Source organism: Cydia pomonella, chromosome 9, assembly GCF_033807575.1.
Source record: "Cydia pomonella isolate Wapato2018A chromosome 9, ilCydPomo1, whole genome shotgun sequence".
Taxonomy (NCBI): Eukaryota; Metazoa; Arthropoda; class Insecta; order Lepidoptera; family Tortricidae; genus Cydia; species Cydia pomonella.
This window is the reverse complement of record NC_084711.1, coordinates 13,225,434-13,369,612: the sequence shown is the minus strand read 5'-3', so window position 1 is coordinate 13,369,612 and position 144,179 is coordinate 13,225,434. Positions and strand designations below refer to the sequence as shown.

Here is a 144,179-nt window from a genome sequence, read left to right as displayed (position 1 = left end):
CAGGTTAATCATCCCATCGCCCACAACACATTTGAAACCATATCCCACAGTCGACTGCTACGACACCCACGGGAGCAAAGGGATTAGTGGAATTCTTAACCTGACATCACACGGGTCACATTTCACTCGGTATAAAATTTAATACTGACCAATTAATAATATATTTCGAGTGAAAGTTATTGAACTATAGAGAGGAACCACCTACACACTAATGCGTCGTGTAAACACATGAAAAGGTTAGCGCCCTTTTTAATTTAGAATTCTTAAGTACCTACCTGAATATTATTTTACTAACTAATAACATTTATTTACAATAACAATATACATAATGGATATATACAGAGGATTACTATAACTAGCTTAAATCTAAAATAGGCCCTTGAGTAATTGTACCAAGGATGATGGCGGCATTTCCTCGTTGTATCGCAATACTGATACTTTGTGCGAGAAAGCCGCCAGCTCTTCGGTCACCAGTTACATCAACCAGACGCTTCGCGATTTTTGCATTTTATTTTATTTATGTGTGTTGTGTGTTTCAACTCTTTTTAAATTGACAAAACATGAGACAGAATATGCTTCCCAGCGGCGCCACATTCAATGCCTATCATTTCGTTCCCTAGTACAGGTACAGCCATAGACATTATAGGTACATGATGTACGTCTCAGGTACATCATTTCACCATATAATTTATTGATATTTACTATGTTGGCGCCGCTGCAGAGTAGCACACACATAATTTGCGATTCCTATAATACAAGTAAATGTAAAAAAAATATGACACATATTTTTATACCTGACTGTACTTCTCATATGCATGTCTATCAAGTACTTGTCGAGACCTTTCTAATGATTTTAAACTCCATGTGTTTGTGTTCTTTCATCGAGGAATTCCTTTGCCTAGTTTAAGTATAGGTTCTACATCAAGTTTAGTATCATTTTTAACTTTCAAATCAAAGATGTAGACGTAGATTTCATACTAAAATTTACATCTAAAGTTATGGTGACTCCTCTTCTTAAATACATCCCTGGGTCCTGCCAAAGGAAATATTTTATTCATGCAACGCCGTATTTCACGAGCTGCACATTCAACTATCCAACTCGGTTAAATCCACTCTACCCTCTTAGGAATATTTCTACCCTAGTACCTCTTCTTAAATACCAAAATCGCAAAAGATTTAAAGTCATGGTGACTCCACTTCTTAAATACATCCCTGGGTCCTGCCAAAGGAAATATTTTATTCATGCAACGCCGTATTTCACGAGCTGCACATTCAACTATCCAACTCGGTTAAATCCACTCTACCCTCTTAGGAATATTTCTACCCTAGTACCTCTTCTTAAATACCAAAATCGCAAAAGATTTAAAGTCATGGTGACTCCACTTCTTAAATACATCCCTGGGTCCTGCCAAAGGAAATATTTTATTCATGCAACGCCGTATTTCACGAGCTGCACATTCAACTATCAAACTCGGTTAAATCCACTCTACCCGCTTAGGAATATTTCTACCCTAGTACCTTTTCTTAAATACCAAAATCGCGAAATTTGACAGATTTATCCGACCGACTTATATACAAATAAAGAAACAAATATATGTAGTGAAGCTAATTAAAAGTGTGTAATAAAAGACTGGTTTCATAAAGTTATTTTTGATTCGTGACTTTTTTCTAGTGTGTGACTTACATAACCTAACTTCGGACTATTTATTTCCTTGTCAGGAATATGTTTTTTTTAATGACGGATTTTACACTGACCGATTTTTTTTTTAAAGATGGTTGGATGGTATTGTTATTATTTCTTAAAGAGTTACGGTAAGGGTATGGGATATACTTCTAAGTATCCGTAGTTCCATAGCCTTACTGAGAAATCTAGCTTAAGGTGCCGCAGCTTCAGAGAGCGTGGTTTTTGATAAATCGTACCGCTTTTTTAGATCACAATAAAAATATAATTAAAAAAAAACATTAATTTTAGACCTTGGTCCATACAGTGTTAGTTTAACTTACTCTAAAAATAATATTATATTATTATTGAAATAAATCTAACTTAAAATATTTTAGGGTTTAAACTGAAGCCAATACGGTTGAGACATATAGACGGTTGAGAGGTAGAAATATTCCTAAACAATACGATTGTCAAAAATTTAATTAGCAATCTTGAGGATTTTCTCTAGTGACTTCTTCGATTTTGACATTCGCTCGATACAAAATTCACGAACATATCTCTAAAACAAACTAGAAAAATTAGTTTTTCAAATGCGCAATTTTATTTTTAAGGGAACTCATCGATTTCTTTTTAGGGTTCCATACCCAAAGGGTAAAACGGGACACTATTACTAAGACTCCGCTGTCCGTCCGTCCGTCCGTCTGTCACCAGGCTGTATCTCATGAACCGTGATAGCTAGACAGTTGAAAGTTTCACAGACGATGTATTTCTGTTGCCGCTATAACAACAAATACTAAAAAGTACTTGACCGTTTTTTTTTTCAAACCTACAACAAATAAAAATTCAAAAGCTAGTTAAAGTAATCTGTATATATCTATTTGTTATTGTTATTGTAAATAAAATTCAAAACCATGATATCCGCAGCACGCACATCCATCTCGCTATCGCTCATTATAGGTACTTACGCTTAGTGATAGTAAGAACCGACGCGGCCTTAACTATAGAAGGCTTGATGGAGAGAGAGAGGTAATACTTTGGAATTATTGATTATGCCATAGATTGTCTGTGGATTATGCCTTTAAGTTTGGACGAAGTAATCCCGAAGCAAAACTTATTTACAATGTTTACAGCGACTTGTAATTGGAATATTATGATAATCGAAGTATTATGGTATTAGCGGCGCGTCGCCTTCGAACTCGTACCTATCTTCTTTATTAATATTATTTACCGCCGTCAGAACAACGGTTCCCCGGTGGCTACGGCATTATTATAAACTCTTAATTAAACCAGGCCTTATAAGTAGTAACAACAAACTGCAGAAGATAAGCTTATTAATCCCGAGGTCTACATATAAAGAGGAATTTTGTAGCTCAGGTCAGGTGTTCTGAATAATTTAATTAAATTGAATATTATTCATTTTTACGAGTATGTATTTGTTTGTTAACAGATATCAAGTCCAAAGTACCTGAGAGACCGAGATTTGCTCGGAAAACATATCAAACTCAGTAATGGGGACCATAATATTAATGTTTAATCTAGTTTATTTTGATGGTTTAATAAAAAAATCATGTTATTTTAATTGTTGAAAAAAAGCGGCCAAGTGCGAGTCGGATTCGCTCATGAATGATTCCGTACCATTTATGACGTATTAAAAAAAAACTACTTACTAGATCTCGTTCAAACCAATTTTCAGTGGAAGTTTGTACGGTAATGTACATCATCATTTTTTTTAGTTTTATCATTCTGTTATTTTAGAAGTTACAGGGGGGGGGGGGGAGGGGGACACATTTTACCACTTTGGAAGTGTCTCTCGCGCAAACTATTCAGTTTAGAAAGAAATGATATTAGAAACCTCAATATTATTTTTGAAAACCTATCCATAGATACCCCACGCGTATGGGTTTGATGAAAAAAAAAAATTTGAGTTTCAGTTCTAAGTATGGGAAACCCCCAAAATGTATTGATTTGTTTTTTCTATTTTTGTGTCAAAATCTTAATGCGGTTCACAGAATACCAAGCCAACAACCAACAACCAACCAAGTACTTACCAAGTTTCAACAGTATAGTTCTTATAGTTTCGGAAAAAAGTGTCTGTGACATACTGACGGACAGACAGACATGACGAATCCATAAGGGTTCCGTTTTTTGTCATTTGACTACGGAACCCTAAAAATAAACTTCTAACCAACGTTGTCATAATCATGTTGTCCTCTCCTACTTACAGCACTTCTGCATGCATGGGCTTGAAGCAAAATTGTCACTAAGAGTCGTGTTGCTTTTCTTGGTACGAGTAATAGCTCTTGCTACATGTATTATATTCCTTTTCATCACACTTGCTCGAAAAAAATCTTATTTAATGCAGGTGTACTGAAGGAAAGATGTATATTGTTCCCACGGGAGATATGGATTGAAAAAACAAGAGCTATTTATTATGCCACTTATTCATACAAACCAAGTGGCAAATTCATATTTTTGTTTAAGTTTACAGAATCAGAATCAGAATCAGAAATATTTATTGTGTAAACTGTGTAGGTACAAGACTATTAGGTACATTTTTTGATGAGTATCAACAGTTTTACCCTTCTCGTACAGTTCAGTTCAGTTTTACATAATTTTCAATCGTGGCTGAATGCTGGTATGCTTCGATGTCTAACCTGTCAAGAAATTACAAAATGGCGGACGAATGTTTGATATGTCACCGTATTCAAGAATTATTTCTCTTAAAATTTAGCTGTTTGAGCATCGTAGTTTAGGACGGGGAGGATACACATGTCAACGAGTTTTTGCTTCAGTGCCAATGAAAATGCTACCCTTCATCAGCACTTTCATGGACCAATAGCTCTTCCAGGCGTTTTCGATACGGCGCTCTTTGTCTTGCCTGTTGCTGAATGAAACTAACTGGCCCAAGTATATATACTCGTCAACAATGTGTATAGTTTGCCCGTCTACCGCAACCGTATTACGTTTCTTGCTGTCATCACTTGTATTCCTACCCGAAAAATGGATTTAGTTATTGTAGAATATTTCGGTATAAAATTTAACTACATTAGTATTTAACATTAAACAAGTTACAAGTGATTTATTGACTAAAGCATGACTAAAGCTTTATTTTTGTACAAACATCAAAAAATGGTCTGACTAGACGAGAACATGTGGGGAACATATCGTATACCTATATGTTACCATAAATCGGACACAATTATAACAATTTAGTGGGTGAGAAATTCGCTTCACTTTCATCACTCTATCCATGTATCTACATATGTGTGTGTCTGTCAGACAGACAGACTGTGCATTCGTATATTGAGAAAGGATGGATTGCATTAAGTTATTCCTTTGAGCTGCACGGTATGTGAATCTACACGTTTGAATAGTAAAAGCTATCGGAATTCTGTCGGAGTCGGAAATTTTAATTTTGTTTAATCATCATCATCAAGCTTGGTTCTCCATACGTTTGTAGTTACGCTCTTATTTTAAAACGACTAGCTTGATTGAAATCTGAAACTTTGTACTTTTCCATCAACTTACAATAGGATAAGCATAGATATTGCTTGTAATTAGTCTATGTAGCTTCAGATACCATAGTAAAAAAAAAAACTTAATTTCATTTCTTTAAAAAAAAAGCCTTAAATAGCCATCCCACTGAAAAGCACAAAATAATTGTTATATTAGTACCGCATCGCTATCTTTGTCCAGTCCTTATCCCGTCGTAAAGTATATTTCTGCTAAAAAGTATGTAACATGACAATGAATGCTTTAATGTTAACAAGTTTTGAAATTATTACCTAACTAGTTTTACATATAGGTACGCCGTGAATGGAAAACAAATTAAAATAGAGTCTGGCTAGCCAAATATTGTTGACAGATTTTTCCTTGTTGTATCACCAATTGTCTATGATTTAAAAAAACCTAAAGGCTGTTGTCAATTTATGTCATTCATTCTACGGAAGGTGGAGATAAGAAACGAAATCTCCATGTACCAAAAAGTGTCATCAAAAAACTTTAAATAGGTGGCGCTTCAATACCTAGAGTACTTGAACAAAAAAATCAAATCATAGACACCGCAATTCACTCCGTCTAGGTTCTTAGCTACTCTAGCGCTACTCTGGAGAGATTTGGAACTATTATTTTTAACAGCTGAACACTTTTGCAACAGTTCTACCATAAGAGATGCCACTCCTCTTAATTCCACACTCTATAATTCATTCAAATTGTTCGCGGTTTATAAGGGGTTTATTTTAAATAACGCGTAAACATAGCGTTGTTTAACGAAAAACTGCTATGTTTACAAGTCGTAAACAATTTAGTAGGTTGGTGCTCCATTACTATTTTGATACTTTAAGTACTAGTTCAAACATTTGTCTATAACTTTAATTAAGTACGTTATTTTATTAATACCCGAATCTCATGAACAGGACACAAGTGTGTAAAGAAACGGATAAACTAGAAGTTCTGGAAAATATCAATAACATCCAAACATTGGAACGTAACGAGTTATTGAAAACCAATATTTAGAAGAAAGCTGTGGAGTGAAGTGACTGGTCAGTAGTAATTTGATTTTACAATATAAAATATATAAAAATATCTTGGCGAAACATGTCTATATATGTGTTTGTATTTTACATAGTGGTAGAAATTATGTGAGGGTCCGCCACATTGTAGTTTTTGGACAGGTTAGGTTAGCATCGAAGGCACGGATCCATTCGGCATTCAGCCATGATTGAGAATTGTGCAAAATATTTTAAACGGCTTTTAAATTAATCAAACTAAATATTAATAAAAAAACAGCCTATATACGTCCCACTGCTGAGCACAGCTTGGGCTATAGTCCCCACGCTAGCCCAATACGGATTGGGGACTTCACATACACCATTGAATTTCTTCGCAGATGTATGCAGGTTCCCTCACGATGTTTTCCTTTACCGAAAAGCTAGTGGTAGCCTCCAGTCGCCCACTGCCGAGCATAGCTTTTTTCACAATCCATAACTTCCGCTTGAACAATATAGGTATTTTCCTTCAGATAACTTGTATGAAATAAGATCTTTTTTCGACTCGTCGACTGTAATGGTTGAATTAAGATTTCGTATACCAAACTATAATTGCGTGCTTTTCATATATGGGTTCCCAACTCAACTATACAATTTCTTTCGATACGCTGTAGTCAACTATAAAAAAAAAATAACCAATCACAAACGGTGGCTCGCACGGTTATGTCTTTTTGCCTACTTAGATACTTACGAATTTTCATTACTTATTTAGGTTTTATAGTAAAAAAAATATTTTATTAATCAAGCTTTTCAATCTCGTAAATCACTTAGGCAACTCAGCAAGCTTCGTTGCCTAACCACAGCACTCGACTGAAAAGCTGTATATTATATCACGATTGTATAATAGTAGTTTATGTGACTGCTACATAATAAAAGGCATTAAAATACTCGAGTGTGGGTTTAAGAAAGGAAAGATGTGTTTCTTAATAGGATCACACGAGTGTTTTAATGCCTAATTATGTACAGTTACATATACTATTTTATCTACACACATATTATACATTTTCTATGATATATTCACTAACCCAAATTACAGGGCATCGTTGCTCTCTTGGCGGAACTCGCGGATATGTGGTGGCGTCACCGAAATATTTTTATTGCTCATTTTACACGAAAATTTTGCTATTATAGTTACTTATTTTATACTTAAAACTAATTAAAAGATAAACTGTACGTCAAATGGCGACAAATGAAAAAAAAATTCACGCATACGCATTCGTTGTTTTTTATTTTAATTCAGAGACAAACTAGAGGTGGGGGCCTATTTCCGTATCATTCGATAGAAACTAACATGCGAGATATGTCAAAATTGTATGCAATTGACATTTCATTTCGAACAAAAAGGCATCTCAACTGATATTAGAATAGAGGTCAAATGGAATTGCTTTTTTTTCATAGATGTTCCAAATTTGAAGTCATAACCAAATCGATTTTGATGTAGTTATGAAGCAATTACAACATCATCACAGATAAGAAATTTTTTGTAACCAAACAATTTATCTCGTATTTACGGATTTTGAAGGCATCATAGAGGGTTTATGATATGTGTGTAGATAAAATAACATTTTGAGCAAGTGTGATAAGAAAAGGATAGGTAAGTATTTGGTAATATACAAGGGATCGGCCGAGGCTGTAGTAGTAATGAAAACATTCGATGGTCTGTTTCGGAAGCGGGGAAGGACGGCTCACTATTCGATTCATTTATTTTCTTGTCAAGCCACATCACACACACGGCTACACTTCGTAATAGCTGCCCTTTACTGAACTACGCGCTGGAACCCATTTTTAAGGTTTCTATTCAACTGGGAACCCAATTCTGTTTGACTATCCGTCCGTTCACGGTTTATCTCAGTGACTAAGCTATAATTTGACATAATAAATAAAATAAAGTAATCATTATATGACTATTTTACACAAATCGACCTAGTTTAATGATATCAATTAATTAATAAAAAATTTATTACACAATATATGACAAAAAAAGAGTACAAATGGCGGACTTAACGCCTTAAGGCATTGTATGCCAGTCAACCATAGGGCTAAATAGAAACAGTTAGTTTGGTGGTGGTGGTGTTAGTACTTACAAAAAAAATATTTTATGTATAACTTTTAGATTTAGGTTTTAAGTTATATAGCTCAGTTTAGTTACTTATGTTATATGATAACTATTTTTGTAATTACCTGAATAATAAAATAATTATAACTACATATTATACACCGTGTTTTTTCTTTAAACTCCGTTAATTTCAAGGGTGTAATTCGGAGCTTAAATTAAGTTATTTGGCAAAGACACCGTTGTTACTATGTCAGACTATCGATGTTTGAAATGATGTTGAAATGTCATAGTTTCTAATTGTATGCTTGAGTTTAATAGAATGCCCATGTTACAACAACGCTAGAGAAGTTCGTCAAAGGACAAGAACAATCGAAAGCTCTAATCAAAGGGTTCAACACTGCTAAGGAGCTTTTAGGGCTCAAAAGACACAAAACCTGCGCGGTGACTAGAATATTGACTGGACACTGTAAGTTGAACAAACACATGTTTGAAACTGGAAAGAAACAAGACGCGACATGCAGGTTCTGCCAAGAGTCCGAGGAGACTGCAATGCACATTCTCTGTTCCTATGGACCACTAATGTCAAAAAGAAGTACCTACTTAGGGCGGCACGTATTGCCGACGGTTGCTACATAGGGTTGCCCTATGAGGTACAGAACATTGCGGCCCAAAGAATCTGGAACTTCCTGGATTTCACGGGCATTAGTAATGAACTTTAAAGGGCTGTCACAATAGATCACTGCTTGGTCGACGTGGCACTCAAAGGCCCGCAACATCCCAATAATAATAATACAACAACGCTATATGCAGCATTGACAATACAATACAAATACAAATACTCTTTACAGAAGTGCGACACAGCTCAATATAGATACAATACAAATAATAAAACATATTAGGAAGAGGTAAATAACAGGCGGTCTTATCGCTAAAAATCGATCTCTTCCAGACAGCCTTTAGGTAGCGGAATTAAATAAATTTATGTCATGTCAGTAGGTGTTCCAGATGCAATAAAACAAGTCTAGCACAGAATAAACAAAACAAAACAATATATCATATACATATATAAATAAAAAGATATATAAATACATATACATACATATATTCAAATACATAATTCCATACTTATAGCTGGCATTTACTTTGGGAAAAGGAAGTAGATAAAAGTATTCGGAGCAGATAAAAAGTGAAGTTTAATGAGTCTCTTGAAAGAATTAGGATATTAAGCGCGTATATTAAGCTTAAGTCTATAGGCAGAGAATTCCATAGTCGGACAGCTTGAAACGTGACAGAATTATTATAAAATGTAGTTGAGGATGATGGTACAGAAAGAAAAGAGAGACCTAAGCCCTCCTACGTGTACACGTTCAACGCAGCTGGCCAACTTTATTGTCACGCGTGCAATAGAGTATTTAAGAGCAAGTTCGGCCTGGCCAGCCACATTAGGGCTCACGCTAGACAACGTCCATAATGTGTTTATTTGGGGTCGCCGTCATCGAAAACGATGAGGACTATACAGAAAGAAGCAAGTTCTGGGAGCACCTAGCAAAACGGAGGACCTAGGAGTTGCGGGGTTAAAAAGAATGGAATACAGAAGGGACAAAACGTGAGAGTTACGATGTAAGCGAATAGGGAGCCACTTGAGCTGCGAACGGAAGTGAGAGATATAGTCATATTTGCGTAACCCAAATATAAACCGCATGCAAACATTTTGGATACGCTCAAGCTTATTAAGTTGCTCCTCAGTGCGATCGAGATAAGCAACGTCAGCGTAATCCAGAATAGGGAGGACAAGAGTTTGTGCGAGAGCAATTTTGGTAGGAATGGGAAGGAAGTTCCGTAATCTCCTGAGTGAGCTAACTGCCACGAACATCTTCCTGCTGACTTCGGCCACCTGAGGTCCCCACGATAAGGTACTGTCCATAATGATGCCAAGGTTTTTTACTTACTGCGAGTAGGGAATCAAAACACCATTAAAGTAAATAGTTGAGAGTTTTGTCGATTCTGGGAAGCAGTTTTGGGCTACCTATTATAATAGTCTGTGTCTTTGACGGATTAACTTTTAGGCCAATACTGCGACTCCATTTCAAGATTTCCTCTAAGTCGCTATTCACCAGTGACGCCCTGCGAGTAAATCTGAAGATCATCGGCATAATGTGAAGTAAGGTTAGAAGTAATTGAATTAATGAATATGGAGAACAACAAAGGAGAAAGGGAATCATCCACCTTTATGCGTTGCCAACGACCAATCAAGTAGCTACGAAACCATTCGACTACCGCAGGAGATATATTGAGAGAGCGTAGTGTTCCAAAGAGAATATCAAAATCAACGGTATTAAATGCATTACTAAACTCTAGCAGCGTTAATACCGTCAATTTTTGATCATTCATCCCCGCCCGGATGTCGTTAGTGATCTTCACGAGTGCAGTAGCCGTACTATGCCCAGGACGGAAGACAGACTGGAAGGGATTTAAAATATTATTTGTGTTAAGGATAATTTAGTGGAAAATTTATGTGTATTTGGGGTAATGTAAGCTGTTGATGAACGAGACGCTCAAGAACTTTGGACAGGAAAGGGAGAATTGAGATGGGATAATAATCTGAAAATGAAGAAGGTTTAGATGTTTTAGGGATCGGAAAGATGCAGGCGTCCTTCCAAACTGAAGGAATGGAGCTAGTTGAAATTGAATTATTAAGAATGACGGAAATGACGGGGGTGAGTAGGTCAAGGAGAGGAAGGATCATTTTACGGCTAATACAATCGACCCCAACGGCATTAGACGCTATGGACAGTACGCTCTTCTTAATATCACTGTTGGTAAAAGGAACAAGACAAAAGGGAGACGAGTCAGGAGTTGGAAGAGAAGAGAGGTAGTCAAGAGTCTTAACTTTATTAGGGCCACTAAATTCAGCAGAAGTAGAGAAATGCTTGTTAAGCTGACTGAAGTTTTAAGTTTGTCTTTAGGACAGTTTTGTTGAGACTTTCCAACTCCTAGTGACTTAAGAAATTTCCATACTTTCGCCGGGTCACCATTTTCAACAAACTGGTGAATATGGCGTCGCTGAGCATCGCGACAGATGGTGCTACAGCGGTTACGTAGGGCGAGGTAGCGAGCTTTGTTAGCATCAGACGTTGTCGGTTCTGTACCTAGATTTGGCAGAGTTCTTTTTCTCCAATAGCGCCCGGATTTCCTCAGTAAGTGAAGGAGCAGGAAGATGCTTCACCTTAATCGAGCGGACTGGGGCGTGCTCGTCATTGACTTACATTTAATGAAAAATAGAATAAAAATAATAATATATATATATATTAAATCCTATGCCATTTGTTTCTCGCCGGCGCATATTTGTCTTAGAAGCGGATAAAGTAGTTGTTTAACCGCGCGTGCCATTTGGCTAACATTGAATATTGATACCTACCCGAATAAGAAAGAAAGAAGCCAAAATTGAATTGATTCGAAAAGTGGAATCTTGAGCGTTGCGAGGGTTAAACAAATTTTGCCACTGACTGAAATAAAAAAAAATTCACCACACCAAGCGAGGAAAAATACTAAGTACAAATCCAGTTGAACGTTTTTAAATATTTATCATTTAAAAGTTATGCATCATAAGTAAGCAAGTCATTGCATCGAATTACTTTGCCATTTTTGTGGATAAAATGCAACTTTCTCATCAGATTTTGAAAGATCAAGAGAGTCTTTACAAGTTGGTGTGGTGAAAAAAAAACTGTATCATAAAACCTTAGTATTTATGTATTTTTTTGTGTATAGTTCATATATACGTACTTATATCTTAAGTACTTTTTTAATGTCTTTTGTTTGTGGATTATTATGCCGTTGTTTTCCTACATAAAGCAATGCCAATCCCGCGATTTCACAGTACGTGCCTGTGCAATGAGAACATTGCGATTAGGGACGTTCAAGTTTGTTTAAAGATTAAAATTGTTAAAGCCTGTTGTGGATTTGTGATTGTTATGTGAAGCCTGTGGCTGACCTGTATCTGAGTCTATAAGACGATGCATTTCAATTTTGGAACTATTATTCATTTAAATATTTAGTTTGTTATAAGTTAAACAATAAGTAATAAAATAAACATTTATGTTTTCGTTTGTTGCTCATCGTTACTTCGTTTCATCTCGTCCTCAAAGTTTACCTGGAAGATATACTTTATGAGGAGAAGTGCACATTTATTGTATTTGATTAAGTCTAAGTATGTTTCTCGTGTTTAATTTTTAAGTACAATAAAGCATATTCATACATGGCAATCCTCGAATGTGCATTTGTAGGATCATGTATCAAAACAATATCTGATATTTTAACTAAGAAAATCAAAGTTCGCAAATGGCGGGCATCTTTCTCTGTCCTTCATTGGAGTAAAAGAGAAAGATGCCCGAATCTAAACAAGTGGAATGATTGGGCGTTTAGGCTCCGTAGCTCGTAGGTTAGCGTTCTTTTCTCACTCCCACTGAGCGCAAGCGCGTGCATGAGCAAGATGGATGTGCGTGCTTGGGACCGCGGTTATCATAGTTTAGAATTAAGTTTAAAAAGAGAAAATAGTAATCGCCGAGCTCCCTCACAAATAAATTTTGCGTATTTTTAGAAGCAATTGTTATATTTTTTGTATTTGCTATGGTCGTGATTTTTTTATATCGAGTAAAAGGCAACAAATCAGAATACAAATCCCTGAAGAACCCATAGAAAATCCTCAAAATTGCTGATTATTTTTTTCAAAATTCACTCTCTGAACCTACGTCACCTTAATTTTTTGACGAATCAGTTTTTTTGAAATTTTGTCTGCGGAGCCGCTAGTATTTCATGTTGTATATTGTAATAATATCTGGAAAAATTCTTGGTAATACCTAACATATAGCCTATCGAACAACAATGTTTATACCTTATTCAGCGCTTTATCGCGTAACACCTATATTTGTAAAGTTTGTAAATGAGAGTTTAGTTCCACAACACATAAGGTCTAAATAATTAAATCCCTTTACGCAATATAAATGAAAAGGCAGCGTAAGCAAAAGATGATACTCTTAGTACACTGTTACGCAAATGAGGAAATTTTATAAATTATGTTTACCGCAGGGTGCAATTTCTTTGGATTAGGCGAATACGTAAGTTCATAATCTTTTAAGGAATAATACTGAGACCATAGGATTCCTGCAAATCTGTCAGTTTACACGTACTTACACTGCTTACTTACGTACTTAGACTATACACGTACTTAGAAAGAAAGTCAGAAAGAATTACGTTAGTAATTATATCATTTCTTCGGTCAGTTCTAATTTTCATATTCCAATGAATACTTTATCAATATTAATTAATTGAATTAAAAGGAATATTCTACTGATTGTGTCTGGTCCGCAATAAAATGATTATCATTAGCAAAAAGTGATATTCGTCGTAATGCCCATAACCATGCCATCACACGTATTCGCATAACGTTTACGATTATTTAAATTCAGATTCAAGTGGGTGCGTGGGTTCAGATTGTGGCTGCGATGCTAACCCATTTCAGGATAAGGGACATAAGGGTGCATGAAGCGCCCTGTGGATTTAGTCAGCCACAACACTGCCTAATTTATGAGTTTTCTTATTGTACATATTTTAATTAAACTCCGAGCAAGTTTCTAATGCGAGCATGTATATGGAATAGCAGGCTTGGCTATGAAGACCTTCATTTCATACAGTCATTTACGTTGTGTACGGAGGTATTTTATGAAGCTTGTAGTTAGGTATTTGTCTTAGCCGACGGTTAATAATAAATAATGTTAACAGCCACTGCCCATGGGTAGAAAGCAGCTTATAGTTGTTAGATTTGTAGCTGGCCCCGAGCGGCTATTCCTTTGACTATTGTTAAGTAAAACCGCACGTGCATAAAAAATGGTCCGGTCAGTTTAACCGGTTATTGAATTATTATACACACCTTATATTATCCACCTCTACACCCCTTTCGCTCACACCAGTGTTGCCCTTGAGCCATCCTAGATGTCGCTTTTTGTGGGTGGCTTTCTTGTGGGGGCCAGGCACTGTCTGCCTGCCGGATATAAAGTTTTTTATTCCATACCCTAGTATTTAGTCCATCGCTTTTACCCAATAGCACAATTAATTTTAGATTACATCAACTCTCAATAGTACTTACACCCTGGCGGGCGCTGCCTCTGCGTGCGTCCCATGACACGAGCAAGGGCAACATCCGCTCGATGTACCCCTTACATTTCATTAAAGTGTCAAAAGGGGCTCCACATGTTGGTTTCGGCTCCGCGCACGCGTCTCACAGGTCCGGAACACCGTTTCGTGAAGGGAAAGACTTACAAAATATGCAAACTATTAAATAGTACAGTTTTGAGATGGGTTTGAATAAACATTAAGTAAAATGTATTTTGGAATCTCAGTTGTTTGACCCTTAAGGGACCAACCTAATTAGTAGAGATCAGCCTAAACAAGCAGTAACTGCAGTTTGCTGTCAAAACACCGCAGCAGCAGTCAAGTTACTATAGCCGACTCGGAAATTAACCGCCAAGATTTATTTGCTCGTACTTCCTGTGGAGCCTTCTTGATGTCGGTTGAAAATCTTATACACACGTATGAGCGGAATAGTGGACAATTAAAAAACTTATATTTAATACAAGCTACGCCATAAGCAGTAATAGGTTTCAGCGAATCTTAATCTGTTTCGAACGAATCTTTGGTCCTTAGGCCTAAGAGTACGAGTAACCGAGACATCTTTACAGTGTACGGGTATGTTAGGCCTTATGGGGGTCAAAAACGTCCGGTATAACTGATTTCTTTCTTGTGGACGATACGAAAGTTAATGTTAATGGATCGTACACCACCGGGAACATCCAAACATTCCGAAATATGTTTTTCCGACTTTCATAATTTCGATTTTCATAATCCCGATTTTTTATATGTTCGAAATATTGAAATTACGACTTTGAAAACCACGAAAGAAGAAAATTACGACTGTGCTATTTCCGAACACTTAGAATCCGATTGTCATATGAACGAAAACCTAAAGTTCCGATTTAAATAAAATCCGAAAAATCATTGAAACTCTAGGTCCATGGGGTCCCAGCGCGCACAAGTTTTTTGGAGAAACCGCGAAACGTCTGGTTGACGTAACTGGTGACCGAAGAGCTGGCGGCTTCCTCGCACAACGTATCAGTATTGCGATACAACGAGGAAATGCCGCCAGCATCCTTGGTACAATGCCTTAAGGGCCTATTTTAGATATAAGCTAGTTATAGTAATCATCTGTATATATCCATTATGTATATTGTTATTGTCAGTAAATTAAATTAATATTTAGAATCCGAAAATATATTTTCGGTATTTGTCTATTCCGAAAAATCACTACCGGATCGGAAATAAAGTAATTCGGTATTCAGAAACTAGATCTTTTATAAACTCGGAATAATTAAATTCGTGATTTTCAAAATAAGACTTAACGTCTAACTAACCAAAATCCTAATCGGAGGACCCTACTATCCACGTGGTCTTGTCTGTCCTACCCCTAGAGTGTATGTAAAAAGCCGAAGGCAGCCCTCGCCCGCCGTAGCAAAGCGGAGAGCATTTGTGCTTGCGGAGCAGATGCGGAGCACGATTCGATACAAAAATGGGGATATTTAAAATAGGAATCACATGAAATCGGAACTCAAAATTTCGGAATAATGGCAATTTGGAATTCGTGATTACAAAAATCGTAAATGTTAAATTCGGTGTTTGTCACTATCGGAATTATGAGTTCGGAATTTAAAAAAATCGTCTTTTTTGCTATTCGGAAATATTTTATTTCGTGATTATCATCGTTCGTAATTATGACAGTCGGAATTTTGATGGGTATATTCTAAAATTCGGCATAAAATATTTCGGAATTATGTAGTGTACCCGAAACCACCATACCTTATTTCTTATTTTTAACTTTTTGTTAATTAAAGATTTCATACTCTACAATTATGGTCACACAGTGCCGGATTAAGATGTTTTGATGCCCCAAGCATTTCTAGATCATGGTGCCCCCTCTCCCTAGGGTCATCAAGATTATTTTGAATTTTCTTGGTAAATAGAGTGACGTTCATGGCCGCATTACTGCTGATAATAGTATTTTCAATCCGTCACACCATTTTAACACGGAAATTGACAGTGCTGCAGCAGTCACGTTGGAACATTACAGTAATGCTGCTGAAGTCGCCATCCGAATGTTACCTTTATCATTTGGCCTAAACGAAATGACCGAAATTACTTATATGTCATTGTGTGCTTGCTTTTACTGGCTGTTTTGGTTCCTAATCCCCAAATAATTCCTATTGTAGGTAACATTATGACTTATACACCGACCGTATGGCCATAAAAATATATAAAGCCGAAGCTCGGAGGCCCAAAACTTTCGACTGTGGCGGGAATCCGTGCGAGGCCCAAGGCCGAGCCAACCAATGCCCAAGTGTAAGCGAAGACGTTGGCCGTGCTCCGCACAGGATTTTTTGCTTTTTAATCTTTTCTTTTGTTTGTTTTCGGTTTTTTTTTTACAAGTTTATTCATGTGAGGGCAAAGGCCGAGCTTCAGTAAGTAAGGGCTAAGCTCTGATAAGAAACAATGGCCAAGTGTCTTAAAAACTAAATTATTTATTACGGAAACGGGACTTAATAGCGTATAATTAAAAGTTTTAAAATCACCTCCGAAGTTTCAAGGACGGCATTATCCCTATGGTCTCGGAGAGGACTGACTAAAGTCGACATCATTATTTGACGTTGCAGGTAACTTTAGAACTTTATTGAACGCAAATACGTGCCGTTTTCGAAAACAATGTGTAAAGGCAAAATTTAAGGCTGTGAGCTTATCATAAGGCTGAAGGCGCGGAGTATCCGATTGGCGCTTACGAATGAGGTCAAAGGTCGAGCTGCATGAAAGCAGAGCTTGAAATTGACCAATGGCGAAGTGTGGACGAGGCCGAGGGCCAAGCTCTGTATAAGGCTGGACGTCCGGAGCGTCCGATCGCGACGTGTTATATCTTACAACCGATGGCAAAGTGTGAGCAAGGCAGAAGGCGCATCTGCGAAAGAGGAAAGCTTGGATTTGGATGGAAGTAGTAGAAACTCTAGAAAAACATCCTGATAAAATAAAGAGTACACTTAAGAAAGCACTGATTAAAATGAGTTAATTTTGTTACAACTAGTATTAAAATAAAATGTAAGCACTAACAGCCAACAAAACTAATTATATAGTTAAGGCTAAACTTAGTTAAGATAATCTCCAAAGATAGAGATTGTAACTGAGTTCGGACTGTATCTCAACAACAACACTGAAATAAACAGATTGAATTTTAATTATTATTTTTTTAGCTATGGCAGATAGCAAGAGCATCACATTAGACCCCTAATTTCATAAAACTTTAGGTAAGGTAAGGTACGCTGGGATAAGATGGAATGGATTTTTGATGAGCAGTATTGTATTGGAACCACCGACCGTGTATGACAACATACAAAGGTTTGGGTTAAATAAAAAAAAAGTACATTAGAGGGATAAGAGAAAATATTATTTTATAGACCTTCTCAAAATATAAAAAAAACAGTCTTGGGGAAGTTGGAATGATTCGTAGTAACATCGATACTGCACGTTATTGATGATCAACAATAGATATTTTAGAAAGATAAAACTTAAACATTGGCTCTCGTATAAAGCTTTCATAGTATGTAAGATTATGGAGAAAAAACGATTTATCTAAATATCTGTGGGTACGGTAGTGCCCCCGCCAAGTCAAGCAAAAAAGCGGCACGACCGTACCATCCTTTTCTCGAAGCAGTTCAGGCCATTTTCGACCCCCTATAACTTCATTGTGGATAAAACTAGAAGCCTGAATGTTCAGTAACCAAGCAGGCATTGTATAAACACAGTATATTTCAAATTTAATTCCATTAGTACCAGTAGTTTAAGAATTATAAATAAATAACAAATTTAATAATTTTGTCACTCACTGACTGACCGATCATCAAAACTCTAAGGCATTTCTAGCAGACATAGAAGCTTCAAATTTAGAATACAATTAGTGTTCAGTGAAAAACTCAAATATTTTGCAATTTCGGTCCGGTTTTCTCGATACACCCACTGCATAAATAACCTTATAATCCCATATAAATGTATAGGATTACAAAGTTACATTTGCAGTGAATGAATCAGTGTACCTGTATATATTGTATAATATAATGGAATTCTAGAAGTAGAAGGTTCCGGAAAAGAAAAAAAGTAGTTATCTACAAAAATTTATGAGATGCCATCAAAAACATAAAAAAACAAGTCTACCGAAAAAGTAGTGGAACCATGTAATACCAAGTCGGTTAATTTATTCAGTCCCTACTTAAGGGACCTTCTGTCTTAAGTTATTACGTAATTAGCTAACGTAACAACATCCTGTAGTGACCATATCAATATAAAAAAATCTTTTATGTTTTAAAAATTTATTTACCGGCTAAATTAACCGACTTGGTATAACATGGATCTCACTACTTTTTACGGTAGAAGAACTGAGTTGCGAGTACAAGTTATGTTTTTGATGGCATGTATTTTAATCGTACCCTACCGGATTACCCGCATGCAGTGTACTTTTCTATATAAAAAAAAAACACATATTACCCCGTGAATTTTTTCTAGGTAAACAAGGAAAGATATTGTATGTAAACCCTAAGGTGCGAAAATAGCATTGTTTAGATTTAATAAATCAAATATATTACAAATAATAATATTAATGCTCGGTTATAACACTTTTTTCTAATAGAAATTACAAATTGTAAATCTTGGAGTAAATGACGGTAATATCACCAACACAGAATAAGTAAGAGTATTACTGTATATACCACCAGTGACAAATTTGCTCATAGCTCACAATTTCACACGTCATGTGGAGATTGACTACTGAGCGACGGGGCACAACAAAATGGCAGTTGGTACAAAGTTCCTAGCAATCAAAATACGTATAAGTATTATTTTTATTTTTTTTAAATTTATTTAGAACACAAACAGTCACATATACAAATGGATTCGAAGTACAATGTAGAGTACTTAACATACTTAAGAATCATAGACCTGGAGGTTCATTATTAAGTACATAATGTTAACATACATACTAACAGCATAAAGAAAATGAAATCATAAGCCATACTTAAATTCTATTTACTAGTCTTCAGAGGAGAAAAAAAAAATACAATAAGTAGTAATACAGTAAGCAGGTTTGACATTACTGTCTGTTTCATTAATTATCGGATATGTTGTATTTTTATTTTTTTTATTTTTTTTACTAATATCTGGTAGGTATTAGGACAACCGGAAAGTTACATTTATACATTGTGTACATTGTATTATATTTAATTATATGAAATAGGTACTTGAACTAAAACAATTTACGTTTAAGTATCATTTTGAGACTAGACAATGAAGTGTGAAAAGGATCAATATCAAGTAGGTACTTATTATAATAACTAGGGACTCGTCTGAAAAAAGTGTGCCGAGTGTAATTCTTGCGGGCAAAGCTGATATAAAATAGAGATCTAGGACGTAGGGGGTGGGTGGGGGGTGGTGCGGACAACTGAAAGTGACTAATTCTAAAAGTATTTATACGCTTTTCGGAATAGTGAAGGACTTTTTGGTTTAATTCTGTTTTTTCAGAAATAAAATAGGAACGTCAGGGACATAAAATGTTTGATTATATGTCTATTCGCGATTGAACATATTATCTTTAAGTTTGAGTTCATAATGTAAAGTCTCATAATATAATACGGATCATGTATGCAATGTATGTTACAAACATGCTCTTTCTTTAGTCTTGAGCTCCACTCCATCAGAGTAAGCTCTCAAGGCCGGCTTTACCGGGAGTTAAAGGATTGCATTTCGGAATGAGATTTTTCAAGGCATGCTTTTAAATAGATTGTCTTACTGTAAACCTAGAGGGTACGTCACCTACTTGACCTACTATATGAGACGGTCAACAGTTTTCTCATGTGATTCTGCTGCTTCTTAAAATTCTTAATACGAGTACATATATGTAAATTAGCATACTTACTATGTGTAACTAATTATTTATTTATTTTATTAATTACCTACTATAAACGTCTAAACGCAATAGGAAAAGACTCATGTTGCTCCGCACCGCACTCATAAAAAGCTAGAACAGTTATAATGTTGTTAATTACTTTCGTTTGCAAGGTAACATTAAATAAAGACCTTTTTTCGTGGGGAAACTTCCCTGGGGGAGTGTAGGAAATTCCTTCTGATACAAGTTTTATTTACACATCATGAGGCTTGACGTAAAGGAAACGATGAAAAAGTACAAACTTCACAGCGGCCGTATAACTCTTAATTGTAGGCTTTAGACATGTGAAGTATGGAAGTAAAACTAACTTTGTGAAAGAAGAACGAAACGTAAAAGTTACAAACTTATAATTAAGCTGCGTAACGTCACGATACCGGAAAATTATTTGTGACGTTTGTGACGTATTCCGCTAACTATGCGCATATATTGATACCACGCCACTATAGGCGGGTGGGTGGATGGAACCAAAATTCAAATGGATTACTCGTATATCTGAACAGTAATAGCATTGTCACGAAATTTGCGCGCCGTCGAGCACGTTGACAGGAGTATCGATAGCACTACATTTATACAGGTAAATACTGAAACTTGTATTTATAAAGGTAAATACTTAATACAAAATACCGTACCTGTGATCCTTAAGGTGACGTTCTGATTCAGACTGCACCAGCATTACCGCTAAAGTAAAGCAGCGTGACTTTACTGAGGACTGACTGCATTACTGCTGCAATACGGCAAAAATCCGGTCAGCGGCACTGATTACTACAGACTGCATTACTGCAGGAATTGTCAAATTCAATATCAATTTCATGACAATATGACCTTGTTGATATTTCCTGTAGAAACGCAGTCGACTGGAACAGTATTGCAGCGCAATAATACTGCTGACTAATCAGTCGGCAATATTGGCAGGAATAATCACTGCCGCGAATTTCAAAATTGGGTTGCCCGTCGGATTTTCGAAATTTGCGGCAGTAATGTCGCACTGCAATACTGCAGTAGTATTTGCTGGTGCAGTCTGAATCCGAACGTCACCTTAACTATCATCAGGTACAGTACTTTGGAAATTTGTCTTGTATATCTAAAACTGCTTCTCTCTTATATGAGGACAAGGTACTTATTTGTTCCAAGAAGGTTGAGTAAAATTAATAGCTGGCTGTAATCAAGAATACTGATGTACAGTAGAATCCGTTTATTGTGACTCCGCCTATATTGACCAACCGGTTATTATGACGTAATTACACCACGAAGTTTGGTTTTCATATAAAATTCTTTATAAAAAAGTCTGATATAATGACTTCCCTTACAGTGACATGTCGCTTATTATGACCCATTTTTAATAAATTATGTCCGGTTATAATGACAATAGTATTAGAGACTGTTTTTACAATAAAATGTAAAAACAAAAGCAGTCAAAAATTACAGATTTCTTACAGTAAAAAATACACTTGTATGTGTTATAATGTTATGATTATGTACAATTTTGATTTTGATTTAATATGTATGTAGACATATGTATTTACTATGTTTCTGTATTAAAATACTTAAGTACATACATATTTACATAAAAAAGGTTTTTCATTTCACAAAACGTTTTGTATGACGTCCGCTTATTATGACGTGTTTGTCAATTCCTTTCGATGTCATAATAAACGGATTCTACTGTATTATGTATGTACATTCGTGTACGGAAATGTTTGAGCAACTCATTATATTTGCGGGATCAAGATCGAATGTTCGTTAAACAACAGGTATTGTGTTCTGGCTGTATATCATTTTCTTAATAATTCATGTTCGTATATGTCCCAACTTAATTGAAATAATCTCTGAGGTTCACATATAGGTATAAATATAAATACGCTACCGGAATTCAAGTAGGAAATGTTATTATTTGTTTTATTCAAACCGTTTCTGCCCGTGTTCTAATTAGCACACTCCAAGCACAATAGCTGGGGACCTGAAGAAGATCGAAGGACCAGCGGAAAGCGCAGTCCGAGAAGAATAAAGGGACTATGTCTATGACAAACTAAAATCAGAATAACCAAAAAAGTACCTGGGCGACCGAGCTTTGCTCGGTTATAACTATTTATTGTAATATGGTGGTGTATAGGTGATAATCTTAACTAATTTTTTTTACTAAAACAAGAAAATTAAAATATTATATATAAGCTTGAACATATAAAAAAAAAGAACAAAAGTTAGTTCACCGGGCGAGATTCGAACCCGTAACACTCGTTTAGCAGTCCGCGTCTTAACCCGCTGGACCAAATGGACAGTAGCCGGCAATACGAAATTAGCGACCATATTCTGCGTCGAAATAAAAACGCATGAAAACTCGAAAACACGCGTTTTCCCAAACATAAGACTAATCTTGATAGATTGTATACCCCCAAAAACCCCCATAAACCAAATTTCAGCGAAATCGTTAGAGCCGTTTCCGAGATCACAGAAATATATATATATATATATATATATATATATATATATATATATATACAAGAATTGCTCGTTTAAAGGTATAAGATAAGATATGTATATTATGACGCAGACCGTACCTGGATGTAAATTCCGGTTTGTTTGTGGCGGCCGCCGTATTTAATTTTTGTTCGCTTTCTTCTCGTACTTTCCTCTTTCTCCTTCACATTCACTGTTTGTTACTCTTATTATGATAAAAAAATAATTAATTTTCACAAGGAAAAGGGTATGTTCTCTTGATTGACATTGCCAAAAGAATGACATATATTAAAATTCTGCTCTTCCTTATTTGCGTTTAAGTAGGTCGGCAAAAGGTGGGTGATATGAAAATAAAAATGAGGTTGAATAGAGAGTAGAGTATAAAAGAAGAGCGAGCGAGATGGATGAATATGAATGAAAAGGGGCGCGAACCATAGCGCGAGCAATAGTTCTGAACTGAAAATATTGCCAAGATACGTGTCAAAGCTACTAAACCCAAGGAGGCTGCCACGAATTTTGAATTTCGAAGTTATTCTATCCACCTCCCGGTCACACGAAAATTGCACAAGCGATAAAGACGGATATAAACTGACTTCGTTTCACACATTTTTAATGCCTTCGCGAGTTCGCGCCTTGTTTCCTGTTTTACCCGCGAAAGTCCCCATATTAGGTAAAGCAGTAAAACTGTACATTAAAATTTAATTAATGAAATAAAATTGGTTGGTTATTCGGACTCCTTGTGTAGGTATGTTGTGCAAGCAAAAAAAAGTTGTGCTCCCTAGTTTGTAAACATATGCAAAAGTTTTCGAACTTCGAAAAACCTATGAGTTATTTGACATTAGTTACTATGTATCTAACTTTCAAAGAATTTAGGTAGGTACATAAAATTTGGAACTATGTGAACCTACTCCCAGAGACGTATCTCAAATAGTTCTTGAGGTATGAGATATGAGGCTTCAACCAATGTGTTTTTTTTTTCTTAATTAAGTTTTGAGTTATGCTTTATACTATTTTCAGGTAAATAACGGCACAACCGCTCATACTATGAAATAAATTGTAATTAAGCAAGTTAAGTATAGCAAATTAAATCATATTTAAATGATTTTAAATAGGGTCAGTAAATACCTACTAACTGTTTGCATATCAAGAATCGCTATAACGGGGAAAGTCTGATGAATTTTTTATGGCATTGTCGAAATCCCTACGAAAAGAGTACCATCGTTAAGAGTCCTTATTCCTACAGACGAGCTTATTTTGTAAAATGCTTCCTTTTTCATTCAAGATTACGACGTAACTATTAGTATTTATTCAAAAACTGATAACGTACTTAAATAATCGTTTCCTAAACTAGGGGCTCCAACAGTTCAAATTTTCATTTTCTCTTTTAAACCTCTTTTTTAATGAGGTTTTTTGGGAGTCTTTTCCAAATTTTGCAGTGAGATGTGGCGTTTCGGTTCTCAATTTTGCTATAACCAAGAATCATTTGGTACATGAATGACTACAATTTGATTCAACATATCTCGTACGAGGGGCTGGAATGATTAACAATCGAAAATTCATTTGAAAAAACTGATAAAATACCTTCCGAGTTTTCTTCATTTTTTTGGCGAAAACAGGGTTTTATTATATTTTATTTCCGCAAATTGTACGCATATTTTGCTTTAAAAATAATATTGTAGCAAACTGTAACTTTATGTTAACCTATAAAAAAAAAATCGTAACTATGGGACCTACATTGCCGTAAATTTATATTTTTTTAAAACACGTATAAATCACGCAGCAGCGACGCCCCGCTCTCAGTCCGCGCGGAGCGCGCTTAGAGGACGGACCTGTGCTCGATTGTCAGGCATTCGTTGCGATCGTAATCAGCTACGGAGTTCCGAGAAGTGCTATATACTGCGATTAGAAAATCTTAATAAAAGTTCATTTTTTACAGTATGCCAAACAGACTCGCTTATTGATGGATTTTCAGTGTTACTTTTTTTTAATACTAAGTCGGTGGCAAACAAGCATACGGCCCGCATATGTACGCCTGCAACTCCAGAGGAGTTACATGCGCGTTGCCGACCCTAACCCCCTCCCGCCCCTCGTTGAGCTCTGGCAACCTTACTCACCGGCAGGAACACAACACTATGAGTAAGGTCTAGTGTTATTTGGCTGCGATTTTCTGAAAAACGCATTTTCACTTGAAATTACGTTAGGGTTTGCATTATTATTTTTGACCCGGATGAAGTCCAAGTTCTCATGATGGAGTCAGGAGTTGGTCACCAGAACTCCTAATCTACTAATTATAATCCCATCGTGTTTGGGCTCAAAAGATTTGCCCTGACGAACACCATCGATCTAGATGAGGTCCAGGGTCTCATGATGGAGTCAGGAGTTGGTCACTAGAACTCCTAATCTACTCATTATAATTCCATCGTGTTTGGGCTCAACAGAGTTGCCCTGACGAGCACCTTCAATCTAGATGAGGTCCAGGGTCTCATGATGGAGTCAGGAGCTGGTCACCAGAACTCCTAATCTACTCATCATAACTCCATCGTGTTTGGGTTCAATAGAGTTGCCCTGACGAGCACCATCAATCTAGATGAGGTCCAGGGTCTCATGATGGAGTCAGGAGCTGGTCACCAGAACTCCTAATCTACTCATCATAACTCCATCGTGTTTGGGCTCAATAGATTTGCCCTGATGAACACCATCGATCTAGATGAGGCCCAGGGTCTCATGATGGAGTCAGGAGTTGGTCACCAGAACTCCTAAACTACTCATCATAACCTCATCGTGTTCGGGCTCAATAGATTTGCCCTGACGAGCATCATCAATCTAGATAAAGTCCAGGGTCTCATGATGGAGTCAGGAGTTGGTCACTAGAACTCCTAATCTACTCATTATAATTCCATCGTGTTTGGGCTCAACAGAGTTGCCCTGACGAGCACCTTCAATCTAGATGAGGTCCAGGGTCTCATGATGGAGTCAGGAGCTGGTCACCAGAACTCCTAATCTACTCATCATAACTCCATCGTGTTTGGGTTCAATAGAGTTGCCCTGACGAGCACCATCAATCTAGATGAGGTCCAGGGTCTCATGATGGAGTCAGGAGCTGGTCACCAGAACTCCTAATCTACTCATCATAACTCCATCGTGTTTGGGCTCAATAGATTTGCCCTGATGAACACCATCGATCTAGATGAGGCCCAGGGTCTCATGATGGAGTCAGGAGTTGGTCACCAGAACTCCTAAACTACTCATCATAACCTCATCGTGTTCGGGCTCAATAGATTTGCCCTGACGAGCATCATCAATCTAGATAAAGTCCAGGGTCTCATGATGGAGTCAGGAGTTGGTCACTAGAACTCCTAATCTACTCATTATAATTCCAACGTGTTTGGGCTCAAAAGATTTGCCCTGATGAGCACCATCTATCTAGATGAGGTCCAGGATCTCATGATGGAGTCAGGAGTAGGTCACCAGAACTCCTACTCTACTCATCATAACTCCATCGTGTTTGGGCTCAATAGAGTTGCCCTGACGAGCACCTTCAATCTAGATGAGGTCCAGGGTCTCATGATGGAGTCAGGAGCTGGTCACCAGAACTCCTAATCTACTCATCATAACTCCATCGTGTTTGGGTTCAATAGAGTTGCCCTGACGAGCACCATCAATCTAGATGAGGTCCAGGGTCTCATGATGGAGTCAGGAGCTGGTCACCAGAACTCCTAATCTACTCATCATAACTCCATCGTGTTTGGGCTCAATAGATTTGCCCTGATGAACACCATCGATCTAGATGAGGCCCAGGGTCTCATGATGGAGTCAGGAGTTGGTCACCAGAACTCCTAATCTACTCATCATAACCTCATCGTGTTTGGGCTCAATAGATTTGCCCTGACGAGCATCATCAATCTAGATAAAGTCCAGGGTCTCATGATGGAGTCAAGAGTTGGTCACTAGAACTCCTAATCTACTCATTATAATTACAACGTGTTTGGGCTCAAAAGATTTGCCCTGACGAGCACCATCGATCTAGATGAGGTCCAGGGTCTCATGATGGAGTCAGGAGTTGGTCACCAGAACTCCTAATCTACTCATCATAACTCCATCGTGGTTGGGCTCAATAGAGTTGCCCTGACGAGCATCATCAATCTAGATCAGGTCCAGGGTCTCATGATGGACTCAGGAGTTGATCACCAGAACTCCTAGTCTATTCATCATAACTCCATCGTTTTTGGGCTCAAAAGATTTGCCCTGACGAGTACCATCGATCTAGATTAAGTCGAGGGTCTCATGATGTACTCAGTAGTTGGTCACCAGAACTCCTAATCTATTCATCATAATGGTAATTTGACGGTGCTTGTCGGAGTAAATCTATTGAGCACAAACACGATGGAGTTATGATAAATAGATTACGAGTTCTGGTGACAAACTCCTGACTCCATCATGAGACCCTGGACTTCATCTAGATCGATGGTACTCGTCAGGGCAAATCTTTTGAGCCCAAACACGATGGAATTATAATGAGTAGATTAGGAGTTCTAGTGACCAACTCCTGACTCCATCATGAGACCCTGGACTTCATTTAGATCGATGGTACTCGTCAGGGCAAATCTATTGAGCCCAAACACGATGGAGTTATGATGAGTAGATTAGGAATTATGGTGACCAACTCCTGACTCCATCATGAGACCCTGGACTTCATCTAGATCGATGGTACTCGTCAGGGCAAATCTTTTGAGCCCAAACACGATGGAATTATAATGAGTAGATTAGGAGTTCTAGTGACCAACTCCTGACTCCATCATGAGACCCTGAACATCATCTAGATTGATGGTGCTCGTGAGGGCAAATCTATTGAGCCCAAACACGATGGAGTTATGATGAGTAGATTAGGAATTATGGTGACCAACTCCTGACTCCATCATGAGACCCTGGACTTCATCTAGATCGATGATACTCGTCAGGGCAAATCTTTTGAGCCCAAACACGATGGAATTATAATGAGTAGATTAGGAGTTCTAGTGACCTACTCCTGACTCCATCATGAGACCTTGGCTAGTCACTATCATGGGTGCGTAGCCAACATGCCAATCGTTTACGATACGACAACGAAACACTACTCTCTCTCTATCGCACTAATATACGCAAACGATTGGTATTTTGGCTAGGCACTAAGCAAGTGTGTGGCCAACATGCCAATCGTTTACGATACGACAACGAAACACTATCTGTCTCTCTATCGCACTAATATACTTTATTTATACCTGCAGTCATTTACTAACTTCTTCATTTTCCATTGGTGTGAAAGAGACAGAATAAAGAGCAAGGGTTATAGTACACTCTGTAGTCTGTACACTTAGTAGTAGTGTACATAAAAAAAAACTACTGTGCTTAAACAATAAAATAAAGAGTGCCCATATGATATCATATGACACTAAAATTAATGTTGCTTGAAATTATATTGAAACTATCAAGATTATTCTAGTCTGCATTGAAACGCGCGTCGCGTTGCCGGCGCTCGCGTACCGAGCGCCAACGCCATCTATCGAGCGTTATTTCGTGAAATCGGAGAACGCTCCAAGGATTAAGGGCTCTTAAGAGCGCAATCTACGATTAGCTTTTACCGGCTTTCCCCGATAGCAGCGGAGCGTTAGAAAACAACCACTTTTTAAATGCGCGCCCCTTTTAAGGAGGTCATTAAACTTGTAAAAAGATTGAAATAAAATCGTCTTTCGGTCACGGTACTGGCGATTTTACAGCAGAAGTGTTGTTATGAGGAACATAATAAGTAGGTATAGACTTTTCTTCAGGCCTATTGTGTATGGCTCAGCTACCTCGCATCGCACAGCTTTGATCGAAACGCAGCCTCAGAATGACGGCCGTTCGTTAAACACAGTTTTCCTAATATTTTTGATTATGGCGGTAACCACCCTAAACTAATTTGACTTAAACGAGTAACTGGGAACATATGAATAGTCACAACTTTTGCATTCGGGCCTTTGATGTCGTGGGACGTGATAGAACAAATTACCAACTATAACCGAGGTGTGCCCGCGGGTTCGCCTCAACAATTAACCTTCCCATTGTACGAGCCACGCAATTATTAGGGTTCCCTATTTTCAACACGTCATTTCATAATGTTTTCAGAGAGGATTGGCCGCTGCTCAAATGTTTGGGCAGTAACGAGTAGTACAGATACCTACTTTTAATTTAAAATGACTATTTAATTGAAAAGCGTTTTAACTTTAATTCCAGCATTTAAGGTTAAATTAATTAGGATTCGGGAAATTGTTTATCTCAGTTTTTTTGTTTTGTGTGTCCGTATGGTGTGTAACATGATGAAATTAATTGTTTCGTATTATCCGGGCTGACCAAGGGCCGGCTTAAAAATACCTACACGTAATTAACTACTCATAAGTTTGTAAAGGTCCTAAAGAAGTAAAGGTTCTTAAATTCTAAAAATCAACACTAACAGTTTAGATTTACCTTTTTTCTCAGAAGCCGTGGATAGCTGGAAGGCTGCCTGCCCCAACAAGGACCTGCCCGAGATGCGCCATTCGCCACATCAATGGGACGAGCCGCTCTGTGTGATGGTACGTGATAATCTTTATGAAATGGCCACCAGCCCTGCAGAGTGAGCTCGTCTTCTTGCTGGAACGAAATGGGAATCCGGCGCATGGCTACAGTTACTAGCAGTAGTTTTAGGTTCGCGGTATCGTTGCGCTTGGGGGTGGCATGCGTGGCCCCACACCGTTGCCACTGACGTGTCGAAGTTTGGCACCCACGGCCTCTCTTGCACCAAGAGCGCCGGCCGCCAGGCACGCCACGCCACGGCCAATCTTAATGACATACTGCTCCGGGCCCACTTCACCGCCGGAGCGCCATCGGTTCTAAACCGACAGATCTAAGCTAGCGCGTGATGATGGGAGGTTAGGACGACCCCGAGGATGGGACGGCGCGAGGGTATCGCCCCATCCCATTTTCCAGGGACCTCTGCTTAGGCTGGCGCTAATATGCAGCCATTGACACTTGCTGCATTTATAAAGGGGCGCTAATAGACGCAACGGGTGACCGGAAGGCTGGAGCAGATCTCGCCCAACGCGTTGGCGTTGCCGTTCAGCGCGGCAACGCCGCCAGCCTTCTAGACACCCTACCAAATGGCACAGACCTGGGGCCAATTTTCTATTTGTAGGCTTTTATTTTTAGGTAGTTTTAGTTTAATTTGTTTAGTTCTTAGTTAAATTTATTTTAATCTGTTATTCCTGCTATTAAATGTATTTATTATAAATCAAATATAAATAGTAAGACCTAAGAAAGTGAAAATATTAATGTAGGTAGGTGCCTACATTTTATAGATACGAATTTATGACTATAAGTTTTTAGCCGTAAAATCTGAATGATATGTGATAGTGTACGGTTATCTTTAGAGGCATTTATGCGGCTATGTTGTATGGAGCGTAACTAATCTTAGGATTAGTTAGACTTAGGACGTAATATCAGTCTGATTCTAAATGTCCTCTCAATTTATGTAGATCTGTTAGAGGTTTACACTATGTTAGGTACTATTAGATATGATATGTACCTCGTACACCAGCGCAGACCTATTCAACCCCTAGTACCCCAATATTTTTTTTAAATTAAGAAAGTGGCTACTCTTTTTACGACATTAAAGATTTTTAAATAGATTAGAAAATAAATAATAAATAAAATAAATACATTTGAACGTTATATTTCAAAAAAAATTATGCCTAATTTAATAATGGTAGAGAATGCCTCATGGCATTAAGTCCGTCTTTTGTACTATAAAGTTTTCTTTTGTGCAATAAAGATTAAATAAATAAATAATTGACTTTGCACCTTGCCAAATATTTTAATTTATTTAATAACTTGTCAGGTAATATTTCTACTATGACTATGTAATAACCATATTTTTAAAATATTTTGTCAGTCGTTGACTTTGCTCGCCTGGCATATATGACAAGCAACAAGCATATCTATACGTATATCCTTAGCGAATTTCTGGTTCTGTATTAAGTCGGTCATACTGCTCCCGACTTAGTTTTGGATTGTACCAGTCAATTTGTTTTACCAACGTCTTTACGCTTCCGAAATAGGAAACGTAAAGACGTTAATACGTGGGTACTGGGGTGGCCCAATAATACGTTGATAATCAATTTTTAGAAATATTTTCCGTACTTACAAGCGTTTTGCACAATGTAATTAAAATGTTTGATGTAATGATAATATTTTAAACATTCATCGTCATTTAAATTGATTTATTAGCGTTTATTTGTTGATTTCATATTAAATACAAGTACATGGTATAATTATTTAATAATGCAATGCAATTGACATTTAATTTCGATAATACTTGGTCTGAAAATGCGGAAGCTAATATGAGAGCTTTTAACTGAATAATATAGCATATATGGCTGTTAGCCGTTGCTCGAAGTATAATGCAATTTTCCACCCGGCTATCCGCTTATGAAAGGTGAACTTTCCGAATAGGAGAGATGAAAAACACATTTTCATCACACTTGCTCGAAAAAGATCTTATTTCAAGCAGGTGTACTGAAGGACAAAGGCCTATATTGTTCCCGCGGGAGTTATGGATTGTGAAAAAAAAGCTATAACTCACTAGGGAGTTATAACTTTTTTTTAAATGATATTACGAATTCATAGAAACCACGTAGTGTAAATGATATTTACTTTAAAAATACTGCCGTTAATAATTAAATATATTTGTTTATGTTTAAAAATATTTAATTTGATTAATTTAATAGCACTTTAAAATATTTTTACATATTTTTCAATTATTAATATTAATTTATCATTATTTTCATTGCATAAAATATCTATTTCTCGTTTTTAGCTACTCAAAAGCTACTCAGAAGTAATCGCCATTTAGCGATAAAACCGATTGTTGTTTATCTCTACTTTAATATAATGTGTTCTTTGCTCATTTTGTTCCGATATACGATATACGTATATCAAAAGTCGATAAATAAGGCGTCAGTGACAATCTAAAAGTGACACGATAATTTCGGTCTTTGTTACGAGGTCCTTAAGAGCAATTCCTAGCTGAGCAACTTTGCAAATCTCGAATTTTTGAAGCTGTTTCTGTCGCGCTGCGCTGCGGTGGGCCGGAGTGCATTAGTGCGATAAGGACAACTGCAGCACGGACTAAAATTCCCACGCAAAATACTCAAAAATCCAGTTTTCGCTCTCAAATGTTTTCTCCTCCAAAACGCAACCAACGATTATTAAATTTTGGAAACTGCAAGAGGAAGAAATAATCTGTGCCGCTATGTTTTGATTTTTTGGATATTTGTTGTCATATTTGTATACTGGGCCTTTTTTGCAGCCAATTCAATTGACCATTTTTTTGCGATTTTCGAGGCGCTGTAAGTTTCTTCAAAATAAAATAATCCAAAAAAGTAAAAAATAGCGGCACAGATATTGATCATATTGATCTTATTTGAAATAAAACCGGCCAAGAGCATGTCGGGCCATGCTCAGAGTAGGGTTCCGTAGTTACTCTTCCGTCACAATAAGCTAAACTGGAGCTTAAAGTATGGTAGATTGTTAACCAAGGGATGAACTGTGGGTGTACGTCTTTTTACTATGAAGGGGAAACTTTTTGCGATAACTCAAAAACAGCTAAACTGATAATATCCGCTATAGTTTTCATTTAATGTCTTTCTTAAGCTCTACTTCCACGATTTTTTCCATATTTATTGGACCTATGGTTCAAAAGTTAGAGGGGGGGACCCATTATTTTTTTCTTTCGGAGCGTTTATCTCCGAAAATATTCACTTTATTAAAAAAATGTTTGTTGAAGACCCCTATTAGTTTTGAAAACCTTTCCAACGATACCCCACACTGTAGGGTTGATGCAAAAAAAAAGTTGACCCCCACTTTACGTGGTGGGGAGGTACCATAAAAAAAATTAAATTTTGAGATTTTATTGTACGACTTTGTCGGCTTTATTTATTTATTATATCCATGCCAAATTTCAGCTTCCTAGCACTAACGACCACGGAGCAAAGCCTCGGACAGACAGACAGATAGACGGACATGGCGAAACTATAAGGGTTCCTAGTTGACTACGGAACCCTAAAAATCATCGCTCTAGGTTAATAATCCAGGGTGGAAACAGCCGAGCGCGTTTGTATGAAAAAATCGCAATTAGGAATTCCTCTTAACCACTTTCCGAGTTGTCACTCGGGAAGAACTTCCTGATAAAATCTGTTGCTGGCTTGTTTATGGCAGTCCATGCGGAATTGATTGAGGATCGAAAACTTTGTTCATACAGAATAACTAACCATCTGAGCACTTCTTGTTAATTATTTAATGGTTCGTTCGAGATCTCTTGATGAACAATTAATTCAGTTGATTGAATTTCTGATTAATTTGTATTACGCACTTAGGAGGTTTAGAAATAGTCTGCTTGTCTTTTACTCTTTAATATTAAATCTATAATTTAAATTGTCTTTTTTCTTGTCTTTGTTTTTGTTAGTTTTGTAGGATTTTAACCTTTTGAACGCTTTTTCATTAACAAAAATGTCACTGACACACGTCTCGGGCAAAAGCGAGCTCATGTAAACTTTACTTGAAAGTGTGAAGGTTACTACAGCGTCCGCCATAAGATCTATAATTAATTTTTGACAAGCAGAAACGTCTGCGAACGATGCTATTAAGTTTAGAATAAATTTTAAAAGTGGAAAAATTACTGAACCAAAATCCAGAGGCCGTGAGTTCAAGTCCAACCCAAGGCAGTAATTTTTCAACTTTAAAAATTTAGATCTATAATTGTCCCTGGCGCTATGGGAACGACGTAGTGAAGACGACATGCGGTGTTCTTGGCGTTCAAAAGGTTAATAGTTGAGATTTAAATGGTTCAATATAAGTCACGATACCCATTGCTGCTACTAAAAATAGGTTAAAATATAATTTTACGAAATTTTCAATATACGAAAATATGCATTAAAGTACGTGCCTATAATTATGTTAATGAAATACAATATTAAAAAATATTTGCTTTTCACATATATTCGTTTTTATTGCCAATAAGACCTTTAGGGTCACTGAATTGATCGGTTTAACAATAGGAATATGTAAGTGGATTTATGGAAAACCCGGCCAAGTGCGTGTCGGACCACGCATAAGGATGGAGAGTTCCGTACCTACCTTTACACAATCCAAGAGGCGATACATTCAAAAGAGCGTATCATCCCGGCACTTACATCGTTTTAATAAAAAACAGCTTTTTTAAGTCTTTAATTACTTATCAGGTCATATTCAAAATAATTTTAGTGCAAACTATTTATTAAGATTTTATCTGTTGTTTTTTTTAATACCTTGCGCGCCCGATTCAAAAGCTAGAGGTAAACCCTTTCAATTAATTCCAATATTTTTGACTTTCGGAGCGATTATTTTCAAAAGTATTCACTAAAAAACATTCTTAGTAACCTTAATGTTATTTTTGAAGACCTTTCGATTGGTGTACCACATGTAAATTTTACATTTATCCCTCCTCCACCTCTAAAAATAGGTTTCCGAGGGAAATGGTTGTGACACATGGACAGACGGACGGACGTTATTACGTCTTCACATATACGCCAATCAAATTAGATTTTTTGAAGAATTAATTTCCAGCAAGCTCAAAATCGTCTTGATACCTTTATTTGGTTCTAAATGCGTGTACCTAATCCGAATTTGCTCATCCCAGGAGGTGTACAAAAAAATTTGCTCTTTTCAATTTTTTGCTTGTAGCTTGAAACGTCCGACGGAAAATTTGCACTAATCATGACGAAAGTTGATATCTGAGGGTCCGAATTTAAATTCGTAGTCAAAGGTTATAACGTACTTTTGAATACCTATAGGCCGAGCTTTTTTTATAACTTTTGATAGACACATGGTTTCCTATTCTGTACAATATCAGCGCAACTTCACCGTATGCTCTAAAATCTTCTTATTAACGGAATATTACACACTTTTTTTCGGGACAAGTTGTAATTTTGGTATTTTTTCAACCCAGAATGAGGAGTTATTCAAACCAAACAAATGTAATTCCGAAAAAATCGACAACGGAATAAATATTGGCCCATTATCTATAGAACTGTAAGTAGATTAGAGTTTTTCGCAGGCGGTCTTAGGCAGTCTGGATAGTTTTAAGTAGTCCAATTGGTGGCCCTGGCCTTTTACTTAACGTATCTCAAATGAAGTGAAAGCGAATATAAAGTAAGCACGTGACATATTTCTAGTCACGTGGATGTTAAGCAGTAAATGAGCGGATTTAATACAGATAAACTTCATAAAGCCGGGACGATATGGATGCCTCGCTGCTTCTCGGAGATATGCAGATGTTTCCTCGCTTCATCCTTACATATTGTGCATACTTAGGTACCTACACAAGATTCCGTACATGTGATGTACCAAAATTGCACGTAGAACGCAATATTCGTACTATGATGCTTAAATGTAATTGTTTGAGATACCAGTATCTAATGTTAGGTACGCGTATACTCAGGTATTCTGTAAATTTACGTAACTATAAAAATGACAATTACTTCATACTTTATCTAGAGATTTTGTATAAAACCGGGTGTGGCGAGAGTATTTATAATTAGTCAATAATATTTGCAGAAGGGAGATTTCCCAGGCTGATAAAAAATAAAACAACAAATTCAGCCGTTCACGCAATACGAAAAGAAGTTTTATATATATATTGACAATTGAATAATTATTATGCACACATTTGTCATTCCTGCAAATAAGACGTGGCTATCCAAATCAGTCCATCTTCTTATATGAGTACGATTTTTATAAGTATAAAAAGATATCCGATATGTACATACCTACTTAGGTACATACCATTATCGAAAAACGCTATTATATTAATTATTAGTACCACGAGTTTGTCACTGACATATTCGCTAGCGACTGCGTAAATTAACTCACAATGCGTCTATCTCGCACTGCCATTGGTGCAAGCGAAATGCAGTGTGTTTGAGTTGACGTAGTCGCTAGCGTTTAAGGCCGCGTAAAACTCATGGTATAGTTACCTACACGTTTGTCACTCCTGTCAACCATACCATATAAGTGTAGATATTTAAAATGAGCCACCCAATAATATGATTATGGTAGTGTAGACTTTGATGCTACCTATTATGATGATAAGGTAGTATTTAACGTAATTAGAGAAACCATCAATTAATTACAAACTAAAGGCAATTAAATCGATGTTTATCGAGTGATGCCTTAAAGTAGCATCTGGGTTAATCAATAATTACATAACCAATGAGCACGTGACACTCCTGAATAGTGATTCGTAACACGTTAATAGCTAACTAGCGACCCGCCCCGGCTTCGTGCGGATTACACAAACAAATTATACACATAAACCTTTTTCAAGAATCACTCTATTGATTGGTGAAAACCGCATGAAAATCTGTTCAGTAGTTTTTGAGTTTATGGCGATCATACATACACATAGAATGTATGATCGCGCGGGTACTTTGTTTTAAAAGGTGTAGTGATAGCGGAAACTCAGAAACACTGCCTAATTTTTTTTCTCATTTTAAATAAGACCAACTTAGCCATTGTGTAATATCGCATTATGTCGAGTAAGAAAGAAATTGCCTGTAGGTTTTTAATAGTTTAGGTAAAAAATACTTACGTAAGCAAGATCTATTTACTGTTTCTAAATTTAGAATCTACGACAGGTTTTTGGACCTAATATAAATCCAAACAAGTAGATACAGTGAACACGTATATTTGGTAGAGTTTATTTGGTGTCGATAGAACATTAGGTACAACAGACGAATAACATAAATATTTCTATCATACAAAACAATATTACATACAAGGTAGGTAAAAAAATTACAAAAATATTTCAAATCGTACAGTCACACTGTAATGCTTAAACTGTCAAACAGAAATAGTATTTCGCTTATATACTATAAGTATAGGTAAATATTACAAAAGTACTCGTAGGATAAAATAAGAGTTTTTTAGGGCCTCCGCTAGCTGACGCGGATTATCCGGAACGGACGCCCCGTCTAATATGAAATTGTATGAACAGCGCTAACTGGCGCGGGCGCGTGCGACGGATTTTGCCTGGGAGCAGAGGGGCTACCGCGAAGCACGTTCGACGTGTTGCTTACACTTACTTCGTACGTACGAGTGCGACAGAGAGGCAACACGTCGAACGTGGTTCGCGGTAGGCCCTCAGGACCCACGAGCGTGCGCACGCGGCGGCGGGCGTCAGCTAGCGGAGGCCCTTAATGAATCTGTGAACGTGAATTCGGTATTACTTGCAAACATTGACTTTTATCGTACGTTATCAAAATTGAATTCAAGGTGAAAGTGGAGGATCCGCGCGAAATCGGCTTTTCATACAAACGTAGTCCTCATTTTATATAATAAAATATCCAGAGAGGAAATGGGGACTACGTATCGAGAAACGGCCGTCCCCTTTCCTCTTAAGTCCACCTACTCATAGGTATACATAATAGTGCTGTGTACATTAACAATCATCTAAAGACGGTAATCAGTAAATGCATTTAATAATGGCATAATTACTTACTTTTCATACTACATTCGTAATAAGAATTTTCTTTGGACCCTAGTAGTAACACAATCTTACTTCAAATGTTGCCTATATAAAATTAAGAGTTAATTTAATTAACCCACAATATTTTACTAACAATACCACTAGAACATATTTTAATATTTACTAAATTATTATATTTAACACTAAACAATTCGATAAAAAACTCACGTATGCAGATACTCTTATAGTTTTCGCGTCATGGCTCAAAAGACGCGAAGACTATTGTCAGATCTACAATTTACCTACTATGTACAACTTTACAAACATTTCTAGAACTCTTATACTAAATATATTCCTATTGTTAGTTATCCAGTATTAATTAATTATCTACATTTGATACACAGTAGTCCTTACTCGAATATCGATGTTTCTATTTAGAGAGAGCTCATTTATCTGAAACAAAAGATAAGACTAATTAGTGATTAAGCAATAATACTCGTTCCCTAACTATCTTCGATGAGTCCGAAATATACTACTAATATTTATAAATAGCATTTAGAAATTCCTTTTAAGCAAGTATTTTTAAGTTAATTTTATTTAGGTACTCAGTAGTTATATTTTTAGTATTACATTTAATCTAGGTTTTATCATCTTTTAGTTTTTATTTTGTTAATCGTAATTTATTTGTGTACATAAATATATTCTTATTAATAGCAAAATAAGAAGATGAAATGTATAAATATAAATTGCCTACATGTATTTTTCGGCAATTCCACGGAATAATAGCAATTCGTATTTCTAATAAGCTCTACTCACGTCCTCATGTACCTAATTATAAACAATTTTGTAAATTTTATGACTGCTATTTTAAAGTTATTTAGCCAAAATGGCAAAAACCCTAATATTTCGTTATATCCGTGACTCCGTTTATTACCATTATGGCATATAATAGATCACTGTTTTTTTTTCATAAAATATATTTACCTATTATTTATGTTAGTTGACATTTGGACAAAGTGATACGAAGTATAATTATCTGTACGTTAATGATTCGTAGAATCCAATAATCTCTGTACGCCAGACGATATTACCGACTACCGGCAACTAACTAATAACTACACAATAGGGGTTAAAACGAAATCTCAAGTAGCTCTCGAGTAAGGCAAAATTAGGCATACTCGTTGAAATGCGCTACAACTAATTTATCGATTGTTATCTAAATTAATAATTTGACTTAGATTTTGAAGTACTTAGTCAGGTCATAAGTTACCTATGTCACAGTAAATGTTTTGACTGATAGAATGTAATACAAAGTTTACGTTTTTATACAGGCCAAAACGTAATATAATACGTGCCTTTTTATTATTTGTTTACTTTATTGTCGTTAGACGTGAGCACGCGGCTGGTTTGTGAAAAATTACTTCACAAAAGGGAGTAAAAATCAGTATCACTTTAATAAATACAATTGTGTATTTATATGAACCTACTTTATTAGAGCATACTTTCGAAACCTGCATTTAGTTATCCGACAATTCGGTACTTCCTACCCTACCATCCTACTTCAGCTAATACCCTTCAAATTTAGGGTACTTTTCAGTAACACCCTTATATTTGACTACCATACAACAAGAGTAGATGTGGTAAAACACGTACAATAGCAACCTTGTCAGTCCAATTCACACGAAATATATATTCAAATTAAGTTAGTCGTAATGACCCAGCTTTGATGAAAAGAGAAATAAATAGGGATCAATATAACCTGAACAGGGAGCGTATTTTATTGGACGTGTTTTTTTATATAACTTTTTTCGAGTATTATATAGAATTATGCAAAACTGAGACAGAAAATTACGTTAAAATATATTGTAAGTAAGTACTTATAATTCAGCATTAAATAAGCTTTCAAACTATTTATATGAATAGTAAGGAATCTTTTTATCTGTAAATACCTGTGTGACAGAACTTATAGCCTGACTAAGTATAAGATGAATTTAATTGTATTGTGTAATTGTAGGATTCTTTGGGTGAAAGAATCCTTTGGAGCTGCGCGCGCTGCTATGAAAACAGGTGCATTTAAATTCTGAACGAAATATTATCCTCATCGAGCAAACAATACTCATTCTCCCGACTGAGTAACACATAAAAGGATGTAAACAATCGATATCTGTGCTATAATAGCGTATTTTAAAGCGTATTGTAGCCATTTCCAGTAGTAGAACATTAATGGCACGCTATTGTGCGAGGAATTTTCCCAAAACGGTAATTAAACTGGAAACTGTGGCTATAGTTTTGCATTAGCCACAACTTACCTACTTTCCTACCATTGGTTTGAGATTGAATTTTGAATGTTAATTCTAATAGGTAGGTAGGCATTAATTACACAGTTTAAGTACATGAATTGGTAACTGATAATCCGTATTTTTTGTTTGAAAACTACCCTAATTGAACTAAAAGCGAGTGGTACAATGACCGTCTTGAAAATCGGCTTTAAACTCATACAACTTTCATCCATAATGAAAACTGTTATTTGGATCGTCGTGACTAATCTATCATAATTTTAGCTTACTTATCAGACTTAGTATGATAACACCAGACAATGTCTTATTCAATACATACCTGAGTATAAATTTAGCATTACAATTCGAAAACATTCGAGTTGACGGTCAGTTTGCTGAGTGTATGTATAAGTAACTTTATATATAAGTACGTTATGTTATGTATAAGTACAATATCCAAGTTGCATTTCTAAATAGTCTTTCATTTTGGATATCCCATAAGCTTTCATAGCGCAATATGCTATAACAAAAAAAAAATTGAAGCTTCACCGAATTCCATGCCATTTAAAGTTGGCTCTCTTTACAATAACAATAATATTAATTTGCACGCAGTTCATTTAAACTTAAGTTGTTTGACGTTTGATAAATCCCTAAAGTTTAGTTGGAATTGGTTACGCATTCCACCACTTTGTCCTCGGAAGGGCTGAAGTTTCCAAATTCAAATAAAACGCACTCCTTTAAACTTTTGTATATTTATATTAATAAATATTGCCTCTTATTTTTTTTTTCTTGAATCTTTACTAAAAGCATTCTCAGTTAATACGCCTTAATAACATTAAAAAAACTTAACAAATGGGTTGTCATTTGGGTTACATATTTGATTCTGAAATACATTTGGTAGCTAATAATATTATAGTTTTTTTTTAAATACCAGGTTTGTGGCAAGTCACCGTAGCTTATGGATAGCGGATGCCTGCAACATCAGTGATAATACATGCGCGTTGCCGAACTTTTAAAAACCTGTACACTCCTTTTTTGAATTTATTTTAACTTATGAAAATGTTCAGAAAAAATTAAAAGCAAATAATTGAGGTTATTATAAGTTTACCGTTTATGTAAGGGACAAGAAGTTATTATGGTCAGTTACGGTTGCGTCGGGCGAGAAATTGAGAATACGTTTGTGCCACACCCGACCACTTACATTGGCTTGCAGGAGAGCGAAAAGAAACAAAAAAAAATATTTTTTGAAAAGTTTTAGATTTAGGAAATATTTAACTTATCATTTAGGCACATATGTTTACTATTTGTAGTAGTATGCAAATATTTTGAATATAATGGTAATTATGAAATAAAAGCATTTTTATTATTGCTATACTTATGTTTTTGACGAGTAAATGTTAAACGTACAATGTATGACATGACACAAAGTTTTGGATGTGTCACAACTTTTGTGATACTCGTAATTTTCTGTTAACAGAGTGTAAATTATCCTAGTAAAATGCGGATATGGCACAACATTTTTGAAAATCATTTTTTTAACCGATTAGTGTCAACAAAGAGAATTTGAATTCAAATTCTCTGTGGTGTCAATTAAAGCATATTTTTGTTATTTTAGGAAACATTAAAAAACGATTTGGCTAAAAATGGATATGGCACACACGTACCTATTCTCAGCCGACAGCTGAAACTTTTTAACAGTGCAAGCCATATCGCCTCGTCTTGGCAACATTTTACATGGAAATGTTTCTGGTGGGATATCCCATTTTTTACTTTGTTCACTTTTCTTTTTTTGGGACTATATCAATTTTAGAACTTCTAGCATCAAAATTTGGGGAAGTTTCAGACAAACTTCCATCCCCTAGTCTAAAGGGTTGGGAGGAGGGGATGGGACAAAAGTTCCAAGCTTATAATTTTTTTGTTTGTGTACTAATTAATACGTATACTAGCTTACAAACCAAATTTTAGCTTTCTAGGACTTCAGGAAGTAGCCTAAGAATTTTGATGATTATCAATGAGTGAGTCAGTGACGAAATCGGGGTTTCTTAGATATCATAAAATACCTTGAATATCATATATTAGATATCATAAAGACCGCATATTACCTAACCCCAGGAGCCAGAACCAGAGGACCCAGGGGTTGATAAAGAAACACTAATTTATAATTAGGTAATCTGCGGTCTTTTATGCCGGTTTATTTAGATAACTCTACTTATGCTAGAACCTACGCTACTGAGCGCTCAGTGAGCGCGGGACGGGATCCCTTATAAGAGCTATACAATTAAAACTTTATTTGTTTCATAAGTCTACTATTGACATCATAGGCAGGGAATTTAGTTTAGGTATTTGGTAGAATCCATACCCAAGTTATGAGGGTTCAAAGAACGACGAAGCACTTTGAGAAAAGATAGGCAGGGCCCTCGCACTGCGAAGGTTTCATATATACCTATTTATTAAAGTTATTAATTTAAATACCGAGGAATATCAATTTAACATAAACCCGGAGAGGCCTCAGACATGGCATGGCATTGCGGGTAAATAGCCTAACCCGGCGACAATATCAGCACACGTCCCAAAAGCCTCATTCTATTTTCCTTACGTTAAACCTCGCTATATTCGTGGCCATTAGCGACAAAGGCCAAACATTAAACACGTAAAATACGAGCGCGAGGACGAGGATAAAATAAAGATAAAATTAAAGATGCTCTTAAATAGCTTAATGGGACAAAATGGCTTACCTTCGTTCAGTTTTAAATAACGCTCTCCTCGACCACCCTTATGAGGGCGGGACTTTGTCGCTATAGCGGCCCGGTCACCTGTGCACGAACCAATTCATTAGTTATCATTAAATTCAAGGTACACTCAGGATAAATTACAAAGTTTTTTTAAAACTATAAATTGCATACAGGCTGAAAACCACTAGTCGCTTTTCGGTGAAGGAAAATATTGTGATGAGACCGGACTAATCCCAATAAGGCCTAGTTTACCCTCCGGGTTGGAAGGTCAGTGGACCGTCGCTTTCGTAAAAACTAGTGCCTACGCGAATTCTTGGGATTAGGTGACAAGCGGACCCAGGCTCCCAAGAGCCGAGGCAAAATGCCAAGACAACGCGAGGAAGATGATGATAACTATAATTTGCATAATAATTTTAACTTTACAAAGGCCAGCTATATACATATATTATTAATATAACGAATTTATCTAGTTTGATCTAGTCGTTAAATACTGTTTGTTTTTATATTAAAATATGTACCAATATTTGTTTACCTAACAAGGAATCGTGCGAATGCAAGTATCGCAATTAAATTATTCTTCACACATCCATGTATCGCAACGCAAAATGGTTGATTGCTTAAATAACCTATTTTCCCACACATTACGTGTGATACTCGTACTTTGCCCCATAAAGTAAATGTATCATCATAATAAGTTACTTTTGCTATTCACATCGATGTAGGTTAGGAAAGTATTCCGGTAAAAAGGTTTTGTCGTGTACTATTCCCAGAGGAGAACGAAGGTCTTCCATCAACGACACGTGAAACATGGACTTCGTTGACATAACCTAACTTTGTATAACGTAAAAACGTTATAAAGAGAGTACCTAAGTTACACATAGTTTGATGGCGCGATAAAATAACTATAAAAGGAGCAACGAGTTACTCCGTGTTATATAAGTAGACACACACGCTCGTGGGTGTTGGGTTTAAATTAAAACATTGCATTGTCGCCTAAAAGCCCTTGCCTAGCCCTTGTGTGTCTCAGGGGTACTGTGAGATGGAAAAGTTTTGAAAGCACAGATTTAAAGGGATACCTGCGTGGTCGGTTCTAGTTTGGTGGCGAACTTGTTCGGTTCTTCGGGCGTAGAGAGCATGCGACGCACGAGGCGTGCGAACGTGCAGCGGAACTGTCTGCTCATGCTGCAGTACAGCACGAAGTTCACCGATGATGTGAACAGGGCCAGGACGTCCATGAGGTCGCCTGTGCAAAACAATTACTTAATATCATTATTTGGGTGGTGTGTGTGTGCCTTTGGTGGCGGGTACCTTTTTTAGTGTTTGGTGCCTTCTTGAGCTTACTGTGGGGCTTAGTCAAATTGTGTAAGAAGGTCTAATATTTATTTATTTATTATTTATTCTGTCCTGTAAGCCAGGCGATAATGGAAGCATAATTTGTTAGAAGATATTTTTTACTACGTTATACTATGGAAAGGGTAGGTATATATCCCTGCCTATGAAGCCGATGGTCCCGGGTTCAAATCCTGGTAAGGGCATTTATTCGTGTGATGAGCATGGATATTTGTTCCTGAGTCATGGGTGTTTTCTATCTATTTAAGTATTTATAAATATTTATATATTATATATATCGTTGTCTAAGTACCCTCAACACAAGCCTTATTGAGCTTATTGTGGGATTTAGTCAATGTGTGTAATAATGTCGTATAATATTTATTTATTTATTTTATTTATATCTGCCTAAAAAACTATGTTTGGTTATTTAAATCCCACAAAACCCGGATTTTGGGGTGGCCCAGTAGACCGTAGAGAAGAAAAAGTTAATTCGCCCATTTACACAATATTCATGGAGTCAGAATAAGATAACACTGCAGCGATTTTAGTGGCACAAACGTGCAAGTGTTTTTTTAAACGACAAACTCCTATGAAATTATGACATTTTAAAATAACACTTGCACGTCTGTGCTATAAAAATTGCTGCAGAGTTACCTTGGTCTGAGAGTTTCCATAAAATATATGGCACCGTATGACGCCATTTAGCTCGGCTGTCAAACTCGAGGTGACATGTTCTTTGACGTCTTCGTACAATCAATAACTCTTGGATATACGAGCGATACACCTATTACAAATCATGCTACAGTGTGTAAATCCAATACGGGTAATAAATTAAACCAGGTACAGAATTTATCCATGTAATCATTAAGAAGTTTTTTAAGTTACACTTAATTATGATCCCGTATTAAATTTTTGAAATTTTACCTAGCAGCAATGTACTGCAAACATTACGAGACAACATGACATGACATTACGAGCTTTTTATAGTAACAACAAGTGTCAATAAGCGTTGACAGTTACTTTAAAAAGTTCTTATCTTGTAACTTTTTTGCTTTACGTTGCGGCTCGAATGATTTTACTGAAATTGTATCGTATTTCTAAGCAAAATGTATCCCAATACATTTCTTAGCTCATATGCTAACTACCGTTAAAATATTCGTATTGAATTTACACGCTGTATACCCTACGGATGACTAATGGCAGCAATGACCTGACCTTAAGGGTAAAATTAAACGAAGTTTGTGCGGAAAACATCACGGAAGCTATTAAAGTTTACATTTTGTACCACAGCCTACGCATATCCCACACCAAAAACTCGAACCCGAAATAATTTTAGATTCCAGGAATTGTTATCGGTAACTTTACACACTTCCAAAAGTATCGTGTTTTGTGTACCAGGTGTGCAACTTATTCCACAGAGCCAGCCAATTTGCAAATGTAATATCTTCTCAAATAAATGGGTATGTTTCCCTATGTGAAGGCTGAAATTTCTTAATATTATATTCGAGTCTCGCTCGCTGCTAAAGAACTCCTAGAGAAGGAAAAAATATTGACGTGAGACGAGCAAATCAAATTATCCATCATAGACGTACCCTATCAACGTGTAGTTATAAGGAAATAGTTTTGCTGTTGTAGTATCAGTATTTTGATTATTCGGCACGAGCCAGAAAACGAGCGCTCTCATTTATAGATAAACAGACACATTATATGACTGCGGTGAATTAAAAATAGTTATTTGTTTTACAAGGGGGCAAATAGATACCCAAGCAAGCGAAAGATTCCATAATTGAACACGAGCGTAATGAGTGGTTCGAAAAATGAAAACTTGAGCGCTGCATGGATTTAGGCAAATTTTGCCACCGAGTGAACACAAACATTTTTACTACACCAACGCGAGGAAAACACTAACTGTAAAACTTCAAACAAAATCAAACCAAATGAACGTTATTAAATAGGTATTCATAATTTAAAAGACAATTCTACCAGCCAACGTAAGGAAACAATTACTTTGCCACTCTTGCGGATAAAATGCAATTTTATAATCAGGTTTTTAACAATCAAGAGAGCCTTTACGAGCTGGTGGGGTTAAAAATAAATGTTCTTATATAATATAAGGAAATTTAACTAGGTATATCAGTAATGAATGAATCAGCAGTACTTAGCTGTGATTAATAGTTCTGTAATCATTTTATAAAAACGCTCTTTCGGAGTTCTCGTGGGCTGGTATCATTTATCTTCTCAGTAAAATATATGTAGCATAAAAATATTGTTAATTGTGTGTGTAACTTTCTTTGTTCAGAAAATAAGCTTAGGCATGCAGTAGGTACTGAAAATTCTGAAAAACATCGATCATTTGCTAAAAATTATTACAAATAAATTGCGCCGTGTGTTTTAAATTTAGCTCAACACAATGGATGCTGTAAGGGATTTAAAACGTCATATTGTATAGGTACGCCAAACATAAATTATTATAATAGGGTTTTATTTTGAAGGTACAATAAATAACAGAATTACATTTTGATTTTACTCGTGCCGGAATAAATACGTTTTGAATTAATTAATTTTTACCGATGTTCACAATGGATTTCCAAGTAGAGTGAAATCCTTGCTGGTGTAGGTGGTTATATTTTATCATGTTATGTAATTGTAACTAATTGTGATGCCACTTCCGTCTCACCGGGTGCGGCGGCGGATGCGGCTGAGCGAAAAAAAGAGCTAAGTACAGCCGCATCCGCCAAGAATATAGCTGTACCCCTTTTGGTGTGGAATCACTTGGCTCGTGGGGTCCCGGTGCCCTGAATTTTTTTGGGGCTTTGTCAAAGAGGCTTGTGGATGCGACTGGGGACCGTAGTGCTGGCAGCTTCCTCGCACAGTACATTACTATTGCAATCCAGCGTGGTAATGCTGCCAGCATCTACGGCACCTTGCCGAGGGGTGAATTTTTATTTTAGTTTAGGTTTTGGGTTTTTCTAATTATTATTATTAATTTTGATGATTATAATTTAGTTGCGTTTATAAGTTTTGATATAGTATTTATATTGTAACTAATATACACATAAGACTAAGAAACATTTTTAGGTCATTATATATTATTTTCTTTATCTAGGACATTATATATTATTTTTACATTTTAGTTTCTTGCTTGTGGAAACTGCTGCCCTACTGCTACCTATTTAGAAATTCAAAACATAAAATTGGACATGTCTGACTGCAGTTATAGTAAAAAAAGTACATATAAAAAATAATAAAGTATTTAAAACTGTCAAAACTAGATGGTCCCATTAAATGAGATTATGCATAAAATGTTATTTTTGTGCGTTAATTATAGGTAATTTTGTGCATATAAGAGCCATCAGGAAAGTCATATTTTAAATATTTTATTTAAATATCAAATAAATGTTCATACAAAAAGTTTCTTCTTTTAATTTAAAACTATAGTTTCCATTTTTGTTCAACATATATTTATATAGAAGCACGAAAAGTACTTATCTTCGCTTAGGTTCAGCTACATAGTAAGAGGTTACACAGAATTTGAGAAATTAGTTTTATGTCATAAATAGGAGTACCTAAGTTCCAGATTTTATACATGTAAGGAAAAAAGGGAAAAATAGCCAAAAAGCACGCGAGTAATGCGGTGTTGTATTGCAAGTTGTCCGTCTTGAATATTTAAGAGGCTCCCTAACGGCAATGACCTTCGATCTGAATCCCTTAGTTTTCTAATGTTTTCTGTAGCTTTTCATATTAACAGCAACGACTGTAAGCAATATAGTATCCCATATTTACTTCAAAGTACAATGTCTTTGAGATATTTGGCATCAAAGTTGAACAATTTTAGGCCAAAAAACTGGTTTACTGGCCATCATTTTTATGTTAATTAGTTTGAAATTAAAATCTCTGACAGTTTTTAGAGACGTCAAAGACGAACCCAAATGTGTAGATTTCGTACATGTAAAATCCTTCACAGCAATTGAGTAACGAAAATTAGTTTCAATGTAAATTACCAAACCCATGTAGCTTGAATTACAAAACAGGAAGTTGATGAACACATGGGGCCAAAGCTGCTACAAAAGCGAGCTCTCCGCAAGAGAATTTCGGGAAACGGAGTTGGATCAACTTACGCTATTTTGGGTATATGTAAGCACTTTGATCTCCCACAAACACATGGTAATTGATGCTTGGCATACATAATTGACCTGAAAACGATATGGAAGATTGCTTTGCAAATATTAAAGTTCAATTTCCGAGGCATAATTATAACATCGCCCGGGCGAAGTTAGGTAATCTTTTTCCTCTCCGAATGAGCCCTCATGGAACTTTGTTCCATGAATGGATTCCGGTAACTTAATACCGAACTTTAGAATGGGAATTGATATATTTGTAAACACAAGCGCAATTTAGAAGTTTTGCAAATGTTACGAATATATTCAGAGTTTGCCTTACCGTCTTGTCTGAATAACTTTTATATAATCTTACGAATACGAATATCATGTTATTTGTTTCATAGAAAAGTTGATGAGAGTGAAGTATGCACAAATAAGAGATTTTGCCAGCGTCGTATAATTCATTAGGAGCTTAATCTATCGACAATATTGCGGTACTCAGTTCATTTATCTCTCTACTCGGGGTCAAACAACAATATTAGCTCCTCCTACCTCTACTCGGATAACCTGTAATTTTCGAACCATTACTCAATGTAAATTTTTAAATTTTTATTGAAAAAAACCCGTTCAAGTGATTTATTTAAAATTGCGGAATTTTAAGTACATAAATACTTAGTTTCAAACAATACCTGCGTCGTTCTTAATAATTAGGTTATTACGGGACAGTATATGAGTTATATGCTCACTACCATTTTTTCATAACGTACTACATACCTACCTGCAATAAATAAAAAACCTTGATATGTGTTTATTTGCGTACCTATATATATATATAAATTATACTAGGCGTCACCTATGTTATTTTTCAGAATAGTAAATGCTTTGAAGTGTAAAAAATACTTGGATACCAAAAGTACCAAAACCTCTCTAGTGATTTCGACGCCTACCTGCGGTCCGGAAGCAAAGTTTGCCTAACGATACAAAATGTTACTACAGCGAATTTCTCTGTAGAAATCTGAATCGAAAATGTAACATCTCGGTCTCGAACTAACCCATATTTTGTTAGTTTACACAGCACTTAAAAATATATATTAGTTGAGTACATAAATTTATAAGATAAATAAATTGAATTACATTAACATTATAAATAGGTATCCTTTATTATTTGTTTATTGGACGTCTCATCTGAGTCATCTGCTAATGATATCGACAAATCGTCTATTTTCTTCTGTCAACTTACACAAAAGCACAGCGTTGTTTTATATCATGCAAAATAATATTCACTTAATGCTTCAGCAATTTCAAGTAAATAAGCACAAAAAATTGAATTGTACGAAATTAATAGGTACACTATATGTATTAAGTGCAGTGCGGTTTTAGTATCACGGAAATGTTACAAAAGTTTTGTAACATTTTCGTGACAACAGCAACTACAACAGACAACGTATGTGATTCGTAGCGCTTACTGCACGCCCTTAACGCAGCAGCTTACGTGAGCGAATAACTTTCGATTGCGATGCGACGCGGCGCAGCGCGGCGGCCCAACGGCATTCACGTTCACAACGAGATCACCCACGTAGGACACTTCCTTAGGTATCAAAGGATTGAATTCACCCGCGTTCGCGAGTTATTCGCTCACGTAAGCCGCTACGTTAGAGTTGCCCCAAGGCGGCTAACCTTTCAAAGACAGATATCACATACTAGAGAATTTGGGATGGGTACCGCCGTGGTCGAGTGGCCTAGCAATCTTACACTTTTTCTTTAATATATGACATCTATTTCAGTTTATAATTTATATAGGTTTGACGACCGGTCTGGCCTAGTGGGTAGTGACCCTGCCTATGAAGCCGATGGCCCTGGGTTCGAATCCCGGTAAGGGCATTTATTTGTGTGATGAACACAGATATTTGTTCCTGCGTCATGGATGTTTTATGTGTATATTATATATATCGTTGTCTGAGTACCCACAACACAAGCCTTCTTGGCTTACTGTGGGACTTAGTCAATTTGTGTAAGAATGTCCCCATTATATTTATTATTATTTATTTATTATAGGTGTAGTAAATAACTATTTTAAAAGACTAATCAAAATATTTAATAAAAAGTTGTAAACAGTAACAGATCATGTCGCTTGTATAAAACTTACCATTTACACGCTTTGTAAGAGATTTCGTGTTTGAATAAATAGGCTGTCACTCACAACATAAAATTACCATCCGTCTCAATGATACATATCGCGTGTTGAAGAAATTTATAAGACGAAAATAGCCACATAAAAGAGTGGCAACGTAAGTATATACCCAAACCGTCTACTCTCTCGTAGTGTGTATTCATACGAAAATAAACAAATAAGAATATAAATAAAACATGAAAATAACGTCACTGTGTTTATGCAGACTGGAAACGTGTTGTTTTATATCATAAAAGTTTAGTTAGTTTACGTAACTGTAATAAAGCTTTCGTAATATTTTTTAGATCGTGAAATAATTGCTTAAGTCTCATTTATTATCTTAAATATAAACGCTATCCGTAGTTACAGTCGCCAAGTAACACCCCTCGTTGAATGCAAATGCGTCACAAAGTTAAAACAAATTTATTGACACTTATTTCTTATAACGCCGAGTAATCAAAGACAACACAACTCATTGTGCTATAAAAAGTTTTATGGGGTCGGTCGGCAGGATCCTAGCATAATATATGTTGTTTTTTGGTACTAATACAGAGGTTGGTGGGATTAGGTATCTAGTGTAATCTTGGGTGGCCCCCACAATACACTAGCGTCTTTTGAGCATCGGCGTCTAGTCAGAGCGCTATGGAAAATGGCGTCGCTGCATTGTTGCGCCAACGTTGGGTCGAGCAGCAGCCATAGAGTTGACTAAACGTCGACGCTCGGGAGACACTAGTGTGGGGTGGCTCTACTACAGGTGATGTTCGGATATCAGTTGCGGCTGTATTAGGCGTAGTCACTGCTAATTTTCTTAATAAATGAGTGATTCACAGCCTCATTACTGCCACGATTAAAAAGCTTAATCCGTCACTTATTTCATCAAGGCAATTGACAGTGACCAGTGACAACGCCCGGGTCAACGCTGAAGCAGTAATGTCGCTACAGCAATGAAGCACTTGTCATCCAGATGTTATCTTTACGTATCTATCGCTGATTTCGATTTTGAATTCGAATATTCATACGTTACCCTGTAACATAACTACCTAATGAGCTGTAACTTTCCCTAAGTGGTGCGTTGTTGTAGAATAAAACTTGCATAATTTATTAAATTAAGTCTGCTTCTCACAATATTAGTAATATACTTATTAATTACGTAGCAATAACTAAAGTTTTGGATTCCAAACTTGCTTTAGAATTTGTTTCGAATGCTGCAAATTGTACCCACTTGAATGATTTTACTTTTGCATCAGGTAATAAATTTTGTTTATTTAGCAGGCGTGATAGTAGTAGGAAGTGTAAATCTGATTGAAAACGGCAAAGGGATCATAACCCATAAGACATCAAATTAAAGGTAGGTATAGACACAAAGTATATATAAGTAAGTAGGCAATACACTATATCTATGTAGTCTATAATATATATGTCGGCCTCTGATCGTAAAATCAGACAGATCATGAAAGTCCTAGGCATATGGTGAAACGTAAAAATCTTGGTCTCGTTCCCTGAATCGACGGGCTCGGGACGGGTTTGCCCTTCAGGCATCTAAAGCCACCTAACGAACCGATCCTACCTATCTATTGGTTTATTGTGACTACCGTCAAAACATAACATAGGAGCTCTACGATCTACCTGATGTTACGATCGGCCGCCGACATATGCACCTTATTGTTTTTTTACCGAATCGATATACGACAGTAGCTCACCTCGCTTAAAACAAGTTTATTTACCACGTAGACAATGGTTAATTTTTTAACGTTGACTTTAGACAAAAAACAAGTAAAAAATTAAATTTTTGACGGATGGCTGTAGAAAAGACGGTATAAGTTCAACAATAATGTTTGTCTCTTTTGTGTTAGGGCCTGGAAACGGAACCAACAACACCTACGAATTTACGAGGACATATTTTATCTTGCGGCTGGTAGCATAAAACTTTATTACATGGAAATTGTTGTCAATCCTCCAGATATAGTTTGTTGGACCTTCCTTCAATGTCGTTACGAGTACAACGCTTTATAACTCTCGCTTAACCGAACTGTTAAAAATGGCAGACATTTATTTCCATTATAACGAGTTCAATTTAAATAATACTTAGCCAAAATAAATACTGACCGAACATTCCATAACAGTGAGTGAAGAAGTCGGGCGCGAGAGCACTGGCTAGACCCAGGAGGCCCTGAGGCACCTCTGTGGAGAGGAACAGGCCTAACACCGCCAGCAGCATCCGCGTTGTCCGGTCCGTGCGGCTCGAGCGCCGCGCGCACGGCTCTTCAGCGAGGCACTGCTTCTCAGCCTGGGAAAATCAAGGTAATGTTTTAGTATAAAATTAGGACAATGTAATGTATGGGAAGGGGTATATATTTGTGCTGTTCTCGAGTACGTTCTCCGGTTCTACTTTCTAGAGAACGTCGCAACTACTTATAGGTAAAAAGCTAAGTGAAATATGGCTTTATCTATAATTTTTTTTAACGAAGACTGCCACTAAAAGAAGATGTTCGTGGTAAGCTCGTCGTGTAAACCGCATTTATATTATTGATTATAAAATTAAGGCAATTTATTTGCGTCAAGGAAAATCTTAAAATAGGTAAAAGTACGCGGTACTTTAATAAATTCTGTCAAAAGTTTTGAATAATCAACATGATGGTTTCAAGCCAGTGATAAATATAGTTCATTAATTACTCTCCCTCATAATCCAAAAGATAAATTATGATAAATTACTGTTATAGAGAATGTATTAGGATCATATGCAATCAAAACTTGGAGTACCTACAGCCAATGTGAAATGCGAACATTGACCGCATGTTTATATCTTCGTAAACATCCATGCTTTTCTGATATAAACCGATTTAATTGGGGTTTCAATCGACTAAAGGAACATTTACTTTGATTAATATCAAGGCGGTAGTCATTTGGAGTTGAGATACACCTGCTCGTTATCGCCCACGATGTACCGTCTAATGGACATCTGCCAAAGCATCGTCGATCAGCAGCAGCTTCGGATATAATCGACTAACGCTATCGGCATTGAACCTCTTACTCGAGGACAAAGGACTTAAATACCGTCTAAAACATGTACCTTGTCCTTGATTTATTTGTAATGATAGTTATATATGTACCCAGAACGATTGCCGAAATTTTACCAAACGAGATTAAAAGAGACGATCTAAAATAATCAAGCATAAATTGGCTTGCTTCCATTGAAATAGGCGTCCGTTGAAAATTTCTATTAGCGCACCATTGTTTCCACTCAATCACCTTGAATTTAGAAATTGACATTAATGGGAGCCAAGAACGTTTAATTATTTTTTTTTGCGTTCCTTCTATAATTATAGCATTTAGCTAAAGGACAAAAAGCTCTTTACTTGTGTCTCTTATGACGCCCAGAGGGATCGCTCGGGAACTTGCCAGATTTTAAATTCGATTAGTGTAGTTGAAGGCAGCTCCTGAATTATTAAACCTTCGAAGACATAGCGGGGTCTACAGCTCCTTAGGTATCATGCAAATTGGACCTGGTTATATTAGAAACCCACCGCAGACACTTAGCAGTTTCAGTTACAATGTCTGCCTTCATTCATTGAGCAAAGTCATGATTGATTTAATCAACAAAGTTAATTAATTTTCTAGCAAGTGGTCTAAGTTTTAATTATTCATAGATATTATATTACAAAGCATTTGTTACTGCTTCTACACAAATATTGTATCTACGATTTATAAGAGCGCCAATGTGTACGAGTAGGTAATAACCTACGATTACCTAGCTTATCATTATAAGCTATGATAACTCGCACCTCCCAATACGTGGGATAAAACTCAAATCAAATCCAGTTATGGAAATTTCAAGTGCAAATCCAAATGCAATTCATTCCAGTTGTCTGTATTCCCTCATAAAGGCGATTAATACAAGAGTGGAAACTAATCTGCTCGATGCTATCCATTACCTGTTCTTCTAATGTGCATCCCACGCTTTTGCGAGTTGAACCGAGAACAGTAAACACGTACTGTATTATAATAAGTGTAAAATTACTTGGTAAACACTAAGTTTTATTTTTCTAGTTGTCGACTGTAATGGTTGAATTAAGGCTTCGTATACCAAACTAAAATCTCATACTTTTTTCACTATGGGATCTCCACTCAACTAATACATACAATCCTATGGAAACGCTTTAGTCAACTAGAGTCAGACTAAGATAAGTTGGCAGCGATTTTGACAGCCCAGACAGTGCAAGTGTTATTGTAAAGGTCAAACCTTTACTTAACACTTCGCTGCCAACTTATCTTGGTCTGACTCTATAATAAATTTGACCAATCACGTGCCGCCGCGGTCAAGAGGACGAGACAAAACGATAGCTCCAATTAATTCTTTATTTTTTTGTTTTATAGTAGAAACAATTGCTTCATAAGGAAGAAACGCGCATATGACACCCTTATTATAGCAACATCCAGACCGCTTAGCATCGCTTGTTAGTCTCCTTAGGCTACTGTGGTCAAAATCAAGAAAAAACTGTTCAAAAATTGAATTTCGCAAGGAGCAAGAACCAAGGCCTCATGAGTTACGAGGTGTCGTTGACTGGACGGCTGCGCCGGGGCACGGACTATGAAGGTATCGCGGTTGCTCGAGTGTCTTAGCTAAATTAATGATTTTTAGATTTTATGTTTTCTATTATTATATGTATGTTAGTTTTTAAGGTATGTATGGGCCTTAGTTGCCTGAAAATGAATGATATTTAATGAATTTAATTTAATTTAGCAGTATACTTTTGGTTTGCTTACCTATATGATTTTGTAGTTCAAAGTTTTTTTCGTTGGCTGGTAGAAAATAGTACATTACGATACAAGTGCGAAAAATAGGAAATTCGAAACGAGTGGCGATAAATTAAAACACGACCGAAGGGAGTGTTTTAAATCGACACGAGTTGCGAATTACCTATTCGCACATGTATCGTACAACGTTTTACAGTACATATGGCCCTTTAAATGTTCGACACAGTAACGTAATATGCTACTTCTCGCACTAGTGCTATAAAGTAGCCCCATATGTACTGTAAAGTGTTGTTTACAATAGTGATGATATAATCACTATTGTATAAAATACTATTTATATATTTCCTGTTGACGGGAAAATAGTGTTCCGGTCCCTCAGGAGTTGCGTACGACGCCAAACTAACCGTAGGTAACTACATGATTTCCTTTGTAATAGAAGATCCGTTTCATAATTTTCTACCCTCATGTGGTAATTGATTTAAACTTAGATCATAGATATGTTATATAGGTTGTTAAGTAAATCCCGCACTAAGTGGGAAAAAAGGCAGAGAGAAAAATGTTTTATCTTTTTATTTTTTGGAATTTCCCGCACTGATTAACTTTAGAAGTTTAGAAAAAATTGACGCATTCTTTACTACATCATTGAAGAAGAAAAGGAATTTTGAAGGAAATAATTATTGAAGAAAACAATAATGACAAAATAAGTTTTATTTTTTCAGTGTCGTAATACAAAATGCATAAAAAAGGATAATGTAGAATGTAAATAAACTTTTCTTATATCAACAATTTTCAACCGACTAGCAGTGTTGTAAGTAAAATACCTAGTGCATTTCAATATACATTTATTTCCCTTTTTCTCTTCCTTGGAATGAAACAACCCATTACAAGGCAACCTATGTTGTTTCTCGGTCGAAATCAAACAACAGATGAGGGTGGAAATACCTTGTTCGTATCTTAGACTATAAGACAATTGAATCAAGTTCGTGTGAAACAGGTTCCCCGTCTAATGGTGAAGGGTTTTTTCTTATTTTAAGGTACATCGCGTACCTATGTAACAAAGCGATTTAAAGTCACGGCAGTGTGTCCAGCTAAGTTAGAATATACTTAATGATTGATTTGAAACTAAGCTAAAGAAAAACTGGCCAAGAGCATGTCGGGCCATGCTCAGAGTAGGGTTCCGTAGTTACTTACTCTTCCGTCACAATAAGCTAAACTGAAGCTTAAAGTATAGTAGATTGAACAACCAAGGGATGAACTGTGGATGTACGTCTTTTTACTATGAAGGGAAAACTTATTGCGATAACTCAAAAACAGCTAAACTGATCATGTCCGCTATAGTTTTCGTTTAATGTCTTTCTTAAGCTCTACTTCCAAGATTTTTTCCATATTTTTTGGACCTACGGTTTACTTACAGACACATTTTTTTTTGCTTTCCGAGCGATTATCTCCGAATATATTGACGTTATCAAAAAATGTTTATGAAGACCCCTATTAATTTTGAAATACCTTTCCAACGATACCCCACACTGTAGGGTTGAAGCAAAAAAAAAAGTTCACCCCCACTTCACGATCAGGGGAGGTACCCTAAAAAAATAGATTTTTAGATTTTTATTGTACGACTTTGTCGGATTTATTGATTTATATATCCATGCCAAATTTCAGCTTTCTAGGACTAACGACCACGGAGCAAAGCCTCGGACAGACAGACAGACAGACGGACATGGCGAAAGTATAAGGGTTCCTAGTTGACTACGGAACCCTAAAAAATAGTTAAATTACTAGCTTTGTATGTATAATTTACTATCAACACTTGTGACAGAACTTTATATGAACCGACTAAGTATAATCAAAGAGAATTTGAAATAGAGGTGAATTGTCAAAGAAAATTTTGTAGCCACAGTTTTCTTTTACAATCCACCTAATAATATAATGCTATGGTGATCATGGTCAATATAATGTAAATAAACCTTTGATGATACAGGCAATATGTTTTCGTTATTACACACAAATCAAGTAAGACATAATTTATAAGTAGTATCGCATCTATATTCTGCTATATCTCCTTATTATTATGTTGTCACTGAAACTGCGATGAGACAGACCGTTTAGCGCTACAAAGTGGTTCTATGTCTATTTTTGACAACATATAACAATGTGATCATGAAACTGTCTCAAAATGGAGAAATGGTATGTCTAAAGGGAGACAAATAGCAAAAAGGTGTCTAAAAAAATGTTACTTTTGCAGTACCTACCTGCTGTGCCTTATAGCACAGTAGGTTCGCAATAATAAAGAATGTAATGTTTCAGATTTTTAAATAATGGCGAATTATGCAATGATTTGTAAATATTTCTCATTTAAGTCAAAAATTATTCAAGAAATTTTAAATAAGATCAACTTGTCCATATTTGACTGCGGGAAGTTTTGTACACAAGCGCGTTGTTGGCCGAGCTAGCGCGAAGCGCGAGCAAAGTGTCTACGTTTTGGGGTACCTATAATACTCGTACAGCTTATTCAGCCATTCGTTTATAGTAACTGTCATCTACAGATCACCATTGATTTTTTGCTGCTGAAACTAAAAGCAATCCATGCTTTATCGATGAAATTAAAATAAATGTATTATTTACGCATCTAAAATGTGATATACATAACTCAGTCAAAATTATGACTACCTTCTTAAAACTACATTAGTTTTACCTACTTAAATTATGGGTAGTGAATCCGTTAAAAGTTTATTAGTGTGCAAGGAATCCACATTTATGAATAATAACGCCTTTAGTCTATAAAATGGTAATATATATATATATATATTATTTTATAAATACCTTATTTTCATTGCAACAAATAACTCCTTAATCGTACCGCTTTTTAGGGTTCCGTACCCAAAGGGTCAAACGGGACCCTATTACTGAGACTCCGCTGTCCGTCCGTCCGTCCGTCCGTCTGTCACCAGGCTGTATCTCATGACATGAACCGTGATAATTAGACAGTTGAAATTTCTACAGATTATGTATTTCTGTTGCCTCTATAACAACAAATACTAAAAACAGAATAAAATAAATATTTCTTTCCAATCTCGAGGTTCTCATCCAATCACCGAAGTTAAGCAACGTCGGGCGGGGTCAGTACTTGGATGGGTAACCGTTTTTTATAGATAATGGTACGGAACCCTTCCTGTGCGAGTCCTACTCGCACTTGGCCGGTTTTTTAGATCATAATACGGTTGCTAACAAAACACATTCTCCTAGATTTCAAACAGGTAGAAGTATACAGGAGCAAATACCTAGGGACTCCGTGCACACTAAAGGAGGCAGTTAGCAACCTGAAAGCCTTGCTAGGCTTCGTGGAGGAGCTGGGGTGGTTAGAGTAGCGCTACCTCGATTTCACGCAAAATAGGCACAATGGTTGTCGATTTACGGAAAATGGCCAGAAGCACTAACTAACTAACGGTTGCCAAAAACGATATTTAATAATCTCAAGGATTTTTTCCTGAATCCTGATTTTTTTGGCTTTCGCTTGATAGAAACAAATCACTACATTTAAACTTGAACCCACTTTAAAAAATTGTTACAATTTATGCACAAAGGTGAAAAATATGAAAATTGTTCCAAAAAACGCGCTATTTTGTTTTTGAGGGAATTTATCAATTACTTTTTTTTTGTTAAAACTTACAACTTAAAATTCAAAAACATGATATGTGGTATTATCTACGAAAAGGGACCTTATTGTCGATGGCGCTTACGCCGCACTGCGTCGCGCAGCGTTGTGCTTGTATCGGAGCATCGTTTATGACGGCGGAAGCGCCATCGACAATAAGATCCTCGCTGAAGAGGTCAGTAAGAGTGAAAGAAGGACACGAACCTACTGAGAACTACACATTTAAGTATCTATCTAACTCTGTATCGCCTCGTTATTTAACTCTTACTCCAGCTAATTCACTTTTAAGCTAAGTTCACTTGCATATTAAGGTCGTAATTCAGTTGAGTACAGCGGCTTAAGACAAATTGTATTGAGATTTATTTACAATTTTAATTAAAATTTACTTGAAACGGGGTTTTGAACAAATAGGGTTCTTAAATGTAAATAACTTCATAAAATATAATAAATATTTTTGATAAACCATAAATATTAATATGAGTTTATCTTCTTCTCAATCACAATTAAGTTTACGGTGATTATGCAAATGCAAAGCGCCTACATCTTTAAAACTGGCCCAATTTAATCTAAAATTAGACATATAAATTAGAAAAAAATGTGCCGCAAGCGCCATCCGGAAATAATTTTATTTAAGTTTTTTGGAGAAATCGCGATACATCTGGTTGACGTAACTGGTGACCGAGGAGCTGGCGGCTTCCTCGCACAACGTATCAGTATTGCGATACAACGAGGAAATGCCGCCAGCATCCTTGGTACAATGCCTCAAGGGCCTATTTTAGATATAAGCTAGTTATAGTAATCATCTGTATATATCCATTATGTATATTGTTATTGTAAATAAAAAAAAATAAAAAAAAAATCTAAATAGAGATCTATATCAATTCTTTGTAACAATGGGGGTGACATCATCAAACATGATAAAACCCCTTTATTTAATAAAGATAAAAAAAAATCGCGTTAAAAATATCTCAGTACAATTGTTCCACATATAGAGACAAAAGTCGATATGTCATTTTGTTAAGCTATTAGAGAATATATTTTAGATAAGTTCTTTTGACGCGATGTCTGATTCGCTATTTTTGATTCCAACTTTATTTGACTACTTATACAAAATAGAGAAAAAACAACACAAAAACCTTTGTAAACGTATTATAAAAGTCGCAGATACCACTGACAATTTGTATTTTTAGGAGCAACGTGCCGACTTTCGTAACGTATCCCAAGCTTGTCAATGAGCTTTTGTATGAAATCTCAATCTTAGGCGAAAGGAAACATCGTGAAGAAACTTTTAAATGATGAATGCAAATGACAACAAATTGGTCTCGAAACCCTTATTTCCAGGTCAGGACATTTCTGAATATTAAAAGGATTGTGTGGTTTTATGAAACCACGGTAAAAGAACTTTTTTTCACATTATAGACATTTAACTGAAAAATTTCGGAATAATATTCTATTAAGGGTATATAAATCGCTTCATCAATCTTAATTTTATACTTGGATAATGGGAATGATAATGGGAAATGATAAAAATAATATTTTTATTGAACTCTTGTCTTAGAGTACGACATACATAATAATTAATAATTATTTAGATTATATACACATAAAAAAACTGAAAACAATATTTTATAATCGTCAAGTCATTTTTGATCCGTTTTTCAATTATTTTCAATCATTCTATTATCAATTCCATCTTCATCATGAGTTTCACAGTTTATAAATGTAACCAATATTTTATGGTAACTAAAATACGTGAACAGTAATAGTCTATACACTACACGGTCAGCTGATGCGAATTATGGGCGTCGCCATATTGGGCCCGGCTGCTCTGACGAGCGCCTTCCACTTTATCCCTACTCCGCGGCCGACCGTCACGCGACATGCAACACACAGACGAAAAAGTTTGAAACGATGTAATAAAAGTTTCACTTCAATAGTGTCAGCGACACATCTTAATAAGGTTACTGAGCGAACTCCAAGGTCTTATAGGATTAACAAACTATTCTGAAACCTACTTTCAAAGCCAGGCTTTAACAGTCCGCAGCAAACTCGGTTCTCCATACAAACGTAGTTATGCTCTCATTTTAAAACGACTATCTGGATTGCTCTAAATCATTGTACTTACAATAGGATAAGGTATATCTTATTATCTACGCCTGTAATTAGTTTATGTAGCTTCAGATATCATAGTTAAAAAACTTGTTTTTACTATATTTCGTTTGTTTTATAAGTTGAAGCTATATATATATATCCCACCAAAAACATTTCATGTAAAGTGTTGTCAAGACTAACAGGCGCATAGACCTTTTACACTAAAAAGTTATGAGATCCCCTAGTAGGCACCAAGACTTTTACTTTGTAAGCCTAAACTTTATCAGCTCTAACTCAACAAAGCCAACAGCTTGTTCAAACAGTACGGCTTGGCCGTTTCGTTACTGTCACATAAACACTCCCGCGGTGGACTTGTATAGGTAGTACAAAGTACTTACAACTTAGCACCTAACATAGGTCTTTATTGCCGCCAATTTTTGATATTTAACAAATTGAGCACATGTCAGTGGAAGAATAAGGATCAAAGTCAAATGGCGTTTTAAAAGTTATAATCATGTTTCGAAAGATGGCAGTAAATTTATTGTGGCTTGAAAGTTTTTTGACAATCCACTTCTATTACTTGTGTTTAAGTTGTAACTAAAGTTTGAAAAGTTTACGACAAGAAACAGTGGCAATACAATAGTATAGAGGGCGCTACTTGGCTGTTTTACGTGAACCCAGTTCAAATCAGCACTTTCAATTTTTTTATTATTTTATTGTTGTTTAGTTATTAGCAATCCAATCACTGCTACCACACAAAATTTCACGATTCTAGGACTCCAGGGACCAATGTTTTCAGGTTTGGAGGTATTTTTAGTTACCCTCGTTTTAAGGAGTTGCAGGGAGAAAGTTACAGATTTCTCACGACCAGATTTGTTTGCATACAGACTCGACTCTATATGCCAAATTTTAGCCTTCTAAGACACCAGGAAGTAGTCTATCTTTTCTATGACACGGATTTCATATGGCTAGGACAGTAAAAATTAAGGTATGTATAAAATCTAAAGTATACTTGGTACCCTAATAAAAATTGGTGTTTAAGATACATCTACTGACTAGATGGTACCCTAAAAATTTCAGCTCTCTAGCATTATCCAAACCGAAACTACGACGAAACGTGCCGAGAAAAGATATGCACTACCTTTTGCCCTTTTTCTCGTCTTGGCGGGGGCACGGCCGTGCCCCCAGATATAAACTAATAACAGGCATAGATAAAAGAACTTCATGTCCAACACGTATTTTTAAGAGGGAAGAATAGCTTTGCGATCATATTCGAACGTAGGTAATTTTTTGATGAAATTGATTTGATTTTGATGTCGATCGCTTCAGAATAATATATTCTAGGTTTATAGGTTTGCCTTTAAAAAAAATCATAGTTTTTATACAACAAAAGTATAAAATGTGATTATTAAAACTTGGACGAATTAAGCAGTGCTTGATACACGCACGCAATAACAAGTCAAACAAATGTATAGTTAAGGCGCAGGGTAGGACAAGGCATACTCCATACAAACCTTGCGCAAGTTTTATAGTATATATTGGATATACGCAGAAATTTCTTTATAAAAAAAATACAAAAAAAATAGTAATTAAAAAAAATACATCAAGCCCTAGCAACAGAAAAATAAGCATATTTACCAAAAATAGAACTGTAGCGCAAACACAAACGAATAAAAACGCGCACAAAGTTTGTATGGAAAGAGCTTGCCCTACCCTTCGCCTTAAGGTTAATAAGTATAATTAATAATTAATTATGTATAGTTTTAACTCTAGCATAAAACTATTTACTATACTACTCGCATCGAATGATGGTCCTTATGATAGTTCCTTCCAGTGTCCTTTGGTTGGGCCCAATTAAAAATATATATATTTCAGAGTAATTTTTCATCATACCTATTGCGATATATTTATTGCGTAAATCTTACCTTTTTAAATAAATTAATGTGCTCAGCTTTGGAGACAAGGCTGAAATGGCTACAAACATTTTACGTGACAGCTTCTCCATATAAAATTGAACTGTCATAGAGGCCGTCATTGGACGCGAGAGGGATAGCACAATGATCCTCGATGGTCTTAAGCAAATAAATTATTATTTATTTTGGATTTCACGGGCCTATAAATCCCGGCCTTTTGCTAGGCATGCGTAGGGATATAGATCCAACAAGTAGAGGCCCTTTGGAGAGCTTTAATGTCTTTATTATTTATTATTTTATTAACGTGTTCTTTGGAAGAAGCTTCATTACATCATGGCAGTACTTTGTCTTCGTGGAATTTAATTAATGTTTCTGATTCATTTAGTTTTGTTATGGTTAGTTTTTGGTTTATACAGCATGTCAGATAGGTTAGTTATAAAATAAACAAACCTGCCTACACCACAGATGTGTATTTATATAGCTGTTAGTTTTGACAGACAGTTTATTTAAACCTTAAAGTTAAGTTTGAGATGTTTATATTATAAGAAACAATTACATACCTCGTTTGGTCCCACAGTTGAACGTTTCAAAAGTATCTGCCGTCTTCTTTCCGTGATAGTCAATTTTGAAATTAGACACAAACTTAGAATTGACAACGCTATACTAGGTACGAGTTTTAATATTACACTGTATATCCACATAACGGCTGTAACGAATTCTACGTTCTTAGACATTTCTAACACGTAAACGGTCCGATTTTCTGGCAGAGCCAAGTCCTCTGCGAACTCGGAATTGTTGTGTTGCGTCACTTCACTTGGCACTATATTCATTGCGAAATAAATAGGAAGACAAAGAAATGGGCAAATCACATACGCGCTCACTATAGCTGTTGTAGTATTTTTCTTGCTACACCAAGTCCGGTTCTTTTGAGGGTAAGCGATAGCCACATACCTCCACACTGCAAGCGTAACTGTTAACCAGATCGATATTGTGTGGAAAGTCTGACTGAAGATGGAATGGAAATAGACAAAAACTGCCCACGTGTAGGTATTCTGATTGATTTGGGGGCCAATTTTGATATTCATGTGTATCACGTAAGGTATGTATTCGAGCATGACCAATAGATCTGCAAAGGCGAGGCCGGTGAGGATGGAGTTAGTGGAGCTGGTCATCTCGCGGCGACTGAGTACTGCAATGTTGATAGAGTTCGTGGCCGATCCGACAACGCAGATGACCAAAGCAATGTAGCCGTGTAACCGGCTATAAGCCTTGTTAAAGTTTGTGGCGCCTGGTACACAAAATGCGTCTGTGACGTTCGCCATGTTGGATGTCCGGTTGCCAGCCGTCACGCCGTGTCATCGAGGGTGTGACGATGAAAGCATTTCGGTCCATGCGATATAACTTGTCGTCATCACATCTGAAACCAAAATTATAACTGTTAATTGATAAATGAAACGAAAACTATGAACCAGTGTTTTTTATTACTTGATAGGTTAATTATGTGAATTATTAAAGATACGATTTAAAAAAATATATATTCGTAAGTAAATGGAAGTTAACTAGGCGTACAATTAGCAGTCGAGTAGTATTAGCTTTTATCAAGATTAATTAACATCGCCAAACGGGATCAAACTCAAACAAATTAATAAAACGGGTTGAAATGAAACATTTGCTGCGTCGGCTACGCTTTAAGAAATGGTAAATATTTTGGTGAGTTGATAAGTCTCGGAATAACGCCAAGGCCGACGCGATTGCTACGTAGATGTTGATACATGCTGTCATATGGGACACACGTGTGCAAATACCGTATATTTTTTCTATTAATTTGGTAAACAATACGCATGCGACCTGTTACTGACACTTTTCTATTGAGTAATCACAATTTGGATCGTGATGCTGAATATCAAAAATGTATTAAGATAAGATGGTCATACTAAACAAATTTCCCCATGGAACTAACCACAAAATCGCGAAATAAAATCTAATGGTCACCTTGAGGCCCGAAGTATACAAAAAGTATGGGCCCAGGGGTATATTTTTTCACGATTTTTTATATCGGTCCCATGGGAAAGCTTATTCAGTATGACCATCATAATGCGTTTTTGACATTCGGGATCACGACCCTAAAATCACCCAGTATTCGACAATGATTCTCGTTGTTGTTGGTTTTTGCCCGCCTTCTTATTAGTTTTTTTGCTTACTTGGGGCTCTGATTTTAGTGCTGCCCACGACAAACCGTGACTGTCTATAGGTACGAGCTATTTTTAAAAATTATTTACTTAAGTTGCTTAAGTATAAATAAACTACTATAATATTGCTCACTACTGTACGTGTATGTGTAGGTATAGGTAGGGTATATTTAGGACCGTTTTCTCGTTATAAACTTTCGGAAGGGCCTCTCTCTAGCGTTGTTCAAACTCTTGCTTGGAACGATTGTTGCCGTTTCAAAAACAAGAAGGTTCAACTAAAGTAACTTGATTAGTTTTCGGCGCTCCTCTGACTGTGCCTTTTACTTGAAAAGTTAACGAGTACCCACGAATCACTTTTCATGTCTCGTACGAGTACTATGTACAATGGTTGGTGTAGGGGCGACGCAGACACATTTAAAAATTGTCTAATGCAAGCAATATTGTATATGTAAGTACTTACATTTAGGTCAATTTGTTATTATTATGTTTTGCTAATGAATAGATTGAGACTGAGATAGCATAGTAAGCTTCGCCTTTGAGCAATTAGGGACATATTGCTATTAATTTTAATAAATTTGCCAATTAAACTTCCAAGTTTCTAGATATTCTATGTGTTTATATATTAATATATATATATGTAAAAGCTATTCATTTTCGGAACATTTATATTAAGCTGCACTTTAATAATAATTATTATATGGTTTTACTCGGCATGTGTCGGAGAACCCGTGGTATATAGGGTGTTAGTATGGCTCAGGAAATTTTCAAATCTATCAAGTAAATACTTATTGTACGAATATTTTATAAACTTGTCATTTACTTGCAACAAATGACTGCAATTTATGGACGACCCCGTATGGAAAACTAAGTTTACATAGAAAGCGTTTTTATTTACAAAATTCTTGGTGTAACAGTAGGAGAGAACAATATTACATATTTACTATTTGTGATTCTTTCTCATTAAAATCCCGGAAATTTGGAGGAAATAAAAGATATGGCACACCGTGCGAAAGTTGCGATGGAAGATTTAGCACTCGCGGCGGTTGGGTCGGGGGTAATGTTTTACCTCAATTCAATACCTCTGAAAGTATAATTCTGTTTAAAATTCTACTTGTCAAGTCCCGCGGCTATTCAGTAGCTATTTTATACTAAAATTATACCTATGTATTGCTGTGGCATGCAGGTCAACGATATATAATGAAATATAACGAAAAAAAAAATGAAACTTTTTAAGCTCATCGTTTAGCAGTTGAGAGATTATCTTGTGAACAATACCGTTGTTCTCTTTTGTATGATAGTAAGTAATATAAAATGCATACAAATAGCTCCCATGTTATATACTTAATTCACAAGTTTGAAATTACTATAGCTTAACACATCAAGAAAGGCGTTTTGTTATTGAAAGCGGGATCCAACGTCGGTGTCTTTCCTGAGAGCGGCTTTCAATGTCCAAGCGTAATTATTAATTTGCAATTTCAACCTTTTTAATTAGAGAAGATAGAAGATAGTCGTTATTGATATAAGCGGCAGCTTGAAACATTAGAGAACAATGTCATTGTTTATACGATAATCTTTCAAATGCTAAACAGTCAGCTAAAAAGCTTGAAGTTTCTTTTTTTTTTTAATTAGTTAAATATAATTTACTGAATGAAACTTTTTCAACTTTTGCCAATAGATGATTGTTTTATAAGTGTTTTTTTGTTTTAATTTTAACATTTTATTTTAATTCCGTTATTCCATTATTTATACTTTTCAATGGGTATCCCAGATAACAAATACGAAAATGTATCTCCAAAAACATCAAAGAAATTTCGGATACCCACTCAAATATCAATAGCCCGAAGGTAGGTTCTTTGTTACATTGCAAAGAAAAGTTTTGTGCGAAATTTGAAGCAGACACTGTTGTTCTTAACAATAGTTACAAATGTAACAAATAAATAATATTCAATCTATGAATGACTTTCGCTTCTATTATATTAAATATAATTAGTTATCTACACCAACATTCTCTTGAGGTGAGATACGCCAAGGCTGCCGATATGTTAAAGATGTCATTAGTTTTAATTTATTTTCAACGATTCGTTCCATAAAAAAATTACTTTAATCAAACATTTTATTTTGAAAAGTTTTGTAAGCGACAACATTAACATTTGTGCAACTTAGTGAATATAAGATATTGCAGTAGAGATACATGAAATCTAAAAGAAAATTAAGAGAACGTTATTTCCCAAGACCGTCGCAAATTCGCAATATTTATTATTTGCAATTTTCTATGTTGTCTACTGTAGAGATAATAAATGCTAGGCAAAGGACTTCACACTTTAACACTTGTTTGTGATGTAAAAATTAGCTTAAAACACTTTTGAAATTGGTAATTTCACTCTTGTAAGTACAAGAGTGAAATTCAATTTGGTAATTACGATTTTCAGTATTTTACAAGGCTAAGTTTTTAATATACAAATTGATTTGGTAACAATCAATTTCAAATGCAAATTGCCTAGTCCCGTGTGTAATAGCTGTCGTTTTGCCTCCATTTCATTGCATTGAATTGGAATGTTTTTGTTTTTTTTCATGTTTATTTTAGTAAAAAGGTCAATTACGTCTGGCCTCCGAATGATTTTACAAGCTTTTATTTTTTAACTTTAACATGCAATGAATATTTGTACGGGTCAAATCTTGCAAGTTAAAGATCCACTTCCCGGTTTCCGATGAAGCTGAAAATTTGCATACATACGTAAGTCGGGTGACAATGCAATATTATGGTACCATCGAGCTGATCTGATGATGGAGACAGGAGGTGGCCATGGGAACTCTGTGATAAAACGTCTCCGTAGCCAATGAACGCCTGCAACTCCAGAGGAGTTGCCGACCCCCCCCCCCCTCCCTCGTTGAGCTCTGGGCAACCTTACTCACCAACAGGAACACAACACTATGAGTAGGGTCTAGTGTTATTTGGCTGCAGTTTTCTGTAAGGTAGAGGTAATTCCCCAGTTGGGCACTGCTCTAGATCTGGAATGACATCCGCTGTGCTGTGCCCTACCACACAAAGCGAGCGTTCACAACGCCCATACCTACCTCTCTTTTGGACGTAGTTTAAGGACGTACCCGGGTCCACGGGTGTTTGTGTTTGTTAGAATTGTCTCGGTGAGTATTAGTTGCCTGTTGAAAGAAAAGTACAGTCGGCCAAAAAAGCTTGTAACAAAAATATATTTTTTTATTAACTTTTCATTGATTAAGTATCATACATTTGTTTTGTTCCTTGCTACTTGAAAGTGTTAAATAGGCGGTGTTTCCTGTTTATTTGGAACTTAAGATTCCCATATACGTAGACTTGCATGTCCGTTATTTTGCATGTTGACTTCATAACTGAAAATACTCGTAAGTTTCATGAATATTCCTGCTCAGCTTAGCATACGATTGAAAATGAAAAAGGTTTCTACAAATATTTTGTTGGTTATACTTATGCAGTATGAGTACTTATAACTTTTCTTAATATGAAATTGAAACTCGACAATTATTAACTTTTTTGCAAATACTTGCAAAGTCAAATATCATAAAAAGCTCGAGAATAGATTTGTATGAATATATATTGAGTTAAGGTACTATTTGTTGGGAATACAAGGGAGTACAATCATTCGTCAAGTTTTGATAGCGGTGGCTAACCTCATACCTAAACTGTAGGTATGCAAAAAAGTATCTACCGAATAACTGAAAAGAAAACTAAAGACACTCTAAACGAAACTAAATGTCACTGGCTATATTGTGGGTATTTCTATGTGGAAAGGGATTAGTCCACCTATTCTGATGGGATTCCAGGGATCCCTTTTTTACATAAAATTCGCAAGATAAAACACTAAACATGATAAGATAACAATATTTGTACCTATCTCACTTTTTCTGGTATACAGTAAATAGGTGGTACTATCTTTGTTTTTCCTGATTTCAGTCTCAGGACCATAATTCTCATGTGTAGATTTCGCGTTGGCACTACATTTGTCGAAACTAAATGTTATTTGAATTAATTAAGCGATTACCATCGCCTATATGTAGACACCCACAACACCAGAGGGGTTGTAAAACTTACGTTTAATGAAAAACATATGTTTAGATTTTCTTAACACATTCACCGCCGGTCGTAGCGCTACGTAGCCGATAATATGGGTGTCCCGGTATGTAGAGGAAATGCTTTGTAGAGGAAAAACGACAACGTGTCGTGATTAGCGCTGAATGGGTATACACAGCTCTATTTTCGAAATTGCGATGATGTGGGATACGTAAATCTTGTACAAGGTTTGCGTCTATCGACGGACTGCCATATTGCAATTATTATAAAAGTTGTGTCACATAATTGACAGCTTAGTTGGAATGCCTTTTCATGCATTTTGTTGGAATGCTTTTTCAGGCTCGTGGTATGGCAACTCGTCTATAGCCGAAATGCCCTCAGCCATAGATCCTTAGTAGATAAGCCCATGCATACAATTCCGACCAAACATTCTGGTTAAGCAAAATACAGCGTCATCTTTTGTATATTGCGTAAACTACGTGGCCGATGGTCAGAGCACAGATATTATTTATTTATTTATTTATTTAAACTTTATTGCACACATAAAGAAAAATGTACAAATGACGAACTTAATGCCAAAAGGCATTCTCTACCAGTCAACCACTTATCATACCAGTTAACACATTATCAATTCTCTTTGGTCAGAGACATTCATTAGACTGCACTTTTGCCTCCAAAAAGGGAGACCTTAGTAAGTGACAATTGAATAAATGTTATCATTGACACAGGAACAAATATCTCACAAATAAGAGCCCTTACCGGGATTCAAACACAGGACCATCAGCTTCATAGGCAAGGCCACTAGGCCAGACCGGTCGTCAAACCAATAAACATGATATTTATGTAAGTATTTTAATAAATATCTCCCTCGAGCTATCGTGCTCGGCACGTTTTTTGGAGGCGAGAGCGCTTAAAATTTGTTTTGAGCAAGAATTTAATATAATCTGAAATTATCTACCGATGATATGAAATCATCATAAATCTCATAAGTGTATTTGATTTTTCTGTAATAGTTTTTACTCAATTTCACGACACAAGTAGGTATTTAAAAAAATGGGAATAGCATTACGTGACGCCTTTCTACTGCACAATTCGCCACGCGACTGAGCGCAGGGATGTTACTAAATGCGATTTTGACACCCATGTATTGGCCCCATTCGCAGTGCTCGTAAGGCTCGTCTTTAGGAAGTAATATATATGTCTATGCCCTCAACCGTGTTGTGCCATGTATCATGACTTTATACTGGTGATGCATAGGGTCAGATAAATTACCCTGAAGATTTTGCTGTGACACTGAAAAGCTTGTCTTGTGCCTAAAACCGCACAAGATATGTGAACGGGGCGGCGCTTTTATCAAAGTATAAATCATCGGCTAGTGGCATAGTGCCATATCACAAGGCTGTCCAATAATTGTCCATATCCAATTTCGTCTCTCAAGGGATTATCATTCTCATCCGTTAACATCCGCTAAGCTTTCCCAAGTGTTTGCCTTGGCCTACTGGTTGTCGAAAACAAACAATCACAGCACGGAAGCTCTCAGTGTGTAACAAAGCCCATCTAAATGATTGGTAGCAACAGATGCATCTCAACTTGCCCAATCAATGTGAATATGCATTTTGTGCGGTGCACTTCACACAAATTTATAGGATCATATAAATTCACTGTATAATTCAATTTTTTTAAAGCGATTTATACAGTGTGTTTTTGATATAACTTGAACTAGACGTAGGTTTTAGTGCTATAAACAATTCTGAAAGATTTTTTTAATTAAGCCTTTACTACCAGAGCATAAATAATTTTTTTTCGAGCGGAAATATATTTCGTACATCATGGTCACTTGTAACGGTTATGACGTCGCGTCATTAATGAGACGTTTTGAGTTAAAACAAAGTAGTGATACATTGTTTGCTGAATTTTTATATGGCAAAATAAAAGTCGTCATTTTTTTATAAAGCCTATAAAAGTGTGCCCATTAAAGCCTAAACTAACTACCCTTTGATTCTGCGGTCGTATCAGAAATATACGTGTATACTGTAAGTTATGCAATGATTACAAAAAAATTTGGTACTATTGATTTCTCTTGAAACAGGCGTTCATGCTCAAAGTCGGATAATTTTCGGAATATGAAATTAGTAAATAGTTTTATATATTTATAACAATACAGTAACATCATTCATCCATTCGTTCATTTAGCATTTGTGTTAATTTCGGTAGTTCTGATTTTTTGCAGACTTGTTTATGATGTTGGCCCAATGAATAATCCATGTCTGTGTCCTCGAGCGCCGAACGCAACTTTGTCAAAAATCGAGAAAACCGCAAAAATTTCATGTTTTACATTTAACCCTAAAGGACTAGTTTTTGATAGTCTCTGTAGTTTCCGAGATAAAACCTTTCAAAGTTTATAAAAGAGTCGGCTCACCAGGTCCTAATAATAATCCTAATAAGGTCTCCAGAGACAATTCTACATAGTCTCGTATTGTAGCTAATTTTGTCTACTTTAAGAACGCCCTACGAAGGTACTATCAAAAACAAAAAAAAAACTAAATTTTCGCGGTTAGGTATATCGTTTTTTGACAAAGTTGCGTTCGGCGTTTGAGATCACAAACTTGGATTATTAATTTATTAATTGAGCCAACATCATAAACAAGTCTGCAAAAAATCAGAAATACCGGATTTGACGCAAACGACCCCCATTACAAAAGGCGACAAAGTTACTGGACTATAAGATTACTTACTGATTTTTACCAGTCTTAAAGAGGGAAGAATAGCATGCGACCCTAACTGAACGTACGTACATTTTTGATGAAATTTCCATTACAGAAGAAAACGGTTTGCACTAACTTAACCCTAACGAATCACTTTGATTTTGATGTTGTTGGGTTCAGCAAAATATATTCTAGATTTATAGGTTTCGCTTAAAAAAATAAAACGTTTTTATAAAACAAACGTATAAAATGTAATTAAAATTTGTCGAATTAAGCAGTTTGTTTTATAAAATCGATGTATTTTTTTTAAAGCGACACCTACCTATAAGCGTTGAATATATTATGCTTAAGCAATAGACATCAAAAATAAAGTGATTTGTTAAGATTTAGTTAGTGGAAATCGTCTTCTCCCGAAATTGAAAAATCGTCAATAATATACGTGGGTTAGGATCGGTAAGCTATTCTTCCCTCTTAATAAATACGCTGTAAATTGAATAACTTAATTTGTTTCATTAAGCTTTAATGCCGACTTTGGACACGAGACCCTTTTGATTAAGCCTATTGTTATAAAATTAGGTAGTAATAAAACCGGCCAAATTAGTGTCGGACTATGCATAATGGAGGCTTCCGTGTCTCCATATAATATGTAAAGGACAAATAGGAAAAGGGCGTGTCTTCGGGACACTTATGTCGTTTTAATAAGAAAATCAGTTTTTAGTAAAAAAAATATTAATGGCTCAATCGATCATATTTGAATTATTTTCAAGCATAATTTTCTGAATTTCTTTTTAACATTGCACGCCCGGTTCAAAAGTTAAAATAACAAAATCTTCCGACTTCGTGCCTAATGCATTTTATTTTATTGTGAGTGGACACTGACTGACTTTAATTAGTGAGAAAGAAGACAAGACGAACCTAGAAGTTACAGCGGGTCCGCTTCACGAGGGAAACCCAAGTAACTTTACCTCACTGACAAAACAATCCCCCCCACCCCTAATAACCTAACTTATAAAGGGTGTATTTAGTCACCTGCAATAATTTACGGGCTGAATATATATAAGTAGGTCATACTGAGCAACTTTTACTATGGTGCCAATCCCGAAATTTTGAAAAAAAATTGAGTCCCCTATAGTCTGATCCTGTCATATTGTCAAGGTCAGACAGCCAAAATGTATGAAATAGCCAATTTTTTTTTTCCAATTTCAAGATTTATTTATTTATTTATTTAATCTTTATTGCACAAAAGAAAACCTTATAGTACAAAAGGCGGACTTAATGCCATGAGACATTCTCTACCAGTCAACCTTTAGGCAAAGCAGAGAGATTGTGGGCGGTGCTACTTTAACAACAACAACCAAATATAATACAATAACATACCATACATACATAATACATACATACATAAATATACATACTTATATTTCTTATAATATATACATAAATAACGACAAAACATATAGAGCTTACCCATACATTATTATTTTTTCATTCTGCTAGCAAAGAAAGTCCGTAAGGATTTTTTAAATGCAAACTTATTTTGAGCATTTTTGATGCCGTAGGGAAGTCCGTTCCAAAGACGGCCGCCGCCTGCACAGAAAACGAATTCGACATGAACCCAGTGCGGTGAAGAGGGATAGATAGAGACATATTGCCGGAAGAGCGAAGTTGACGGTCCCGGGTAACGCCCGTCGTCGTCACATCTGACGCCAGTGACGCCATGATTTCAACTAATAGGATTTCACTTATAACAGCACGATTACGCTAACGCGACGTTTGGTGCCCAGTAAAGCCCTAGTGTAAATAAATTCGATTTCGAAACGTGACGTACGTATTTGCGTTTAGTCTCATTTTGTATTGGATTTAGAAAAAGCGCGCCAAGCGGGACATTTTGGAAACTAAAATCCTATACAAAATGAGACTTAACGCAAACGCGTTCGTCACGTTATGATGTCGATCAAATTTACACTAGGGGTACTGAACTCTACGCGTCTCGTAATCGTAGCGTTTTTACGATACGCTGACGCGACGCTCCTGCTTACGCTCCGTGTGCTGAAGGCCTTACTCACTGACACTTACGGCTTAATATTACCACGTCAATGAACATAATGATAGAACACATTTGGTGTGTAATCAAATTAGGCTCCTCGTTAAGCCAACTAATTGTGAATATCAATAACATGAATGCTAAAAATCGATGAGCAGAGCATACTTGGTGTTATAATTTCGTTTTATTCTGAATAGGTGCCTAATTAATAATGATGTAGTTTTTTTTTGTCTCTTGACATTATTTGAATAAGAACAATTAAGAATAGCAAACTGTATTATGAAAAAAATATTAAGTTTGCAACTATATCTAGTTAATTTGAAAATTATTGCACCTTGCTTCTGTGCATGATAAAACGAAAAATGTAAACACGTCTTTGCATTAACATATACGAGTAGCTAAGGAGTGGCCTTACGGGCAATAAGAATGGGGCCAGTAAAGCGATGTCACGTACACGAATTCGACCCAATCGTACAGTCTAACACCACAACGCGACGAGTTCGCAATGTTCGCATCATGCGAGCGATTGGTAGCAAGTTAGCAACTAGTTGCGTTAGACTGCAAAATTGGCTCGAACTCGTGAGTGACACTACTGAACTACGACCATTCTTAGTGCCCGTAAAGCCCGGCCTTATATATATGCCAATGCGTCTCTGGTATCGATTGTACACTAACCGTCGTTAACACAAAACATTCATATGAAAACTCATACATAAAATATGTATATCCATTATAATCCAATCTGCGCGCCTAGGCTAGGTGACAATCGCTATCGCTACGACAACGAAACGCTTTGTGTCTCTCTATCACTCTTCCAGATAAGTGCGACAGTAACAGTTGCGTTTCGATCGCTACGGAGCGTAAGCGATTTGCATGTTGGCTAATAGCTACGCGGCCTGTAGGGACAATAAAGAGGCCTTACAAAAGGTGGAGGTGAAAATGTTTCAATTTGTATTGCATAAGAATAGGCTTGTCATGAAATATGTATATGTACTCGTAAGTTTTCGACCTCGAGTAGTCACAACGTTTAGCCGCCATCTTTACTTGAAGGGCCATTTGTTATTTTTTAAATAATGCTTTAACAGTTGACTTTATGACAAAAATGTCTATTAGAGTGTAAACACAATAAAAATTCAATTATTTTTTGTCTGTATATTTATTCTGTACGCCGTACAGATAAAAAGTTAAAAGCTGTGGAAAAATTCAAATTTCGAAAAAATATAACTCCAATTTGATCTCGCTGATATCACGCCGGGAGAGTTCGGCCTTTCAGACTATGAAGTTATGATTTGAAAAATAAATATGAATGTCAGTTGTGGTACCAAGTCCAAACATGGTACGGAGTTAAAAAATAAAAAACCGGCCAAGTGGACAAACGAAAGCAAATTTCCCGAGACAAAACGTAGACCTTCGCTAACGATTCGGTCAAATACTGCATTTTGCTAAAATATGTGTACTTATTTTCATAAATATAGCAATTTACATATTTTTCGTTAGGGGTTATTTATCTTCAGACATTTAAAGTTTCCGATATCTCCATGAATGCATCCTTACTGATAATTGTCTGTCTCACAAGACTAAAGATTACTTTGATATAGAACAATATGAGTTTGATATTACTACTTTTATCAAACTAACTAGGTATTTTTTTACATAAATCCGTGCAATTAAATTATTTGTTCTAAAAGCCAAAGCTTAAATTATATAATAGTTATTTGGTTCAATAATGAAGACCACTTTTTTATGTGTACCTATCCTCTTAAGGTAGAAAAAGGTATTAGACAGGCTCTCAAGGCTCCATTAAACAATCTTTACTCAGGATTTACAGCCGGCTGTTAACGCTGGCAGAGTAAATTTAAAATAGCACCTCATAGCGACTAGCAAAACCAAACGCATTTTCCGGGGTTCATACGAGTTCATGTAAGATACCTAAGTGAAAACGTTGCTTACTGTATTAAATACATTGAATAGATGCAGCACCAGAGCATTAATAGAAAAACGTAGACAGCAGTTTTTAGACACAATTTCTATGTTATAAACCGTCCCTATAGAGTTCTATACGATTAAAGAGTAAGTAGGTCGGCTGTGACATAATTTGCTATACTAGTATTTTATTTAAATTCCATAATGGAAAATCATTTTGGCAGTTCAAAAAGAAACTAATTTGACTATAAGTCAAAATACTCTACAGAGTTTTGAAGAGAATCTAATAAACGCAATGAACTGAAAGAACACTTCACATAATAGATTAGGAGCTCGATTCTGATTTTCATTTCTTGTTCTGAAACTGTTATGGATTTGATCTCTTCTGGACATAAGTACCTTAAAATTAATTTTCACCACACCAGCTAGTAGTCTTAAAAACTGATGAGAAAGTTGCATTTTATCCACATGATTGGCAAAGTAATCTGATGCTAATTTTGAGTTATTTCCTTATGTTGGCTGCTAGAATTAACTTTTAAATGGTGATTTTTAATGATTTAATATCATTCATTTGGGTTTTGATTGTGTTTGGCCTTTTCTTACAAAAACATGGCTTGGCGTACGAATGAGTGTTCAATGACATTTGTCATGGCATTGAAAAGGGTAAGTTAAGGGTAGCCTTACCGGGTGGCCTGTTGAGCACGAAATTTGGATTTAGGAACCCAATAGGATTCAAAAGTTGCGCAATTTTTTGTAGATTACACAAAACATAATATAATTTTTTTAACATGTATTTTGAGGGCTCTACCAGCTGTTTTTTGGATGAAACATAATATTGTTGTCTAAATTTTAATTTTGTTTTAAGTAATTAAAAAACCATTTCATCTTTTTGCTATATTATTATATTGCTAGCTATAAGATAGTGTTCAAAAAACGATTCTGAAAATAAGTACAAATGTAGCATATTGTTTATTTTGCGCCTAATTATTTTGAGCTTTCAAATTTCGAAGCTCTGTTAGGTTTATATTGAAATATATAAATAAAAAATGATATAATTTTCTTTTATTTACATTCTTTTTATTTATTAACATCGCGAATTATGAAAAAGGTTGTCATATACAATATCTTAGTACCTTTTGAAAATTGTCCCTAATGTCATTGTTTATCGGCTGGTAGAACCCTAAAACTGTGTCTAGATTTTTTAAATTATTTTTTCCGAAATCTACAAAAAAACACGTAACTATTGAGCCCCATTGCGATGCTGGTTTCAAGAATTAGTCAAATACAAGACACCCTAACCATGACTGTCTTATCAGTGTAAATCTAACTTTTAGTAACATGAAATTACGAGTCAAGGCACGTGTTTCGTGAATGACATGATCTACTCGTACATATACGAGCGAGATGCAAAGAAAGTTAGTTAGCCAATATATCAGTGTCAAAGTAGCGGGTAGTGGCAGCCGTATAATGTTTTTTTTTTTTAATTAAACCTAAACAAAGGACCTGACGCAAATGTGCACCATTCAGAGTTAATTGGTATAAATAAATATGTAGGAGCAAAATTAATTAAAACTATTATCGTTTTTAACCCAATATAGCGCGATAATGAGTTCGTTTAGTTTGACGCAATAAATGTCGCCCAACTTTCATTTATTGTGGAACAATAGGAATAAAATAACTGTTTTGATTAGATAAGCGGTTTATGGCAGTAAAATTAATCTGTATAGGTATCAATGATATAGGATAAGCTAAATTTGTTAGTAAACGATTAAAATAGAAAACTTTCCGGAAAACGGGCGTCTTCCCTGTGGACAATATAAAAGTTAACAATTGAAATAAATAATAAATAAATATTATAGGACATTCTTACACAAATTGACTAAGTCCCACGGTAAGCTCAATAAGGCTTGTGTTGTAGGTACTTAATAGACAACAATATATACCTATATAATAAATAAATATTTATAAATACTTAAATACATAGAAAACAAATGGAACAAATGTCCGTGATAACCCACACGAATAAATGCCCTTATCAGACCTGCTGGCATGTGATGCGTTCTCATGCGCGACTCCATACATCTAGCGCGACTTCAAGTATGGACTCGCGCGCGAGAACGCAACTCATGTTAGCCGGTCAGTATTTGATCCCGGAAACATCGGCTTCATAGGCAGGTTCACTACCCACTAGGCCAGACATGTCGTCAGCTTGTGTACATTCTAATAATACTTTATCACGAAGTTTCAAATAATTACAAGGTATGAATAATTTACAAAGGAAAGGGCACCTAAAGAAGATAAAGAAAGACAAAATTTCGCTTTAAAAATCATATTTTTTTATCATACTTAAAATGTTTCTGACCTAATATTAAATAATAAAGTGAAAATAAAACTCGTGGTTTGCCGTTTTCGCAAATATTCCAGCCAACATAGCATCTCTCTCTATCACTGTTCCATATTAGTGTAAAAGTGACAGTGGCATGTTGGCTACGCCGGCTGTTGTTTCAACCGTACCCAGCGTTTTTTAAGTAGGCGGCTTAAAAAAACAAATCAAAATATTTGATAAAAATAATTTGTTTTTTTTTTCCTAAAGCTTTATACCAGAGCCTAATTAAACTGGATAGCCTATTATGTACTTATTGTATAGTTTAGTGAGGTAGGTAAAACACAATACTGGAACCGCGATCCAGAGAGCCTAGCCGAAGTCTCTCATGGTGTTGGTTGGAACCCTTTGTTATAACAAAACCGAACACGCACACTTAGTTGGAATTAGACATTTATTTTGGTTGGAATACCTCAAAAATCTTATTCCCACTCTGAGTATCTTATCGCAGACTTGGGTATCTACAGTGAATTATATTAAAAATTCCAAGAAACTAATTGCTCCTTTGAGACTCTCTCGTGGCATTCTTTGAGTAACCAAATTAATTTACTCTTTATAACAGTATTCATTAGTTTCTTAAAAATATTTGTCTTTATTTTATCTATAACTGTGTAATATACCAACGATGGCAATTAAATTAATTTACATCCTGAACAAAATAAATTTATCACATTAACAGTAAAACCCTTCTTTCTCGATACATTTTATATTAAAAAAGCGATCAGAAATAAAACAATAACAAAATTCAAAAATAATTACGAAGGAATCGGGTTCAAATAGTAAGGATTCAAAAATAAAATATTTAAATCTGGCTCCTAATATCAAATTATTATTATTATCTGTCTTACCATATCTCGGGACCATGGGTTCCCGGACCTTTGGGAGGCATACGTGGGGCCGAAGCCAACAGCGCAGAGGCCCTTTAAGACAAATTAATCTACAAGCAAGGGATACACGTCGCGGATACCATCTCCGAGCGCACAATATGATACATCCGGAGATGGTCCCCGCCAGGTGCAAAGACTATTGCAGTGCAGCACTTTTGTGCTGCGATGGGATCTAAGGTCATAAGGCTATTGATTTGAAAGTTGGATGGACTGGATAATAGGCTATGGGAGGAGACTAGCGGACACCTGCCGTGACAATCAGTCTCGGAATTGTGTAAGACAGGCGGTGACTCGCCAACTCATTGAGTGGGCCCCACAACGGCCGCACGCACAGTGCGACAATAGGGCAACACTTTGGAGCGGCTGTGAGGTTGTCGAGAGGTGAGTCTGCGGAAGCCAGATCCCGGTAATCCGTTCAGCAGGCCGCCGGCGTTATGACATTTTACACTTCCAACCTGGAGCATAGGTCCCGCTCTTGCGACTCCACTCTGGCCGGCCGGTGAAGGCAAGCGCAGAGGCGAGGGCCTAATAAAAGGGCCCTCTGGAATAGGGGTCCGCGGTGTCGCCACTCACCGTCAGCTCGCCACAAGCTGCCCCCGCATTATTATTATTATTATTATCTAATAAGCAGGCAGGCAGTTTGACAACTGATATGACCTGTATCCAATATTCATAAAGATAGTTATCATGAACGAGTAGTAGATATAATGTGCTTGTCTAATTTATTTTTAAACTGGTTCACATTTGGTGCTGAAACCACATCTTCTGGGAGTCTGTTCCAAGCCCTCACCACTCGATTGCTGAAAAAGTGTTTGTATGGGTTACTGCGAGCCCTATACCTTTCCAGCTTTAAATGATGACCTCTCAGACGGTTGTTGTTGTTACGCTTGAACATCTCTTGGAAATCCTTGAGGTCATAGTGCCCAGATAGTATTTTGTACGTCTCTATTAGGTCGCCACGTTCTCTGCGGTGCTTTAGAGTAGTGAGGTTCAGTTCCTTTAGTCTCTCTTCATATGGCTTGTTTTTAAGTTGCCTTGGCAGTTTCGTGAAACTGCGTTGTACTTTCTCGAGCATCTCAATGTCCTTGGCAAAGTAAGGACTCCAGGCTTGAAAAGCATACTCCAGTACGGGTCTGACATATGTTTTGTATATTTTTAGCATCATATACGGTGTTAAGGTCTTGAAAGCTTTTCTAATGAGACAAATATTATTTTATTTTGAATTAGTAGACAAATATTTTTTTTACCTCCAGGGTTCTCCTATATTTGAAGAATCTTTTTTCGGTTATATTTGTAACTCTATATCTAAATTCAAAAGTCACGTGAATCGTTTACTATCGTTTACGTATTGAACACAACTAAACCAGACTAACAAAAAAGAGATATCGAATAATCTTGTTTGTTAGTCTGGTTTAGTTGTGTTCAATACGCACTATAATTAAACAAAAGATTATTCGATATCTATTTTTTGTTAGTCTGGTTTAGTTGTGTTCAATACGCACTATAATTAAACAAAAGATGTTTCGATATCTCTTTTATATTATTCTGGTTTAGTTTTCTTCAATACCTACGCACTACAATGAAACAAAAGATTATTCGATAGGTATCTCTTTTTTAGGGTCCCTTATTCAACTAGGAACCCTTATAGTTTCGCCATGTCCGTCTGTCTGTCTGTCTGTCTGTCCGCGGCTTTGCTCCGTGGTCGTTAGTGCTAGAAAGATGAAATTTGGCATTTACATATAAATCAATAAAGCCAACAAAGTCGTACAATAAAATATAAAAACTTATTTTTTTTTAGGGTACTTCCCCTACACGTAAAGTGGGGGTCGATTTTTTTTTTGCTTCAACCCTACAGTGTGTATCGTTGGAAAGGTCTTTCAAAACTAATTGGGGTCTTTAGAAACATGTTTTGATAAAGTGAATATATTCGGAGATAATCACTCCGAAAGATATAAAAAAACAATGTGTCGTCATCCCCCCCCCCCTCAGACTTTTGAACCATAGGTCCAAAAAATATGAAAAAAGATCGTGGAAGTACAGCTTCAGAAAGACTTAAATGAACACTATAGCGGACATGATCAGTTTAGCTGTTTTTGAGTTATCGCAAAAACTTTCCCCTTCATAGTAAAAAGACGTACATGCAGAGTTAAACGTTATTACGACATTAAATGGGTTGTTAAAGTTATTTGGCATTATTCATGTAAATAAACTAAAATTTAAGAAAAAATCTGGTACTTTAATTAATTACTGATTATGCAAATTTGCCTATTTGTTTAACTCGGGTGAAAGGTACCGTTTCATCCCTTGGTAAACAATCTACAATACTTTAAGCTCCAGTTTAGCTTATGCGATGGAAGAGTAACTACGGAACCCTACACTGAGCATGGCCCGACATGCTCTTGGCCGATTTTTTATTAGTATGGTTTAGTTTTGTTCAATTTTTTTTATACTACGTCGGTGACAAACAAGCATAATACGGCCCGCCCGCTGGTAAATAGTTACCGTAGCCTATGGACGCCTGCAACTCCAGAGGCGCTACATGCGCGTTACCGACCCCAACACCCCGCACCCTCGCTGAGCTCTGGCAACCTTACTCACCGGCGGGAACACAACACTATGAGTGTTATTTGGCTGCGGTTTTCTGTAAGGTTGGGTTATGCTCTAGATCTGGAATGACATCCGCTGTTCTATACCCTACAACACAAAGCGAAATTACATTCACATTTCCTATTTCGAATATTTTAAAAGAACAACGCGTACGGGCTCTGATTAAATGTTTTCTCCCAGTAACAATTTGTAATTACCAGTTGGCAGGGCTTAATACAGAACGCTGAACGCGCTTAAAAATACAATGGAACCTACTCTTTCATTCCACTCTAAATTGATTTCGAGACTTGATGAGTTCCATCTAAAAAATGTTGATGAAGTTTGCTTGGAAACTTTCAATAAATATTGACCCGTCGCCTTCATCAACGACTTTGAAAAGCTAGAAGAAGAATGCCACTATAAATATTTCAGATCGAACGATCTCTAAAAGCTTTGTACTATATTTTTCCAAAAAACTTGTAGTAGGTAAACAAAATTGCTTCTTGTCATCACCAGGCATAAAGCCGTCAAATTCAGTTAATTTTCGTACTACAGATGACCACTAACAGTAGCAATGGCAAGTAATTTCCTTAGGTCTTATTCTGCACAATCTATAAATAATGAAAGGCGTAATGGGAACCATAGGCGTGTATGTGTACCTAATGTATTATGTACGTATTTTTAGCTAAATATTTATATTTCTTACATCATTCTTACTTATGTAACAACAATGATGTTTCATAACTTTCGGTCATTCCGTAGAGACCTCTCAAATTACTGTATTTATCAAAAATATTGTCAGAAGTATCATCAAGTACGTCTTCTTTTTACGGTCAGTATGAATAAACTTTTTTATAGGTATAACTAATTTCTAATATTTCACTAAGATTTGGGTGCAATGTAAGGCAGATCAGATCACTTTATGTAGAACATTAATTAAGCAACTGCACTCTACAAAATGAATTAAGTTATTCATTATTGTTTTCGTTGAATAGGTTTAAAACAAACAAACATTCCTGTCATGCTCACTCTCGCGAGGTAACTCTACACTGTAAATATTTTACTGCCTTGACCATATGAAACTGTGACAGCGTATCATCTGCATTTGGCTGCTGGAACTAAAAGCAATCGCTGCTTTATCGATGAAGTTAAAAATAGTGTACCGTATTTAAAAAAGGTACGGTAGCATTACATTAAAAATTAAAATTAGTGTTTGCAACTTTAATGTACTTTCGGACTAGATTTCCGTTGTTATGAATGACAGTGTTATCATAATTTGCAGTAGACTCAAAGCGGGATTACTTAATATCTAATAACGTTTGTGCTATCGTTAGGTGATCCTTCGGGATCAACATAGATCAATCTCACTCAGTATTAACGTCATACTCGGTCAAGAGTTGTGTTTTGCACACTTAATGCTGTATTTAGATATGTGTACCAGGCGATCAGGAAATTAATTTGATATTACTAGATATAAGTACATATTTATTTAACTTAACAGCCTTCTAAATCGGAAGAATCGAAATATAATCTTACATTTTATCACTTCAGCGCCAGGAATCAAGATGAATCCGTTTAATGTTTGCGGAAATAAGTACCTGGGCTATTTTGTGAGAAAAGATTGCCACAGTGTCCATTATTACTGAGCTCATTTAGGACCACCTTGGCTACATTATTGTACATTTACGTCGCTATCCGAAGTCATCTCTCAATGTCATCTAATATGAGTAAAAGTATGTTTTTGTACATTTTTGGGAAAATAATTGTATCTGAGACTATTTTTTCGAACAAACGAAGGTAATCTGGAGTTTGAGTATACTCGTAGTCGATTGTGGGACCGCAGTGCGGGTAACTAAGGCAATTTGTCATACTCTTGCGGGCCGTTGCTTAACAAATGCCGAATAAACATGGATGTTTTTACAAGCTTTTATTTAACTTGCAATGTATCTATGTATTATGTAACTATATTTGTGCGGGTGAGTGAGAGTCAGAATGGCGGGTGTACCTAAATAAAAATAAATGAAAAGTATACCATATTTTTGTACCTAATTTGTACTATTTAAAAAAATAATAATAAAAAAATTGTACCTCACGGTACATAAAGTTATCATCAAAAATCAATACACAGTATCAGTACACAGTATTCTGACTGTCAGGATGGCGGATGTACTGTCTTTTGGTGATTACTTTAAGTACCGTGAGGTACAATTTTTTTTAACGGAGGTACTAAATAGTACAAATTAGGTCCAAAAATATGGTATGCCTTTCATTTATTTAACATAACAAAAAAGAGATATCGAATAATCTTTAGTTTAAATATAGTGCGTATTGAACAAAACTAAACCAGACTACTGAAAAAGAGATATCGAATAATCTTTTGTTTAACTATAGTGCGTGTTGAACAAAACTTAACCAGCCTAATAAAAAAGAAATATCGACAATCATTTGTTTAATTATACTGCGTATTGAACACAACTCAACTAGACAAATAAAAAAGAGATCGAATAATCTTTTAATTATCAAACGTGAATTTAGGCAGGAATTTGTATGATTTTACAATAGGGAGAGGACAATTGTGAGTTATACTTCAATAGGTCTCCATTATTGCAATACAAAGACCTGAAATTAATTAATATAATATAGGTACCTATCAATATATAAATACCCCCGTGTCTTATCACGACCTGCCGCTTGGTCTCAACTTCTACGCTAATGGGGTGTGGGACGAACAAAGCTAATGCTTGAACTTTAGAATACACCTCTGGATGCTTAGTCAACATGCCAATCGTTAACGCTCCGTAGCGTAACGAAGTCATTTCTCTCTCACTATTCCTTATTATTGCGACAGTGACAGTTGCGTTTCGGGCGCTACGGAGCCTAAACAATTGACATGTTGGCTACGCACCCTGATCGCATATGTAATTAGAACAACGTGCACGTGGGCGGGGCAGTCAACATGTTCGCACTCCGCGGATTAGGTATATTCAGAAAGTAACTCGACAACCTCGAATTAAGTTGCTTGTTTCTTGTTTCAACATATAAATTCGTATGAAAGTTAGAAATGCGTAGGTATCTGTTAATGAGAATTGAAGAAGTTATATAGCATTTTAATATATAAATAAAAAAGGTGTATGTGTAGTAGTGTGTAGTTAATTATTCGATAATATTTACATACACCATCAATCACAATTAGAACACAAAAATTTGTTCTTATATTTCATGTTAGATATTATTTATTTGGTATTTATTCTTGATTCGCAAGTAACTAGGTAATTTTATATAATTAGTTAAGTAAGTTATCCGATCGTAAATTAAAGTGTTTTTTTTTAAATAATTTTATGCATTGCGGATTGCGATTTCAAAAACAAAGTGACTTCTTACTTAGGTGATATTTACCAAAAATCGAAGTGAATCTTAGTACGACATCTTGTTTTTGTTTGTCATTCATTCATCGTTACTTCTGTTCTACTCATTTCCTCAAAGGCTACAAAAAGAAGAAGAGATCCCATACAGGGATAAGTTCGCCTTTGTTGTATTTAATTTAGTCTGTAACTGTGTTTCTCGTGTTTTTATTTATATGCACAACAAAACACTAAAACACTGGTTTTAATACTTTATTGTTGGTTTTAATTCATAGTTGTTGTGTTGTACATACATATATTATATATATTATTATAGGACATCATTACACAAATTGACTAAGTCCCACAGTAAGCTCAATAAGGCTTGTGTTGAGGGTACTTAGACAACGATATATATAATATATAAATACTTAAATACATAGAAAACACCCATGACTCAGGAACAAATATCCATGCTCATCACACAAATACATGCCCTTACCAGGATTTGAACCCGGGACCATCAGCTTCGTAGGCAGGATCACTACCCACTAGGCCAAACCGGTCGTCAAATATATCATACATACATACATCTACGTACCTGCTTATCTGTAGGTATCGAGTATAATTTTCTCTTGATGATTGAATTATTCAAACTTGCGAATCCTTCTAAGAATTTTGAAACATTTCCCTTTCTTTTATTCAACACTGTAAAAGTAAGTTACTAACAAGTTTCCTTCTGTATAAGGTTTTGGCAAAGACAAATGCCGAAATTGAAATAATAACATACAGCGGAGTGAAACTCTAATACCGTAAACGCGGAAAATTTAGCCTACAACTTACAACTGACGGTCCAATTTAAGGTCGGTAAGTTTAAAATGTCCTACTATATATAAAGTTGCCCTTTAGGTAAAATGTATGTAAAAATCGTTCCTAACAGAATGCGCAAGCCTGGAGTCACGGGACAGGCTTAGCCCAGTGTCACCCACAAAATTTATGTAAATGAATCTGACTGATTTTAAAAATAAAAATTTACTTTACTTTTCTTTAATTTCAAGTTCCAGTAAACAAATAAATATTTTTCAAATTAGGTATGTTGAGTATCTAATATAGAAAAAGTATTAGTATATGTACAAAATGTAACGAATACAAATCAAAAGGCTCATTCATAATCAACGTTAAAAACTGGACTATGGTTATATTAAAGGACTATAGTTACCTGAGTTTACGGTATCTAATTCGAAACCGTACTATGAGGATCGGTATTCAGATTTTACGATTTGATCTTGTAATGTTACAACCATTGCACGACTTGCAGTGGTTTTCGCACACCAATTAGCGTCATATAAATACCAAAACCCTAACATATTAAGGACGATAACGACTTAATACTCGTATACCACACGAAACTTTCCATGGACTTTATGGCATAATTGAAAACTTTGCAGAACTTACAGACCTTACCTCCAGGTAACCAGGTAGGCAGGGTTACCAGGTTGCATGTCATATTTATTATTAAACTTATGTTGGTTTATATCCATAGGTAAATATAAATATTTAGAATACAACGTATTTGAGAGAACGCCATGCTTTCTTGGTGTCGGAAGCCAAGATCCACTTCGGGTCGTCGCGCCATGGTAGTAAGTACAAGGTACATATTTTAAACGTCTTATTCTGACCATTATTATATATTTAATACTGTTTACATAAAAAAATATTTACGTCAATCATCAGTTGCGTAAATTGATTGCCTGATTGGGACTTTTGTAAAAATTGTCGACGCATTCACTGGCAGCGCGAGTCGTCGATAACGCGTTTTCCACTTTGTAGCGAAAAGCGTCTACGAACAGATAACCCGTATAGCGGGTCACTGGCAGTAAATGTGTTACTTTACGTATGTGTACGTACGTACGTTGACACGTGTCAACGTGACAATAATCAAGGTTTAAGTTCTCGCTGAGAAAATAAGTACAATTTAAATTAATGTTAAATGTATTTGCTGTCAAATTAAAAAAAATAAGTACAATTTAAATTAATGTTAAATGTATTTGCTGTCAAAATAAAAATGCATGCTTTGATTATTAAGACAGCATCGCTTCTATGAATGGAAATATAAAAAATATTGTTAGTTTTATAAAGTGAACAAACAGTAGACAATACTATTTAATCATACAGCTCGAATATAAATTGATACGATTTATAAAAACACATTTCGTGTCTATACTTACTTAACCTCGTATCTATATATTAGATACGTATATCAGATACGAGTTTGAGTAAGTAAAGCGACGATTTGGACAAATAATGCTATCATTATTTGGCCATGCACTTTATACCATTGAACAAGTTTTGAGTACAGTACATACGTTTTTCATTCCGAAGAATTGGAATAGAAATGGAAACCCATAAACTTTTCGCTACTTCAAAAACCTAATAGGTACCTACGTAGGTATTATTTTATTGGCGACACATAAAAGGGATCCAACCCTGCTATATTATGCTACCTATCCGTGTCATCCTTTGTGGTTGAATGCGCTCTAATGTACACATAGTTTAGAAGAAATTTAGTTTCTTGCTCATCCTGTATGCTGGTCTTCGGGATCTGTATAATATATGTTTGACCATTTGGTCAATAAGTGACGCGCAGGAAGTGAGCCAATTGATAACATCTCGACCATTTCGTCACGATCTGGGTGCGTAGCCAAAACGCAAATGTCACTGTCGCACTAATATGGAAGAGTGATAGAGAGAGATGACTACGCTAGGCTACGGAGCGATAACGATTGGCATGTTGGCTAAGCACCCAGGGCCTGGTAAGCGAAAGAGATACTTGCGTAGTATTGGGACCCCGTCAGCTAGGTAAGTTTCAACTGAGAAGTTTCCTAATGTGCATCGGTACCCGTTCCGTACGTAAAGTGGAACGTACGCATTTTTACTTTTATAAATCATTGGGCTTGGACGCATTGCTAGCTGAGCTTGGCAGCAATAAGTCAATCTCATAACATTGATTGCACATTTAATACATTTTGTTAATGCAGCATGTGAATTAAACCCTTTCATAAAAGTCTAACATTTACATGCCTACATAAACTATTATAACACTTAACGTAATGCGTTATGAGACCACAAAATGTACCCAAGTGTCAGAAAACATAGCCAGCTCCTGTATATATGTGGTGCATTAAAATAATTTTACCCCGAAACGGCGTCGGTGTGGTTTAGCAGGTACTCAATTCAATGACTAGACATTCAATTTGCCAGTTATTTGCACTGCTATTTTACCGGTAGATACAGTACAGTAACTTTTGCAATTGGCAGAGATATTTACGAAGTTAGCAAAACAATGTCTCCAGCTCCGCTAGAAACATGGATAAATAACTTCAATTAAGTTTTTACGTACCCGTTTGTGACAGCTCAGCCAAATTAAAAAGTAAAGTTAGCTGTAACAAGTATGTTCTCGTAATGTGAAGTTTTTAGTTAAAGTCCTTTGGAAGTTTAATAAGAATCTGTTTAACTTGATTGTTATGGAGAAGTCATTTTCAAGTATTAGTATACCTACTGAGAATATATTTAGTAGATATAACTTATAGAAAAGTAAATTAAATTTTTTGGCTCCATTGGCGCTGTAATTACCTATGTATAGGTAAATAACCTTGGAGGTAAAATATTTACCTACAAATTTAACTGCTAATCATAAAAAAGTCTAGAGCTTCATTTATCATTGTCAACCGTGTTTTTCATAAACAAAATAGTTCCTTTTATTTTCATATGCGGGCCAGATACTATCAGTAATAATGACATTATTTTTAGGCAAAAGGTGACAGTTGGAATGAAAGCGAATGAATCCCTATACTCATATTAGGCGCATGGTATACTGCATCCGATTTGCACGTCGCTCCGACGTGCGAGCGGGATGTCGCTATAATACGCGCATATCGTTGTCTCGGTCAGACTTCGGAGCGACGTGCGCATTGGATGCAGTGTGCCAGGCGCCTACAATATATGTGCGAAATGAATTCTGTCAGTCTGTTGCCCTTTCACGCTTAAGCCGCTGAACCGATTTAGATCAAATTTAGTATGGAGACAGTTAGAGGCCCGGGAATGGACATAAAATTATCATCAACATTACACGCAGACGAATTTGCGGACAGAAGCTAGTGAAAATATAATTAATATTATCATTCTTATTCCTAGAATCTGCGCATTAGAATTTTAATAAAAATGAAAGCAATAAGATTTCATTATAAGGTCATCCGTTCTGCCTGTGTTTCATAAAACAATCCTGTTTTATTTGTAAGGTGTCTGTGTGTGTGTGTGTGTGTGTGTGTGTGTGTGTGTGTGTGTGTGTGTTATATACAGCATATAAATCGAATACGGGTAATAAATTAAACCAGATAAAGAGTTTATCCGTATCTTCATTAATTGAGCAGTTTTTTCAGTTACACTTAATTATGACGCAACGCTCAAGATTCCACTTTTTTAACCACTCGCTATTCTTGTGATGATGTGCGGCGTTACTCAACAGATTCGACAGTTCTATGTTAAAAGAAAGAGTGAGTTACTTGGATTACAACGTCAGAAGATATTGTAATTCCTACCTACATACCTACTAAAAAGCATTTTGTAGGTATTGCTAAAATAGAAAATAGATACCAAAAACTATTTCAAATAAAATAAAAAATAGTTTTCTTCAAAGGGTATTTAAATTCAAAATACAAAGTATGTTAAATATTAGATCTTATTCTAACCGCCATTTAAATATTCGCCCGTATTGGATTTACACACGGTATAAGAATTTTTTATAGTGCTTCCTTTTTATGTGGTCATCTTATTTGTTTAATAAATATATGTATTTTGGAAGAAAACCAAATTAATGATTATAGTTACTGTAAAAAAGAAACTAAATAATGTATAATTGCAATTAAACTTGTTGACATAATATTGACTAGCACATTTTGCTAAATCACTCCCTATTTGTCATTTTCTAAGCGCTTGATTGACAGCGTGGTGTGTTAGATCTAATTTAATAAAGAAGAGATTTTAAATTTAGCAGAAGCGTAGACTGAGCGTGAGCAAGAAACTTTAAAAATAATCGTCTGTGATATATGATATAAGTACCAATAAAGTTTTAAATATACAGTTTATCAATATTAAAAATAGCTAAAATTGTACGATTCTTTTTCTGCCTTTTCTAATTCAATTATCGCGACCTTTTCACATTGTGTTTTTACATCGGTCCTCCAAACCCCAGTCAGGTCATTTGAATAAAAAATGTTTAGGCATATCACCCACGTCCAAAACTTGTAGAAAAAGCTCCTGTCACCTTTTCAATGATTATAGACTTATCAAGAGCATCTAAATAGAACTTATATTCTTTCAGTTTAAAAATAAACACGCGTGTGGCGTTTGTAGTGCTGACAAACATGTTTTGTACGATATCAATGATTTTACGCGGCGCAGGTAGTTTAAAGTATTATCTAAAGCAGCAAAAGGATTAATAATGGAGCTGGGAAATATATTTCTGTTAATAACAAAAATAATACTAAAACTGTACAAAGTTAATAACATTTTTTTCTTTATGGTAACGTTTTTATCATTGAAAAGAGCATTTACAAGAATAAACTTTATTTTAATTTAAAAAAATAACTACATTGAATAATGTAAGTAATTATTTTTTACATAAACCATTTCGACTCTATAAATAATTATTTTACTCAGTATGTAAATAATTTAAATTGAATTTGTGCAGTGCAGTTTAAAACGAATATAACAATCTCCAGTACCAACATATTTTAAAAGGAAGTAAGTACTTACCAAACTATTGGCCATGGTAAACAATTGTTATCATGAATGGAATATATTTAGTAGGTACGCGGAGGTGAGGTGCGGCGTCGGCGTGGGGCGAGCGGCGGCGCCGCGGTCTGTGCGCGCACTGCCGCGCCGCGTGCCGTGCCGTGCCGTCTCGGCACCACTGTTTGCGCGGCACACTGAAGCACCCGCTGCCCAAGAAAATGCTCAATAGATTTTTTTTTTCAGAACAAACGCGGGTACACGTTAATGCGTTATAAAAAATTGAACAGGTTAATAATGTATCAATAAATTTAGTTAATTTTGAACATCATCAATTAGTTGGTCACGCACGAACGTAACGACGTGAGTAGGGTGTTAACCTACGATTACCTTCTCAAAGTATAATTTTTCAATTAGATCTATCAAATGAAAACATAAAATTAACATGCCAGCTTCTATGACAAAATTTCACACTTATGCACTGTAAGAAACGACTTAAATATCAAGCGCGGAATTTGATCCGTGATCGTTATTGCTAGTAAGCTGCAATTTGGCAAGGATACATTAAATCATGCATGGCGACAGAACGGTAAAATAGAAACGAATACATAATATTGGAAAATATTTCTCGCTTTAAACCAATGGTGTGTGGGGTATCGTTGGATAAGTCTTTCAGAACGAATAAGGGTCTCCAACAACCATATAATAACATGTATATTTTCGGAAATAATCGCTCCGGAAGAAAAATAATAAACCGGCCAAGTGCGAGTTAGACTCACGCACGAAGGGTCCCGTATCATTATTCAATCACGTTTGTTGTATGGGAGCCCCCTTAAATATTTATTTTATTCTGTTTATTAGTATTTTTTTGTTATAGCGGCAACAGAAATACATCATCTGTGAAAACTTTAACTAACTCTCACGGTTCATGAGAGACAGCCTGGTGACAAACGGACAGACAGACAGACAGACGGACAAACAGCGGAGTCTTAGTAAAAGGGTACCCTAAAAATATGTGTCCTTCTCCCCTCTTACTTTTACGTCCAAAGCGCTGCGAAGGTAGGTACTCCCTCATGCTCTTGTAATGTACATGATACTAATAGCCCCCGTTTAGCCTATTCTGACAGAATGATAACTACGAAGCCCTACACTGAGCATGACCCGACACGCTCTTGACCGTTTTTTTTTTAAATTATGTAATTGGTAGTAAGTATAAAAAAAAATAATAAAATTATATTTTAGCCTGGACATGAATGATAAGTATGTTATCTTTATTATACGAATACTACAGGACAGGACAGGCCGATTAATGAGTCTTCAACACAAAATTCATCCCTGTAAACGAAGGTATGGTAAAACCAAATTTCCTAGCGTTGTCCCGACACATTGCCACGGCTCATGGGGTCCGCTTGACAACTAATCCCAAGATTTGGCGTAGGCACTAGCTTTTACGAAATCGACTGCCATCTGACCTTCCAACCCAGAGGATAAAACTAGGCCTTGTTGGGATTAGTCCGGTTTCCTCACGATGTTTTCCTTCACCAAAAAGCGACTGGTAAATATCAAATGATATTTCATACATAAGTTCCAAAAAACTCATTGGGGTTTGAACCCGCAACCACCGGATGAAAGTCGCACGCTCTTACCGCTAGGTCACCAGCGCTTCGTTGCAATTGCAAGTTCCTACCTATTAGTTATTATCTAGAGTTCCAGTATAGTATTAAGAACTAAAGTGCATCAGAGTTTGTCCAGCAATATTGGATTTATCTATTATTAGAAATAAGCTGCTTGTCTTCTTTTAGAGTTAAAAATAGTAGTAGGTTTGAATTGAAGAGGCTGTGATAAAATGGCTGATATTTAGTACCCTTAGTACGTGTAAACAACTGAAATCAATGAACCTTTACCTATTTGCTTTCTTATTTAATTTTAAACATACAGAAACTAGTGGTTCCGTGAGCTGTAGACCTCGCTATAAGATCGATAATCTTAAAACATGTAAAAACAAAAAATACTTACTTCGCTGAGCCATTTTCACAGAATACTCACAATGGTCTTAGATACAGTTACCTTATACCTGACCGTGATGGCACTTAAGTCCTTTATGCCAATTTCCACCTTTTGAATATTTTTCAAAAAAAAAACGAAACGACATGCTTAAAAAAATCACGAGATTCAGTTGAGAGAAAAGTGTATTTGGCATGGCGAATACATTGTATAATAAGTTACCTGACAAAATAATAGAATCAGACATGCCTCAATTTAAGATATACTTGTTAGACTTTTTAATAAAAAACGCATTTTACTCAATTAAAGAATATTTAGATTATAAGCCATATCTCCATTAAATTTACTATTATATAATTCATGCATGCTGCATGCTTAGTTTAAGATAATTTTTGTACAATATTTGCATGCCCAATAGCAGGCTGAATACACTGTTCTTAAAAATGTATTTAAAATCCACCTGACTGTATTTTAGCAAATAATTGATTTGACTTTGAGAATTGCGACCTGTAGAGGAGAACATCTGGACATACAAAAGCAAATTGCCCGAGTCAAATCAAAACGTAGACCATCGGTTACGCTACGGTCAATAATTAAAAATATTATAGTATTTATGTATAAACTTTACTTCGTTCAAGTTATGGTTTTTAGGGTTCCGTACCAAAAAGGTACAAAAGGAACCCTTATGGTGCTACTCTATCCGTCCGCCCGTCCGTCCGTCTGTCACAACGCTAAATATCTCGAGAACCACTTAAGCTATCGATTTGAAATTTGGAATAGTTATGAACAACGCTAACTCAGACACATTGGAAGTATTATTTTGTTATTTTATTTTTGATAACTATGCTTAATATAAAGAGGGGACAAGATTTCAATCTAGTGATTAGGTAATTCCAAAACATTTTATTATAATTTACTAGTAGTTAAAAAAAAATGATTTATGGAGGAAAATTTTAAAAAATATACCAGTACCTCCTCCCTCCCCCTTATCTTCGAAGTTTACCGAAGAAAATTTATGATTTTTTTACATAATATTAAAATTACTATAAATTTTACAGGAAAAATATAATCAGACCTCTAGGTAATTAATTTTTTTTTATTAACAAAAAACATTTCCGAATTCAGTTTGCAATTTAATCAACATAGTCTGTTCGGAAAGAGAAGAGTCTTGGAATGTGTGGGGCCCAATACAAAAAAGAAAGTGTAGAAATGTGTTTACTACACTGGAAATTGCTATGAGATTATATTAAAGACACCTTTTTTCAAATAAAGGGACAATTTTTGGAATCGGTTCACATAGAGAATTTTCCTCGAAAAACCAACATGCGTGCATTACATCGCGCAAATTAGGTAACCAATTTGCCGATAAATGGCGCTGTACACAATTATATTTAGTATCACCTTAGTATAGGTAATTCTGATCAATCGTCTTTCGCCTTTATAGTTACACGAAATAATTCGAAGTTTGTACGGAACCTTCGGTCCGCGAGTAAAATGAGCTCGCACTTGACCGGTTTTCTTTTGTTTATTTCTCACTGCACCCACCTTGATGCTTTTCTGTTTTGCCTTATCTTATAATTAATATAGTTGATAATGCCTATAGTGGCGTTAAGTCCGTCTGTTGTACTTTTTTATGTTCAATAAAGAGTATTTGTATTGTATTGTATTGTATAAATAATAAGCATAGTAAAATACGAGCAAGAGCGACGCATTGTTTGTTTTGATTAAATCAATTAATCGAGCAAATTTTATGTTATTCATCCTCAGATTAGAAAAAAGTGTCTGGATATTTCCATATATTTTTCGTTGCATTTTATTCCGTTCGTTACCGTCATACAAAATTTATGAAAAATAATAACGTAATGGAAATAAAAAGTTGCTATAATATTAGTGATACATTTTCATTTCTGAATAGATACTCTGTATAACTAAAGCCTGACCAGAGTGACCAGTAATATATGATCACGCGCCATATTGCGGTATTTCATTGGAACTAAATTTTTCATACTAAACTGAACTGTCACCCTATACACGAGAATAACAGCGCCCTCTTGACAATGATCATATATTTCTGGTCGGGCTTTAACAGCTCTCGTGTTGTGGGGAGGCCCAAGAGGAATGCAAATTTAGCTGCAATATAATGTTGGTTTTAATCGGCTTTGCTGTAGCCTCATAAGGCCCAAGAAAAAAAAAAGATCCTACCTATGTTACTTAATCAGTGTGATAACATTTAAATCATATTTAATTGGAACAGAGTTGCATTTGTATTGTTTCGTTTAGTTTTCAAACAAACCAAAATCAACTCTATTTCCTACACTATTAATTTGTATGGCTTAGGAGGGTAGATGCGTATTACGGCCGTATTCGAGCATTGTTTCTTAGATATCAATGCGGTACAATAACGATCTGTCAGTGTCAAAAGTGACATGTATTTAACAAAAAATTGTTCGAATTGTGCTTTAGTAACTACATACAGAGACGAACTAAAGAAGAATAGAATATATTGTCATTGGAGCAATAAAGAATATTTACATATTTACTTACTTAAAGACACGTAATATTCATTATCTATGTAAATAATAAAGCAATTTATTGTATTAAATAGGGCATGTACAGTGAAACCTAGATAATTGAAATCTCAAGGGACCGACAATTCTATATAAATTACTCGTAACCAGGCCTCGTAGCCAACATGCAAATTGCTTACGCTCCGTAGCGATCGAAACGCAACTGTCACTGTCGCACTAATATGGAAGAGTGATACAAAGACACAAAGCGTTTCGTTATCGTTGCGATAGCGATTGTCGCCTTGGCTAGGCCGGCAGGTTTTCCATTTAAGCGGGTCGTACTAATTACGAGTATTCAGGGTTAAAAAAAACGTTGGTTCAATGATAAGATATAATTGAAACTTTTTTTTTTACCTGGATACTTGTAATTTGTTATAGATGTTCTCGTTAACAGAGGTTGTGTGCTGACAAATTAGTAAGGTAAGTTTGTTGTATAGATATAGAAGAATGTTATAAACGAACTATAAAAGCGCAAACGAGCCACATCCCTGATGCGCATCCTGATCATGATTGCGGACAGGGTTGATGGCCTGTATATAAATAACTGCTGCATGATTCATGTGCGCAGGAATAAGTACCTAAGTAGGCAGATTTTCTTTAAACTGCTTTTTGAGAAAATCTGCTTATTTTTTTATTTAGAAACAAGAATTGTAGTAAATAATTAGCTAGGCAGTCAATAATAGGGTTGTTTCTATCTATAAATCTTAGGGTAGAATTTTTTCCCAATAAATTCTTATGGATTATAAGAAGTAAGAACATACCTTTAGTGGACCTCTAATCAGCAAATTTTTGTAAATATTGAATTTAAAATATCTTTTAACACACGTCACGTGACCCGAAGCCGAAACGACATTGAAGATTCTGATGACGTCACAACATAACTCTCGGTTTGACGGTTCGATCAACCAAGACCCCGTTGTCTGTAATGTTATCAGTACAACATTTAATACTCAAGCCGTAGCCATTTTGGTGGTGGACAAGCTGTGTATGTGTGCGTATAGGTAAATGTGTGTGAACAGACCTTGGTGTTACGTGTGTATGTACATAGTTCTGTGTCAAACTGTAAACTGTGACGTGACACAATTTTCAAAGAGCGTTTTGGTCGCGAAAGCATCTATCAAAAGATATTTTGTTAATTTAACATATTTAAAGCAGTTTTTAGGGTAAAAGTTGAATTTTAGGACAACGTTTGGTTAATATAGAACGTATTACAAGCGTTTCAAAATATTTGAAACAACCCTATTATGCATATATTAACATTAACCTTAAGATAAAAACTGTCACACAAATTCATCCAAATTGGTCGTAAATAAATGAATTTATTAATATTTGTAGCACAGCCTTAATCCACAATTCCACACAGACGTGCATATATACTTTCATAAACACGTATATGAACCCCTTAATCTTCCTACACTCACCATTCATTACATTCACTCTAAATCAATCACTCAATTCACTCGCGTGCCCCATATTATCAGTTAGAATCCGTCTTGCCTTTGAAATGCAATGTGCGCGCGACCGCATAGTTTTTTTCGTGAGTGTTTTTACCCCTTACGGCTGTTTCACATAAAATGTATTTATAAAAGTTATCCACCTCGACTTTTTCTTAACAGGTGTAATTCCATGGGCCATTAATGCCACTCAATGCGCATGAAAGCCTCTACACGCTATCTGAATAGCTCCGCTACGCTCTGTCATCTCTGCTCAAGAACTCATTGTCTAAGCGACGGCTGAAACGTATCACGGATCTTTCCTCGGTTCTTATTATTTGAATATAAAAAGTATTTTTTATGTAAGTACCTAGTTGTATATGAATAGTTGTCTATGTGAAATGTATTTTTATTTAGCTTTGCTTGTTTATTTATTATTATTATTTAAATGTATCAATGAGATCAATATTCGTAAGATCAACTTAATTTAATTTAAGAATAATTTTATTAGGAGACGTTCATATTTATTGAAGGTTCCTAGAAATAATATCACATTTATACAGCTTTATATATTTACACTTTACATATTTTACGCACGACCCGACTTTTCTTTCGATACGCTGTAGTCAACTATAAAAAAGCTCTCTATTATATCACGATTGTATAAAGCACTATTCTGTATTATAAGGGCGTACAAAGTCAGATACAACAATAAAAATACCTTTTTTTATCCGATTTAGTAACTAACCATGGATGGTGCAAATGGCCCTTATTATTGTAGTATGGGCCTTTTTGAGTGCCATTTCGGCCAGACGGTTATCTATTGTGGCGGCCCTTCAATCTTCATTGCTAATGTCTGTTAAACCTAGGAAATTCCATACCTATTCTTTAGGCTGTCATATGAAACGCGAGCTAGCGAAAGATTAAAAAACTGAATTTGTTCGAAAAGTGGAATCTTGTGCGTTGCGAAGGTTTCAAGGCACGAGGGTTAAACAAACTTTGCTACCGAGTAAAACACAACATTTTTCACCACAGTTGAAAAGCATTACAAATTAAAGCTATTCAATATTTCACTATATACATCATTTAAAAATCAATTCCATAACATGAGGAAACAACTCAAAATTTGCATCTAATTACTTTGCTACTCTTGTTGCTAAAATGCAATTTTCTCATCTATATATATAAAATAATAAAGAAAGCCTTCACGGTTCAGCCGTTTTTTACAGTCGGTTAATGAATATAGTGGTTTGACTGTAAAGCTCGGAGTTCCCCAGGGTTAAATATTGGGACATTTTCTTTTCCTTGTATTAAGTATACAAGATTAGGCACACAATTTATACAACTACGCATAATTTCCTTACTTTTATTTAGGTTAAACCTATGAAATAGTTGACAGCGTCTTTATTCGGAGGCTCGAGTCCTTTTGAGCTCTCTTAAAAAATACTCTATAAATGAGTCGCCTCGGGACTTAAAAGACTCGGAAGTTTTTTGAGCGCCGAGTTTCATAAAAACGAGTAGAGTTCTTCAAATTCAGCCTCAAAAGACTAGAGTTCCTACCAACACTATTGCGCTTCAGGTCTGTACCTATCCGACGTTCAGCCACAATTAAAAATTATGTAAAAATATTCAAACGACTATTAAATTAATCAAATTAAATATTTTTAAACATGAAAAAAAAAACTATATTATAAACGTTAATATTTTAAAAGTAAAACTCATTTATATCTAGTTAATTCGTATGAATTAGGTAGTATCAAAATAAAAATAACCGGCCAAGAGCATGTCGGGCCACGCTCAGTGTTGGGTTCCGTAGTTACTCTTCCGTCACAATAAGCTAAACTGGAGCTTAAAGTATAGTAAATTGTTAACCAAGGGATGAAACGGTACCTTTCACCCGAGTTAAACAAATAGGCAAATTTGCATAATCAGTACCTAATTAAAGTAAGTCTTTTTACTATGAAGGGAAAACTTTTTGCGATAACTCAAAAACAGCTAAACTGATCATGTCAGCTATAGTTTTCATTTAATGTCTTTCTTAAGCTCTACTTCCACGATTTTTTTCATATTTTTTGGACCTATGGTTCAAAAGTTATAGGGGGGGGGACACATTTATTTTTTCTTTCAGAGCGATTATCTCCGAATATATTCACTTTATCAAAAAATGTTTCTTGAAAACCCCTATTAGTTTTGAAAGACCTTTCCAACGATACCCCACACTCTAGGGTTGAAGCGAAAGAAAAATTTCACCCCCACTTTACGTGTAGGGGAGGTACCCTAAAAAAAATTAAATTTTTAGATTTTGTTGTACGACTTTGTCACGTTTATTGATTTATATATCCATGCCAAATTTCAGCTTTCTAGCACTAACGACCACGGAGCAAAGCCTCGGACAGACAGACAGACAGACAGACAGACGGACATGGCGAAACTATAAGGGTTCCGTTTTATGCCATTTGGCTACGGAACCCTAAAAAGCTATAACAGCTTTATAAGGCGCAGGTGTGCCCACACATGGAATACTGTTCTCATCTATGGGCAGGGGCACTCCAATTCCAGCTTCTCCCTCTGGACCGCATCCAACCAAGAGCAGCGACTCGCATTGTCAACTTCCAGCGTATTTCGGATCGGCTTGACTCCTTGGCGCTGCGTAGAGATGTGACCTCGCTCTGCATTTTATACCGCACGGGGAGTGCTCTGAGGAATTGTTCGGATTAAGTAATCCCTGCCGCTTCTTGTCGCCATCGCCCTACGCGACAAAATTTCCATCCTCACAACTTAGATGGTTGGCAGTCTTCAACTGTGCGTTTCTCCAGAAATTTCTGCCTCGCACAGCTAAACTGTGGAATGAACTGTCGCCTGCGGTATTTGCGGACCGAATCGATACGGCCTTAAATTTTTCAAGAAAATAGCGATATGATATGTTGCCAGCCTATCACCCATATCACACTTGAAATCACATCCCACAGTCGACTTCTACGACACCAACGGGAGGAAAGTGGGTGGTGAAATTCTTAACCCGACACCACACGGGCTATATCTATACGACCTTTTTGTGCGGGGTTATTTATGGACTGTTGTGCACATTAAAATGTTATTGTACCTATTGTGAGTAAGAAAATATTTTGGTAAATGCTGCCAATTGTACCGCAATCGTTAAAGAACGCCGGGATGAACACAATCTGGGCGACAATATCAGAACGGAAACTCGACGAGCATTGTCTGGAGACGATCGCTTTTTAGTGATAAGACTAGCTGTCTGTTGTTTTTACCTACGTTCAATTTTTACTTTTTCTTTTGTACTTATATTATGTTTTGCATGAGACGTAAGTATCGTATGATAAAAGTATAAATTACGATTCATTTGCACAAGATGGAATTCAATCTCCTTTTTAAAACAAAATGACGCCAAAAATAGTGAGAGAGCTCAAGCTGTAAAGAATACCGATTTGATTATGCGACTTAGTTTGGCATCATTGCTAACTCTTATATAAGCTTTTATTTTACTTTGACTTCGATTGCGTGCAATAAGGTATGATTCGTGGTTAAAACCTTTATTGCATATGATACTTACATACATATTACTTGTTCAGTGATTATTTTACTCGTACCTTTTGATAGTGTTCAGTTCAACTTAAGAGACAATGTGGCGGGCAATAGAATTGAAGCTCTATTTAAAAATGGTAGCGCAAATAGGTACGCAAAATGCCGGAGCCCGTCTTTTAGAAGGCGTGGGCCTAATTGCAAATTTTACTGCCGCGGGACAGTAAATATCTTTAAAGGTGAACGAAGGCAAATTAAATGGATATTTGGAAGAATGATTTTCCGTATCAATCCGTCTACTTTGTCCAAGGACTGAGTTTGCTAAATGTTAGGAAGCAATAAAATTTTGTGATATTGTTAATTATTTTCGTAAGTTATTCCTATTGCGGGGCTTAGCTTTAATACACAATTAAGTTTTGTTAATTCAGTCATTTTTCAGCAATACAAAATACATTTAAAAAACGAGAACGGATTATGGTTTTGTATTTTGTGGCTTATTTAGTTTAGTTTATTATGTATTTCATAATAATTATTTATATTATGGTCGTCAATAATTCTTAATTAATTTGGGATACAAATATACAATAATACAATCTCTAAAAAAAAGTTAGATATATAGAAAATTTATAAATTAAATATACATGTCATATAAAAAATCTTGTAGGTATAGTTTTGTTCTTACTTACTGGCAAGTTGTATTTACCAGACTATAAATAAGCACCCATTCGTCAAGATAAAATGTAACTTAAGTAGGTATCTATACTAACTATTTACGGGTAAATAAAGAGGATCAAAGGCTCTCATTATGAAATATCGTTATAGCAGTAAGTTAATACACGGTATTCGTATAATAAATTGAATTGTAGTAAAGCTGAGTAAAGACGTATTTAAACAGTTTAAATGTCAACAATGGTTTCTTGCGGGCGTAGACGCATTGAGGGAATTTGGTTATCGAGGCAGACTGTTATGAGAGGCAACAGATCGTGGGAGCCGGAGCATGTGACGAGTGATCGTTTCCAGCTCTCATAATCACTTTGTGCAAATTCGCTTTGACGATGCTGGCTTTATGAAATGTTTGGTTACTCGGAAGCATGTTGTTATTAGGGAGTGCAATCTTGCAGCATAGCCATTAACCTCGGTGTTTGCAAGATTTGCAAGAGGTCCAATGTCGCAAGATCTCGCAAATTTACTTTTTTATTTTTAACACTCTATTGACACTGAGTAATTGATTGTTCTAGGGACGAAATATTGCATATTACATATAACGCGGGTAATAAAAATGGCACAAGACTTTTAATTCCGTCACGTCAGGATTGACGCATTAGTGCTGCGCGCCGTCCATGGAACTCCTAACATCCTACACCAACACCAAATCTCAGATGCATCAATTCTATTCCGAGTAGGTACTCGCTTTTAGAGTGCAGGTTTCCGAAAAATTAAGAAATATAGAAAAGGGTTAGGTTGCTTTCGTTGTTTCCTCTGTTACGCTAGATCTTCTCTAACCCCCTTACCGCGGCTTTTGCAAGCTGATCTTTTCTGATCACCTCCCGGTCACAGTCGGCGTCCGCGTTAATTAGTGATCCGAGGTAAATTACGTCCTGTACGGTATCCAGATTTAATAGTTTTCCAGTTCAGTTTAACGGGCCTGTCCTTTGCACAAACATCAGATTGGTCTTGCATCTATTAATAGGGAGGGTGACCGTATTCCGCGCTCTTTTTTCGTACCCTCAGCAGGAGCAGAGCAAGTTAAGTTTCGTTTATGCCTATAATGGTAGTATTATCTGCAAAGCGTAGATTAGAGATGAGGAGCAAGCCTATCCATATACCTCCATTCCAATCCCCCAAGACCCTTCTCATGATGTGTCCACCTACGAGATTGAACAGCTGCAGTGAGAGAATACACATCTGTGACTCCACGATTGGTCTGAAAGTTGGCTGATTCGGTGCCTTCAATTCTTAGCCTCGAAGTGCCGTAGAGATACAGGTCTTGAATAAGGAAAATTAGGTCATGGAAATCATTCAATGACATAGCTGCGCAATCTTGTAAATCTTGCGAGATCGCGCACGATTTAACGTGCAAGATTAATCATGCACAAAAGGTGCGAGATCTCGGAATACTGAGATTGCACACCCTAGTTGCTATATTATAATGAATAGGTTTTGAATTACGGAAATTTTTACTAACTGGCTAGTCAGACAAGAGAAAATACGTGTTTTTAATATGGTGTTTTTGATTATTTATCAAAGATAAAACCTCTTTAACCGTTATGACAGCACTTTGATTCTGAAGAAAACAAAATGTCACACTTGAGTGAGATACGATTTTATAAAAGTAACCACACTCTTCGATGACATTCAATTTGTCACTTATTATGGATAAAACAAAGAGGGTGACCATAAATATCGTTAATAAAATGAAACTCTTTTTTTTAACAGTAAAAATTAAATTAACGTTAATCTCACAAATGCTGGTTCGAAACAGTTGCTGATAATTTACTGAATATGCAGGCTTGATTCTGCTCACGTCTCCTGAATCATCCTGTATTTTATTGTAGGTTATAAGTAAAATAAATACCTTTTCTATTATTAATTTTTTGTGCCACTTTGTACAGTGCTGATGTCTACCGTCTCCAATTCTCCCTCAATTGCTTAAAGGTTAACTGGAAGAGATCCCTTAAAGGGATAAGTTCGCCTTTGTACTAATGATGAGAGTTTTATTTCCTGTATTGTTTTCATTTTTGTACAATAAAGAGTTTTACTACTACTCCTACCACTTCTAATATTATTCTTAGTGTTTTTGGGACGATGAAAGTGCCGGTATTGGGTAAAAGATAAACATGTAGCCATTGGCCACTCTGGTGTAGATACAGTGAGGAGCCTTGCACGGCCCCTGTCCGACAACGTGTCTATTAAAGATTTTAAAATGGCAGTGGAGGGTAAGCTGTCTCATTCCTCTTACGTCTCTGGCCTAGATGGCACATCTGATCATTCAGCTAGCCAGGCATTCCTGGCTTCAACTTCATCCAGGCAGGCAGTTTGTTGCCGATGGGGCTTTGAGGATTTTACCTGAGACATCAGACGTGCCATGAATTGAAGACGAGAATGCCGGCAGCGCCACACTCGAGACTGCTAGTTCTGATGTCACCAAATCTAATAGGTAAAGAGAGGCTTGGGCTCATCCTTGTTCACTGAAACGAACATTTGGAATAGATAGAAGTGGGAATGTTAAGAGAGTTGGCTCAATGGGTTGGGCCAAATTAGGGAATTTCCAAATAGGGCAACAACGAAGCAAGTAAGTAAATTTGGAGCCTAGTAAGCAAAACTTTGATATAAATAGGGTGGAGTGGCTACTAAAATTGAAAGAGACTTAGCCAAAACAGATAAAATGACCCCATTAAAGGTTGGAGAGTTGAGTAAATGCAGATTGTTTTTAGACAAAACTTTTATATTTAGAGCTAAATTCGAGAAATTTTGAAGTACCTGGTGTGTCAAATATGGTTCAATTTTTAAAAATGTACTAATTGTCGAAATTAAGTTTGAAGCCAATGCCACAAATTTTTTGAATGTTCTTGGATAAATTTGGGTTTTTTGAAAATCTCCATCAAGAGTAATTATTTACGTAATAATACCTGGAACACGAAGATTGCAAATATTTAAACTTTATTCATCTATAGACTAAAATGTTTCTTAATATATCATTATTTGTGTATATACACTCATAATAATTTGAAGTTGTGTTTGCTCATTTGTAGTGTACAGTCAGAGAAACGGTACCCCGCCCCCCTGTATAGAAGTTTGTATGCTAAGGTGCTAAGCGAAAAGTATTGCTGACTGACTGTACCTAGCGTAAGTTCATTACTCCTAGTAAGTATGAATAAATCATAATATCAGATATTTGCATAAATAATAAAACTAACTTCAAGACGTACACAGCCTAAAAAGATCGTGACAGCTGAACAGCAATAACAGCATCTTCACTAAAATATGACTGTATAAGAATAAGTAGGTTCATAATTTCAATAATGAAAAGAAAGTTGACATACATTAGACAAAAGGATAGACAGCAATCAAATTATCAGTTGCCCCACTGACACGTTTATTTCCGTATCGTAACGTCAAAAATAAATCATAATTGCGCATTGTTTTAATAAGTAAGAATAAGGTCATGGGCTTATCTTAACTGCACTGAAATCCCTATGTCGTAATAACTAAAGTTTAGATAAATTGCTGTGACATAATCGGACAGACAGACGGACATGACGAATCTATAAGGGTTCCGTTTTTTGCCATTTGGCTACGGAACCTTAAAAAGGAAAACGGGGATGCCAAAGGAAATAAATAATTTCCTCAAGTCAGATAAAGTGGCGTAAAGATAACTCGACTGAGAAATCGCTTCGTTTGCATCGATATTGAGTGATGGTGTTTCCGTCACAAGCATATTATAAGCAAAGATATATATAACTTCGTATAAGATAAATAAAGTCTAAGAAAAAAGGGCCTCGAAAAATGAAGAAAAATTTATGCTTGAATAGATATAGGTAAGCGGTGGTGGCCGAGTGGATATGACGTCCGACTTTCAATCCGGAGGTCGCGGGTTCAAATCCTGGCTCGTACCAATGAGTTTATCGGAACTTATGTACGAAGTATCATTTGATATTTACCACTAGCTTTTCGGTGAAGGAAAACATCGTGAGGAAACCTGCATACATCTGCGAAGAAATTCAAAAGGTGTATGTGAAGTCCCCAATCCGCATTGGGCTAGCGTGGGGACTATAGCCCGAGCCCTCTCGCACATGAGAGGAGGCCTGTGCCCAGCAGTGGGACGTATATAGGCTGAATTATTATATTATTATTATTATAGATATAGGTACCTTTGGCCTATACTCGAGTAGGTAGCGACACGGTTTGATATTTAACACATATCAGTGAAAAATATGGGCAAAATAGCCATATAGTAAATTTAGTTTACTACAAAATTTACTTTGATAAGACGCCTCTATACTCAATTGTTGTTACGAATCTCACGGTCACGTTACACTGGGGTTTTTGAGATGTTTACACGCTTGCGAGTAGCCAACCGTTGGGTATTGTTTGATGAAATCGTGACGACCATGAGTACCATGACGTTATAAAACAAAAAATCTTATGTGGCTTTAAACTTCCTATTATGATATGACTATTTGCCATTCACCGTAAAATTTGAAAAATATAAGTCGAAAGTTTGACGTCCTAACCTTACCGTAGGTATTTAAGATTAATATGGTGCACACACTTAAAATTTTGTAAGAAATTACAAGCAAATATCAACCTCGTGAATTAAGTATTGTAGCTTTAGTCCGATAATGAATACCTAATACTAGAAATAAAGTAGAATTTTATTAATGCTGTAATCCGACATGCGATAGATGGGTGCAAAAATTTGAGACGATTTAAAAAAAGTTTCACTTTAAAAACATCTGAAAAAAAGTTTTATTTATTTATATAGGTACTACCGATCCAATTAAACGCATATTAAACCGAGGCTAATTTGCCAAGTTTTCGAGTAAGATCGTATCCGTACGATTATGTCACTGGTTTAAATTTTCATACGTTCGCTCGAGAAATCAAATTAAATTAATTTTGTGTCAAGCAGAAACGTCACCGAACGATGTTTTTAATTTGTTTCTAAGAAAATCAAATTAACAAGTTAAACATAATACATCAGACTTAGCCCACCTCTTAATATCATATAAGTAATTTCATTCAAACTCTCTTCAAATAGGACCAGCCGTACTCATTTCAATGGATATATCTGGCTATATCATATGTAAATTCTTCTCCATCTTTGGTTCAGAGGATACGCTTCGGCTGCTTCTCCATACAAACATAGTCCGCTTTTTCCTCTCTGGGTATTATGGAAAATGTTTTAACATCTTTTTATGTATATTAACCATAGCTATGCCCGTATCTTTGGCTATTTTGGATTTTTTTATTTGTGTAAAAATTAGAAGCGAAAAACAGATTTCATATAAATTTTTTAATGCTTCTCTTTGGCATGAAAAGGCGATTTCCCGGTTATGATTCCGTGTATATAGGTACTTCTCGTTTAAGCTTAGCCACAAAGCCTAAGTACTACCATAATTAGTCATGTGTTAGAAATAACAAATCTAAAATAAATCTGAGTTCGCGTTTGAATAGGTAACGTCCCTTGTTATTACCACCGTTAACTACCTACGTAACCTAAATATGTATGTACAAATAAAGCATATGATATATGATTAAGGAGTCTCTTCTAACGAAGACATTCATTATCAGATATTCTTGATGTCTAGTCATGAATGGTTACTTAAAAGGAAAGGAAGGAAATTAGAAAGGGACAAGAGATTTGACGCGTCGCGCCAAATTTGCGAAGGGAGATTTGCCCAACGCCCGGTTTTTAACGTTTTATCACAGCATCTCGGAAAGTATACTTATGTTTAAAATTTGGCTAGTCAAATCATTAGCTATTTGTTACTCAAATTATACTGCGATCGTAAGTAGGATTACAATCTAACGATACACAAATGAACATTAGACGTGGTGTCGTGGTTTATTTTCTATCGAGCCAAGTTTTGCTTCCAGTATGCCCTCGTAAATATTGTCTAGTATCAGAGTGATTATTTTAACGGCATTTGATCTTGATACTACAAATTCGCGTTAGCCTCCTTTTAAAGGAAATAAACCAAACAGAAAAGTAATAAAAGAATGTAACAACATTTTCATATGCATTGGTCAAACTATGGTCACAATTGTGTTAATTAGGACATTCAAATCCTTCAGAGGACCGGTATTCTATTTCGTATTCTTAAAGGACATCCATTCTATCTAAATGAACGTTATTCCTTTATTTAAAATCAATAGCCTTTTTTGGCCGACTGTACTTTTCTTTCAACAGGCAACTAATACTCACCGAGACAATTCTAACAAACACAAACACCCGTGGACCCGGGTACGTCCTTAAACTACGTCCAAAAGAGAGGTATGGGCATTGTGAATGTCATCTAGCTTTGTGTGGTAGGGCACAGCCAGTGGATGTCATTCCAGATCTAGAGCAGAGCCCAACTGGAGAAGTACCTCCACCTTACAGAAAACAGCAGCCAAATAACACTAGACCCTACTCATAGTGTTGTGTTCCTGCCGGTGAGTAAGGTTGCCAGAGCTCAATGAGGGGGGGCGGGTTTAGGGTTGGCAACGCGCATGTAACTCCTCTGGAGTTGCAGGCGTACATAGGCTACGGAGACTGCTTACCATCAGGCGGGCCGTATGCTTGTTTGCCACCGACGTAGTATAAAAAAAAAAAAAAAAAAAAAAAAAAAAAAAAAATGTATCACGGTGATTTTTGTGACCAAATAATTCAATTTCAATTTTAATTCATTTTATTTAATCAAGTAACATGACTCATACAATTTGTTAGTATACAATACAATATTAATTCTTATATCTAATGTTAGTATATAATTAATGAATTAAACATAATATGGGCTGCAAGACACATGCATCTCACAGCAACGCCTCAAGTATGGACAGTCGAACCTGTCCGCAATTGAGCGCAGGATGGGGTTGGGGCTGTCCCGCACCCGGCGCACCAGGAATGAGAATCGCTTGCGTATGGTCGCATGAAAGCAATCCATACGCGCCTCCGCAAACATCCCAGATGCGCTACAGTAGCGGGGCAGCCCCACCAACAACCGAAACGCGTTATTATATTGTATTCGGAGGGCTCCATAGGCTCTCTGCGTATAATACCTCCATAAGCTGCATGAGGATAAAGATGTACAAAAGATAAACAATGTGACTTTTACTTCTTTTGTACATCTAGCGAACTTACGGGCGATCATGTTTGCCCTCACAGATAGGGCCCTCCGTTCCCTCTCTATATCCATATTATCCTTCATATCAGATGTCACAATATGGCCTAAGTATTTAAAACTATTTACCCTCTTCAGTGATGAGCCATTTAATTGTATTGGAGGTACCTCCCCTATCCTGTATCCTCTCGGCTCAAATACCATGTATTGAGTTTTGGTGATATTATACCTCAGGCCATGCGCAGTCGCATACTTCTCACATACGAGAAGTAATTTAGATATGATTTAGAACTAATAAAATTTAGTTTTAAAATTTATTTTGCAAGCGGTGGTGGCCGAGTGGATATAACGTCCGACTTTCAATCCGGAGGTCGCGGGTTCAAATTATGGCTCGTACCAATGAGTTTTTTGGAACTTATGGAGGAAAACATCGTGAGGAAACCTGCATACATCTGCGAAGGAATTCAAAGGTGTATGCGAAGTCCCCAACCCGCATTGGGCTAGCGTGGGGACTATAGCCCAAGCCCTCTCGCGCTTATAATCAATTTTAACATGTCTTAATTCTAAATCGTATACATTTCTATCATAAAATATTTTACAAAAATATATAAACATAATCATTTAAAATTGCTCTTAATTAAAATTATCATTATTCACAATACAATATATAAAAATTAAAATTAAAACTAACATGGGTATAAATAGAACAATACAAAATAATAATAATACAAATAAAAATTTTGGTTGACTTAAAAATAATGCCTGGATCTTTGGCATTTATCTACGGGCAGTAAGAATGGTGCTAGTTCAGTGGTGTCACTCATGAATTAGAGCCAATCGTGCAGTCTAACGCAACTAGTTGCGACCAACCGTGCGCGTGATGTGAACTCATCAACCAATCGTCATAGATATATGTATGTCAATGGCCTGGATTCAATAAATCATCCTATTGTTGGTACTAATTTGTTTTGTGCAATACTGTGTTTTAAGAGAAAGAAATGCATATATTATATTTTACAAACATTGTATGTTATATAAGCACAATTATACTGTTAAGTTTTATACTATACACAGTATCTTTTTTTTTATTAATCTAATATTTTTGTAATGTGTTTTCACTAATTTTATACATAGGTAATTATGTAAATATACTGAAAAAAAATTACAGAGCTTCATAATTCAAAAAACAATTGAATAAAAGCAATAAAAGAAAAAATGTTATTTATTACTCGTATTCTCGATGCTGTAATAGGTAACACGTGATACGCAAGTCCCATTTTTGTGGAGGTAAGTAGTAACAAAATATCTTGTTCCTGTTATTCAAACATTTTTTTTATTGTAGTTACCCATATTTAGTATATTTCAATAAAAAAAAAATTACTAAACACATACCTAATTAATTATGCTGCAAGCCTTCATATGTTTAGAAAGAAGACAATGTAAATATTAATATAATAAGTTCATAACTTAATCAGAATTCTGAAAAGGTCGCGTTGTTGAGCTAATGACTTATAAATCTTGAATTTTAATTTAGTCCTTAAAGCTCCAAACCCCCCTCGGCTACCTTTATTGAAAGTCAGAACAATCGGCCGGGTCGCCGCGCTTCTTCATCGCTGATTTATTTTTTAAGTAAATATATAGAGTCAAAGTGCGCCCGGATGTCGTTTTCGACAAGTGCCCCCGGTCGTGATTTCCTTTGAAACTTTCTGTATTCTACAATAGTCTTAATTAACGAACGCTTCGGTTTGTATTAGATTCAAATAACAATAAAAGGAGAATGCCTGAAATTCAGACCTACATTTATGTTTGTCGAAGGAAGAATATCTTGTTCGTGTGTCTTCTTTTTCAAATAAATACATACTTCATGGCCAGACTAGTTATAAGATCGGTACATCGACATATATCGTCTATTTTTCGATAATATAAATAAATAATAAATAAATAAATATTATAGTACATTATTACACAAATTGACTAAATCCCACAGTAAGCTCAATAAGGCTTGTGTTGAGGGTACTTAGACAACGATATATATAATATATAAATATTTATAAATACTTAAATACAGAGAAATTTCGATATTCGATATTCAATATTCGATAAGTGGGTAAGACTGTAGTGTTTAAGATAAAAATTTCATAATCTATGAAAACATATTTCACATGAAGCATGAAGTGAAAGCAAAAATGATTTCTGTGTTTTTTCGACATCAATTTCTCGAAATATTGTCTAATTTAGCTAAGTACATACAAGTATTTGAGTTTATGGTAGTTTTTGTTGAATAATTCAGTGTTTAGTAGGTATGTATGTAAAGATCTTCATAGGCTAATATTTTTAAATTAGCTCTATTGAATTTACGACAATTTATATTGCTGCTACTTTTATTATCCCAAACTCAACCATTTTTTTTTCAATCTGTCAAATATTTGCATGCAAAGCCAACCTTAAATAAACCTTATTTTGTAGAAAGAAGAGTTAAAATGGTCAGTTAACAATCTGTTCACTCTCCTTAGAAGTAACAATTAACTTCCGAACCAGATGAAAATATAACTTTTTATTGCATGAGGATACAATTTCAATTTCATTTACTTGTCAGAATTAGTCTATTTTCTTTTAAAAAACCATAATACATTTACAAAATAGTGTGAGTAGTATACGCTTTTATTTATAATAGTTTTTTTGTCACGTTCAAGTTTTTATTGCAGAATTTCTCTAAATTCCCGTTTTAATTCCTGATTCTGTTTTCACCATTATAATTTAGCAATTATAACGATTACTTGCCTATACATATTGCATATATAGGTACGAGAGGCCCAAGCGCTTAAGGAAATCTCCTTTGGTTATAGCTTCCGTAATGTCAAGCCTTACGTGACTGAGTGGGATTGGGTTAGGGGTTTCAAATAGATTAAAACGCAGGTGTGCTGATCACAATGAAATTTAGGTAGCATTAGATTATTAGTAATTTGAATTATCTGTATCAAAAATAACTTATTCAAAATCACCCCAAAAGTAATTATTAGCCACATGAACAACTATCAAAGTTTGCTAGGTACTTAAAACTTTATTATAATTTACATTAACCACCATAAATGTAACCAGTTGTCAATATCAAGTAAATACCAAATTAAAATAATAAATTTTCACTTGTAATAAAAATTTCTTTATTTTTTCGTACTATAATTGTATACACTAGCTATCTCTGGTAATAAAACAAAAAAATCCATTAACCCGCATGTCATATCAATGTGGTTCAGTGAAGGGGACGGACTGAAAATCAGCGCTGCGCAATCAATTTGTAATAAAATGGCTGACGCAGCGTACGCTGAGTCCGTTCCTTTTGCCGCGCATGCCTATTATTATTATTTTTAAGTGAAACATTGTATTTTGTGTGGCAATAAATGGTTTCTTATTCTTATTCTTATTCTTAAGAATGGATATATTACAGATGATTAATATAACTAGCTTATATCTAAAATAGGCCCTTGAGGCATTGTACCAAGAATGCTGGCGGCATTTCCTCGTTGTATCGCAATACTGATACGTTGTGCGAGGAAGCCGCCAGCTCTTCGGTCACCAGTTACGTCAACCAGACGTTTCGCGATTTCTCCAAAAAACTTGTGCGCGCTGGGACCCCACGGACCTAGAGTTTCAACGCCAAATGGTACAAAATGGTACTCTCTACCGAGGCTCTTATATTTATCACGTTTCAGACGTTATTTAAATGTCTCTGTCTATATTTAATTTCCTGTGAATGTGTGTCAGCCCGCCTAGCCAACATGCCAATCGTTAACGCTCTGTAGCGAACGAAACGCAACTATCACTTTCGTACTAATATGGAAGAGTGATAGACAGAGACGACTACGCTACGCTACGCGGGCAGGTGCCTTTGATAAAGCCACGGTGTGACTGCAGGGATCTAATCAGCGGTGGCAGCATGGTTGCATTTTTATCACCAGTCACTATGCCTGTCACTCTCACACTTATATACTTGTTATAACGTGACAGGCATGGTGACAGGCGATAAAAATACGACCGTGCTTAGCCTGCAGGTCGTGATCTATTACCGACCTGCATCTGACGTGACTAGATAATCTCATACCCTTCACTTTGCATTGTGGAGTTTGGATTAAATAGTAAGCTCTACAATAACTGGAGCGGTATTTGAAACTTAAAAATATAAATGCCACACCCAATGCAATATACTCGACTGCCAATTTGTAAGATCGAATTGGTTATTGTATTAAAAATACATAAAAACCGGCCAAAAGTGAATAAGTCTCAACGAAAAATTAGTTTTAAAAATGCGTTCTGTACGGTACTCTTGGAGCGGTTGACATAAACTTACACCTACATGTATGGAATTGTCTTCATTTTCTATCCATTTAAGTAGCAATCAGACATTACCATGACATTTAAGTAGCAATCAGACATTATCAGACACCATAATAAATAATGTACCTATATGCAATATCCTAAGGAGATATCCGGGTAATAATACCTCAGTGGCAACGAGCTGTTTTTATCTGGCTTATCGTCTCAACCGACAACAGTGCATAATGACATATCTAACATTGACTTGGTTTCTAAATGTAAACTTTATTTCAGAAAGAATAGAGTTACTTATGTTATTTCTACGTATAGCGCCATGGAATATTTACTGATGTTCGATATGCGCGTACATCAAACGATTTATTGAGCCGTCGTTAGTGCGGATTTCAGCTATCCTGCACGAACAAATAACAGTGGGTCTGATACCTTACCAAAATCCTGTTAATTAGGCAACAGACGGGCTCATGATCGGAAATGTTATGTACAAGTTAATTTGCTTACTCAGATATTATATAAGTAGTACGTAGAACGTGGTAGATGTACATTACTCCAAATTAACATTAGATTGAGTTACTTTGTATAGAAAACCTTCATTGCTCTTGGATGAGATACAGCCATCACAACATACTCATAGCACGTTAAATAATAGAAGTTAGATAAAAAACACCTTCCTTTTTTAAGGTTCTGTATTAGATAATATATACACAGGCAATATTTCTAAAAATATTAGGAATAAGACCAGTTTCTTAACGTTACAATGCAGAGCAACCACTCAGGTTAACTATCTATAAAAACAATTTACAAAATACTACTATCCGCATGCCGCGCGCCTCCACGGTTCTGCGGCCACCGCCCGACCACGAGAGCTAATTTCGCAATTATATAATTCTTATCGACGAATTTCCAAAAACATTGATTTTATAATTTTGTGTTTTGTCCATTTCCTCCATTTTATTCCTATGGAGAGGTAAAAATTTGAATTAGTTTATGGTTTTTTTTTTATGAAGGATAGGCAGGCCACGTTTGACCACGATCACACCTGATGGTAAGTGATGATGCGGTCTATGGTGGAGCATGCTTATCTATGAGATACCTATTTACTAGCCTGCTATCCTCTACACCTATAGCCTATGTGACTGCTGCATAATGAAAGACATTAAAATACGAGTGTGGGATCACACAAGAACTTAATGCCTAATAGGGCTGTTGACACATGTTGAATTTTATAACAAAATTTAGGTAAATAGATAAAAAATGACCAATTTGTCACAATACATTGGAAATTAAAAAAAAAAATGGGAATAATAAAAAAATACAAGACCTTAAAGTCCCAAAATATATGTTTAATCATCCAAAAAGGAACAAAATAATGACACCATTCAATTTCTTACATTTTATTGAAAAAATATTGTATGGCAATACAATGTATTTGTACACGTAGATATCGTGACGCCGTGGATATATCACCTCACATACCTATATTTTTTCTCAACCATTTTAAAAATGCACTCTTTCAAAGTTTTATGGCGCCAAACACGACTGCACTTGGTTAAAGTAGCATTGTCCATTTACCCGTCGCACATAAAAAAATATGAATTAGGGCATACATTTCAAGCATAAATGTCACAGAGAATTTTCCACAATTACTCAAGAATTAATAACCAAAAAGAAAAATTGTCTTTTATCTATTTTGTTTGTTTGTTTAAACTTTATTGCACAAATTTACAAAAAGAGTACAAATGGCGGACTTAACGCCTTGAGGCATTCTCTACTTGTCAACCATTGGGCTAAACAGAAATAGTTAGTTTGGTGCAGGATTGTAAAGAGTTGATATGGAAATAGACACAAGTCGAGACTACTATGATACTATACTTACACAAATATATATTTTAAATATACCTACATATATACATATTCAATATATTATATAAATAAACATACATATCACGCAGACATTTAGTCACGAATGTTTTCAAATAAGTGCTTACGCAACTTGCTTTTGAAAGAAAGCTTGCTCTGAGCTTGTCTGATAGGCAGAGGGAGAGCATTCCACAGACGTATTGCTTGGCAAGTGAATGAGTTGGACAAGAATCCAGTCCGATGAGGGAGGACAGCCAGCTTCCGAGTTCGAGAAGCACGAAGAACATAACCAGGACGGGCTGTTATAAATTCAAATTTAGACCTGAGATAACTGGGTGCAGCTGGGTCAAATAAAATTGAATACAATGTACATAAAATTCGCAATGACCTGCGTTCACGAATTGCGAGCCATTTACATTTATTTACGTTCTATCTTTTTTTCTACAACTAGGTCGTTGATCCGTACTTTTTTATTGTTATATGATAGTACAGGATATCAGAAAAAAGTTGACATCAAAATAATAGCGCTAGTTAAAACAATTCAGAAGTTACACGAGTCCTAAAAGACCTTCTGGAATACGCCTCCCAGTCCTCATTAATAAAGTAAAACAATATCTTTTATAGAAAACTTTTAGGCACAATACCTATAGGCTACATAGGCAGGTTAAAAACTCGGGCATCTTTAAAACTCGGTTATTGCTTGTTCTATGTCATATCTTCGACAAAAAATGAGACAGAAAATGTTTTCGTCTTGCTATTTTTTAAGTTAGACATTGCTTAGTAAAATTATAGCGATTCTGGATCCATAATTTCTCGGTAAAAGCCCCATCGAGCCAATACTTCTTGGGTTGTTTGCGTATTCGATTAATCGTAATTAAATTTCAATGGAAGTTATCGAAGTAAATTGTTTGTTATTGAAAAAATGTTTTGATTCATTTTTAGTTTTTTAGGTATATGTATTAGATTTATTAGCTTTTAAAGTGCTTGATCTCATTTGTTTAGATGTTTTAACTTAAATATTAAATATGTATCTATTCACCTCTTTTCGTAAAATATAATTCAAGACGTTTCAACAAAAACCGAAACAACATCAAAATATTACTGGATAATCTATTATTATAGATATTTCATTAAGCTTATTTAGAATAGAATAGAATCATTTTATTCGTAAATACAATCGAGACAAATTACATAATATAACAAAAACATAGAAAATATAAAGTGCCAACAGCACAACGTACCTATAACGTTTTTATTATACAACGTTTTTTAGGAAACGCCATTATTAAGATAATTATATAAATATCCTTTTAAAGTATCAACTTATATTACTAAAAGAAGATCTCTCGACGTCTGACTGCTTAATTAACGCCGAAACGAAACTAGTGATACTAGAAAGTTAAACATTTTCTAATATTTTAAAAGGTAAATGTTTTGCATGGAGACGTTATAAAATTTTAAGTGAGAGGCTTAAAACTTCGTTTGTAGACTAATTATTACACTCAGCACGCACAAGATTTTTGCAGAAATCGCGAAGCGTCTGATTAAAGCACTTAACTGCTTTAATCAGAAACGCTTTGTGTCTCTTTATCACTCTTTCATATTAGTGTTACAGTGACATCTATGTTTCGGTCGCTACGGAGCGTAAGCGATTTGCATGTTGGCTACGCGGCCAGGTGACCGAAGAGCTAGCAGTTTCCTCGCACAACGTATCAGCATTGCAATACAACGAGGAAATGCCGGCAGCATCTTTGGTACAATGCCTTCAGGGCATTTTACAATCTAAAATAGGATTTAAGCTAATTATAATAACACAACTGTATATGTATATCCATTATGTATAATGTTATTGTAAATAAAATATAGTATTAATCAATTATAGTCATATTTTTTCTCCACACCAACTGGTAAAAGCCCTCTTGATTGTTCAAAAATGAATGAGAAATTTACATTTTATCTACATGTGGGGCAAAGTACCTAATCAAATGCAAGGTTGTTTCCTTATGTTAGCTGGTAGAAATGACTTTTAAATGAATCAATTTTTATTACGTTCGTTTGTATTTGATTTGGTTTGAATTTTTTTGTTATTTCATAGTTAGTATTTTCATCGCGTTGATGTGGTGAAAAATTTTGTGTTTCACTCGGAGGCAAAGTTTGTTTAACTCTCGTGCCTTGAAACCATCGCAACGCTCAAGATTCCACTTCTCGAACCACTCGCTATGCTCGTGGATCAATTTTATGAATATTAGCACGAGCTATTAAAACAAATAACTATTTCATTATAATATGATTATAATAGAATAATTAAGTCCTAAGTTAACACATTATCAGATCATGACACGAGTCAAACTTTTTTTTTGGTGTGACATTCATCTATTTGATAGTTCTTAATACACATTCCATATACATATTTATCGGTACTATCGTAATAAGCCATTTTTTCCTAATCACTGTAAGGTACCGGAGATAGACCGAACAATGAGATATCAAGTCAGTAAGGCGGAAACTGATAAAAATAACTACTGTTAACCACCTCTATCCAGTCTTACAACTATGGTCCACGTTGTCCATTACTAGAGTCAGACCAAGCTAAGTTGGCGGCGGTTTGGATAGGCCAACAACTATGGTCCACGTTGTCCATTACTAGAGTCAGACCAAGCTAAGTTGGCAGCGGTTTTGATAGGCCAACAACTATGGTCCACGTTGTCCATTACTAGAGTCAGACCAAGCTAAGTTGGCGGCGGTTTTGATAGGCCAGGCCATTGGTCCTAAGGACCAATCTTGCCAAACGAACGCAACGCAACGCAAGTTTGTTCACGCAACGCCGTATTTTATGAGCTATAGGTAAGTAGTTGGGTAGTTGTACTTTAACTAAAAATAACAATATTAAAACCCAAATAGCGACTAAATCTAAAAAATGATAAATCATAATGTTAGACAAACCTTGCTTAATTTGATTGTTCATAAATCATATCTATTAAATGAGGACTTCAAATGCTGAGTTTAGCTTTTAATCAATTGCTTTGAACAATCCATTACTGCTGAAGCGTATTTGCGAAGATAATCACTTAATGGTCGTAAAATCTAACACAATATTATTAACGGCTTTAAAAGTGCTTCATTACACTTTATTGAACCGTTGAAGAACCGATCACTTATTTAGGAACAGAATAGAGGATAAATTGAAAAGATATATGAATGAAGAATATAACAAGTACGTACCATTTAAGTATGCTCAATATTTACTTTATTCACAAAGTATATTTGATGGACAGCGTTATTCACGTTACATTACTTACTTAACACCGAGCGATTGCACATGGAACGGTTAATGTACCTATGCGGGTTTTTCTATGAATGAGTTGAATTTCAAAAATTTACAGTGGACAATCCTTAAGGCTAAATCCTTAAGAGGTCATAGACTACGGTGATTGCTTACTATTGCGTCTGTTTTTCACAAATTATACCAATATGCTCTAAAATAGTACGTAAGCATTTTATCGTTAATCGCTACGTAAGTTATCTTCTTTTAACCCTATGATTTACGATGCTTACAGAATTGACACGTTATGTTACAATTGCGTTCTTAATTCACTATAACGATGAAGAAGTTTTTTGGAGAAATCGCGAAACGTCTGGTTGACGTAACTGGTGACCGAAGAGCTGGCGGCTTCCTCGCACAACGTATCAGTATTGCGATACAACGAGGAAATGCCGCCAGCATCCTTGGTACAATGCCTCAAGGGCCTATTTTAGATATAAGCTAGTTATAGTAATCATCTGTATATATCCATTATGTATATTGTTATTGTCAATAAATAGATAACCTACCAAAATATATAAATGTTCAATGCCGGCAACGCACTTACAACCCCTCTGGTGTTGCGGGTTGTCCATGGGCGGCGGTAATCGCTATCCATCAGGTAATCCATCTGCTCGTTTGCCTCCTGTATCATAAAAAAATTAAACTTTTAATACTTACCCATCAAACTAATATTTGTACTGTCTCGTCTATGAATTATTTCCGCTACTAATAAATAACCAATACATATGTCAAATTCAGGATACGGCTCATTCTATCTCGCCGTCCTTCTAATTAATCATAGAGTGCCAGGTGATTGTGCCACTTTTTTACCGGATTTCCTGTTCTAGTTTTTGCTTTTTGTCTTACAAAAGCGTTCATTCACTAACAATGGTTGAAACAACATATAGTATTTTATCATTATATAATTAAATTTGCTATGGATTTTGATAAGGATAAATTAAAAAAAATATTTAAAAAAAAGGCACCTGGTACAAAAAAAATCTAAGTACATATACCAAAAAACACAAATGATTGGTTTAAAAAGTACCTGCGAGGATATTAGGGTTAGAGAAAATCTCATTATTCCCATATGCTCCAAAAAAAATCGAATAAAAAATTCCCGACCAAATTCACATATATTCATTATGGGATGTAATTAAAGCTAAATAAAGATCTTTAAATAAAAAAACGAATACTTTAAAAATTGAGTTTCTGTGCCTATCTATGAAAGACGACTTTTAGCCCACCGGCAGCGCCACGTTATGTCAGATGTCACACACACTATACTTAGTTGGTATTTTCTGCTAGTACGTCAGTATCAAACTATTTTTCATATCTCTGTATGAATAAATCTAACAATAAGTAATCTAACAAAGTTAACCTAAGCATAACGTCAGGTTATACCTTTCGGGTATGCAATAATGCCATGTAAATCTCATAGTATTAGATATATGTGTTTTTTAATTATTTATAAATTCACTAGGTATTAATAGGTATACAAAATGATAAAGAGGCACTTAGAGAGTTAATAAAGTCAGTCAGCATCAAAAGTAGCGAATGAAACAACGCGCCAAAAGTATCTGATTTTCCATATAACTTTTCCAAATGTAGATAATTTTCTAAAATTCGCGTTCAAAAATATATCTTTTACAGTCTTAGTTGTTCTATATTAAAGACATCACTTTTTGTTAAGCTGTTACAGAATAGTAGATACTTATGAAGCGTTATTTCATCCGTTACTTTTGATGCTGACTGTACTAAAGCCTGTATAAAGTTTAATCATGAACATAGTATCTAATGATATTCCTGCCGCTTACAGAGCACAAACGAGTGTCAATGGTGACAAATGTATGACCACTGCACCAGCATTACTGTAGCAACGTTCCTGCTGAGGCGTTGACGCAAGTGATTTCAATGTCAATTTCCATGAAATTTTGTGTTGATATCGTTGCGATATTATTTACTGTCGCGATCGCAACGTTCAATCAACAATTCAATGGTGCTGCTACTACAATCGTCAACCGAATATCACTTTTTGATCTTGAGTCTTTGCGGAAAGAGAAGTCGTAGAATAATCAGTATAGAGTGTCTTCGAGATCCGTAAAAACTATGCGTTACCTATGTTATACGTATACTTATAGGTAACGGTTCGTCGGACTGGCTCTTGTGAGCGCGCCAACGTACCTACTGAGAATAGTACTGCAGGTGATTTGGTATGCTGTTTCACTTTGAGTTGCCCCAGGATTAACCATCATATCTTTACTAAAACGATTGTTAGTCATGAAATATCAGACGTTATAAGCCGCAGAAATTACCATCCAACCGACCATTATTTTTTGTAGGGGGATTTTACGAAAAACACGTTGAGATTCCCTACGTAGTTTTCAGTTATAAAATATATAAGTAACAGCGTCATCTAGAGAATTATAAACTATTATAATATATAATATAAACTGTAAACCTAACCTAACCGGTTGATCCGTTTGTAAGCTATCGTGCTACTGACAGAGAAGTAGATATGTACACGTGCTTAACCCTTAAATGCATGATTTTTTTGTTGGTAGAAAAAAATGATTTTGTTTAGTTGATTGGATATATGATCTAGGAAAAATAAATAAAAAAATCCAGCTTTCATATTTACTTGTTTATATACCAAAATATACATAGTTTCCAAATGGCAACCTAAATGGTCACGCACTGTGCGGTTTAAGAGGAACTTCCTCCCGCGCACGCTCCGGTTGTGGAATGAGCTACCTGCCGAGGTTTTCCCGAGGGTCTACAGTATGAGGTTCTTCAAAAAAGGAGTGTACAGATTTTTAAAGGGTCGGCAACGCGCATGTAACACCTCTGGAGTTGCAGGCGTCCATAGGCTACGGTGACTGCTTACCATCAGGCGGGCCGTATGCTTGCTTGCCACCGTCGTGGTATAAAAAAAAAAAAAGTATGCATTTAGTTAAAATTTTATTATTTCATGTTTATAACAAGATAGTTACGATTTCATTATATCTATATACATTGGTTCACAGCCTATGGGAAAAGTATATTTATAATAAAAAAATAACGTTTTTTCACTGAAGAAATAACACTTATCCTAATGTGAAATCAAAAATAAATTTACCGCTCTCCGCTAACTTAAGCAAAAACTACGTTGCCGCCAACTCAAATATCAAATTTTTTAAAAAGATTTTAGTGTCGCCAGTTATTATTTCCCAAGACTACTACTTGACGTTTGGTATAAAGGTGAGTTCAAGAACCTGTGAAAGAATCTGTGAGCTATCTAACGCTTTGTAGACATTTGGCAACACTATGCATTTAAGGGTTAAGGCGTGGTAGCGTCTCATTATAACGTAAATGTAACGAGTTAACTTATTTTGTATGGGATTTAGAAACAGCGCGCCAAGCGGGATGTTTTGGAAACTCAAAACCCCATACAAAATGAGACTTAACGCAAACGCGTACGTCACGTTTCGCTATCGAATAAATTTACACTAGGGGTACAGGTGCCTATATTACGTTGGAAAACACGTACTAGGAATTCCAAAATCCAAGGTTAGTAAACCGTTAAATGAGAACTTAGTCACTGTCTTATATACTTACCAGTGTTGGGCATAATTCAATTAATTTCTAATTGCATTACGCATTAAATTACATTTAATGCAAGTACTTGTAATTCATTACGCTCGTAATTGAATTAAATTTAATTTGAATTACCTGGTAATTTTTAATTGAAATTACATTAATTTGTAATTGCATTACGCAATTGCGTTGTGTAAACTATTTATTACTTACACAAACAGGATCAAATTTACCCACGTGGAATGGTTAAGGAAAATATTCAGTCTAGTTTAAAACATTTATTGGATAAACATTTACCAAAATACAAATTAAATTACTAATAAGCATTTAGAGGATTTACTTAGGTATAAGTATTATTTAGTCTTACATTTTCTTAGTAAGTAATATGATTTTAACAAGTTTAAGTGTAAATCTTCGAATGGTAATATAATCATATTCGGGAGGTACAGTCAACTGCAAAAGTGTACCTATATGTGTCAGTCCTAAACAAAAGGGACCTTGTGGCGGAGATTGAGTTATCTAAGGGTTATAAATTTAGAAACATACCTAACTATTGATACAAGAATCAACCCAACTAAAAATACCGCCATAAGGTGCCTTTTGTTTTGGACTGGCACAAATAGAGTCCAAAGTTGAATGTAAGAACTAAAACACGTACTAAAAAACTTACACAAGTATGTAAATACAAAAAATCGTTGAAAATTTTCAGGATAAGCTCCTTATATTTGAGTTGCATGGCCTTAACATATTAAATTAGAACATAAACCCACTAACAAGTATAGCATGCTTTATAAAAACAATGAAAATGTTTTTACTAAGTGAGTGTAATTTTTAATGCATGAAGTAATGCATTACGAATTAAAATTACAAAATGTAATTACATTTTGTAATGCAGTGAAATTTTAACGCAATTACAAATTACATTTTCGCAATTTCATTTTGTAATTGCAATTCATAATTCGTAATGCAATTACTTTTCGCCAACACTGATACTTGCTAATCAAAAGGAAATTAACACTTACTTAATAAAATTGCTATATAATGTGATCTTTCTCGAAGCATTATGTGACACGAGCGAAACGACGCAGTAATTTATTCCATAAAAGGCGGCTCCAGTCACGCTATGTAATTGCTCTTGATGTAATTAACATCTTCATTAATAATTACATTTCGGTTTGTTTACAAGTCATCGCTTATTTGAAGCGATATTAGACGGTATTTAGACAAACTGAGACATCATATGTTAACATGTCATGAGGCTGTGATTCCCGCTCTGGGTTGTAGCTACTTAGTCCCACAAGCCTCCATAGAAGTTTAGTGGGAAATCCTGCACACATTATGGGGATTTTTGGGCTGGGAATGATTCGAATTAAGTATTATGTATATGCAAGCGAGTTCTTTGACAATTATATGTATAAATAAATATTTCGGGACAATCTTACCCAAATTGACCTAGCCCCAAACTAAGCAAAGCTTGTACTATTAGTTATAGGCGACATTATACATACTTATATAGATAAGTATATACTTATATACATAGAAAATACCCATGACTCACGAAAAAATATCTGTGTTCATCACACAAATAAACGCTCTTACCGGGGTTCGAACCCGGGACCATCGGCTTCATAGGCAGGGTCACTTCACTACCCACTAGGCTAGACCGGTCGTCAAATATATTTTTACCATTGTTATTTTTACTGTTTGCCTTTTTGTTTGTATGACATTTATTTCATCAGTAAATAAGTAATTTCATTCAGAATATTGTCTCAAGATGTGTGTTTAAAATTACTAATAAAATAATATAGTTTTATTAAGAAACCCAGTCATCATAATAATAACTTATGTTATTTTATTAATTTTAGTACCTGAATATTTATAATTCCAATAATAGAAATCTGCTTCTAATTTTCATTTTACTCAACATTCTACAATATTCCCATTTCCATCATCTTGTTAAATAAGATATTTGTACCCATTGACCGTTTCCCCGGTGTTGTGCCAAATGACTCGAGATCGTTCAAACATAAGTACACCTGTAGGTATCTCAGTCGGCAACGAAAATTAAATTTCCTGTTCTACTTTGTATCCAGAAACAAAAAAGATTCACCAAAGGGCCTGTAATTAATGCTCATGGAAAGATATTGTATTAAAAAGGGTGCGCATATGAGAGTATTTTTATATTGTATGTAGCTATTTTTATAACCGTACTTTTCCTTTGATGATTAGGTAGGTATGTTTAATTTATTACACGAGACATGACAAAAATTGCAACTTAAACTGGCATAAATTAGGTACTGAATATAATATTCATAAGGATCTTTATTTCTATACTTATACTTCTTCTTCCTAGCATTTGAGCTGGTTTATTGTCACGTCTCATGGGACTCTCAAGAATTGGCGTAGGCACTAGTTTTTACGAAAGCGACTGCCATCTCATCTTCTTTTGAACCGAGGTGAAACTAGGCCTTATTGGGATTAGTCCGGTTTCCTCACAATGTTTCCTTCACCGAAAAGCGACTGATAAATAAATGTCAAATGTTATTTCGTACAGCGTCGTAAACATATTATATGTCCAAACTTTAAAGAGCCATATGTACTGCAAAACGTTGTACGATACACGTGCAAATATGTAATTCGCAACTCGTGTCAATTTAAAACACTGCCTTCGGTCGTGTTTTAATTTATCACCACTCGTTGCGAAGTTCCTATTTTCTGCACTTGTATCGTAAATAACTATTATCTGCTTTTTATCGTTTGTACGTGTTTGTGAATGTCCCGAATAAATGTTTATTTATTTATTATTTATTTTATCCAATGCCCTTTGTGAAGTTTGTGAAAGCTACCTTTGACTGAAATAAAGCAGCCAAAATTCAAGAAAACCAGTTTTAAATCAATATAATTCGTTTTTACAAAACACAATATAATTCGTTTGTACAAGTGTGTTTTTCAGTAAAATATTTCCTTCTTTTTGAGTTGCTCTCTCACGGATAAGAATCATGACAGTTTATGAAGGTACATTGCAGTTAGGTAAGTTTAACCTCAAATACTACATACATTTATCTGTACTCTCTATAAAACTCCTATGATAACCCTCCTATACTCCTACTCATATGACTCCTATGAGGTAAGACAGATTAAATATAAAAACTACTGAAAAATTATGAACAGTCAGCGTCAAATACTTTGTAGCACTCAGTGGTTAAATAGTTCCGTACACCATACAAAATTTATGGTGTACTGAACTATTTGGCTACTTTGGTTGCTACAAAGTATTTGACGCTGACTGTAAATATAGCCGTTAAAAATTAAAAAAAAAACTTTCAATATTTTACCTACCTACTTGTTCCTCCATGCGACTAATTGTCGAGCCACAATTTCTGCTCCGTCACAGCCTCGAGGATCCGGCATCACACGTAAGTAACACATCAAACATTTATTGCTATTTTATCACCACTATTGTCAAAGCGCATTGTTTGCGTGAGAGATTCTCTAACACTGACTTGGATTGAGCACGGAGTTACATTGTCTTCGCAGAATTATGACTACAATCAATAGTAATTAGCAGAAACACATTTGTTACATTACAGACAAATGAAGAATGAAGAACTCTAGTACTAATTAGTTGTACTGCGTACGTTAGTTATTAAAACACGACAACATAAAGTACTCGTAATGTAATTTCGTAAAAAAAGTCCACTGACACACATGGGACATGTTTCGATTTAAATAAACTTTTGTATTTTACACAAAAGTTTAGACCTCGTTTTGAATATATGCCGTTTGAATACATACCAATTAATTTCCGTTTTGATAGTCATCATGAAACATAATTCGTGTCATGTCAAATCTAAATGTTTAACTTTCAGCAGACAAAAGCTTTTACCATTAAGTAAATGAAAATGCCGAGTTCCAAAGTTCCAGGCGCTGATGTCTCATTGTTAAGACACTGCTAGTAGCCAATAACCTCGAGTGCTCGCATTTTCTTGCGCACTCGCTCTTTTTGTACCCAGGTAAACGAGAAGAAACCTATCCTACTACGCATTACAATTATGACTTGATTGAAAGTCCTATGTCCCCTAGGTGGGGCAGAGGGCGACCACAGTGTGCCGTCATCTCGTTCTACTTATGTTATGTGTTACAATTGTATGTTAGGTAAATTAAAAACTACTTCATGCGTGTATTGTTTTGCGCGAGATTTTTATGCGTGATAGGGCACCACTCTGGGGACATTTTCGTAGCTGGCTGTGAAAATTTAAACAGGAAGTTCAAAGCCATATTATGAAGGTTATATTCGAATCGCGGCGTTGCTGGTGCAGCTATTTCAATATCCTTTTTAGGGTTCCGTAGCCAAATGGCATAAAACGGAACCCTTATAGTTTCGCCATGTCCGTCTGTCTGTCTGTCTGTCTGTCTGTCCGAGGCTTTGCTCCGTGGTCGTTAGTGCTAGAAAGCTGAAATTTGGCATGGATATATAAATCAATAAAGCCGACAAAGTCGTACAATAAAATCTAAAAATTTAATTTTTTTTAGGGTACCTCCCCTACACGTAAAGTGGGGGTGAATTTTTTTTTTTCGCTTCAACCCTAGAGTGTGGGGTATCGTTGGAAAGGTCTTTCAAAACTAATAGGGGTTTTCAAAAAATATTTTTTGATAAAGTGAATATATTCGGAGATAAACGCTCCGAAAGAAAAAAAAAATGTGTCCCCCCCCCTCTAACTTTTGAACCATAGGTCCAAAAAATATGAAAAAAATCGTGGAAGTAGAGCTTAAGAAAGACATTAAATGAAAACTATAGCGGACATGATCAGTTTATCTGTTTTTGAGTTATCGCAAAAAGTTTCCCCTTCATATTAAAAAGACTTACTTTAATTAGGTACTGATTATGCAAATTTGCCTATTTGTTTAACTCGGGCGAAAGGTACCGTTTCATCCCTTGGTTAACAATTTACTATACTTTAAGCTTCAGTTTAGCTTATTGTGACGGAAGAGTAACTACGGAACCCTACACTGAGCGTGGCCCGACATGCTCTTGGCCGGTTATTTTACAAGCTTTTATTTAACTTGCCCTGTTAGTATGTATGGGACAAATCTTGCAAGTTAAATTTGACCCACTTCCCAGTTTCCGATGAAGCTGAAAATTTGCATACATATGTAAGTCGGGTGACAATGCAATATTATGGTACCATCAAGCTGATCTGATGATGGAGACAGGAGGTAGCCATAGGAAATATGTGATAAAACAACGCAACCCCGACGAGTATTAGTTGCCTGTGGAAAATAAAGTACAGTCAGCGCTAAAAGCTTGTACCAAAAATGAAATTTTTGCCAAAAACTTATTTACAAATTGAGCGACGGATTGAACGCTTACTTAGAGTTACCAATGTTGTACTTTTAAGAAGTAGAAGGTAGAAGGTGGTAGTAGGAAGGTACATACCTAAACGGATAATATTTTGTGGCGTTTATTTTGTGATGTCCACAGAAAAGACGCATAACCTTCCAAGTTCCATGACTTGGGTTAAACTTTAGTGTGAAAAAGTTTTAAACCCAACTAGTATATCACAGGCCAAATTTACTACTCTCTGGTCAATAGAAACAAAGTCGTTAAAACCCTTTTTAAGATCAGAAGGTTCATCTGTGAATCATGGTTATCGGTGGGCTCTCATTTCTTTGAGGCAAACCGCCGGGGTAAACCCCTGATTAAATTATAACCTACTTGACCTCTCTGAAATAGGTTTATACATAGAAGACATATAGAAGTCCTACTCTGGGCACTACATAACAAGATCTTTTGAGTTCCTACGTAGACATGATAAAAAGGGATAATGGGTAGGATATTTATGAAAAGGATACGTATTCAAATCAACCCATCATGTCAGTAGAAAAACTATGAAAATCAAAATATGAATAGGTACTTTATGTTAGTATTTACTCTATTTATATAGGATTCACTTATAATTTTATTCTCCAATGATAGGTACAATAACAAAACTTATAAACTATCACTAAAATTAAGTATAAACTGAATACATTAAAACTAATAAAATAAATAAATAAACTTTATAGGTACCCACCTATCTTAGGTCCCATTACATACCTACAATCAATACAATCAATAGACAATACTTAAAATATATTTTTATGAAAGTCTAGGAGCAAAGTCATTGACCACTTTATTGAATAAAATTACTTCAAAATGAGTATGAGCCGTCGTCCAATTTTATTAGGACCATTATGTGTCAACGGCCACATACAACTGATTTAAATTCTTATGGATCGTTTCCATTCACGTATCTGACCTATAAGACTATAATAAGATGGATGAGAGACTCTTCAAACAAACAGGATAGTGTGATAAAAAGTGAGTATGAAAATATGGTATAATCACAGTAACCAGGCACCGATATATTTTTAAAATTATTTTCTTCTGTACAACAAATGATAAACAAATATTAAATATAAGATCATTATCATTATATATTTAAGACCTGAAGATTTGTCTACCTCCCACACCTACTACCACAGAAAGCTTAGTGAGGAACCTTGTGACTTTAATACATAATATCATTGAGACCGAGCTTTACTCGGAAAACATATAAAAACTCAAAAATGGGCGTTTTTTCAGAGTTAAGATCTAGCTCTATTTTTCGCCCCCAAAAAACCCCAAAAAGCAAATGTCATAGAAATCATTAGAGCCGTTTCTGATATCCCCGAAATATATATATTTAGGGTTGAATTTTTCTTGCTTTATGATTGATCTACCCTGAAAATATGTTATTGCTTATAGTTATACCGTTATTATTTGGCAAAATTATGGCCAGGTTTCCAACTACTTAACAAACTTGATTGGTAAATGGCTCAAAAAGGTTTTTAATTTCAAGACTGTCCAACGACTTGCGGAAACTCTTTGTTTTTTTAAAATTTACGATATGCTTAAAACCTTTTTATTGATCATTTGTGAACGTAAAAAAGACCAAAAATATTAACTTGACGTTCATACGACGCACAATCAATGGTAAAATGTCTTTAACTGCAATTCAAGTATTCAAGTAAATCGGTAATGAGTCAATAGTGTCCTATTTATTTTTATTTAAAACGGTTTTTAAGGCTTTGGTTTGGACTTTTATTGGACAAATGCCTTAAGTAATTGATTTTAAGAATTGTTATTTCTCTTAAAACACGTTTTCTTGATTGGAGCTGTTGAAACTGTATCAAATGTTTTTTGGTTGTGACTTTTTGTTTCACTTCTACCTCTCTAAATATCTATATATTGGTAATTCGGTACCATTCACAAAAAATCTTACCACGTAGCGTGTTGCGTCATCATTTATGTTTAGCACGTTTCTCGTCCTTTCCATGTTTCTGAATGGATACCAAAACGGATTTACTCCGGAGCCCTTGTATCCAAAAGTATACCTATTGTATAAAATGTTAGTGGTCTTGATAGATAGGCTTTGAGTTGATTAAGGGGATCAGGGAATGTGTTTACTTAAATCGCTTTACCCGCTGTAACTCAGTGTCACCACCATTATAACTGCTGCTTAGCGTAGCTGGAATTATAATAATATTGAGACTCAGAAATAATAAAATACCAGTAGGTAAAAAGGTACCAATATATGTAGCTACCTAATACCTGTAGATAGAGTTTGCATCATATATATCGATCAACCGCGCAAACAATGTTTTTACAAATGTTACAAATATGGAATCTATCGTTAAGGCATTAAGGTGCAGGTAAATAGTTATTTGTACAACAAGAGAGCAAAGTTTGATATTTCTTCGAGTGCTTGTTTTGAATCCCATGCAAGCGAAAGATCCTATAATAGATTCAAAATTTTTCACGTCAGTCAGCCATCAAAAAATACAACCTGAAAAAATGTAATCCAGACGGACGGATCACTAATATTTCACTCATGTTTTCTGAAGGTATTCTAACAATTAACTTTAATTACCGCAATAAAACAAAACGAAAGAAATTCAATTGACAGTTCAATCGACAACTTTTTTTTGTAAAAAAAAAAAATCTGTAAGGTCCGGTCCGAATTGCGGATACTACTATTTGTCAACTATAGTAGAGATCGTTAAAAGTAGTTAAGTAGAATTATTTACTGCGTAACAATTGCGTAAATTTGTATAAGTTCATTGTGTCGATTGTATAATAAAATACGTAAAATATGGTGTTTTTATTAAATTTTAAACTTTTATTTCATTAATTAATTATTACGAATGAAGACTCGTAGGGTGTTTTGGAACGATGCGGTCTGACTTATTTCGGGGGTCTATTATAAACAGTCAATATATCGTTGAATTACGTATGCACTTTTTTGTCTCTTTCTTTTTGCTAATGACGTGAAAGGGACAAAGACAATAGAATCCAAATATTTCGAACTTGTATTAGGCCCCGCACGTTGAAATGACATTCGAATCTAAAGGTCACTTGAATGTTATTTTGTCTCACTCGGTGAGCAAAATGCGATTTTGCTCACTGTTTTTAAGCAGTTAATTACCCTTGTTTGAGCTGCTGACGTGAAAAATATTTTTCTATATTCTGTAAAATACAGGTATTTGTTACAGCGACTGTACCTAAAGTAATCTTGTTGACATAACAATATTAAAATTGTATTTCGCAGCCAACGATACCTTGTCCTTGCCGTAAGCGATGATTTCATTTTACATCAATCGTGTTGGCGATATATCATTTTTACAGACTCAACAATATGAAAGATAAGTTGATTTTATATAAATTGAGATAGAATTTCACCTTTGAGAAACTGAAGACCCTTTCAGTTTGTTGGTATCACACATAAACCCTACCTACTGTCAACACAGAAAAATCGAAAATCGTATCTGCCTCTCTATTGCTTGAATATGCAAGAGCTCTGTTTGGAATAAGTAAACAAAACATGTAGGTCGCGTCAGTATATATTCGCGATAAGCTCTGGAATTTCTGTACTCATTTAAATACGGCTAACCCTTATCTACAAATAATTTATTTCAGATTAATTTAAGTAAATCTATAAGTAGAAACTTATTACGTTTGCGTCACGATGTGCTGAACACCCTCTAAGCCTATAAATACGAATACGTAACAAATGGGGATGACATAGCAATCCTAAATGAGCCTTCACCCCTGACATAAGAATACGCCACTTTGCTTGATTCTGCGCGGTCTTTTACCAGGTTACGTTTATACATTAACGTATTCCGATTCCGACCGTAAGTTAGGTTCACGAAGACGCGCCACACACGATAGGCGTGGCGTTTAAAGGGTTAAATGAGGAGTCCTTCGACTTTGGTTTATGCAACTGGACCTAAATTGAGAATTTTTTTGTTAATCGTTCAGTCATGACGGAGGGTCTCCGCAAGTGTTCGCGCGTGGGCCCCGCCGCCGACGCGGCGCTGGCGTGGCTGGGCGGCGCGGGGGCGGGCGCGGGCGTGCGCTTCGCCACCAGCAAGGGCTCGCTGCTTGCCACGCGCGCCTTCGCCGAGCGCGACCAGCGCGCCACCAACGACGACCGAGTGTTCGCCACCGCGCTTAACCTGCACGCTAACATAGCTAGCGAACCAGGTACGTACCGCCTGCATGTATAAGCTCTTACTATCATTCCAGGCCCACATCAAAACTTGAAAACATGTAGCATTAACAGAGAAACCCATTCAGTCAATCAGTCTTTAGTCGATTTTAGAGCTCGTATGGTTTTAAACGAAACGAGGCGTATTCTGATTGCAATAACAGGTTATGAATTTGATCGGGATTCGATTCGATCGATTCGAAAGCGACGTTTCTGCTTTTGCGTTTACATTTGCTCCTAGCGCGCGCAGATCCACTTCCATCAGATCTTTCCAGCAATGCCTATTAAGATAGGTTGGAAGGGCGTCTACCAGTTGTTCGGCCTAAATACGCTGTCTTAAGTGACGTACTTCTCCCCTTTTTTCAAGGACGAACCAGCGAAGATATTGCGATTAGGTTTGTAGCCAATGGATCTTCGATTTCATCAGTTTTGAGTATCTTTCAATTCCCATCGCCCTTGATTGCCATTTCAAGGATATTTTCGAGAGCCTCACCAAGCGTCTGGAAGCCTGTGGATTACTTGCACGGAATCTACGGCTACGGCTACTAAATCTTTATTTTCTGTTTGAATTTACAATGGTGCAATGATTTACTTACTTACGTAGCTTATGTTCTGGATATAAATATTAATATCGTTCTCTCTCAGGCGCAAATTATATATAGAGGGTGCACTAATGACAGGTTAATAAAATAATCATATTTTTTACTTGTATTTAGACTTCAAAAACGTAAGGTTTATGAACCATTCTAGTCATCGTATTTTGTTATATGTATAAAAGATGCCCGCTCGGCACGGCGGGGAGTTGGGGAAGGTGGGCTCCATTTATACACTGTTTTTCACTTTTAATTTATAAACTTTTGTATGTATAGGTATTAAAGATAGATCGTTCAATCAATCATTATAACAATCTCATACATTTTGCTTGCTTGCCAAAAAGTTAAAAATTCACGTATAATAAATGAATGAATTTAATTTTAGCAGAAGCTCTCGAATGTACGAATTTACCCTACCGAGGGGATACACTCTTACTCGTACTCGTCGTCATTGTGAGAAACATTCAAAATAATTATCAAATTACGTTTTGATTGGCCATGATTGCCATGACAATAGCAATGATGTTATAAATTAAACTTTAATACCTTTGGTCAACAAAAAAAAAATGTATTTCTTAAGTACATTGAGAAAATATAACATGGTACAGACAGGTTTTTGTAAGACAATGTTCCTTCTAAAACATCCACTAGTAAGTATCTTTCTGCTTATGATTCTCTACCACCTTTTGGAAATTTTGGTAAATGGTGTACAGTTAGTTCTAACTAAACATACCAAAAAAAATACATAGAGTGTATCTACTTCAGCACGAAACATCTGAAAATATGGTCCAAATATTTACTTTTACTTTGAGAATGCAAAAACGTGGCTCTTCATGTCGCTTGCTTGGTAAGTAATATAGAGTAATCATGGAATCAGGAATCAATTACGAAATGCCCATCTCTGCCTGATGGTTTGTGTAAACACATAGTCCGCAACTCCCAATTTTTGTGTAAGTAGGTAAATAGTAACAAAATATTTTGTTACTGTTTTAATCTAATAATTTATTTCACTGCATAATGCTTATAAGGCGATAAATGGATACTCTTTACTTTGCAGCAAATAAAGTGCCATCAGATTTTGACAAAGACCTTGAATTTTATTTTTTCTTTTTCAAAGAAACAATTTTCCTTAATTCATTCGGTTGATAACACAGCAAAAATAAACAAATCAGCCATAAAAATATCATCGTTAAACCTTCTATTTCAGTATTTTTATTTTCTCTTCCTATTATAACCTATTGAATATTAAGTGGTTATCATATTAAAAGATGTTTCGTGGAAACGGTTCATGAATATTACTTGGTTTATTTAATACTCGTATCTCTCAGCGTATTACTTAATAACGTAAGCACTTAAAAGAAAAAAATGGAGATGCGGAATAACTTACCGAAATAATTATACTGGTTCTGAATTACATTCATTTGTAGTTTTACATGTATGTAAAATGTATAATTGTTGGTGCAATAAAGAATATTTACTTACTTACTTACTTACTCCTTGTTGAGCGTCCACAGAGCGGCGGCACTTTGGATATTGATGTGCTTGAATTATATGGATCTCACTTTCTTTTATATATTTATTTTTAGTGCATGCAATGTTCGTTATATAATTTTTATGTATTTTAAGTTACAAAATACATTAAAATAAACTGAAAACTACGGATAAATTATTCCTGAAGGCCTCAGTTTTTCTTTAACTGTAATTAACCTATTGCGAAAGTTACACTTGTAATTAAGGTATCATACAAGCGGAGCATTTCCTCGCTCAATATATATCTCTAGATAAGAAATATAGGGGGTTGAAATGAGCTTACCTTTCAACATTCGTCAGGTGACAACCTAAACTCATTAAATACTACCACAACTTCAGAGCCATAATATCAGTATATTATGGCTCTGAAGTACAAGTATACCGTATTAGTAACAAAACAAGTTGATTTTTATTAAGTTATTTTTTTGCAATTAGTGAGTTTTGGTTGTCACCTGACAATATGTATGATGTCGCAAAAGCACCATTAAATATTTAAGTAATACTTAAGATAATAAGAGTATTCTATTTCATGAAAACGACACCTAACCGTTAAATAAAAAATAAATCGAAATGGAATGTCAATGTCACAGACGTGATTTTACTTTCAAATTTGAGCTTTTACGACACATGACGAACCGAGTCAGACTGACGGTTCGATTTACCCGTCAAATTTGGAATTCAGGTATGTACACGTGCCGACGTAACCCAAACTCTCTACTAGCCAGTAGTGTGTGGGTTGCCATGTAAACATAAGATGGTTGTGTGACGCCAAGCCCTTATGGTAATTGAGCTCGATCGAGAGCCGGGGCCGCAATAAGCCGACACAACTGTCGCCCCAAAACAAAACACTGATATATCAAGCATAATCTTTTAGGCAAGTTTTGTTTGAGACGAACGAGGAATTCCGAATAAAGAAGCAATTTAATGAGAATGTTGTGCGTTCGTTGAGAATAGGTTTCCAATTTTCGAATTAATGCACAGCCAGCATCAATAGTAGCGGATGCGTCAAAAGTATCTACCACCCCGAGGTACTCTTCGAAATAGGGGATGTCTTATCCAGAGCTTAAAATTGATCATTGCATGATGTGGCAATCATTTCATGAAATTATCGGATGTCCAAAAAAAGTCAAACCTACGGGTAATAAAACATATCATGAGGTGATCAATTCTAAAATTGCATTTCAGCCTCGACAGAGAGATCTTCTACGTTCGCGTTCAGGAGTATTTTTTACAGTCCAATTTTTCTCTGTGTTATTTACGTTTGTGTATCAAAGCTAAATGAGGTTATTGTGTATAATTCAATTCTTTTTTGTTAAATACTTGTAGTTTTAACTTTTAGTGTCATTTTGTAAAAGACGTTTAAGTAAGAATTTTTTTTTGCCAACGTATATATTTCTGGGCTACCCAATAAGTATAATAAGGAATTCACTTCATTATTTGTCCGTCTGCTTGTCAAGAATAATTTTCACAAAAATGCGAGGAGTTATCTGTAAAAATTAATATCTCATGTCAACAGAGCCCATTCAGTACTAACCTTTGTCGAATACAACCAAAACGACTAAAGAATCAGAAAAAAGGAAGAGACAAGGAAAAACTGTCAAGTACTTCATTTTATCTAGATAGGTACCCTTCTTCTTTATATTTAAGAGCAATCTCCAACACGTCCGGTCCTCTGCCAATTCCTTAACCTTCTGGTATGACACGACCTGAACCTTTTATTTGGTTGATATATTTTTTTCTCGGTCTTCCTCTTCTTTTCTTTCCCTCTAGTTTTCCTTCTACGATGCATTTTAGGAACAGGTCGTGATGTAGCATATGTCCAATTAGTACTTTTCTTCTACTTTCTATTGCCTTTATTAAATTTCTTTTCTCTTTAATCCTATCTAAAACCTTCACATTCGATATTTTTTTCTGTCCAACTAATCCCTTCCATTCTCCACCAACACTACATTCCGAAGCTTTCAATCTCTAGATACCCACTTAGGGCCGGTACAGACGGACTGCAACTCGACTACAACTTGTATGGGAACTGCATGCCGACTGCACTCCAACTGCAACGTCGACGTTGAAGATTTCTTATTGCAATTGCTTCTGAACGCAATGCTGCATTTAATTCAAAATCAATATCGATGTCTTGGATAATTAAGATTTCCTGCAGCAATACAGTCGGCAGTAAAGCTGCAGCAGTAACATTCGTGCATATTAAATTAGAATGCTACGTGTAGTCTATTAATCACATAAAGCACTTATTACGGCTATACGGTTAAAAAGAATTTGAAATAGAGGTGGATTGTCAAAGTAATCTTTGTAGCCACAGAAAATTTACTGCTATCTTTCGACACATGATTAAAACTTTTAGAACGCCATTTGCCTTTGATCCTTATTCTTTCACTGAAATGTGTTAAATTTGTTATATATCAAAAAGTGGCGCCATCTACTAGAGCATAAGCCAAATGTATGGCGGCACCTTTTCGAGCGATGGCACAAATTTAACACATATCAGTAAAATAATAAGGATCAGAGTCAAAAGGCGTTCTAAAAGGTTTCAATCGTGTGTGGAAAGATTGCAGTAAATTTACTGTGGCCGCAAAGTTTACTTTGATAATCCACCTCTATTTCAAATTATCTTTGATACGGTATCTATATGGTCGCCGTACACTTTTTGTAGGAAGGGCGGTTAACGGAAGCTAATGTTTACCGGGTTAGTTAGCATCCTAATAGCAGTTTTCCATTCCACGTCATATTAGAAAATCTACTAATATACACTCGAAAATTGGAAAATAAGAGGAACTACCATGGAGCTATATTTTAAGGGACCACTTGTGCCATCTGACGGGAATTTTATAACTAAAAACTGAGACAATACGCAAACCACAGTGAATAAAGCTACTCCCGCCCTCTGTATCGTCTGTGTTTTACTACAGCGAGACGCGACGAACCTGGAACGGTCGAGTATCCTGGTTATTCAGACAGATGAAGTGACGGTCAAGTTTCTTGAATAATCCCTAATCATAAAATAAAATAGTTATTATTTTGAATTCTAAGATTATTTTTGTTTAATCTATTAATTTATTATAATGTTATACAACGTTATTAATTACCTAATTTAATTTGTTATAAGTAATGTATTATTTTGTTGTAATTGTTGTATGATCCTTGTTGGTCATTATAATTAATAATTTAATTGCCTCGTTGGCTGTCGGAAACAGAAAATAATAAAATTTAAAAAGTTTAGCCGGTGTCCGCAATTTGCACTCAAATAAAATGATGTAAACGGTTTTACATCGCGTATAACAGACTTAGATTTAAGGATTCAAATAGTATTGTTCATGAATAAATAAAGAATAATAATGAATTTAAAATACATCACGGCGTTTGAACCCTTTACAGCGTTCGTGATCAACGGGAACTGCATTTAATTGTATTTAATACAGCAGAAGTTTTATTTCATGAGTAACTATTGCGGTATGCGAAGAAAATTTTATGTGCTTAAATTATTGAGTCTGTATTAGAGTGTTATATGTATTTATAGACCCATCTGTGCTAGTTTTCCATGCTAAATACTACGTCAAGTATGGCATGGCGCTCCTATACATTGTCACTATTAAGTCAGTGCAAACTTAAATAACTTAAATAAAGTATAATACCTTCAGTATTATACTTTATTTAGTCGGACCAGTATTATACTTTATTTATTTTGACGACCGGTTTGGCCTAGTGGGTAGTGACCCTGCCTACGAAGCTGATGGTCCCGGGTTCAAATCCTGGTAAGGGCATTTATTCGTGTGATGAGCATGGATAATGTTCCTGAGTCATGGGTGTTTTATATGTATTTAAGTATTTATAAATATTTATATATTATATATATCGTTGTCTAAGTACCCTCAATACAAGCCTTATTGTGCTTACTGTGGGACTTAGTCAATTTGTGTAATAATGTCCTATAATATTTATTTTATTTTATTTAGTATTTATTAAAAAAATAATACTTAATGATTTTACTTCGATCATCTGTTTATTTTGATGGGAACTCCCAGGTTGTCATTGACAAATGGCTACAATCGGGCGGCATGCTGTAGGTACTTTAAATATCGACAATAATTAATTTATTTAATTAAAAAATGCATTAATGATGTCGTGTATTGTTAACTAGATACTTTATGGACTAATATTCAATTCAGATTTAATGGAGTCCACCTCCCAAATTACGCAATAAAGCGATGCTTGTGACCTACATAATTGTTTTGTTGTCTTATCTGTGTCAAAATTAGGAGCTACAAAATATAATCAAGTGTCGGAAATGTCAAATTTTATTATAGCTATGAAGCTGTTATGGTAAATAGATTATAAATATTCAGAGTGGGCCTATGTCATCGTCATTTAGTCATTTATAATTGATGCCTGTCTAATTTTATCAATACATTTTATGTACAATTTTTTTAAGGAGCAGCAAGTTTCACAAACAAGTAAGGCGGCTAAAAATGGTTCACATTGAACATAAATCTGAAATTTCTTCCTACTTTTCCTTTTTGGAAGTCGGCAAGCCGGCCAAAAGCATGTCACCCAAGCAATAAAAAAAGTATCGATTAAATATCTCCTTACCAACACCCGCTCACTAGTTTTAATGCTACCGAGAAACCCGCTGCAGAATTGATTCATTCGTTTGGAGGCCCTCGACATATATTGTACAGACACTGATATACATTTTTAGCACCACTTTTTTGCATCAGCGGTTACAAAACTGCACCAAAATCGTGATTCTTGGAGTATCTAACCGGCCTAAATAAACACCGGAGAGGAACATTTTTGTCGCATTAAGGACCCATCTTTTTAGGATTCGGTACCCAAAGGGTAAAACGGGACCCTATTGCTAAGACTCCGCTGTCCGTCCGTCCGTCCATCCGTCTGTCAGCAGGCTGTATCTCCTGAACCGTAATAGTTAGTCAGTTAAAATTACACAGATGATGTATTTTGGTTACCGCTATAACAACAAATACTAAAAAACGGAATAAAATAAATATTTATGGGGCCTCCCATACAACGTATTTTTTTGCCGTTTTTATAGATAATGGTACGGAACCCTTCGTGCGCGAGTCCAAATCGCACTTGGCCGGTTTTTTAATTGAAACCTGGCTGTGTCAATAGCACTCATTAGGCTGGGATAATGAACTGTCGTAATCCAGTATTTATCCAATTTAATTAATGTACGTGTCTCTGTGAAAATCGTTTGGGTGACTGATCTTGTAGTCAGCCAGGTTGCAAGTAATTAATCTTTTAAACAGGGACGGACGGTTCCAGCTCCTCGCTAGAACAAACAACTGTAATTGAAATCCAAAAGAGGCTATTAAGGGAGCACGTCTTATTGAATCATTATAAGTAATTTAATAGGAACAGGAATTTATTTTCCAATAACAATTAATGTTAAAATTTTCGCTTTGATCATTAAATTAATATTATATTTATCGGAATTTTACATTTTATTATTTGCAAAAAAACAACTTAGTATTTTTTAACGATATGATTCTGAAACAATACGACCTTCTTCATTTATAATTTCTGATCTCTATTCATGTCTACTATTGAAATTAGACGTAGTTTTAAATAATGTAAGCTACTTAGAAGTTTGTTATAGAATTTAAATAGATCGTCTACAGAGACTACAGAACTCAACTCTCAACTACACGGCTACCATGAGTTGGCATTTAACATTTCAACTTCTTCAACTTCAACATTTATTCAGCATATAGGCCACAAGGGCACTTTTACACGTCAACATGGAATTTACATACAAGCAAAAACAAGCACATCAACAATTATAAAATACAATTCATTGAAAATATTAATGCAAACTAAAGTATTAGTGTTTAAAGAAAAAGTAAGTAAAATATTATTATTACCTAGAGATGTATAAAGTCTTTAAATGTCGAATTACAAAAAAATAACTAAAATAATGATAATAAAAAAACACAAACTGATACAAAAAAATCTAAAATTATTTAGAGGTGTAAATATCTCTGTCAGAACTAAATGATTTTTATCAAAATATCCTTAGAGATGTATAGAGTCTCTAAGAGTCAAAATTCCGTATAATTAAAACAATCATTAGGATAAAAGAAACATACGAGAACCGAATTTATAACTATGCTAGCGACTGCGATCGAGTTGACGCAGTTGCTATCGTTTTTTAGTCAAAATTGTTTGCCTTCTTTCTAATGCTAAAGTTATAGTGTAAACATCAAAAGTCTCATGACTCATGGTCCTCATGGTAGCCGTATTGCTTGATATTTCGCCAATACTGTGTGGCTGCCACCAATCTATGCATCTCGCTCGTACTCTTACATAAGTGTAAGCGAGATGTATATAAAGTAAATTACGTTCTCGATAGCGTATATGTCAGTTTTGACACTGTCAGTGACTCATGGTACGGGTACAGGAATTGCTGAAAGTATAAAAAGCTGAAAGCAAGTAATGTCGCAAGAAAGTGACCAAATCCTGAAAATGTTAAAATGACAAAAATTGGCTGAAAAAAATTATAAACGCTAAAAGTACATTCAGCTTGAGACTGCAGCAGAGTTGCTATTAAATGTCGCCATGGACAAAGTGCACAAAAATATGTACACACTACCTCAATGTTTTGGCGAAAATATATACATATTTTTGGCACATTGTTCGTGCCGATATTTAATACCTTGACTGTACGTTAACGTAGACAATCAACGTTTAGGATGACATCTCCACACTTTCCATTACAAGCCCGTGTAGAGTTAACTTGGTCCGACTACGAGTACATATTATAATACTGGTAACATTTTATGTTATGGTGTCGCTAGACAAATTATGAGAAATGATCTAATCTGAATTGCGTCGCACGAGGACAAGGCTTAAATATTTCTGATATCATTAAGATATCATAAATTGAAAACTACGAATCTCAGCTACGAATATATACTATAGTAGGTTCATTGTGATATCATAAATTGAAAACTACGATTCATTGAGATATCATAAATTAAAAACTACAAATATATATATAGTAGGTGACCCATGTTACAGATATTGTGACAAAATTCGGATTTTATCTAACCTCTACCTACAGGTTATAGATTTCTAGTCTCTCAGATACGTAAGTTCGGAATAGCTTACTGGTTCAATATAATTGCTATCGTATTTGGAATGGAATTGCTGTGACAATTCAGCATTAACATAAATATATGTATACATACGTATACTCGTACCCAGGTAAGAAATAAAATTATGTTTTCTTGGTTAAATTCGCCTATTTAGTTAACCATATTACACCGGGTGTTTCCTGTAACAGGAGCAATAAATTAAACTGTAGGCTGTACTCCTCAAACTCACCAACATTTGTTTAACAACTGTGCAAAAATAACTTATTATGTTTTATTACACATTCAAGTTAATTCTAAGTGTATTGCGAATTTTATATATTTTTTTAAATTGTTAATCGAAAATTATATCGTTTTAGGAGTACAATATATGGTTTAATTATTTGCTCGTGTTACAGGAAACACTCGGTATAAGTATACATAACGAGCACGTAGTTAATTAGCTAACCTATCTTTACTGATCTCCAAAAAATATATTGCCCGCGGATATATTTTTTTTATAATTAATTTTGATTAGTCCTGAAGATCTTACCCGTTTCAACTTGAATAAAAATAAGCGGCCAAGTGCGAGTCGGACTCGCCCATGAAGGGTTCCGTACCATTTATGACGTATTAAAAAAACTACTAACTAGATCTAGTTCAAACCAATTTTCGGTGGAAGTTTGCATGGTAATGTATATCATATATTTTTTTTTAGATTTTTCATTCTGTTATTTTAGAAGTTACAGGAGGGGGACACACATATTTTCACTTTGGAAGTGTCTCTCGCGCAAACTATTCAGTTTAGAAAAAAATGATATTAGAAACCTAAATATCATTTTTGAAGACCTATCCCTAGATACCCCACAAGTATGGGTTTGATATATTTTTTTTAATTTTATGACGTATTAAAAAAAACTACTTACTAGATCTCGTTCAAACCAATTTTCGGTGGAAATTTGCATGGGAATGCATATCATATATTTTTTTTTAGATTTTTCATTCTGTTATTTTAGAAGTTACAGGGGGGGGACACACATTTTTCACTTTGGAAGTGTCTCTCGCGCAAACTATTCAGTTTAAAAAAAATGATATTAGAAACATAAATATCATTTTTGAAGACCTATCCATAGATACCCCACACGTATGGGTTTGATGAAAAAAGATTATTTGAGTTTCAGTTCTAAGTATGGGGAGCCCCCAAAATTTATTGTTTTTTTTCTATTTTTGTGTAAACATCTTAATGCGGTTCATAGAATACTTACCAAGTTTGAACAGTATAGTTGGCTGTGACATAATCGGACAGACAGACGGACATGACGAATCTATAAGGGTTCCGTTTTTTGCCATTTGGCTACGGAACCATAAAATTAGAAGTGGTAAGGCGTATATTTTTATTGTAATGTGCAAATGAGTAAATCTTTAGTATTTTTCAATATTAATTTAAAAAATCCGTGGCACGAGTTTTTTTGGTGGCCGGAAAAGATAGCAAAGGCCCAAAACTATCTTACATTTTACACACTCTGTATTTTTTACAAAACATGTATTTTTTTACTTACAGTAAAACAAGGCTTTGGTTGTTATTAAGGCTTACAAAAATTTAATAAGTAGTCAATTGTTTCACATATTTCAATAAACATGAAATTAGTTTTCATGTAATGATCAAAATTCCTAGTGGCCTTTATTTCCTTTTGAGTAGTGCTCTTAACTACCCTTGCGTTTACGTCTCCAAAAATCAACTTTAAAAAGAGGACTATTTTACGTACTCGTAGTGTCTTATAGTTCAATCTGAAATATCAAAATTTGATGTAGGCTCGAAACAGATCGAAACATGTCGAGCGATAATCGACTAAAATTACGTGAGATAACCTGTTTAAAATAATTTTACGCGGCATTATCAATATTCATGTCATTCAACGATATTAACGCTGTTATCGCGATGTAACGATCTCATTTTCACCGGCAGTGTGAACAAGCTTTGGCAAGCTGATATGTATTAAATACTACACCCATCATGAGGTAAGCTTCATTTGAAGCTGCTAAACTTAAATGTACAGTAAGTCGTATCACAATTTAAATTTCGACTTGATAATCTTTTAGGTACTGTGGGGACGGTGTAGAACTTGGATTGGAAATATGAACGCGTATTGATGTTATGAGTGCTTTAATGCAACTGAACTTCATTCCTACCTTATGCCCACTACATCACCGGGCTAACAAAGAAAAAAAAATTAATTACATTTTTTTTTGTATTTCAATCAAAACCTTATGACATTACTTAACAGCAATTTTTTTAAAGACAACAAAATTGTCACATCGTAAAGACAACATTTCACGTAGACAACTGTAAAATTATACATAATATTTCCTTTCGTGCGAGTGTTATTCAATAAACTATTTTACACGATTTTTATTAATAGTTTCATTTTTTCCTTTATCTATTTCTAGTATTTTCCATAATCAATTCTTTCGGAATTTGTTATAACTCTTTCGGCTAAAAACGAGACGTTACCATACACGATGAAATAAGTAAATGATGAATAATGCCTATTCAATCTTAGTTCTTATCTGACAAGCTTTTATTAGCCGTCTAATGTTAATTATCGGATAACTTTTCCCATTACGTTTATAAGTTGAGTTTGTTTATGACACCTCCAACGACCCGTTTGCGTGCGCACTGGAGCTGGGTTATTAATCATCTAACATTGCCAGGAATCTAGAATGTCCTAAGTTTATTTAACTGTAATATAATAACGCCTTTATGGAACTACTCAGTAGTGTATTGGTATCGGAATAGTTTTCTAATTGTAGAACAGTTTCCTCATTAGGTACATTAAAGGTGTGACAAAGGTGATTTACCGTACAATGGAATCACTGTTTCGTATTAAGATACATTTGACATAACTGGGCCTTTTGGATCTCTTGAAAAATATATGTATCGACTAGTCAAAACCAGGTTTCACTAAAGCACTTTGCGAAAACTAGTTTTAACTAGGGAAACGTGTTTTCACTGAAAACGGGATTTTACCGTAACATATAACTGCATTATATGTAGTTTTGTTTTTCAAGACGGATATATATTAAAGCATTATTTAAATAAGAGATATCGGGTGGAACAGAATGAGGGACATTTATGCAAATGGGAAACTGTTTAGGCTACGTACTTTATATTTCACTTATTAATCACATTAACATTTCGAACCGTTTTTGAAATACAGTTTGTTAAACATTAGAGCAGTAATCTATAAATATCACTAGCAAGTAGATCCGATGAATGACATGACATATGTGTCACTTTAAAATGTAAATAATTTTCTAGGGTTGTAACTGATTTTGTTTAATTTTTTAATCCAGCTTTATAATTATAATAACTCGATTGCAGATCATTTAGATAACACTATCCTTTCAGGTCTGTCTCTAGATGTCATGTTCTACCCTGTATACCGAGGTATTTACTATAACTAGCTTAAATCTAAAATAAGCCCTTGAGGCATTATATCAAGGATGCTGGCGGCATTTCCTATTGTATCGCATTGCTGATACGTTGTGGGAGGAAGCCGCCAGCTCTTCGGTCACCAGTTACGTTAACCAGACGCTTCGCGATTTCTACATGAATACATGATAAGATTTACTAATAGAAAATCTCTCACTCGTCGCTTAAACATAATTTCGAATGGTTCCGTTTTCATTTCGGCGTGTAATATTACATTACGATACAAGTGCGAAAAATAGGAAATTCGAAACGAGTGGCGATAAATTAAAACACAACCGAAGGGAGTGTTTTAAATCGACACGAGTTACGAATTGCCTATTCGCACATTATCGTGCAACGTTTTACAGTACATATGGCCCTTTAAATGTTCGACACAGTAACGTAATATGTTAATTTTCGCACTAGTGCTATAGAGTAGCACCATATGTACTGTAAATTATATTATATCTACGTCAGGCAGAGCATTCGTTTAGTGAATAATTTGTAACTTATCTACACTTCATGATAGTATAGTGTACATACTCACATAAAGCATGCAATGTATAACTATAGGCACGTAAACGTACCCACCTTCTTTTCAGCAAAATTGTTTTGTTTCGTTTCAAATTAATTTTCAAGAAGTTTCTTCTTGTAAATTGCCTGAATATAATATTTACATCGTAAGACAGACGACTTTTAACAATTGTAATAACTCACAAAAACTCATAAAAGAATAAGAGATTCCGGAGCGGTAAAATACGCGTGCACCCTTTGTTCCTTTATTATGTATGTAATTAATTTCCGCTTTTTCAAGTACCTAACTGTTAAAGGCATTGGTCGAGAATACTTATGGAGTCAGTGAACTCCACTATACCCATACTCAGAATTCAAATTAAGATAAGACATGAAATTGTTTCCTCTAATTGCTAACCTGCCCCAGGCACAACTTAAGTCTTCGAGGTTAAACTATACACATGTGCCTGTTTCATAAAAGTTACTAACTTAAAGGTTTTTGTAATTTTTATATGTAGTGTGTGTGTACTACACCTTACCCACAAACACACGAGCATAGGTGACTATAGTATTTAAGGCCATGTACGTGATATTTAACGCATTATACGTCTAAACTCGAACCTAATTGTTTCCTTCAACGTCTAACCTCACATATACAAGGAT

General features: G+C 35.5%; 1 protein-coding gene across 2 annotated transcripts; it reads right to left on the bottom strand.

The window, feature by feature from the left end:
• Positions 1-36,557: 36,557 nt before the first annotated feature.
• LOC133521432 (G-protein coupled receptor dmsr-1-like) lies at positions 36,558-124,240 on the bottom strand. Of its 2 annotated transcripts, none has more exons than XM_061856392.1 (6): positions 124,070-124,240; positions 62,938-63,794; positions 52,070-52,250; positions 43,438-43,604; positions 42,365-42,442; positions 36,558-37,806 (listed from the first exon to the last, which is right to left on the bottom strand). In XM_061856392.1, exons 2-5 carry the CDS (start codon positions 63,697-63,699, stop codon positions 42,425-42,427), a joined length of 1,128 nt encoding a protein of 375 aa, XP_061712376.1. In that variant the 5' UTR covers positions 63,700-63,794; positions 124,070-124,240; the 3' UTR covers positions 36,558-37,806; positions 42,365-42,424. The 2 variants fall into 2 exon arrangements, with proteins under 2 accessions (XP_061712376.1, XP_061712375.1); XM_061856391.1 differs by lacking the exon at positions 124,070-124,240 and adding an exon at positions 90,313-90,458.
• Positions 124,241-144,179: the final 19,939 nt, after the last annotated feature.

What these genes read in the sequence shown, in the direction of transcription:
- LOC133521432 (XM_061856392.1), bottom strand. Translation starts at nt 63,699, where the DNA reads ATGGCGAACGTCACAGACGCATTTTGTGTACCAGGCGCCACAAACTTT. An exon ending in CAACTGTGGGACCAAACGAG is followed by an intron (nt 52,251 to 62,937) that starts GTATGTAATTGT and finishes TGATTTTCCCAG; the next exon opens with GCTGAGAAGCAGTGCCTCGC. An exon ending in TCACTGTTATGGAATGTTCG is followed by an intron (nt 43,605 to 52,069) that starts GTCAGTATTTAT and finishes TGTTTTGCACAG; the next exon opens with GCGACCTCATGGACGTCCTG.